General features: G+C 41.2%; 3 protein-coding genes and 2 long non-coding RNA genes across 7 annotated transcripts in view; 2 read left to right on the top strand and 3 right to left on the bottom strand.

The window, feature by feature from the left end:
- The window catches only part of SNX6 (sorting nexin 6), an 18,826-nt gene extending 4,465 nt beyond the window's left edge, over positions 1-14,361 (bottom strand). The window contains exons 1-8 of one of the 2 annotated variants that reach the window (XM_080395141.1): positions 14,255-14,361; positions 14,050-14,097; positions 8,580-8,684; positions 7,639-7,749; positions 5,970-6,091; positions 3,880-4,003; positions 2,489-2,584; positions 1,058-1,163 (exon numbers count right to left, since the gene is read on the bottom strand). In XM_080395141.1, the coding sequence (XP_080251267.1) occupies positions 1,058-1,163; positions 2,489-2,584; positions 3,880-4,003; positions 5,970-6,091; positions 7,639-7,749; positions 8,580-8,684; positions 14,050-14,097; positions 14,255-14,260 (718 nt within the window). In that variant the 5' untranslated portion in view covers positions 14,261-14,361. Of the gene's footprint in view, positions 1-1,057; positions 1,164-2,488; positions 2,585-3,879; positions 4,004-5,969; positions 6,092-7,638; positions 7,750-8,579; positions 8,685-14,049; positions 14,101-14,254 lie in introns of both variants that reach the window. The other variant, XM_080395140.1, reaches the window with a different exon arrangement.
- A 21,704-nt stretch (positions 14,362-36,065) lies between these two features.
- CFL2 (cofilin 2) lies at positions 36,066-41,835 on the bottom strand. The gene is made up of 4 exons (XM_080395144.1): positions 41,616-41,835; positions 39,918-40,225; positions 39,741-39,817; positions 36,066-39,649 (listed from the first exon to the last, which is right to left on the bottom strand). The coding sequence occupies exons 1-4, from the start codon at positions 41,616-41,618 to the stop codon at positions 39,537-39,539; spliced, it is 501 nt and encodes a 166-aa protein (XP_080251270.1). The 5' UTR covers positions 41,619-41,835; the 3' UTR covers positions 36,066-39,536.
- Positions 41,836-46,173: 4,338 nt separating this feature from the next.
- LOC308067031 lies at positions 46,174-54,314 on the top strand. Its single transcript, XR_013929415.1, has 2 exons — positions 46,174-46,376; positions 49,120-54,314. It is a non-coding gene; the product is annotated as an uncharacterized lncRNA (long non-coding RNA).
- A 1,085-nt stretch (positions 54,315-55,399) lies between these two features.
- Positions 55,400-120,645, bottom strand: BAZ1A (bromodomain adjacent to zinc finger domain 1A). 2 transcript variants are annotated; one of them, XM_080395124.1, is made up of 27 exons: positions 120,481-120,645; positions 119,638-119,787; positions 112,127-112,405; positions 100,211-100,354; positions 94,024-94,122; positions 92,736-92,823; positions 90,859-90,993; positions 90,086-90,188; positions 87,290-87,456; positions 86,397-86,492; positions 84,392-84,530; positions 83,806-83,952; positions 81,322-81,417; positions 80,968-81,192; positions 80,136-80,301; positions 79,751-79,864; positions 78,431-78,555; positions 76,244-76,852; positions 73,272-73,435; positions 72,932-73,086; positions 70,441-70,589; positions 62,398-62,645; positions 62,053-62,279; positions 60,429-60,901; positions 59,164-59,309; positions 56,941-57,028; positions 55,400-56,394 (listed from the first exon to the last, which is right to left on the bottom strand). In XM_080395124.1, exons 2-27 carry the CDS (start codon positions 119,748-119,750, stop codon positions 56,204-56,206), a joined length of 4,686 nt encoding a protein of 1,561 aa, XP_080251250.1. In that variant the 5' UTR covers positions 119,751-119,787; positions 120,481-120,645; the 3' UTR covers positions 55,400-56,203. The 2 variants fall into 2 exon arrangements, with proteins under 2 accessions (XP_080251250.1, XP_080251251.1); XM_080395125.1 differs by lacking the exon at positions 120,481-120,645 and having other exon boundaries at positions 119,638-120,135.
- A 7,218-nt stretch (positions 120,646-127,863) lies between these two features.
- Positions 127,864-144,179, top strand: part of LOC308067028 — a 26,134-nt gene continuing 9,818 nt past the window's right edge. The window contains exons 1-2 of the long non-coding RNA XR_013929412.1: positions 127,864-137,536; positions 138,233-144,179. The exon at positions 138,233-144,179 is cut by the window's right edge and continues 5,086 nt beyond it. This is a non-coding gene — a long non-coding RNA (uncharacterized lncRNA). The remainder of the gene's footprint in view (positions 137,537-138,232) is intronic.

Genomic DNA, 144,179 nt, shown 5'->3' with positions numbered 1-144,179 from the left:
TGGGTCAGCTGTCCTGGCTATATTTCTTCCCGATTTCTTCTCCCCCTCCAGCCTTCTCGCTGGCAGGGCCTTAACAACCAAAAAGTCCTTGACTTTTACTTAGCAACAACTGAAAACATCAGCGTGTTATCAACATTGTTCTCATACTAAATCCAAAACACTGCACTGCACCAGCTACTGAAAAGAAAATAACTCTATCCTAGCTAAAACCAGGACACTGTAGATAGCAAAGACAGACTCTGTGAATCAGACAGAAACTTCAAGAAAGTAGACAGAATCTATTAGTTCAATTTTGCCTTATCTGGGCACAAAAACCTAAAGTCATGGGCAATAAAGGTCAACTTTTTCCTGAGCTTCTCAAAACTCACTAATTCTAAACCAAAGATTTTCCATTTTCTCAAATAAATGCACTGCACATGAGAAAACTATCCAAAGCTTCCAGAAATCATGTTAGTTAGCACTCAGCTCAGGAGGAGAAATCAATGGCTAAATGGAAAATTTCACCTCAGTAAGAAAAGGGAACCCACAAATCAAGCAACATACACATTCCCAGTCTTCATTCTAAAAGGCTGCAAAATGTAAGCCTGGCTTCCTGGTCCAGAACTAATGGCCCAAATAGGAGTTTGCTGCTCAGCAAGGTAATGCAATGCCTACTGTGCCAAGAAATTGCACCCTGATGAATGCAAGCTCATCCAGTCAAGAGCAAGTTTGTTAGGAGTAGAATCACATATACTGTTATATTACCTATCTTTACACTTTAAAAACTAAGAATCGGACTTCAAAAAAAAATATTGCATGAAGCGTGTCCCTCTTCAAAGAGACAGCATGAAGAATCAAGATATCTTCAGTGTCACATTAGGCTTTCCTACTCCATCCAGTCTATTGCAGCAAAGGCTAAACTTCGAAAGCCAGATTAAACCTTAGACTATCCAAAGACTACACTTGGAGAAATTAATTCCCTTTTTGCATGCAAAAAGAAAACTAAAAATTACTGCTCCCCACAAACCACTTCTGTACACTTTAACTAGTATTATTTTCACCCTACAAAAAAACTCACTTTTATGTGATCTTGTCATTTTATCAGATTTGGCAGAGGCATCTTTGACTCTGTTGTGATATTCTACAAGGAATGTTCTTTCATGTTCAAAGAAGTCATCCACATCCTACAAAAAAAAAAAAAAAAAAAAAAGAACAATTTAAAACCCAGGATTTCACTCACTCTGTACAGAGCAACTGCAGAGTAAATTTGCCTATACTGCTGTAACATGAAATACAATCCATTTTTATTGTCTAAAATGCCATTTCTGTAAATTGATTACTTCACTTATTTTATCACAATCTGAAGTTTTATGAAGAATTTCGTAAGAATTAAGAACTCGTAACAAGCATCTTAAAGGTCTAGATAACTAAACCTGAAGTGAAGGAAATAATTTCACTACTAACTACCACTTCAGTGACAGAAAAATAGAATAAATAAAAAGACATCTACCTAGAAAAAGGGGAGGGGGGGGAAGACAGACACCCTGTGTCCACACAGATGCTGCAGACACAACAAAGACAATATGAACACCTAGCTCAGAAATGTTGATATTGATGACAGATTTCTTTCAAGTTGGTAAACATAGGTAAATTTTAATATTTTCTGCATTACAATGAGATATTTGGTTTGTATTTATTTAAAAACCCCTCTAAAATAGCACAGATGCTCAATACCACGGAATAGCCTACAACATGAGCTTTGAACAATGTGCTTAGGAAAACTGCTGGTTATGTTGAGTTTGTATTTTTCTCCAAGTCATAATTAATCCATGGTTATACCCACCTCCCAGCAGTTTCAAGACTCAAGATTTTACAACTAGAAACTTTAGCTCCTCTAATTTGCTTGCAATTGTAAAGTTACCACTAGAAAGAAAGGAGATCAAAATAATCTTCTGCAGATTTTATGCTTGTTATAAAAATAGTCTTTCGACTTCTGGAAAAGTCAAAATGAAATTGAATTTTCATTAATTTTTTTTTCTTGGTCTCAGTTACATTCTGGCACCTACTGGGAAAAACAGTATCACCACTACTGCTGCTCTTAGCTTTGAAACAGTAGAAGCATACTACAAGGCTGGCCAAAATTTACACTGTTCACAACTTCTGAGCTGCAGCAGTTGTCTTCCTAGAAGCTAGTGTACCTTCCCACTATATAAAATGACAGGCTAGAACAAAAAACAGATTATCGATTATGTATGGATTCAAAAATGCTTAACTTCATAAAAAAAGTACTGAAAGCCCTCCCTCACAGAAACAATCTGATACCTCTCAGTTATCTCGCATCCAGGGCCACAGGTCCCTTCCTATGCTCTGCCTCTAATTCTTAAGCTAGATACCAATACAAAAAAAAAAAATATCCCTTTTTTGTAGTTATGTAAAATTCTTTTTCACTAAAAAAAGGGGACAACAATGTTAATACATTTTAAATCTTGATATGTTAAGCAGTAATCACCTTTACTCCTGAAACAATGACACCATCTGCTGATTTAACCATATTTTTAAAGAAGTCTTCAAGTTTCTCTTTCTTATTTTTCCCACGAACACTCAACTGAAAAACAAATTCATTTATCAAGTTAGTTCATTTTCTGGAGGCAAGAAATGCTTTAAAAAAACCACCCAGAACTATATACCACAACTTGCTACTCCTAAACCAATTTTCCTGCTCTCTGCGTAGTCTTACACTCTGTATTAATGGGACAGGGCACCATGCACCCAGAATGACAGACTAACTCATTTACTGCACTGTTCTTTATCACCTAAAATACTATTCCAGTATATAAATATTTTTTTAAAAAAACCCACACCTTCTAGCACCTGCAGATAATACCAAATGTATAAGGCGTACATTTCAGTTATCAATAATACAGTACTTATCATACATGGTATAGCTGTTGAGCTAACCTAGTATAACCAGGCTTTGCTTTTTTAAGTGTAGAATAGCAGATCTCTGATTTTCAGACCACAGAAGCATTTACCCCTCACAGCACTGAGGATGATGTTGGCTTCAGCCTCGTCACTCCCTTCCTGTCCATCTAAATTTGTCCAGTTTAGGTAAACTGAGTTCCTGAACCAGTAACCATTCCTACATCGAGCAACAAGAGGATCCTCTGTTAACATACTTGGAAGTTAAGCATGTACTCAATTGAGCCAGTCTTTGCAATGACTTCCTCAACACTCAATGCTGATTTCTGCGATTTTAAAAAGCAACTAAAATGTGTTTGCACAATATTAGTAACCACTAACTGCAACACCAAAGAGCTGTTATAAATCCAGAGTCCTCTCCATTACCTCAAAATTAGATAGTAACTCAGTATGTAACATGTGGATAGCCAAATTAGTCCAATCAATATCTAGGAAAAAAAATTAACCAAATTTTCACCTACATTACTAACAATAAGGCTTTACTTATCAGAACATTTAATTAGAAATCATCTCCAGCTTTGTTAGCAACAGTATTTAAGCCATCGTTCCAAATCCTAAAAATTAGCATTCCATCTTTGTTGCATCATCCTTCCCCACCAAAAAAAAAGTCAGAGTGAACAAGTATAACATCACACAAAATCCCCACCAAAAGCTAACATTTGTAATCCAAAACACAGTGGATTCACATTAATATTTTTGATGCTGAGGCTACAGCACATAGTGCATTTGGTTCCCCAGGTGACAGGAAAATGAACACCTACAGACTAAATGAATTTCTAACTTTTACAATACAAGTATGTCTGGTATGAAGGAACTGATGCAATTTGCTCCAGGAGGTAAAGCCCTCTTAATCAATTTTCCATCCTACCATAAAAGTACATCTTGATTTTTCTTGCCAGCAACTCAGTTTTCAATACTCACATCCTGATTATATTCCAAGAATACATGGAAATTTAAATCTTTTCTCAAAATAGGATGTGCTGCCACGCGACACAAAAACACTTCATGCATTGCAACTGTCTTCTTGAATATTGCCAAATATTCACTGAAAATAAGAAACAAGATTTACGTAAGAATTTCACGTGAAGCAATTAAGTTTGATAAGCCTACTGAGCAGCTTTAAGAGACCCTCAGTAAGGATACAAAATTGTAAGTTGATATAGTAGAGGTTATCACTACAATATTTTACATATACATAAATAAATAGTACAATGTTAATACTAGGGGGAAATTTGAAGCCCGAACATATTACAGACTTTTAATGAAGACTCAACAAATACATTCTAATTTTTAAGGCTAGCTAACACAGACTGGTTTGCTCAAAGTGTAACCTCATTTAATTGTCCTTTCCCCACACCCCAAAAATCAAGAAATTAAGATACAGACTACAGTCACTAAACACTATGTAGCTGATGTGCAAATTCCTTCCTCCCCATCTCCATCCCCTTGCCTATTTGCACCCTCCTTCCTTATTTAAATGTTCACGTAGTTTTGTTAGCTGTTCAGATAGCTGTGTTTTATTCCATGTTAAAGCACCTAGCCTTTTTGGGCCGAAGCTTACGTGGATGACTTGCTTCATAGTGGTTCTAAAAGTGAAATTAAGTGCTGCATTTGGTAGGTACAACCAAAAAAAATAATCAAGTTTAACCATGACAATCGCATAGTTGCCCATTTCAGCCAAATCATTAAAGCAATTACTCATTTGTGATTTAATTAAGAGGAAGGCATACTTATCAATACAAGTTTACTAGAATTAATTTTGCTTTGCAAATTCATTAAGACGTAACTTGTCTAGAAATGAGGAAGGGGCTCTCTTCCCCATTCTGACATCAAATGGTGAAATGATAATCAACACTTTTGCTTCCACTATGTGCAAGGAGGGTAAGATTTACATACCAGCAAAACAGCAGGGCCAGTGTTGGGAGATGTTTGATCTCAGTGAGAGTAGTAGTCATTCAGTGAAGACAAAAAAGGAGGATGCAGAGGATGGAGGTGGCAGTAGAAGAAACCCAAAGTTTTCTGTGTTATCCAACCCCTAACCAGACCACAAGAGAATCATGATCAGGGCCGCTGGAAAACCACAGATTCTTTAAAATCTATAGTGTTTTGCTAATTTCCAGTTTTCTGCATATGAAGTGTATATCTACTCTGCCATAAATTATGTAGTACATAACACTAACACAGAGCTTTTTTAAGACATTTGCTCACAGCAGCTGGAGTTCGGAGAGAAAGCAGCAGTTCTAAGAGTTCTATGTACTTTTCTTGCCAATTCAGAGCTCTTGATAGACGCAGTCTAGAAGCAGCGTAAATATACACTTGAAAACTGAAACCAATGACAGGAAAAAGATCAAAGAAGTGAATGCATGATAAGGAAAGTGGATGAAGCAAGGAGAAACTTCACTGCGTAACTCAATATGGAACAAAAAGCCTTAGAGCAGATATTTCAATATACATTAAATTCACAATAAGGGAAAAATATTATTTTCAGGAAGTATATTCTCCTTGTGCAAAAAAAAAAAAAAGGGAGCATCAAAAGTATTTTCTAGTAACCTCTGTATTTCTTGAGGATTAGAAAGTTGGCATTTATGTTTACAGTACCAACCACATGCAGAAATCCCTAGTTCAATCACAGTATGTATAAACCTTAAAGTCTCATTATGCTTCTAAAATGTGGAACCAGAGCTAAAAAAGATAGAGGTTACCTCCTTCCTTTGCAGGTGTTCTGTGAAGAAAAGGATCTAACTAGTTTTTCCCTTATGAAAGGATTGCTCAAGAACAAGCTGATTTTTTTTCCTGTTTCAGAAGATCTTCCATGAAATTATTTCTACAATTTTCCTAATGGCTCTGATCATGATCACTAAGATAACCCTGGTTATGCAACAACTAGATTCTCAAGCCTGTCCCTCACAGAGAACCATTCCAGTGAAATCAGAAACATAGGACAGCAAACAGCACTAAATGTTGAGGGATATAAAAAATACAATTAAAAAGTAGTAATCAAGTCTACATACGCCTCCAGTTCTTGTTTCATCTTGGTGAATTCTTCTTTAGTCATTGATCCTTCCCCTTCTCCAAGTTTCTGCAACTTCTCCCTTGAGGCATCAAAGTCAGGCCTGGGTGGTGCTGGTGGAATCTGGAATTGAATCAAATTTTTTTTAATCGCTCATCTTCTCAGCCAAACAACATCCATTCAGTACAGGAACTGTAGATTGCCTGCAGCTTTTTAATATATAGCTCTCTCTTTCATCACGCATTACAGCACTTATGAATAAAGTCATGAGTCAGACATGCTGCATTACTATACCAATGTTGGCCAATTGTCTGTGAAGATTACTAAAGTATTAACTAGTGGCTTCAGTAGTTTAATTACCACCTAGCTTTCCCATTACAATGAATTAAAACTTGAAATCATTACTTTATAATTAGTTTTGTTTTAGCTTATTTGGTAAGGACTAGTTCAAAGAAAACAAATTAATTTCACAATTGTTTTCACAATTCATAACTCCCCAAAACTTAAAACCAAAAAACCATTCCATATTGTTTGCAGGCACTAGCTCTTTCTTGCAGCACCATTCACATTAAAGATATATCTGTGGAAATAACGAAGCACACAGTAAACAAGCCTCTAGGTTGATCTTGTAATACAGTACATTAGCATTGAAAGAGAAAACATTGCATTCAAGCTAATCCTGAATTGCTATCGGTAAAAGGGACACAGAACAAAGCTAAAATGTGCTTAAATTTTAGCTCACCGATGTTTGTCCATTACATTAATGAATTAAGAAAAGAAAAATCTAGCATCTACAGTTAACTGTCTGAAACTAGTTATTACACCCCTGAAGGTCTAGTCACTTAAAATAGCTTTTCTGACTAAAAAAAAAGACTAGCTCAAGAATGGTATGACACATCACAGATTACATTGATCATAATGTACCCACTAGTCAATGATAAATATGTGTTTACTTTCCAAGTCAGTAGACATCCCCCCAAACACAAAATGAATACTTGACTTTCACACCAGGATGACAAACATTCCTATTTGCAATTCAAGTATGAACAGCAGCACCCATTTTTAATAGGAAGTATCATAAGGAGACAATTTTGGGACCTCTGTTGCCCAGAGGCCTGAAATAAACTTCAAAACATAAGTTTTTGTGTATTAAGGTTCTCTGTAGTTCTAGATGGTATTTGTGTTGGTTTTTTTCCCCCTCCAACTAATTTATGGTAAAATGATTCTGATCTTGATAATGAAAACTGGAAAAGTCTAATTACTAGAGTTCAGTTACTGCACTCTGCTATTCCAGCTAAAACAAAGGCAACATGAAACTTAATTACAAGTTAAACATTAGCTTGCAAAAACAATATCACCAAGTTATACAGTTCACCTATCTCTCACACTTTTAACAGACTGGACTAAAAATACACTTGGATACAGAGTAAACTACTCACTCCTTGGGAGTGAAAGACAAGAAAGTATGACAACCTACAGGAACTTTCCTCCAAGCTTGCTTCAACCATTAATTTTGTGTAATTGCATAAAATGGAGTACTGGAGATCTGATCTTAGAAGGAATGAACATTTGCCATTTCTATTGCACGTAAAAGCACTCGTAAGTACTTTTGATACAGCCAGCCAACAGAAAACAGTGTACACAAACCAAAAGAGCTGCACGATACTTACGATATAGCCAGCATAGTCCTCGTTCTCAACAAAAGAATCATGAAGCCAAATGAACTCTTCATGTTGCCGGACAACAGAAAATTCATTTTGTTTGAAATTTGGTAAGGAACTCTAGAACGGGAAAAGGAGGAAGAATTACAAAAAAGAAAACCAATCACCACCAACACCCCAAAAAAAACCCCCCAACAAACCCAAACACCAAAACAGAAAAAAACCCACAATGTTTTTCAATACCATAAGAAAAACACCTTAAAGGAACAACAAAAATATCCCTGTAAAAATAAGCCAATCATCCAAGTAAGGATTTGACAAAAAAAAAGTTCATATAGCAGTAATTACCCATCTTGATTAGTGCAGCAATCAATTGGAATGGGCTGCCCAAAGAGGCTGTGGAGTCTCCAGCCTTGAAGATATTCAAAACCCAAATGCACAAGTCCTGAGCAACTGCTCTCGTTCCCCCTGATTTAATAGTGGGGACGGGACTAAATGATCTCCAGAAATTTTATTCAACCTTAACTATTCTGTGATTCTGCAATCAATAAACATTCAAATCAAAAAAAGAAGCAAAACCAAAATCCAGCAGTAGCTAGAAATGATTCTTCAATGTAATTCCATTATGAAATATATTTTTAGGATCTGAAACTATGGCTAATTAATAAAAAAATATACTGAAGAATACTGAGGTATATTAAAAATTCTACCTGCAAATACGCCTATTAATAAGCATGGGAACAGCATGACAACACATCAGTACAAAAAGCCGAACATCACCTTTTTCTAAATAGTTTTTTAACCTCAACTTTTTAGTGATCTTTTTCTTAAGCACTGCAGCTACACAGTCTCTTAAAACATGAGATAATGCTCCTTTAATTTCCTTTGGATTGTGTTACACTTTTTTCAATAAGCAGAAGAAAATGTTTAGCACAAACCCAGGCTTCTACCTTTGTATGGACGGTGAATTTCACTTTGTCCCTCTCACTGAGTGCATCTGAGATATCCACTTGCAGAGCAGCATCAGTCTGGAGATCTACATTTATTGCTCTAAGCTAAACAAAGAAAAATCTATTTAGCTTAGATTTTAAAAAACAAAAAGTTAATTATACTTCCCTTAACATCCCTCGAGAAGAATCCTGATCCTGTAATGCTGAACATCCTTAAAAGACAAGACAGATTATAAAAGCCCCCACATTAAAACATTATTTCCAGCAGAAAAAGAAATACCAGCAGTATTCCTTATGGCACACATGACCATACAAGTAATTTCCTTTACCATACTCCTTGTTAGCGCACTATTTTTGTTTCTGTGTATGGTCAAGACAAAGTACATGTATGGACAGCAGCAAATTCAGTAGGTTTTTCTCTGCGTTCCCACCACTCCCCTGAACTGACAACCTGCTTTAAGTAAACATTCTTGTAAAGGTACTAACAGTTGGAAAGGTACTTTTAAGGAGAAAAATGGTCCTGTATTTCAAAGAAGCAGGAGCTATTAAAGACCTGGTTTACTCACATTGTCTCACACTATTATTTTGTTTAAGATGTCCCATGATATACTGAAAAAGCTTAAACAAAATGATATCCTGAACTTCACAGAGCTATGTCTCTTATAATATTTTTCCACAAGACACGAAACCTGAACTCTCTCACAAAATAATTCCTAAGTTACACTGAAAAGAAAATGAGATAATGATCAAATGTAAAAAAATTGAAAGATTATCTCAGCACTGCAATGTTTGGCAGTAACTGGGCCAAAGGCTTCAACAGTGGTTGGTGAAACTAACTCATCCAAACCCCAAATTCAAATCCCTTCACCCTTGCAGCATTGTTGTGCTAGAGCAATTTGTCCCATGACAGTTTCATTATCAGGATCAATAGACATTTAGAATATGTTTACAAGTACTAAGGCTAACTGAAATCTTCTCCAACTGCATTGTCAAAAATTATTTCAATGTCATGCTCATGACTAGTGAGACACTGTTTTCTTTGATGTTGCATTTTTTTCTAGAAATATCACATTCTACAGTACAGAAATGCTCTTCCATACAAAGATACAGACTTTTTCCTGCAAATTTTTTCAGGACTGAATTTTGAAGTCCGTGCTCAAATATCAGCAACACAAAGTACAAAGGTTACACACGAGCAGACTTTGAAGGTAATGCTGCAAGGCACTGTAACAGCTCTAGGAGAGAAGCATCAACTGCCACATCTTGTTTTCCCAGGTTATCTTAATCCTGATCTTAAATCATAGTGGCCAGCTCCCACTCTAGTTTTCTTGTTAACCTCAATACATGGACAACTTTGCTGCTTACATAGCAGCAACCAGACTAATATATCTTAGAATTAGCATATTAAACCAAAATCATACAGTCTAGCATATTCTGCTAGGCTAGCAAAATGTAGCAGTTCAACAGCTACTACACAAACAGTAACAACCTTTTCCATACAGCAAAGCTGGAAATCATTAAAACCACCAGGGTAACATATTCACACGCATGGTTCAGGAATCCCTTTTTGTTTTGTCTTCCCAAGGTTTAGGGGGTCACTGCCTCACACAAAGGCATATTATCATGCAACAATCCACTGCAGATCACTTCTCAGAGGCAGAATCTCTTAGCTCCTACTGTGTTTCCAATGTGCTTAACGTCTAATTTAGGAAAGAAAAATATAATCTGACATACCGATGTCTGCCTTATGCCATGACACCACATTTTTCAGCTTGTAAAAAAATTTTTAGTGGTTACATTGTCGGGGGCACTGTTTGTTTTTCTCTGGTCCTCCAGAATACATTAATCTCAGCAAATAATCTGGATTATCTAAATGGTTATTTTGGAGTATTTCACAGGTCACAGAAACTACTAAAATGCTTTTTTCTTCCGTATTTTAAAAAGTAGTACAATCCAAAATTCTAACATTCAGTGTAAGAGCTGTCAAGTTTGTCACTGGTCTGTATGCAGTCTCTAGTGCAGCACACCCTGGCCATACACACTTCTCACAACTTTAGAAACAAAATGCTTATCTGTGCTGAGAAAATTAATAACTACCTAAACACGACTACTCCACTCATGATATACAACTGTAAAGGACTGTTTAATTTATACTGAGTTAAGTTTGTAACCGTTTTGAAGAGTCTAATCATATGTTAAATTATGCTGTGTAGCCTGACTGCCAACTGGGAACATTTTCATCTGCAATGGTAATGAAGCATTTATGAAAGGTGTCAAAGACAATCAGAAAGTTGAAGGACTTTAAATGTATTCATGTGACACAACGGTTCAAGTTGCATTACTGGGAATTAAATTCACAAACATCATCATCACACAACAAACTTAAGCAATCTCTTCATCACTACTTCCAAAAGAAAATCACCTCCAATGCATGGTTTTCTAGTCACGATAGGAAAATGAAAAAATAAAATGCTACAAAACCTGATCTGGATGAAAACTGAAAGTACCTTAAATTCTGGAAAAAATGGAGGTTGCATAGAGTCCCTTTGTATCTCCCTCCCTGCTCCTCCCCCCTCCCCAGGTCTAATACATTCAACACAGCACAGTAATTTTATGCTTAGATACATACTCTACACCCATGCTGAACTACTTGCAAAACAAAAGCCAATTTAGTTTAGCTGTTTTCCAGTTTCCTATGCTATACCAAGAAAGTATCTGTTTTATTCAAAGGGTCTAGAAAATACCAGAAGCCAAAACCAGAGCTAAGCAGTATCACAGTATTAAAAGAGAACACAACACAAGGAGAAGCTTTAGCACCTAAGCTCTTGCTCAAGGATCAATTATACTTCAGATGATACTGGAAGGAAGCTGGAAGAGACAAGAGGAACAACCAAACACTACGTTCCTCTGTAAAGTCATCTGCTAACAACAGTAACTTCTATATTCTAAGCTCTTTCAAAAGTGTTAGAGAAAAAAGACCCTTGCTTCAGTGGGGTCTTTATAGGCAGATAAATACACAGAGCAAAAGAAACAAATTATACTTCTACAAGATTACAAAGTATCTTCACAGCATGAAGTTTCTAGCAGACCTGTTGTAAAGGATAGCTCATTTCCTCTAAACGAGTAAAACAAGAGCATTAGCCAAGCCCTCTAAAGTTTATATAGATATAAAATACACAAGACAGTACTAGCAGAACAATACTATATCACCTTTCAAAGGATGTATTGTTTACATTAGAGACAGCACAAAAAAAGGCCTAACAGGAACAGAGTTACTCAAAGTGAACTCAATACTATGTTCCTAAGTGAGATTTAGAAAAGCAATTCCCTCAAGTTCATTTTAAGCCAACCATTTATAATAAGTTCCTTCTACAGACCACCCACTGCTGCTTCCTCAGAGATGATTCTCAGTGCTCTGTTTTACAATTCTTCAGAAAAGGCTCCATATGGTATAACACAATTGTTTGAGAATTACCGTTCTGTGTGGCATCAGCATAATTTCAAGCCCTCTTTTCATCTCATCATCCCTACATCAAACTTAACACAACTGTAGCTGACCAACATGATTCTGAAGAGTTAAAAATGCAGTTGTCATAGCAATACCTAAATTCTAGAGGGGAAAGAGTACCGATTTTCAAAACTAAAAGCTCAACTACTCTAACCAGAAGTTGCCATCCACACTTTCAAACAAAGGCTTGACCTGCTCATTTTTTAATCAGAGGAAGGCGACAAATCAGAACCAGGGAAACACTTTATGAAAAGCTGTTTATTTTTACTACTGCTACTAAGAAACAAAAATAGTTATTTTTTTTTAAAGCACAGCAAATCCATTCATGAACAGAATAACAGTATTGCTTTTGATGAGATTTTCTGTATCACAATCAAAATCATGCATATAAAAAGCTGGGTTTAACCCCAAGGATTTACAGCAGTGAAAAAATTAAAACCTCAGAGTGATTGAAAATAGGACCTAAAATAATTAGGGAAAGGCAAAGGGTGCTGTTGTCGTTTAATTCCTCAGTGCTGGATGAAGATGGAGGGGAATAAATAAATAAATAAATAAAGGCTGCACTTGGCCAACGGAGATGATGTAAGTTGTCCAACAGCACAAACAAGACTGCTAAGAGATTTCTTAAGGCTTTCAAATTACCCTGTGAACTCCGACTACCTGTAGGTTTAGAGGGAAAATTGATAACCAACCAATACAACAAGTTTCACATGAGATCAGATCTGCATTGCTATGTTCTACCTGCACCTTCAGACAAAGACAACTGCACTTCAATGCCTGTTCATAAATAGCAGGGACAACCTATGTAAAATACAACTCCATAGTTAACAAGTTCTTCAGTCCTTGTTCTGAACACACTCAAAGGACCACAATTTCCATATCTCTTTTTTAACCGGTGTTCTTACTAAAGTAGCTGTATAATTAAAGGCAAAAGCTCTACAGTGGCCAGCATTGGCCCAATACAATACTAGAATTCCTCTTTTTGATTTCCAGTCATAAACTGGAGCATAAAATGCACTGAATTTCTATCATGTGCATACAGTCAAAAAGTACTTAACATCATATTTGACACCTGAGTATGGCACCCATGACAAAGGGGTATACCAACAGAGTGGTTTTCAGATTTTGTATTTTTAGTAATATGCTGGATGTAGTCACTTTACTACCCAGCAACAGCCAAGGCAACCTAAGCCAACTCAGAAGTCGCTCTCCTACCTTGCCCAGAGCCAGTCTTTCTGAAGAAACTAACTGATGGGGGTAATTGGTCTGAGTAACTTATACAAGATTAGCTGATTTGTTGCTTAAGCGAGGCAGGCAAGTTAAAGATGGATGCAGCAGCCAGATGACAACTGAAGGCCACAAACAGCAGGGCAGAGAAAAAGGTTTTCTCAGCAAGAAACATAATTTGTGGCATCCTGTCCCAATAAGAGAACTTCTTTGCAATAAAGAGTTTATTATGCAGCGTGCGCCTGCCATGTAGACGTCCCATTGTTATCTATGGGAGAGCCTCCAGGCCCCAGGAGAGGAGGGAGGGCAGCAGTTCCACCTAGGCCCTGGCCCTCCATCAAAGATGGAACCCGGTGCTCCCCGCACGGCTGGCCGACCCGCCAGCCCCACAGCCCCGCCGGGGCGGGGGTCCCACCCGTGCGGGGAGGGGCACGGGGGCGCACACGCAGCCCCTCCGGAGCCCGAGGGAACTGCCCTTCCAAACTTGGGTGACAGAACAATGAAAGACCCAGGGCAGAGCCCCCTCAGGCCGGCAGGAGTTCCAGAGGCTGCGCTACTTCCACCTTAGCGGGCAAGGGGCCCGCAGCCCAAGTGCCCGCCGCCGCCCGGCATCCCGGCTCCCGCGGCGGGCTCGGGCCCGGCCGCGGCTGAGGGGCCCCCGCCGGAGGGGGCCAGCCCTGCCCTCCCCACCCAGCCCCGGCGCCGGGGTCCCCGACGCCTCCCCGCGGCACTCACCCCTCGGTCCTCCTCCGAGAGGAAATCTGGGCCGTCGTCCGAGCCTTCCTGCTGGGGGCGAAGGGGAGGAGGCGGAGCGGGCCGAGGGGCGCGGAGAGGCACGGCCGGCGGGCAGAGGGGGAGGGGGGGAGACAAAGCGCACAGGTTAGCGACCCGGCCGCACACGCCCGCCCCGCCCCGGCACCGCGGCCGCCCCGAGACCCACCATCATGGCTGCTCGCAGCGCTCTGCGCCCGCCGGCCCGCCCGGAGCCCAGCGCCGAGGCGGGGCTGCGGCGCGCGGGGGCGGGGTGGGGCGGGGCGCCCGGGCGCGCGGGGCGGTGGCGGCGGGGAGCTGCACCTCTCGCGAGGGAGCGGAGGGCGCGGGCCGCGCGCGCCTAACCCCCGCCCCGGCGGGGGCCGCTGAGGGAGCGCGCGGGCGGGGCAGCGGCGGGGAGGGGGCGGCCGCCGGCCCGGGGCTCGCGGCGGGCAGGGGGGAGCCGCCCGCCGGCGGGGAGGTGGCGGCCGCCTCGGTTTCCCCCGTTGCTGCCGGGGTGTGCGCTGGCCCGTGCTGCGGCGGCCGCGCTCCTGGGGCTTCGCTGCCGGGTCTGGCGAGCAGCGCGGCCCTGGCGGGCACAGCGCGGCCGCGCTTCGGCGGGGAGCGCTTCCCCCGCGCGCTGTGCACAAGCGAGAGCTTTGCACAAGCAGAGCTCGGGCGCCTGGCACGCCGAGAGCGAGCGTGCAAAACCTCCGAAAATGCGCGTAACGGGGACAGATGCTCTGCCGGCCCTGGGCCTTAATCACAACCGATGGCTTCCGTGCTGGCCTGCGCCTTGTCCCATCGTTCCTGTCAGAGACGCGCTTCGCAGCACCAGCCCTTCACCAAGCGTGTGTGAAAGACAGTAAGCAATCACACAGTGCTAGAAATTAAGTGGTTTCTAATGTGCCTTTGATTTATGGGCGGCTACCTGACTCAGATTGATGACTGCCTTTCACTCAGACCAAGAAATGGAGGCATTAGAGGCCCCTTTGTCTAATGACAGCAGAAAACACCAGCATCTACAAGCTAAACTGAACATACGCGTGGAGGGTGGGGAGTCCGTGCCTGGGACTGCGTTTTTCTTTGGATCAGAGCTAGAACAGCCAAGAAACAGCCTCAGGGTGGGGTTTCATGATCATTGTAAACTGATCTAAGTGTGTGCCATTGCCAAGAGATGGTGGCAGGTGTGGACATTAGCGCTCCCATGGGCATACAGTCAGACAGATGAGGATGTTGATCCAGCTGCAAATTAATCCTGTAACAAATGATTGGTTTCCATCAGAGTCCACTCCATAATCCAGCCAAGCCCATAGTTACACAACCGCTATTGGGACAGGACCACCGCTTGCCACAATAGCATTGTGGATTTAGACAGGACTCAGCCCATCAGGAAACTATACATTGAGAAACGGTACTCACGCAGCCTCAAGGTAAGTGAAGAGAAAGCTTTGTGGGCTCTGTACTGCTTCAGTGTGCTTTGCAATTTGGAAATGGAAATTGCCTCTTGGAAACTGCTCTTAGTACAGGTGCAGAGAGAAGCCTTTGAATATGCAAACTGTAAACAACTAAAAAACCTGTTCTCTAAACCGTTTTCACATACGCCGTCTGTTTCTGTCTTGATACAGACGCATGCAACATCATCCAAAGTACTGACCTACTACTCAGGTCAAGAGAAGTAAAAATATTTTAAAAGGTAATGAGAAAGTGTATGTGGCCTCTGTTTAAGCACTGATCTTGTCATGCTGAAGGGGTAAAGACAAAGTCGCACAGGGAACTGATTTCCTGGTGTTCACCTGCATGTGTTAGCATCCTGTTCTGTGCACAGTCTGGGCTCAGTACCATACTATCACTTCATCTGGCAAACATCTTTTTTTCTGGAAAAACTAAAATCAGTGACAGAACAAGCACGCTTTTTTAATGTTTATTGTTAGTACATTTTTGTAGGACCAAAGATCCCAAGTCAAAGAGTTGAGAAAAGGCTTCACAAGTAATAAAAAGATAATTAATTCCCTTTTCCAAGAGACAGCTAAGCAGTCCAGCTGACTGGCATGAATCTGTCAGGATGACTGTCTCAGGTGCATCTACAAAAAGTGAGGTTATATTGTTTTCCAGTGTGGCTCTGGGAGCAATTTGGTCATGTTTTAGTTGACATGGAGGCTGATGAGGGACATATCGCAACACAACAGCAGTACTGTGGCCGTAAAGGTGGTCTGTACCAAATGATACCAAATCATTAAAAACCAATACTATCCACAATACTCATCTTTTGTCCTGCCCTGATCAACTTATCCCAGCTCCACATCTTGCCCTACTTTCATCCCATGCCCCTCCCCACTGGCAGACCAAAGCTTGCTGTGCACTGTATCTGCCTCAGCGAGTGAGAGACGGATCATATATGCCATGGGGACATCCTAGCTAGTAGGTGGGACAAGAGCACTACCTCTTAGTGCTCTTCTGTCAAGACTCAGTTTAATAACCTGGCTGAGAGGCTGCAGGATCGCATTCAGCTTCCTTTGACAGCTGAGCTCACCCTACCTACGGGATTTTTTGCACAGTGTTTGCACACTGTCCTTTATGTCTGCATAACAATAATAAATGAGGTCAATGAACTAAATATAACCCAGCAAGAATGAAATTACACGTCATCACTGGGGCAATCTGAAGCCCTTTGGTACCATCACATTCCTCCCCTCCTTCTCCACACACCTGGCTGTCTACTTGACATCAGCTCGAGTAGACAAGACACTCTTGCTGTCAAGGGCGGTTCCAAAGAATGTTTATCAATATGGTGATAGGCACTTTATATATATATAAATATAAATATATTTTTATATATTTTGTATATGTATATATATTTAAAAAATCAGGTCTTTAGCAGACCTTGATCCCAGTCAACCTGCTTCACCAGCAGAAAAATTACGTGGGATAAAGAGAGGGAAAACTGCTGGGATGGGTGAGTTGCATTGTCTCCGATAAGCTGTAGCCCAGAGAAGGATGCAGGAGTCTGAAGCCAGAAGAAAGGAAAGTCTTGGGGCTCTGAAATGACATCTTGAGAAATTATTCCCTTTACCAATGACAGCTCATTTTTGCTTGAGGATATACTCCGAGTCACTGAGCTACTCATTTTTTCACTCATTTTTTTCCTCCCTATCATCTTTTCAGCTACCGTGCTTTATTCTATCTCATTCCTAGCTGCTAAACTCTTGAGGCAAGGGTCATCGTTATTCTGAGTTTACAGAGCCGTATGTATAAATTATGGGAAAACTGCTGCGCTATTGTCACCCACAGGTCTTCAGATTTTTTAACATTCCCCTGCAAAGACTCATAGTGGCAGTAGATGGTGCTGTATACGTATTTTTAGGAACGCGTTTCGGCTGAGGTTTACCCAACCAGTCACATTTTCTTTGTGTTTGGGTGTGATAGCCCTGGAAATGTAGAAGCCACACAGTTTAAGAAATATTTGTCTTTTATCAGGGAATCACTGCCGAGATCTAAAGACTTTCCACTCCAAGGCATCATGTCATATAGTACTACCTATACTGTGTGACTAATGGAATGATTCAATGAATGCAAGCACTTAATGTAGGCAAGTGCTGTAGTTCTGATATTTTGTTAGCTGATACGTATTTTTTAAAAGTGTGAAGAACTATTCTTCACCCACTTTTCATTTTTGAGAAGTCTCTCGACTTCCCTCTGTAAACCTAATTACTCTCAGTTTCCTTCAACCTCATATATTGTTCGTGTGGAGCTGAAATACAACATCTTGCAGACAAACTCTGGTCACGAGGACCAGCTTTCCCATATCAGTGCCAGACTGATTCCCTTTTGTTTCATCTTTGAGATGAAAATATTCTATATTCCTTTACATACTTCATTTAAATTTTCTGTACTGCTGCTAACTGAATCTGTATCAAGGAACAATATCATGAAAGCTATATTGCAAGGCTTTTTTTGCGGCAAAGCAGATAATTACATTTTTAAAAAATGAAATAATATTTACCTTTTATTTATGTGGAAAACTAGAGCTTTTAAGTGCAATGTTTTCAGATGATTAAGTCCGAAGGAGAAAAAGGCTTCAAAACCTTATTATAAAATCAGTCTGAAACCCTCAGCAATAGAGGCTTTTTACTTGTTATGGAGACAGATCACTTTACAGCAGAAAATACTATCAGGGTCATCATATTCCTTTAGGAACACAAAGAGGATGTGAGCTGTAGGATTAAAAGAACAAAGAGGGAAAAAAGGTATAATATTCTAGAAAAGAAAGTGAAATATAGCTCAGTACAGTATGTGCCTAGTAACTTTTAGCCACTCCAAACAGCAATAATTTCCATCAGAAAAAAAATTATCTGTTTCTCACTGTGGAGTAGACTTCTGTGAATTCCAAAGCATAATGGGGCCACATGCAAATAATAAGGATGTGTGGGTTTCTATTCAGACTGCAGGGACCCTGAAAAGCCTCACTCTGCAGTTTTAAAAATCCTGGCCTCCTTGTACCAGATGCTGACTATATGTATGCACATACATTGTAATGCAATTTAGCACACTTCTTCCCTAGGAAAGAACCAGATTTTTTTTTTTTTTTTGCCTTTTTAAAATTCATTTACGTGTCATTCTAGACACATTCTGTCCTTGCCTGCCATGAATGACTTAATGCCCATATACAGCTACACTGATGCAGAAAGTTGAACTATCCAAAGCCTCGTTTTTCACCAGTGCCATGAACTAATGCCAAGAAACTGTAAGGGAAAGAATATGTTATAAAGTAAATAGAGATAAAAATCACTTCTTCTGAGCTCTGAACCTTCTGAGGGTTTTTTTCTTCTTTGGATTGCATACTGTTGTTAACCTAATCATTATATTTCTATAACAGATTGTAGGCAATCATTATTCTACACAAATACTTCATTGCAAATGGGTGCACAAGGAGACTGCATCTCCCATAGCTCCTATAGGATCATCTAGGAAAGAATCTGTGAAGAAGCCCTCTCCTTCCCTGGCACATGGGGATGCATATAAATGTTTATAAATAAAATCACAGACAGATCAGCTTTTCAGCTGCCTACTCCAGATTTAAAGCCATTGAACTTATCTCTTTTCGTAAACTCCAGATCCTTCTCCTTTATAACCCAGCTGAAATATGTAGAACTTCAGAGAATATTCTGAGATAATCCTTTTTTATCACTCTTTCTCAATTCTTAATATGTCTTTCTGTAAGAGAAAGCCAGAATTTCTGGCCTGACCGTTGCTCCAGTCTAAGGGGTTTACTTACACCAAGTACTGGCACAAAATCCTTTAAGTTACTATAACAGAATTTATTATTATAGCAGCAACAGAAAAAACTTTTTGTTGACATCATAGCTGAAACAAGGGAGAATTCTTTTGCCACAATGCTTCTAAGGTTTTTAATTTTAGAGCTGCCTGGTTTAATACCTGGGTTGTGGAGGGCAGTAGGAATGCTTTGGTATATCAGCCTAACAGCAGAGTCTTAACTCTTACCAATCAGTAACTGCAATGGTAGGAGCATTATGGGAGACTTCTCCAAAGCAGTTTTATTACTCTTTTCACATCAGATCTTGACGAGTCTGAGGTAAAAATACCAGAAGTCCATTTACAGTAGTGTTTTCATCAAGGCTACCACTGATGATTCTTGTCAGGGCTAGGGAAGAGTAAAATACATTCAGGAAAAAAACTTAAGTATAAATAAGGCTTTGTTGATGAAAGTGTGAGCAAGAAGCATAAAAAGCAGATTTGGTAACACTGACCTCATACACATCATTCCTCAAAGGCCAACTCTGCTCCAGCAGGGCAGCACCAGGCAGGGCAGACAAAGCAGCTCTTGTCATGTCTTGTCACTGGTACAATAATGGGTATCAGGAAGGACTGCACAACGCTGCTTATTTTGCCAGAACAGACTGAATGACACTTTCTGCCTAATTCAGTAGATACCTATTGTTGGGGACTATTAGTCATTATTCTTTGTCTTTTGCTCCCTGTTACCTTATTTCTTTTTCTCCTAATACTTTTTTGTTTTCTTTTCAATTATTTTTCCTTCTTTTTTAATATTTAGTGTTTTTCCTTCCTCATTCCCCTTCCAACCTGTCTTTTCCATTCTCTTTGTTGACTACTCTGTTCCATGCCCCAATTTCCTTTGGTCTTGCCTGAGGGCAACTGTTTTCTCCAGCTAGTGGCAAAATGACACCTCTCCCCTCACTCCCAAGCCTTCAAATTCCTCTCTGTAATCACTCCCAGCTCCTTCCATTTTTGCCCCTTACACTCAGTCTTAAATTCAGTCTTCTGCTGTCCTAACATGTTCCTCACTGGCTTCTTGCTGACTTGAATTTCATTGTTGCCCTCCTTCATGTCTGGCAGGTAGCTACACTCTTCTAAGTTCTCCCCTGAAAAACCTGGATGTCTCCTGGCATATCCTGTGAACGCCAGTAGTACTGGAGCATCACTTGCAGCATGAGAGAATGTGACGACTGTTAACCTGGTCTGCCTAAGACTAACTTTCAAAGGGTTACCAAAAAAATAACTGGGTGTCCTTTGTTTTCCTACACTTACCAGGTGAGCAATACCTGACCAGCATCCTGAAGAATTTCTGACCAAACAGGTCCCATTCAAAATGATCAAATATAAGCAAGAAAAAATAAACAACCACAAAACACGCTCTTTCTGATAGGTTTACTAGAGAAAAAGCTGAGTTCAATAGGTTCCATCAATCAGCATTAAAACAACAATCAGCTGAGGCATTATTTAATGGCATGGGCAGCTCTGCAAACATGCTGATGACTGACTCAAAAACAAAGCTGCTTCCATCTCCTGGTGAAATACATTGTGATACTCACATTACAGCATAGCTGCATGGCAGCAGCCAGCCTAAGACACATCCTGTGTTTCATTCACCACTTCAAATACCTGTTTGCCCAGCGGTCCAGCCAAAAAGAATTCTATGCTGCATCCACATGTGTTGCTTTCCCTGTAGTATCTTCAGAGCCGAAGACCTTAGGATTGACTTGAGGGGCAGTCAGGAAAAAAAAAATAATAGGCCACATAGACACTGGCGGGCCAAGCATATCACCCTCTCCGTTCTCTTTTCCTGACTTAACTGCTATGGAGATGCAGATAAGAGCCATGGGTTAAGATGCAGCCACACAGAGCACTCACTGTTAGGCTTCACTGCAATTTTGCTTCCAGCTGTCTGCTTTTGAGTTAACATCTCCTGAGGCAGCTTAGTTTGACTGATGGTGCTCACTGCAAAACAGCCAGGATGTGCAGGGCAATTGTAATGGCTGCACTGAATAACTGATTCCCACAGTGTGATTGCAAGAGCTTGAGCTGCAGCCCATGCTTCCAGACAGGCTCGTTCTGTCTGGTTCATCGCACCATCTCTCTGGATCTGGAGATGCTTAACATGAAACAACTGTAGAGCACAGTTTGATTAAGCCCATCAAAGGCTGTGCTGCTGCTGGACGGGAAGTCACACCGTCCCTATGCCCCTAATCCCTCTGTGCCCCAGTGCTCCCTCAGTGCTACCCCAGGGGCCAGCAGTTGAGGGAGCTGACCCAATTTACCTGCTTTTCTTGCAGGATCAGTTTCCAGCCCCCTCACTTGAGCCAGCATGATAGGACCGTAGAGAGAGTATGAAGGGTAGCACTCAACTTTTCAGCAATGCTGCAGTTTTAAATTGGCTTAAACACATCAAGCAACCTCTTGTGGCATTACTAATGGATTATTTCAACCTGTGCTTCAGCAAAGATGATCCCACAGGTACATTATTATAAAGTACCCTGGTGTGAAAACCAAGTAAGTGCACCAGGAAAAATTCATGTGGCTCCTGCTTTGGTGTTTTAGAGTGGTGTGGTGGGTTTCACTGATGGACAGGACACGCCATCAGGCAAACACACTGAGGCTGTCTCAGCACAAATTCAGTTGCAATAGCTTGCATCACAACGGAGGTCTGCACAAAGCATGCATGGCTACAGATAATGGAAGCACTTGTCCATCAGCCTCTAGCCAGTACAACATTATGATGTTGACTGGCCAGGCTATAATCTGGAATGAAGGCTAATGGAATAGCATTTGGATCTCCATTAGCACCGTATTGAGTTGCAACAGTCCCACAGTCAAGGCCAAGGTAGTATGATACTATGAGAGGTTATATCCTTGTAGGCTGAAATTAGAACTGTAATTCTGTATTTGAGAGCAAACAAGCCTTGGGTTGCAACATAGGGAACTGAAGCATTTGGTATTTGAGACAGACCTGTACTGCATGTGGTCCAAAAGAGAGATACTTGTGATGTTCTTGAGCAGATCCAGGATCAGCTCTTCAGAGAAGACCTGAGCTCTGTTACAGGATCAGAAGAGTCAAGCTCTGTTACAGATGGTTTCGTCTCAGCTGGTCAAGTTATGGTGGAGAGAAGAAAGGAAACCACTGGTGCTTCGACTTTGTTTTTTCTTGTTCCACACTCATGCCTTTTGACTTAGGGATTTTTGCATCTGAGTGGATGGATCTGATGGTGAACAGGTAAACCACCCTCACAGAGAATTTTGAGTGTCCAAAGGGAATGCTGGGCCACATGGGTGGCTCTGTGAATGGGAACTGAGCAATGGAAGCCAGTCTAGGAAATGCTTCCAGTCCTCCCACTGGGAGTAGACTCTCTTCTTCGCAAGGTACAAAAATAAATCCAGAACATTAGTTTGGGTTTGGGAAGGTCAGCTGTATCAGTTGTGAAGATCATAACTTCTGTGTTCAGATCTGTCCACAGAAGGCAACTGTGACATGTAGGGCAAATCTTGCTGATACATGGAGTAACATGAGCACCAGAACTTCTTCTTCCAGGGCAGTGTTTGATTCCATGCAAAAGGCAGGAGGTTCAGTGTCCTGTCCGTTGCTGCTGAGTTCCCAGGCCTCCCTGTTAGCTCTATGCCCCTGTGGTAGACATTGTACAAGTTTACAAAGCAACACATTCCAGGAACGGAGCAGGGAGCTGTGCCTCAGGACTGGTAAGGCACCCTCATCCATGGCAGGACAAAAAAAAAAGGATAAATTCAAACCCTGCTCTGGAGTGGTTTCCTTGCACTTTGTGCAATAGGGCTCTTAAAGACAGCTTTGTGGCACTGAAAGGACCTGCAGAATGGAGCTACAAAAGAAACACAGACCCTTAATAATCTTTATTTTTGAGATTTTAGGGAGATTACCCACATGAGCAAGACAGTCAGGAATGCACCTCCTTCCACTCAGCTCTTCTGCTAGTGCAAATCAATGTTTTTCCATTAAAGTCAATGGAGCTTTGCTGATTACATGAAGTCAAGATCATTATGTACAATTTATTGGCTCCAGTCATTTGATCATACTCTACAATGAGAAATCTTTTACCTCTGCTGCTTTTATAAAACACAAAGGACTCATACAGTTTCTGATTATTGTATTTTGCTCTAGTCCCACCTTCTCAAAAAAATTCCTTTTGTTATTTCTCACTTGAGGGGGCAGCTATGACTAAGTGGCTGAACAAAACCTTCAGATTTACCAAAGCTGCAATGCATCTCATTTCCCACCATTTAAGGCAATGCTATTCTTGGAATTTGCACTTTGAAATCTCCCCACCCAGAGAATCAGTGCTGTAGGACAAAGGTAGGCACCAGTGTAAAGCCCAATTGCAAATGCACCAAATAAAAGGTTTAGGTAAAATTTTGCCTTTCACATCTCATAGAAAAATAGTTTCTTTGCTGTATTTCTGATTTTATATCTCCATATAATCACCCAACTGTAGCACTGAAAACTGAGGAGTTCCAGTAGTAAGTCCTAGCAATGCATTTCCCCTCCAGTCTGGGCTGACCCTTCTTAGCTCTGGACTTCCTGTAATCTTGTCTCCCAGTCATACAGTCACAAAATCAGCTCTGAGCCACTAAAAGCTAAGCCGTTTGCTTAATCATGACTACTTTATCTTAGAATATACATTAATTTCTGCCCCATAAAACTCCCCAGTGTGCTGTAATGGTATGATACTGTATCAAATCCTGTAAGCACAACAGAAGGGAGTTACACCAAGTTGGTACCTGTGGGACAAACTTACGGGAAAGGACAACAAAAAGTGTCATACTGGTGGTCATTCATTAGGTGACACTCTTCCCACTATGACAATTTTGAATCAATGCCCTAAGGTACATGGGGCTCTGACTTCCACATGATTCATAAAATATTTTGGCTGCTTGAGATGTGATTGCGTGTGACATGCGTAATCTTTGTGATGAGCTAAAGCAAGTAAGAGTAAGGTTCACTCAGGTTCAGTAAGGCTCACTCATCGTTACATCTACACACTTTCGGCTCAAGTCCCCTTGTAGCATTCCAGCAATTCTTCTAACCCCCTCCTCTTTGGGTCACTTGCAGTTCACATCTGGTTCTGGATCTAAAACACAGCAATGCTGAAATTTATTTCAAGGATGTGCAATGTCACAGCTTAGTCTGAAGTGCTGCCAGCTATTGATTCATGTCAGGCAGCAAGGCTATCGTGTAGGGCTCCAGAGTAAGATAACAGCATGCCCCATAGTTGAAAGTTGGCTAAATGATGCTTATAAAATTTGTAAATGCCACCCACAATAAAATTTATAGCTGTTTCATTGTTTTCATATTTCCCCTCTTTTGTACATTTCTGAGACGCTATTTTACAATTATTAATGGAATATTAGAAAATCACTTGATTTGTCCTAATTCTTGGCGGTTTTGTTTTTAATGAAGTACCAAATATTTGTAGCTGAATTTATTAAAATAGAAGTGAAATATCAATCTCTTAATATTGTTTTTTAGATATAGTCAAGAAAGAGAATAAGTGAACCAGGCAGCTGCCAAAGCATGCACAACTGAGCTGAATATGATTAGGATTTTATGACACACTTGGAAGGGAAATGTAATAAAAGATAAAGAGGGTTATGGAAGTGGGATAAAAATACCTACTTATCATTGCTAAATTATTCTAGACTCATTTGATATATTTATTTTATAAAATGATTGCCTGTTCTTTACAGAGGTAGACACTAGACCTGATCTTGCTGGACTCCTGAATGCATTTTGCATAACATTAATTAAGATGAAAATCAAGACTAACATATGAACTGTAAAGTATATAAGAAACTGACTGAAGAGGAGTCTTCTTTCAGAAGAAGAGGGAATTATTTCCCTCTCATAGTTCATAGAGCTTCATAGATTCACTCTGGGAACAATCTTAGTTAATCTTCTCATTAAAGAATAAAATATAGGATTTTTTAATAAAAAATAAAAAATAGGAAGGAAATGAGCTAATGAAATCTGATGACAAGACAAAACTGGAAGGTAATAGAGAAGAGGACTGGAGTATCATGCAGGAAGATCTTCATGACCTTGAAGACTGCAGTAACAGAAATAGGATGGAATTTTGTAATGAGTAATGCAAAATGATGATCTTAAGGGGCCAAAAGAACTTTCTGTAAGCATGAGGAAAGAGCAGAGGAGGAGAAAGAAGCAGATGTATCAGCCACGTGGTATATATCTGACTTAATGGAAGAAGGCATAGGATCCTGCAATGCAGAGACAGCAGTGCATTTATATCTTCATAAAACATAGTGATAAGGCCTGGTCAAACATGTTCAGGAAAGATAGATTCAAATGGAACCAGGTACCAAGAGGTGCTGCTGGGACAATTAAGGGGGTGAAGAAGATTTTCTTACTGGTAATATCTTGGTGTGAACAAATAAAAAAAGAGAATATATCAGGGGTTAAAGGAAGGGAAAGGGAAGGCTATTCAAAGTAAAGAACAACACAGATACAAAATAAAATGCCCAAGAATATATTTAGGCTGGAATTAAAATAAGGCTTCAGAACATCAAAGCAGGATTTTGGAACATCATCTCCATCATAGTAGTAGAAAGAAAAAAATATTTTTAAGGTGAACTTGCTAAATTAAAAAAAAAGGGGGGGGGCAATAACAAATGGTTGGAATTAAAGCCCCATTGGGTGGCATCAGGCTCTCCATTCCCTGTCAGCCAGATTTGCATAGAAAAATGACGTGCAAACTTTCACATGCACAGCATGGAGTCCTGACCTGTACCTCATATGCTTACTGCAGGTTTGGAGCTCTGCGATCAGACTCGCAGGCATTTTGGGTGCTGTGGAACATCATATAGCCAGGGTACGGGTAGGGAAAGTCTGTGTTCCCTTGGCTGCGGCAGCCCTATGCTTCAGCAATGCACAAGACCAAACAATTCCCACATGGGAAGAAGTGAACAAAATAGCTTTGTTCAGCAAGTTCAGCGAGTCCACTCTGCAAGCCCTGGCAACATGGGTAGTGCCATATTTGCAGCAGGAATTTATTTTTATAGAGGTAGCTTACAGGAACACCTCTCTCACTTCCCAGACTGTGAGTGTGTGCAAATATTTCTTGGCATCTTATAATTGGAGCTTAAGCTGAGAAAAACATGTTCACCTCTGATCAAAGACAGTAATGGAGAGATGATTTCTGGAGGAAGCAAATTAAACACACAGTGATGTTACGCCATAAAAATAAATAAAGAACTCTTCTGACAACTGAATCTCATCCTTCAAAAAAACCCCACCAGGCTTACTAAAGAGAAGTACTAAATAGACAAATAACATGGGTAAGGCAGATGTTAAACATGGAGACATTCATGCTACAATCTCTAAAAGCTCAATCTACGAAGTGCGAAGGGAGCTGGATGTGATGATACATCACCACGATGCTACAGACACTACCATGTCTGATTTCTAGATGCCGGCTCCCTAATCACTGACTAGTGACTTCTTCATACAAAACGTTTGTACTGTTCTGAGGGAAGAAACCAGGCAAATAAGACCCTAACCAGTAATCGGTGTCCTTCAAGATGTAAAGTTCTGCTGCATTCCATCTGAGGGTGACTGTGTTAAAGCACTTGAGAGGGTGACATTTGAACCTTGGCAGCATCAAAGGATGAGTCTTGGCCATTAGGCCAGGCTGACAGACAGGAACACCAGTGAAACCCCTAACCTGCAGTCCAGAGACTGGAGTCCACAGATCTGGTTAGGGCACTGACATGTGAATTAGAACCATAACTAGTCAAGACAGGTGAATTCAGGCTTCTTCCATAATCGGTGCATTTTCTAATGTTTTTTTCTTGTGGTTTTGTATAAAAAATGGAGGGGACTCACCCATTTTCTAAATAATATGACAGTAAGACTGGGCTGTGCAGTGTTTGTGTTGAATCCAGTGCTGTCAGAGTATGCTAGTCACATTTAGAGTACCCTTACTGCACTGGGCCGCCGGGGACACTGAGGCAGGAGAGCCCAGCTTTTGCCTTACAAATGAGCTTTGATGTCAATGGTGGATTCTGAACTTAAAGTCACAAAAATGAGCTGCGCTTCTGTGCACATACAGAACACAAGGAGACAGTACATGGTGCTGATCCAAAAAGGTCGTTGTAGGTAAAAATGGCCACATGATAAAACAACAGCATTTATGATTGCATTCTGTACATTTAAAAAGTGAGCACTACTAGGTTAAATTAGTAATGCATACTTAAAATAATCTTTTAAGAGGGTTATTTGTTAGATTATTAAAAGAATCATGGCTGAACTTCTTGTATTCAATATAATATATATTAGGACCCATCACATTTCAGTCTGGACTATATTACCTTTGTTGTCCAAAGCTGCAGATCTGTGACGCATGCTCTGAAATATGCGTATGCTGGTAAAGTATTTGTCTTCAGCTACTGTATACCCAGAGCACTCCCCTGCTGCTATTAACATCACTCCATACTGTTCTAATGATTCTAGACACTAATGAACTTGTAATAAGCATTCCTAACTTCCATTGATTTTAATGGAGCTACCTCTGATTATCCCTGGATTACAGCAGCCCTGACAAAAAAAAACCCAACTTCATATTAGAGCACTCGTGTACTGGTTGAATCCCAAATACACATCAGGTGAGCTATTTTGCCTAGTAGTCTTGTTTTCTAACTAGTATGTAGTAAACTCATCATCTACTTTTCCACTCAAAACACTACTAGATACAATTCACCTGGAATGCTAACAGAATTTGAGCAAACAAAGTTTGTCTCCCTAATTAAACGAACAAAGCAAACCCCAAACTTTCTAGAAGTGCTGGCGCTTGGATATTCAAAGCTCTGGGATGTGCTGTGGATGGATCATGCTTGCCTACACCCTTAGGAATACCATGGCATGGCAGGACTCCCAGTCTCTGAAAAGCTTGTAGTCAGGACTTCAGAATCTGAAGAATCCAGTTAATTCATATCGCGGATCTTCATGGGGGAAGGGTGGCCAGAACACTGTTAAAAGGACTGAATAGTGGAAGCAAGAGCTGGAGTCAGTCATGCATATGTCTGATGTAGTGTAACTCCAAGTTTCACCTTAGGTTAAACATTAAAATACCCTTACATGTCTTGTGTGGCATTATCAGCAGCTGAGATTTGATGGACTAAATTTCACCAGTGCTGTACAGGGGTCAGAGTACTGAAAAATAGGCAGCTTAATGTATGTACATGACAAGAAGCTTAGATTCAAGTGATCGTCAGGTTTTCCAGATTTTGGCCTGAGATTTGCCAACAGAGACACGTATGCCTATGTCAGAATCATTCACTACCTACCAGAGACCCAGCCAGCCAATGCTTTTGATCTATGTTAAATACATTGTGAGTGTACACATCTGCTGTGTAATACACAGAGAATGTCCAATTCTTCCTGGAAGAGCTGGACTTACTGTACAAGACGTATGTAATACAATAGCCCGGCATTGCCTGGAAATGCACAGAGCAACATGCAGGAGCATGGTGGGGGTCCTGAACACTGCCTTTAGCTCCTCCACAGACACCCTGCATACCATATACTGAACTACAAGACTGAGGCAATTCTCAGGAACATCTGAAACATTTCAGGCATTGAGCCTTCCTAAACAAGTGTCCTGGTTTCGGCTGGGACAGAGTTAATTTTCTTCCCAGTAGCTTCCCAGTGCCGTGTTTTGGATTTAGGATGAGAACAATGTTGATAACACACTGATGTTTCAGTTGGTGCTAAGTTGTGTTTATACTAAGTCAAGGACTTCTCAGCTTCTCTCACCACCCCACCAGTGAGTAGGCTGAAGGGCACAAGAAGTTAGGAGAGGACACAGCCAGGGCTGCTGACCCAAACTGGCCAAAGGGATATTCCATACCATATGCCATCATGCTCAGGATGTAAGCCAGGGGGAAAGCTGCTCGGGGACTGGCTGGGCATAGGTCACTGGGTGGTGAGCAACTGCATTGTGCATCACTTGTTTTGTATATTCTAATTGTATTATCATCATCGTCGTCATCGTTGTCATTATTGTTATTTTTCCTTCTGTTTCTGTCCTATGAAACAGTCTTATTCTCATCCCACGAATTTTACATTTTTTCCCCAGTTCTCTCCCCATCCCACTGAGGGAGTAAGCAAGTGGCTGTGTGGTGTTTAGCTACCTGCTGGGTTAAGCCATGACAACAAGCAAAAAACCCCAAACAAACAGCTTTCCAAAATATGTGAGAATTGTAGATCCCTGAATTCCCTCCCTGGTTAGGCAGGTATAAGCACAAGTACAAAAGAGAGGGAGCGTTCAGCCCAGCTTCTGCAGGAATCCCACTCTCATCCCGCACATCATTACATTGCCTTCACTGTGTTGTCGAACAGCACCCTCAGATGGCCCTACTTCATATATCTCTTCATCAGACTTCTCTTTTTAAGATCAGGAAAAGGAAATAAGTCCTCACTGCAATGCTGTCGGTTCCTAGTGTTTGTGACTGCAGAAGAAAGCCCAAGGAGATGAATAAGCATAATAAAGGTCTCAGAAAAGAAAGCAGATGAAAACTCTTAAAAGATACTGTATTAATATAACTTCTGATTATACAAAAGGCTACTTCATTATTTATTGAACCTTTTTTTTATTGTTTGAATGTGTAAGGTTGTATTAGAGCCTTTAATCGTTGTAGCTGTTTTCTATACATTTTATAGTTTTGAGATTTTCTTGACTATGAAGCAATGAGCCATGCAATTAACTTTCAGGTTTCTGTGCTGATACACAGGTTTTTTCACACTATTTCTATAGCTTCAATTTTTCAATATACCATAAATTCATGCATCCATAGCATCTCCCCACACTTTAAGTACTTAACACTTTTGTGGAAGTTTACAGCTGAAACCAGATACTTTAATGATTGCAGAAATGGACAATTCAGGCTTCTGGCACTGAGGAAAGCATAAAATAACCCAGTTCCTCATCTAAATGGTGGAGTCTGGATTTCAGAGTTAAAGCCCATGGACAGAATGGAACTGTTCAAGCATCTCAAGAGATTATTTTAAACTGTTTGCCACTTTGGTAAACTGTAACCAAGTTTACTCTTTCAACAATTTCTTCATAGGGTTACACATTTTTAACAAGAGAAACCGGTAAACAGATCAAAAGTGGGGTTTTTTTTTCCTTGTTTGCTTTATGTTTATGTTAAAGACTAAAGCACACTGCTAATATGAGGGAACAGGACCAGAGGAGAATTGGAGCTAGCAGAAAGTTCTCGTGGTGAGGAGAGGAGGTGAAACTGAGGTAACTGAGATAAATGGGAGGATTGGAGGGAGCAGGTGAGCGGTGTCTACATGTAGGTGAGGGCAGAGCGGGAGTGGGGAATACTTTGGAGGAGAAGGTACACAGAAAGCAACTCAAAGGGAGTGGAAAGGCTCAATTTTGTAATTTTCCTCTTTAAGGAAACAAAGACAGTGAGACACTTACACCTATTCAAAGGGTACTAAATGTTATTGTCTATGAAAATGACAAATTCTGATCTGAAAATATTTTTTTATTCCTTTTGCCTACAGCATGACTTGTAGCTTCACTACCATTAAATGCATTTAACATCAGTGATAACAGACACTATGTCACCACAACATTTCCTTGCACTCTTTCACACTGTGCCCAACAGATGGAAAAGCGAGCCTGAAAACATTATAGCAATTCCCCAAATTAGATTAAATGAGCTGGTTGCTTCTGTAACCTTCACTTTAATTTTCAGCCTTGTAAAAGACATTGAAGAACTACATTTCCACTAGTTATGAATCACCTTTTTAAAACAACATATGTGAAAACATTGAAACATTCATCACAGGTATAAAATTTCTATTCTATATTTATCTGAAGAGCTCCAGGTTTATAACAATAGAAAATTATCTCAGAACAATATCATAAAGTAAGTAGAATATTCATCTCTCTCAAATGCTGGTGCAAGGTTGATGAGATGGTCTACGATTATTTCAGGATTAAGCACTACAATAATAATCTCATTTCCACTGAGTGCTCTTAAATACTCTCAGCAAACCCATTTGTCTCTTTTCCTTAACTGTGATCCCATCCCTGTAGAAAGAAATAGCTCCATAAAACTGGGTCAAGCAGTTTACTCTTTCCTATAGTGACTGTATATTTTATATACCTATTACCTCCTTCCTTTGGTAACAGTTTAATCCAATCTGTATTAGACTGAAACACGATGCTGTGTAGTGAAAGTGAGAACACCAAACCCAAGTAACTAACAAAACAGAAAGAACAGATCTTCATGGGCAATTTACAGCATAAAAAACTTGTTAGCAGAGATAAATAAAAGCTTTAAAAAATTACTGATATTTTTGCCAAAAATATGCCCTGCAATAATGCGAAGTTTTTATCTCATAGCTCAAAAATATGTGCATGTTCATGTTAATACTGTAAAATGTGACTTACAAAAATCCTATGTTCTTGTCCGATAACCACTGAATGTGATCCAAACACTATTTTAAGAAGAAACTGGGAGGATCTGTATTTGCACACAACATAAGATGCTGCTGCAAAGAGAAATAACTCTTCTCATCTTCCCACAATTTGCTATTAAGCAGAAAGACTGGTTATTAACACCATTTCTAAAAAAATAAGAAGTAAAAGCAGGAAATTCCAGGTTCCTTAAATATCTAGACAAATAATATTTAAAGCACAAACACAAAAGTGTATTATTCCGTTTCCTGGATATTAGTTAGTAAACATCTGAAAAAATCTTATCCTCACTGTTTTCCAAAGAAAACAGCTGTTAATTAAAGTAAGAATCTGAATTACTATTGGTATTAAATATACTTTTGCGTGTCATTATTACTTTGTTCACAGGATAACTGCAGACAGACGGAGCCATGTGCTTCTTGAACCTGGTGTGCACAGAGCTGTTACTGGGAATACCTTGACTTTGTATTTCACTGTTAGAGCAACAGCAGTCCTAGTGTTCCTGGGGATGTCTTGAGCTTTCAATCACTGACTTCTGAGGTAGGGCAAAGCAGCAATGCATGATTCCTGAAAGACCAATTCTAGAGTAGGCATAGCCTCATGATGTTACAGAGACGTAGCAGGGACAGAGCCAGAGTGCCACATACTCAGGCTCTCACCACAGCTCTTTTCTGGAGTCTACAAAGGTACGAGCACAACTCAAGTTTGACAAGACCACGCTTTGTACGTGCTATGACAGGTAGCTGAAAACAATTATGATGCCCACTTATCATTCCAGTGTGGTATTTTGGCCTTATGCTCCACAGTGCTATGAGAAGCTTTCTTTTCTCCCTTCTGGTAATTAGGAAAAATTAAAATTCATACTTGAGATGGCCAACTGTATTACCATAAGAAAAACCTATAATCACAGTCTGTCCATTTTACTCACAATAAAAAAGGAGTTAAAATGCTTTAGACGCTGATATACCACAGTAACTGCAACATATCCCAGGATAGTAAATTTATCTAGCTATGTAAGAAAGCAAAGCAAGCTGCTCTGATGTGAATGCTCCAACACTTCTTCAACCCTATCACAAAAGTCTGTGGCAGGTGGTCAGTCAGGAGCTCACTGGAAGACCACTTTGAGTTGTCATCCTCCTGGCAAAACTGAGACCGGGCTATAGAAATAAAATTAATTTAAATTATTACTAGTTTTGACAGTGATGACTTCTAAATGTTGTTTATGCTGTGTTCTGAGCATTATATTGGCAATACTGAACTCCAGGCAGTTGAAATTGTAATGGAGCTGAAATGACTGAATTAAAATAATAATGAGACCAAAGCAACTACCAGAATTATCAAAAGGTTATATGTCTAAATACCGTTTGCCCTGAAGATACTTCCAACCATTGCACCTGTGAAAGTAGATCCATAAAACTGGCTAGAATCAAAGCCAGGTGTTTTTGTCAGAGCAGGTAAAAAAAAAATAAATTTAACAGTGGTTTATCACTGTGACCCTGAGAGCTGTTTCACTCAGCCTTACCAGTGAACAAGGCATTCAGCCAGCTTGTAAAGTCTTTATCTGAGAAAAATTATGATGTTATTTTCTGTTTCCACAAATTTTCTGGGTTGGGCTGCTGTGCACAAACCTGAACAGGCTGACATTCTCATCAGAATAACCAAACAGTCAGAGATGGCATGCAGGGCCAAACGTGTTCAGTGGCCATGTAGGCTAATGCCATGCATTTGTTTCCTATGGGTGTTCTGCAAGATGCCTTTCTACTTTAGTCACACAGAATAAATATTGTTTAGGAATTCGGGTTACTTGGAAGGAAAGTTCTGGGAACTGATTTTGAAGCGTGGATGCAGAGAAATAATGCAGCACTACAAAGGGAACTCACCAATGTAGAAGAATAAAAACCTTCAGGTGACAGATTCTGCATCAGTATAGTCAACAAAGAGCTAAAATTATGCTACTGCTTCTTAAAAGAATTTATGCAGGCAATGAATTCTGTGGACCAGGAAGTGTTTCATCTCCAAGTCATGCTTAAAACACAGGGCTAAGATTCTAAAATATGACCATAAATTATATTTGTCACTTGCAGTCATCTAACTAAGAACTACACCTGTTCATCCTTACTCCCAATGTAATGGCTTAATTATTGTATTTGGTGTCATCAGAAACTACACATTTTTAAAAGGTTGTTCAAATGCAGCTTAGGTGCATCACCTGTATGATACTGCTAACCAAGAGCCCCACTATAGCACAGCTTCATGTTTGTGGGAGTACAACAGATTTCACCAGTACAGAGCTGTACGTTCACATTTCATTGCTTAAAACCATTGAGACAGTTGAGGCTCTGGAATCGGTATGTCCAGGCAGAGCAAAAGATAACATGAGCTCAGTCTTTACAGCTGCAAGCTCATGCTGAAATTAAAAAGGAAACAAATCCTCTGCTGTAACCCCCTCCCCGCCTCCTCCTCGCCCGCCCAGATGTACAGGTCTCTGTGAAAAACTGCTTCTTCTAAACCTTCCTCTGCTTCTCTGCACCTTGTTTGCTACATGCACATTCAATTTTCTGGTGAAACAGCCAAAATGGAAGAAAAGCTTAGCTCTCACATTAGCCTTAATAGAAGGTCACAGATGAAAGCAGTGCTGCCACTAAAGGCAGCAGACACAGATAAGGCTCTCTAAACTGGTTCTCAAAATCACATCTCTTTTTTCAAGCCAATGTATACCCTGCAGCTGTGCTCAGCAGAGAGTAACTGATGCTTTTAACTTCCTGCATAATAGAAAAGCTTTTTGAAGAGCATAATATTACAGCGTTTAGTTTTTCTAAATCAAACCCCTACAATCACAAACAAGAGAAGGGGGAAAATAGATACTAAAAGGTACAAGTGGAGATTGTCCGTAAAGCTTTACAGAAGATGGCGGGCAGATGGTGGGGATTTGCAGTGACACAGCTGTTTTTAAAAATAAAGAGGTGGAAGAGGAGAGGCACGATTACAGCTACAGACACATTCCTAAGCCTGTTCACACAAGAACAAAAATTAAGCTAGCAGTGGGAAATTATTTTTTAAATAATCTGAGTTATTTAGAAACATTTTAGAATAATCAGTGACACCTTCAAGCTCCTTTTCCAATCATCAGTCTTCTATAACTACAAAGTAAAGGTGACTACAAAAGCACTAACCTACTATGAGATACTAAAAAGACAATGTCATAATTATTTCCAGTGCCTCTAAACAGCACACATTTTTGCTGTAAACCTTTCAATTATAAAAAGACAATTACATCAAATCATCGAATAAACAACAGAAATTGTTATTTGTTTGAATTTCCTATGAAGGGCATTGATTTTTCACATCAGTATTTTTTTTCAGACGTTACTAATAGATTGCATAGATAAAGCAATGCAAGGAATAGTAAGATGTATGGGGGCTATTACAGATTTAACAGTATGGGAGGCGAAACAGGAAAATGCCCGAATTCAACAGGGTATCAAGCACTGAATACAAATATAGTAAGAACAGAATATTTTTAAACTGAGTAGTAATTTATATAAAAATACTTCATTTCATAGAGACCTTTCACTCATTTTTAATGCATGTTCTCATATATGTCTCCTACAGCTACATAAAAGCTTGTCAGGCGAACACTAAAAAGGTTGTTATTCTAGTGTAAAAGCCTGTCTTCCCCAGAGAATCCAGTGAAGCTCTTTCTTGACAGGTTTGTTTATGAAATCAGCCGTCTTCCAGTTAAGCTATTCCTAGATCCAAGAAATTTTACGTTGAGAGATACCACCGATACCAAAAATACTACTTTTTTATCATTCTTCACGCTGTCACCTTTTTCACACTGCATTAGCTCGCTTTCTTCTGAATATTAAAAATGACTTGCCAGTGTAAACTACCTTTAAAAAAACCACAAACCAGCTAATTTTCTGAACGTACGAGCTAGGACCCAACACAACAAAAACGTTATCCAGCACCAAACCACTAAAAAATTCTTCATACCTACCTCCAGAGCCACTGGGGCTGGCTTTTGCTAGAGCTGGGTATAGAACTGAATGGGCTGTAGGTGAACCCCATCACAAAAAAGCACGTATTCCACGCATTTACTCCATGATCTCTCCCTCCACAGTATCTGGGCTGCTCCCAGTCCAAAGACAATAGCGAAGTGATTGGTGTAGGTGCTGCCCTAGCACACAAACTCACTCAACATCTGAAGACATTTAAATTAAGTTTATTTATACCAGGTTTTCAAAATCAAATATTTCAAAGAAACTCAATACTTATAGACAGGTGCTACATTGATGATCTTTGATCCACCGTTAAGTGCCGTGTTTTCATTCTACAATCATTAACTCGCCACCACAAACTAAGGGGAACTTACAGAACTTTATAAAATAGGCAGACATGGAAATTTGGTTTATACTGGAATTGGCATAAGAGAGTAAAGCTTATTATCAAATTGTGGCAATTACTGTATTCCATCACTCGTTCTGAGGGAATGGTACAGCAGCAGAAGACTCTTCCAATTAAAAGAAACACTTTGGGTTTTAACTGAACATACGCAAAATCCATTTGAAGAGCAGACTAGGAGGGATTCTTGAACTCCACTCCATATAAATTTAAACTTCGCATTTCTAAAATCGCCACAAGCACAAACCTCATCTGCTCACCCTGATCTTGGACCGATTTCCCTTTTTTGGAAAAATCAAACCCTCACGTCTATACCTCTTCCAGGATTTACCAAATCAAAACAACTGCTCATTTTGGAAGTATTTTTTTAGAAGAAAAATGCCATTTCTGCACAAGCTACTCCCATGAAAAATTTATTTGACATTTCTTTATCAATAAAATAACTGAAGCCAAGATACCCAAAAGTCATGTCTACACGGAGATACACAGAAGATACTCAACTTGAGAGGATTTTCCTCCACTCCTCGATCACAATGAGGCCCTCACCATTTTGCATAATGACAGAAAACAACAGCTGACAAACCATTTTGGAACAGATGCCAGCTGTCTCTCATTTGTTTTATAATTCAAACAGTAACAGTTCTGTAGCACTTTATTGTTTTGTTTTTTTTTAAAAAAGCAAGCCATCTAAATTGGATCTCGCATCAGTCAGTCATTTCAAGAACAAACTGAAGGCAAGCTGATCCTTTTGGATCCAAAACTTGTTTTGGTAGGAATCTTTACATAAATACAGTTTGTGCTTCGATTTTATATCTACTTGGACTGAGTGAATATACACCTAAGCTAGTTTAAAAAAAAAGAAGTAACCTTTAATATTCAACTTGGAAGCCACAGACATCTTTCCAGACTGTTTGCAGCAGAGACAAACGATAAATTTAAACACAGTACTGCTTTAAAAAGTATACTGTCTAAAATGAAATTAAATTGGTTTATTAAAATCTAACATTTTCAGTTTTGGCTTTTTCTAAAGAAACCATTTGTACCTTGTGAAAAATCAGTTAAAAGATCATTTCATTATACTGTACTGAACTCAAGTCAAACATAAAGCACAAAGTAGATCTTTACATTAAACTGGGCTTTGCACACAACGCAAATAATCAGAAATAGACTATTTTGAGGAATAAAATGTGGGGCTTTTTATCTAGACAACATGCATACCATCAGTTACGTCTCAACCTTAAAAGGTACCTGAAAGGAGAGTTTTGTAGAACAAAACCAAGACTCATTAATACACTTAGTTAAGTCAGTGGTCATCATGCCTTTTTAGTTAAAATTCTACTGAAGTTTAGTCTACATAGAACAGCTAACACAATGAGGTGTGCAAGTCATAGGGATAGCCAGAAGCCTGAAACAAAGTCTTAAAGTTCTACAGGACAAGAGAGCCTAAACACAGTACCACTAGGTCATTTAAACTATTTATAAAATAATTTAAAAAAAACCACCCAAACACAAAAAGAAGATTTTGCTTATTATCTGCTTCCTTGTTGAAAAAGGCTATGGACTGAACATAAAGGGCCCATATTTAAAAGCTCCACAGTTCTACTCTACCAACTTTTTAAAACAAGGTAATGATAAAGAGCATTCCTTCTAGCAGCGTGTACAGTTCAGCTGCCAGTGGCTGCCTAACAGCGCTCCTTTATGCATACCAGGAGAATCATGTCCAGTTTTGCCATTTGTGGATAACGATGACAAGATACAAAAGCATGTGTTTGCCATAAATAGCTCTGGCTAACGGAGGATTGCTCACACAGAGCAGATCAAATTCTCTATAAGGAGAGCATTATTTGGCTCCCTGCCAAAACATGTCCCCAGTGCAAGCCTCAGTAGTGGCAAACACTTTCCAGTTCTATTTACACAGAAGCTAACAAGGAGAACGGTTCATTTAGGCTATTTCTTGTACCAAGTCCATCTTAACTGCAATACTCAAGACACAACAATTATTTACTGGATTCAAATTCTGCATAGAATTGTCATTACACATTATCTTACCAAAAAAGATGGTGAGCTGTAAGATTTCGTGCAGGGTTTTACTCTGACGTGTAGAACTTTAAGAACCTTCAGGTATGAAACACACTGCGTGGTTAATTACTTCATATTTTTACGTTTCTGACACATTTCATGGAACTAATGGTCTCCGATAGTGGTATCTTCTTTAACGGTAAACTAGGAGCAGGTCCTTTATCGAATGATCAGAACAGAGCCACAAAGTATTGTAAAGCAGTGCCCAAATCACAGTTAGGAATGAAAAATTTGCAATATTTAAGATGCGATTAATGATTGTTTATCTTTACAATACTTTTCACAGAAGTTATTTGAAATATGCTTAAATTAAACATACTTAAAAACTATATTTTCCAATGAAAACAAGGCAACGTTCTGTAATAAGCCACAAGTTTTATTGCAACGTGGCCAGGTTTTGATCTCAAAAAAAACAATGTTCCATTTAAGGCTCTTTTTAATACAGAAATTGCCACCATGACTGATGTTGTACAAAACTTTAGTGTTTCAAGACTCACATGGTAAACAGATAACTTCTACTTCTGTTCAGTAGTGTACATTCAATGGAAAACAAAAGGCATCGTAACAGCTACTTCATTTATAAAGATATGCATGTAACAGGAATGAAACTGAGGTACTACAATAATTTGATGACACAGTTACAGCAACTTAATTGGCATTCCTTTGGGGCAGGGGCAGGGGCGGGTCAAACATATTACAAAAAAGTGCTTTAAATGCATAGTGTTGTGTGCTGCCATGTCACAAAAATAGGCTTGTCAAGGCAGGTGAGGTGTATGAATGCACAAGAGCCTCATGGAACTGCAATCAAGTGCAACTGTAAGTAATACTGTATAGAGTCTACCATCCGACCAGTGGACAATACTTTCAAGGCATTCAATTAGCTTACCCTTTGCTGTCTGCTAGACTATTCACATTAACTATCACATTCATTGTACATGTTGCAAGGAATGCCTGCAACGTCAGTTTTGGCTAAAAGTGTGACGTGAAAGCATTCCTTGGATCCTACATAAAACTACCAGGATTAAACAGTCTAATGGCAATCACTGGTAGACTGCTTAACAATGACATCTCCTTCAGGGGCATTACGGAAGGGCTTATTTTTGAGGAGGGAATGGGACAGGGAGACTAATACTATTCCAATTGAACGAGCTGCAGAAATGGAAGCTCCTTAGATCCAGATGGCACTTGTCTGTCTTTTTATAAGGGTTTTCCTTCAAGTGAAACTACCACGTTGCCTCCCAATTTCTCTCCAAGTGTTGAACGGTCCTTAATATCATCCAAACCATTTACTTGCCACTCATGTTTAATACCTGAAAGAGAAATGGACGACAATGTACTTGTGAGAACCTCAACATCTACAAGGCATTATAATTAACGAGCAAAACATTTTTAGGTCCGCACCTGTAAATTTCTTTTTAATGGCATCTTTAGAGCTTGCGTAGATCATCTTGCTTTTTAAAGGTGCACTTTCAGGAGCCCTTTAAAGGAAAGAAGAAAACCACAACAAAACAGTTATTCAGTCACCCAGTGTCAACTCCAGAATATTCAATTTTATCAGCAAGCTCTGCTTTTACACACCAGAATATAAATACCAGGTCTTCTTTCTTAGATTCCTTTGTCTCGTACGTGGCATCATACAAAGCGTATCGGCAATCGTTCAAAGGTAGCAACTTCACAAAAGCTGTATAGGGGTCCTCCACAGTATCTCCAATGTCACCAACCAATATCTGCTTTGACTCCTCTACTATTATTTGTTTTTTGTCATCACTTAAGCAGAAGAGAACGGCTTTCTTTCTTTTTTTAATCTCTTCTGGGGTTGAAGATTTCCTTACTTTCATATCATTAAAAACCTTTATGACTTCATCATTCACTGTTACTCCAGAAGCCTGTAAAACAAGATCAAAGGAATATTTTAAACAGCAAAAATTAACTCACTAGAAAAGATGGTAGCCCACAGTGCTAGATAAAGAAGTCTGCCTGCCCTGTAAGAACAAAAGTACTATACCCAACCTGAGCACACACTATGAATTTGGTGATCTTTGCAGGACTGGTGCAGAAGGCACGAAGGAGGCATAAATCCTGTACTGTCTTGCTGCAGATCTCAGCATCTTCAGCTGTGATTCTGGACAGTAGCTTTATACAACTAAGCGCACCACTGGACTAAAGCAGCTTCCCATTACCCTCTCATGCACTTGGCCCAAATGGGGGGAGGAGGAGGGGGTGGGGGAAGAGTGGGAATGGAAGAGAGGAGAAGAGTGTCCTTTTGGTTTAGGATGGGGTGGGGTGGGGGTGGGTTTTTTGTTATTTTTTTTTAGTGGAACAAATGCTACAGCAGCAGCTCACATCCAGCACTGTCATGACTCTCATTTTGTTGGGTGATGTAAGGCTCTACAAGCAGCAGAAATGTTTTCTGCATTGTGTCAGCTTCAACCCCGCGCTTCAAGAGCTCCCGGGTCTCCCTTCACGCTGCCGCACCAGTATTATCCGATCGCGCTTCCTTCACACAAAACCACAGCTACAACGCGCACAGCTCCCCGCAGGGCTCGCTACGCCGTTCAAACCCCGAGCCTAAAAGCAGCGAGAAAACCAAACACCGACAGGGCAAACGAGGCGCTCACGGCAACAGGAAAGCCGTTCCGCAAAGCCCACCGCAGGCGAGCGGAACCCGCCCGCAGCGCCCGCGCTCCGGGCCCGGCAACAACCCCCGCGGCGGCGGCGGCCCGGGGCGGGGCGGGCGGGCAGGTGCGCGGCTCGCCGGAGCCGGCGGCTTTGTCCCGGGGGAGCCCGCCTGCCCCCTTTCCCCGCTTTGTTCGAGGGGACGGCGCTCGCCTCCGGGCAGCCGGCGTCCCGCCGCCCCGCGTCCACCCCCGCTCCGGCCCCAGCGCTTCCAGCCGGCCGCCCCGGGACACCCCGCGGGCCCGGGCCCCGGGCGGGCCGCACCGGCGGCTCCCCCGGAGGGCGCCGGCAGCCCCTCTGCCCGCGCCCGCCCCTCTCTCGCACGGCCGGGCGATGCCGCAGGGAGCGCTGCGCCGCCCGCCCGAGCCCGCCCGCCGGCCCCCGGCCCCGCCGCGGCCCGCCCCGCCACCCGCTCTTGCCCCGCGGCCGCTCCCACCGCCCCTTCCCCCCGCACCCGGCTAAAATTAGACTAAAATGGCCGCCGGAGGCCGCGCCGCGCCGGGCCTGCTCGGCTCGGCTCGGCCCCGCCGGGCCCCGCCGCCGCCCCTGCGAGCCGCCCCCGCCGCCCTCCCCCGCTCGGCCGCGCCGCGCCGCCCTTACCATGGCGCCGGGTCCCGGGGCGGCGGCTGCCTGCGGTGCGGGGCTGCTGCGCGCAGGAGAACGCGGCGCTGCGCTGCGCTGCGCTGGGGGCGAGGCGGGCGGGGACTCGGCCCGGGCGGGGGATGAGCCGCGGCGGCCGGGGAGGGCCGGTCACATGGGCCGCGCCGCCACCACGTGCCGCCGGGCCGCGCCGCGCCGCGCCGGGCCGCCCCCCGCGGGGCAGGGCAGGGCCGGGCCGGGCCGGGCCTGGCCTGCGGGCACCGGCCGCCCTCCCACCGCCCGGGCCCGGGGCCCGGCCGCCCGCGCCGCGGGGAGGCGAGGCCAGGCGCCGGCGCGGCCCCGCGGGTGCGGCTGGCGGCGGCGGGGCGGGCGGCTCCTGCTGGCTCCCCGGGCAGCTCCCCCGGCCCGCCGCGGGCCTGCCCCGCCTGGCTGCCGAGGGGCCGGTGCGCCCCGGCGCGGTGCGTGGGCAGCCGGTAGCAGCCGCCTCAGGTCGGGCACGGTACGGCGGCGGGGGCCGGCCTCGCCTGCCCGGGGCGCGGCTGGGCCCGGCCGAGGCGCTCGCCGCCGCTCTGACGTCGCGATTTCGGCGTCGCTCCCCCGGATGCCCTCGGTGGCCGGGCGTCGCCCGAGCCGCCGGCCGAGGGGCGTTCTGTGGCGGCGGAGCCGTGCGGGGGAAGGGCCGGGCCGAGCGCAGGGTGCGGGGCAGCTGCCCGGGCCGTGGGGCCGGACACGGAAGGGGCAGCATCAGCGGGTGGGAAGGAGGATGGCTGGCCAGAAAACAGGCACGGGTAAGGGTAAGCCTGCGGAGCGTGTGCCGCCTGCCCCTGCCGAGCTGGACGGTGCGTGGGGCGCAGGACGGCAGACACGGAGCGATTTACCGTCTGTCCGGCCGAGTGGACCAGAGGGCTGGCAGCGCTGTGCACCTCCGGGGCTGAAAGCCCAGAGACCCGACACACGCTGGGCCTCGAGCAGCTGCACGTGTGAGCGCCCGGTGTGTGCATGGCCACGCAGCCGCCTCTCCCCAAAACACCCCAGTTGTTACCAGTACCTTGGTGGAAACCAGCAAACTAGTGTTTGTCAGCCTACAGCTATATACATAGATACATACGCACACGTTCACAATGCATTGTGTGAGGGATGTGGGATTTTTTCCCGTTTCTCCATTACTATACGCCGCCACGTTGGCCAGATGAGCAATGATGTTTGCCATCACCATGATGAGTTACATCTTGCCCTCTCCATATGCAGAAGTCCACACCAAATTGCATTCTCAATATCTAAAATTTGGCCTGTCAGCCCTGAAATCACTAACCTGCAGCTGTATTACCCCTCTGCTCCTTACAGGTACGCGTTTGGGACTCCCTACCACCTCCGAGCTGAAAACAGCATTAGACTCAACTATTTTCCAGCTGGTGGCCACTTGTTTACTCTTTCTGCCTGTTCTGTGCCAGCACTGTGGGACCCTGGAAGGGGTACCTTTATTGCGTATTTGCATTTGAAGAGTTACCCAATTCAGTTTTCAAATACAATATGTGCTGCTTTTTGATCAGACAAGTAACTAGTTAGGATAGGTGAAAATTGTTATGGGAATGAATAGCATAAATCCTAAACCGGCTGACCCTCAGGACACAGTTTTATGGTTGGCTTAAACCAACAGAAGTCCGTGGGAATGTCTTGACAGCCCCATTTCTGGGCATCTGCTGCTCTTTTACAACTTCATGGACTGGGGTAGACCTATGTGGTTTCAGATCCTCATTGTCAGGATGGTTTAATGCATCCCAAAACAGCCTCCATGACACTGCAGAATGTCACGGCACGCTGCCTGTGTGACACATGCCCTTCTCAGTGTCCCAAACGCAGGTCTGCATCTTTTCAGCCATATGCAATGTCAGGACACCACTGTGGCAAATGGTGGCACGAGGGTTCCTTCACCTTTGATAGCAGATGTAGCTGTGCACATGTGCGATACATCCTCTGGAGCCTGAGACCACAGTCACCACCATGGGCTCAGCAGGCTTCTTCTAATGCTTGTGCACTGCCATGAAACTGCTGTGTTTGAGTGCCCTGATCTTGTGCCCTTGCAGTGCTCCTCAGCCGCCCGTGCAGGGCCTCTGCACCGCACATCCCAAGCTTGTAAAAGGAAAGGTGGAGAAGGAGTTACCAGCTCCAGAGTTGCATGGGTAGATGCTCCAGGGATGACGACTCCAAAACTCTGCGTGACTCACCCACTGTCTTTACTTCCATGGAAACTGAATAATGAATCAGAAGTGTTTATTATTCTCTTCACCTTGCAAGTTGCGTACCTGAGGCACCCAGGCACACAGGGCTGCTGCTGCACATCACTGACGGGTACCTGGCAGTTGTCAGGGTACAGAAGAAGCAAGGGCTGAAGAAGGACTATTCTGTGACTTCATGGAAATCTCCAAGAAAGAAATGATTTATCCAGAATCTGAGAGCATTTCTCAGGGGTGAAAAAGAGGTCATAGGTAAACAGAAAGGGGCCCTCATTTTCAAGAAAATGAACGATGGACTCCTGGTGACTGCAGCAATCACAGAAGGAACTTGTGATAGAGCCCAGTGGTGACCTTAGAGGCCACAGAAATGGCCAGTATCCAGCCAGGAGCAATAATGACCAAGCAAATCTTACTGCTGGAGCACACTAAGACAAAGCTGGTTCCTCACCGTGGCATCTCGCTGAACTCCAGAAGCATTGAGTTTCACTACCCTTGTGCCACAAGACCTGCATCCCACCAGGCACCACTGAAATAGCCCTATGATTCAGAGGGCCCAGCAGCAGCAGCAGCAGCAGCAGCACTAAAAGCTTTGTGAATGATACCCTGTGTGGAGCACATGCCTCCGAGGAAGCCCTCCAAGCCTCCCCTCACCCTCCGGGGATGGAAGCAATGACTCACCGTGAAGCAGAAGGCACTGTTTGTTTGGATTCAACTCCTGGATGCTCATTAGTGTGAAGTGACTATAATGGACTAAGTTGCCTTATGCACTGAAGCTCTCTGAAATCATAGTCCTTTCCTTCTGTGTGCCGTGCATCCTCTTTGCTTCTCTGTCAACGTCACTAAACTCAGTGCTGCCATTTCAGCCACATTTCCCATGGAAGCAAGGCTACTGCTTGCCCTCCTCGGGCATCCCCTCTCTCACGTGGGCTATTCCTTGTCCCAGTGACTTTTTAACCTGTTAGCTTATTTGAGTTAAATCTGGCAGAAGGACAGAGGTCACAAAAGTAATTAAGATCCTTAATTAAGTAATTAAGTTTCATAAAATAATTCATTTGAGATAGAAGAAAGTGGGGCTGTATGCCTTACCAGTTCAACTCGGGAACTTGTTGGTTTTTGCTAGGAGACATCAGATCTCTTATGGTGTGGCCAGATTACCTTCAGGAAGAGGACTCCAAAGGGAAAGCAGAAGAACCTGCATGTAGGTGTATGCTGAAATAACAGAAAGTCTTAACGCCATTCAGTCAAAAAAATCAATCTGTTCGGAGAGGGAAATCCCTAGGAAACTGCATTCAATGAGATCTGTTGCTCAGGGCACTTCCCTTCCCCCTTTGCTCTCCTGTGTACCTCTGGAAAATGTCCAGTTTCCCTCCAGCAATTCTGTATTTTCAGTGGGATTGCAAAGAATGCTGGATAAAATCTAACCTCTTGTAGCGTAAGAGAGTATTAGAGAAAACCTCAGTGAAAGGCAAACACTGAGGTTTTATGCCTTTCCTTACATTGCGGGTACCTTTCTTTTAAAAAACCAGGTGGTCGATGTATTTGACTGTAGGCGGGGGAGCCTAGCAGGGTTTTGCTGCAAGCTGGTGAGACCTGCGTGGGCTCCCACGCGCTGCCCCTGGGAGCCTGCAGCGAGGGGCAGAGCGCGTGTGCTGGTGTGGAGCTCAGCTCCCCAGCGAGCCCCGCTGCCAGCCCAGGAGGTGCCTCGGCAGGGTCACTTCTGCCGGCTGAAGCGACTTCTTCCCCTTCGTCCCCCGGTGTGGTCCCGAAGGCCCTCTGCGGCTCCGAGCTACCAGCCAGCTTCCTCACGGCTCGGGCAGCGCTGAGGACCAGCGCGGTGCCCGAGGAGCCAGGCCGTGCCTGCTGGCCTCTGCCCACCGCGGGGACGGGTGAGCCGTGCCCGTTGCGTCACCCTCTCCCGGTGCCAGGACATTCCTCCGGCTGAGTCACGCTCCAGGCTCCCGCCACGCTCGGCAGCCCCAGCGCGGCCACGGGGTGCTGCCGGCCCGCCAGCCGCTGCCCCGGCGTGGGTACCCGGGCTGCCAGGCTGCCCGCCGCCCTGACAGCCCCCAGCCGGGCCCCGGGGTCCCCCCGCCGCCCCTCGTGCCGCGGGGGGACAGGGCTCCGGGAGCTGGGACACGATTCCCTCCAGCTGCGGTGCCGGCCCGGGAGCTGTGGTACTTGGCTTGGTTTAAGCAGCCCCTTCCTTCCCCTGCCAAGAAGAGCTGCTTTTCTGACTGTGCGGCCCAGCCGCTGATGAAAATCCACTTTTTTTTAATTATTATTTATTTATTTGTTTGTTTGTTTGTTTATTTATTTATTTATTTTTATCCCCTTGGAAAGCTCTTCAACCATCCGCGTTCCCTGGCTGCGTTCACCTTACGCCAGGAGAGCAGGCAAAGGGAGGCAGGAGGAAGCAGCGTGAGCCCAGCGCAGCCGGCAGGGATGCTCGAGGAGCAGCAGCCACACGCCGTTGGGGACAGGGTGGAATTCCCCCCTCTCCCCCCCCGTGACTCCCAGCGCCGTGCTGGTAAGTCACACGTGCCAGTGAATCATAGCGCTGTGCAGCCGTGGGCCTGCCATTGGTCAATGGGCAATAAACGAGGGATTTAATTAAAATGTTATGTCTTGTAATGACATCATTTTAGGGGTGGTATTCAAACATAGCAAAAAAGGAAATAAATATTCTTCCAGTGAGAGAAACATGAAAACTAATGGCAGAAAAATGGCTACACAGAACAAAAAATTCCCCTGAAGGCTAAAACAGGGAAACTTTGCTCAGCCTTATTCATAAAAACAGAAAATAGTAATTATTTTTAAGTAATTAGCACATATTTGACATTCACAAAGGTTTGCACATTTGTAGCACTAGAAAAACTAACTACTGTTTACCCTGCTAGCCTTTGTAGATTCCCGTTTGCCCTGCAAAATGCATTTTCCCCATGAGCAGTTTCTTCCCCGGTCTCTCTTTTTGCTGCTTCATGTTTACAGCTGAGATAAATTTACAGCATAACCTCAGGTGAGGAAAGATTTGTAAGATCAGCCACTGTCTATATTAATTACTCAATTTATTCACTTTTTTTTTTTCCAGACATCTTTCACTTCCATGGTAAAGACAGTATTTTTATTTCACTTCTACTTGTAGCATTTTTATTTCAAGGTCGCAAAGCTCTTGTTTAAAATTATTAATGAAGTTTCCCTCCTGATGAGTGTTATTTATCCCATTAATGGGTTGTCTGGGATCACCCAGGAAGGCTGTGGTGAGCCCCGGCACAGGGCAGGGAGGCTTGGGTCCCTGTCCCTGCTTTAAACCCCAGACTACCCCTCCTAAGGAAGGAAACGTAGGTCAGGCAGAACAATTATTTTCTTGGTACCTCTGTTTCAAGCAAACAGCAAAGTCAGGCCTTGCTTCTCAAAAAGCATCCTCTGACAACACTAGGTTCGAGGAGTCTGATGTTGGCTGTTACCCCCAAGTACCGATGTGCCAGAGGGATGCATATATCTATACATACAGTGAAGCAGAACCTCGGCTATATAGCAGACATGGATGCAATATGGTAAATCCCATCTAAAGAGAGGAAGTGTAAATAGCAGCATCGTTTTCTGGGAGCACGGTGCTTGCTGTGCATCACAGAATAGTGCTTATTGCAGTAAAATGGCAAGAAGGGAGCCAAAGTGACCTTTAGAAAACCAGGCATATATAGCCGACCTATACACTGGGTAAGTGGATTGGGGAAAGAGCTGCCAGAGTGCTTTGGAAGAATAGGCTGTAACACTAAACAAGATACAGATTTTATTATTTAATTATTCTAATAAAATTAAAGTGCAGAAATGTTCTTCAAGCAGCCAAAATGCAATGGTGTAATTTGCTAGATGTATCAGTCACCTGGAAAAACCTCTTCTGGATAATCCATTCCCTTTGTGTTCTTGTTCCGTGTATGCAATATTTTCATATAAAATGAGTTAATGGCAGAGTTCCCTAAAAGTGAAAATCTCTCACACTAAAAGCATGCCAGTTGTGAAACCAGCAGGAAGAAAAACCGAAATGTTTTCTGGTGCTGCCAGCCTGTTTCCAGCTGGAGCACACCGCTTTCTGTTGGAAATACATTATTCTCGCTGTCTGCGGCAGAGTTGCTGCTGCACAGAGGAGGGTGGCGCATGGGAAGTCACGCCTGGGAGCTCCTATTGAGGCGCTTTCCCGCAGCCCACGGCATCCACTCCCAGCTGCAGACGAATCCAACAGCGTCATGCTTCTTCCTGGCACTCTTCAAGGACACGCATACGAGTAACACAGAGGAGATGCTGTTCGCAGTTTTGCTGGTTTCTGTCAGGAATTTCTAGCAGAGCTGTACAACTGGGATGCCTAAGGTTAGCGGGGATGTCAATCAACGCGATGGTCCCAGGAGGTGCTTCTTCATTAGCGATTTCACCCCTTGCTATCCTCTTCAAGTTTATGGCAAAAATTCCCTGCCTTTGCCACCAGAAGAAGGTTGTCTGCTACTACAGCAGGTGTTCAGCGCTGCTGTATGCCTCGCTCGAGCCATGTGTCTCTTACTGCTGCAATGTCCCTTTGCTATGCACATGCCTCAGCAGCGTTCAGCAATTTTTGCTCTTTCCCCCATGTCTTACAAATTGAGTGATAGTCCTTATGCTGGCAGTCTTCAGGTTTTTCCCTCCAAGCTTAGGAAGTCAAATTCTGCTGCCTCCTACGCTAGGATTTCAATAGGCTTGCCACATCACAGAAGCAGGATTTTATTTCTTTTTAAAATCAGAATGGAGGTAAAAATACGGTCTGTTTTCTTACTCTGTGCTGTGGCTCAACAGTTGGTTCTTTGCTCACTCACAGTATGTAAAATTTAGTACATAAATATAACAAAACTTATGCAAAGAAGAAGTAAGGACAACGGTAGCGTCACCAAAATAAAGTCCACATCTATGACTTCCCTAACAGTGGTTTCATCTTGTTCAGGTTTCTGAAAACTTGTTCGGCCAGAGCAGTGACTCCTCTCGGCAGAGGAGCGGGACAGCTGGAAGGGGTAATTTCTTAAATGGCTTCAGCCTGGTTCACAGAAGGACGACTGCCAACAGTTAGGAAGCAGTCAGACATCTCAGCAGATGACACAGTTTAAACTGGTGCACCTCCAGGAGAAGGTGGCAGTGATTTTAGAAAGCTTTATCCCTTCTGGATAGATGCATGCAGTCCTTCAAGATGCCATGGCTGTCTGGCGTGTAAGGAATATAACGATTCAACTTTGTTATGCTCTTTTTTACAGAAAAGCCTCCCAAAAGTGGGCCCCCTGAGACAGCCAGAGTTCCTGGTGGGACAAGGAATCTGTGTTTTGCAGTGGCTGGACAAGTGCAGAGCAGCTCTGTACACAGATTTCACACAGATTTCGGGCTCTAATTCCAAGTCTTGCAGCTTTGGCCTGGTTCTGCTGCTAACTTCCATCACTCTGTGCTTCCCCTCCTGCTGGGGTTGTGTCATCACGTTGGAATAAGATCCTCGGGAAACAGGCTGTTTCTAATCATGATCAGCACTTCTATGACATTGTAGGTCTGCTTTAAGGAGACATCTTTGCAATACAAAAAATAATCCCCAGGAAAGGATCAAATCCTCTGCAGGAGATGGAGGAAGCCATCGCAAAAGTGCCAAGACAAGGGGAGATGAATTCCTGTGGCCTATTTAGATTGCAAGTTGCAAAGGCCAGACAAAACTCAGGACAGGAAATGTTGGTTCTAAAGTTTTAATACTATTAAAATTGCTCTGGACAGACCTAGGACGCAGGTAGCAGCATTGCATCTGAATGGAAGGAAATGCTGTCTGATGAAGGTTGAACCAAAGTACCGGTTCCAAGAAACCTTTTAGAAGCAGGATGGACAGCTATGGAAACCAGAGCAGCACAGACTAAACCTACCCAAGCACTGCAAAGCCACCGCACAAAGTATGTTGCTCAAAAAGTTGATCTTGCCTTTTAAAACCACCAAGTTTTTCTTTTTCAGATAGCAACCTAAAAATAAAACATTAGCTAAGCCTAACATGCTAAATACATGAGTTGAGATCACTTTCTGGTGATTGAGGATGGGCTTTAGGATGACTGGGGCACAGGAATATTTATAACCATTGCTGGATCGCGGGACCCGTCGGTCAGTGCGAAAGTGTCCTCTGGTGACAGCAGTGCTCTCGAGTGGTGCGAGCACTGCAGAGCCCAGCATGTGACCGATGGTGGGATCTGCACTGGAATGCTCGCGAAAGGCAGCTATGAAGCCCTGATCCCACAGGCAAATCCCCACGCTGCCCAGAATCAAACATCCCAGAACTGCCATCCCAAACCCGACTGTTCCAGCATCCTGGCTCACACTTTGCCATTTCCAACAGGTGATTCCCAGCAGCCAAGCCACAGCACAGCCCATCTTTTCAAGTCCTTCCCTCTCCACCAAACTAATTTCATCCGGGAGGCTCTCAGAGGAGAAAAATTGGAAAGCACATGGATTATTATGTCTGTTCTTATAGGACTGTTAATCTAAGAAATACCTATATAAAGCCTGAATAAATTGGTACGCTAAGAATAGCAAACGGACAAAACTCAAGCTGGATGGTGTGTTTTTCTAGCAGAGCAGGAACATCCTCTACGGGACAGCTTCGTGACAAGGGGGATCCCTCCCCATGGCACAGTTAAACCAGGTTTAAACTGTAGACGGTGCCAGAACAACTCCGTGCTGTGACACGATGCCAGCGCAGCACCACTCCGCTGCTTGAATAAAGCCCCTTTCTTTTGTGGTTCTTCGACACACACCGAGGAAAGGCAAGGCGAAGGACTGCCGAGAAGAATAAGTGAAAGCTGATCTCCTGTGGGCAGCGGCCAGCGCTCCGGAGAGCATGCTGGCGTGGAACATCCTTGTAGGAAACTTGGCCCTATCAAACATTTCTATCATCAAAAGCGAGTGACCTGAACAGCTGGATGTGCCGCATGCGGTGGGGAGCAGCGCGCAGATGGCGGCTGCCTTCTCCCGCTGCGGCCATGGGCGAAGGAGCTCAGCGGGGTCCAGCACCTCACACCCCGCAGCCCCTCGCGAAGCAACAGCTGATACACGCCTCTGTTTGGAGGCCCAGAAAACATCTTTTTTTTTCCCTTCTTTCGTACTTAAAAAATTACAATCATGGAGTTGCACCTAAAAAAATATATATTTAAAATTAACTTCAGCGATTTTCCAGAAAAGCAGCGCTACCAACCCAGGAAATGGATATATTATGGTAGAGAAACAAACCCAAAGTTGGCCTCAGTGCACTTTTTGGAAAACATACGCAGCTTGTGCCCCTCTGCCACTGAAGACATTTCAGGTGTAGTTCATATTGATGCTTAGCATTTAATGCACTCCAAATACTAAAAAGCATTGGTTTGGAAAAGTATCCGTCTGCCAGAGTGCAGCTGCGGGTGCGTGGCCAGGGGCGGAGTGCTTCTCAACAGCAGACCAGATTTGTCTGATTGCTTAGAAAATAAAACCAAGTTGAACGACAGACCCAGCTGCATGTTGTGAGTGAAGCTCAGGCTGGCGGGTGCGGGGGAGGCAGGAGGAGGCTGGGCTTCACTGCCAGCACCACTCCTGGTCTGAGTAAACGAGTCTTACCAGCACATTCCCAGGTACTGGAGATGAACCTTGTAAAGACACAGAAGTAAAAACATTCGTGAATGATAACCAGTATTTTAATAGTCAGTGGCTTACAGCAGGTGAAGATCCAAACCTTTGCGCAGGTACACACACATACGTACACAAACACAGGCACGTGTCAGGGGTGGTGCCACTTCAGCATCCTGATTTGGAAACAGATGGGGAGCAAGGTGATGGCTTTACTACCTGTCGTTTACCTTTTGCATTTGACTTAATCCCTGTTAATTAATGTTCAAACCTGAGCACCCCAAAATGGGAAACTTACTTATCAGTGGTAACTGGAGATTCTCCAGGAGGGGTCGTTATACAGGCGTGACACTGGACATACACACAATCAAGTGCTTAAAGGCAAAGTTTTAACAGAGAGCTGCTTAAGGAAGCACCGGATTAAGGTTGCTGATGAAGGGCGGGAGGCAGAAGGCATCACTCGGTCTGATGGCAGTAGGCTGAGAAATCTCAGCATTTCCCCTTAGAGCCGCCGGGTAGGGTACAGTGAGCACCTCTGCAGAACCAGCCCAGCAAGCCCCGCTGCGGGGGGCACGGCGCCAGTTCAGTGCGGGGGGGATCTCCCGCGGGACGGCAGGCGAGCCAAGCACCGTACAGAAAACGACCTGCGGTCAGCTGGGCACTGGCAATATTTTTGGAGTGAGAAGACTCGTAGGGTAGAAATAGCCCTTGGTAGCCTCAGGGAAGTGTTGCCTGGAATAGTTTTAATCAGTTATGAGAGCGATCAACACCAGACAACGTGACCAGCGTTTGGTGTTATTTATTTCGATACAAACAGATAAAACTTAGATGATCAAGGTCGTTGCAGGGTAAGGGTTAATTCAGTGGTTACATCACTGATTCAAAAACCATAAACCACACATGTAATCTCCTCAATCCTAAAGTACTAGATTACCAGTCCAGCAGCAACATGATGTTGGGCAGGACTCTGGTGTCCCCAGGGATCTGCTCCCTGCGCGTGCCCACAGCAGAACCCCCATTTTGGCCCACGATAGTTCAGGGGTGGCTGTTTGTGGGGCAGCTGGTGACTGCAGCAAGTTGGGCTACTCAGGGTCCACCAGTCTCTGCCTCCCTATAATTGTATGTGGACGTTCAAGCTGGTTTTCAGCTGCTTCTTGCTGGTTTCGAATGCCCATATTTGCTAAGATTATGCTAAGGTCATCTGCCTTTACTGTTAATACTAACATTTATGTGATTTCTCCTACAATACCTAAAACCTCACCCTCCGCAGAAGAGCCATCCAACACTGGTTGCAGGGTGGTGGCCCTGGCCCAAACCCTTCACAAAGAAGGGTGCTGGATCAACATGTCACATGCCAGCCCAAAGCAACTCGAGCTTTCCAGCATCATTCAAGGTTTCCAGAAGTTAAAACTCCCAGCAGGTGAGCCTGACACCAGGTATGGCAGTCAAGGTGGTCACCTGCCTCCTAACACAGCTGGAGGGACCCGGCACAACAGCTTTCCTACATTGGTGCCGCTAGCTGACACCCAAGCACGAGCCACCCGTACTGGCTCGACTGCAACCACCACACAAGGCTACACCCAGCATTTGAAGAGGCCTTCTCCTTCTGGCCTCGTCCTGCTCGGGCAGGGAGAGCAGCTTCCACTAACAGCAGCCACCACAGGGATTTCCATTCTGCACCTGTGGCAGCCTGCGGTGGCCAGGAGGTGAGCGAGTTGTCTTTGAGGAAACACCGAGATTTCCTGGAAGAGACTCTTTGAGGTGGAGCCAACGTCCTCCAAAGAAACCGGCCTCACGCTTACGAGAGCGTTACGTACAACAGGCATCAGTAGCAACTGCCGCGGGGGCTTCCTCAGTAATTCCCAGCCCTGGCATGAACAAAAGGGGCAGAACTGGCACAACAGGAGAAACAGCAGTCACAGGATACCTGCCAGGGCTAAGACATATTGGAGCTACCAAAACGGGAAGGACTTTGCTGCTTGGAGGACAGACGCCGGCCTCTGAGCTCGGGGAAGCCTACCGCCCGTTTGCCCGAAGCGGCTGGTACGGCCTGATTAGCCAGGGCTGCTGAATCCGAGAGGGAGCTGTTGCCCTTATCCACTTCTGCACCTTTGGGGAACTTTGGCTTGGAGCCCCCAGCAGATACTGCCCGTCCCTGCGTGGTAACAGCACGTGGGATGGCCGGTCACGGCAAGGCACGGCGTGGAAAGGCGGACAAGGAGTGTGAATGTAGCTCAGCCCCTAGGACGAGGAGGGAGGTATGAAGCGATTGCCCTTTTCCCAAAGGGATACGCGTAGGGGAAACGAACAGCCATGAAAAAACATCTTGACACGACTCTGAAAAAGCATAGCTGAAGTTTGGAAAAGCTGCAATGAAAGCATCGACTGGGGAGCCTGCCGCCAGGCTGGAGCCCCTGCTCCGTGCCCTCCGAGCGCCGCCGAGGCCGGCGCCGGTCAGACCTGCACCGCACAAGCAGCGTGTGTGGGTATTTTAAGCACAAACCTGCTCAAAGCAGTGGGCACTCTTCAGTATTTCACCTGCCACGTATTGAAGGCCGGCCTTAGGCTTGCAAACTTGGTGAAACCGATAACCTAGCTCACAGCACGAGCACACAAACAGCACCGTCACCAGCAGGGATTTGGGTTAAACCGTTCCCACCCGCTCTACCCACACTCCCAAGGCTGTGCTGCTGCGGGGAAGGTACTGAAGGAAATAACCTTGGAGAAAGAGCCACAGGAATGAGCAGCTGGCAGTAGGTTGGGGACAGTAGCAATGTAGATTGCATTGGCCACAGATGGACTTGTTCAGCTCACTGTACCCCCCGCCCCCCCCCCCCCCCCAAAAAAAAAAAAAAAGGAAGGAAATATTCACATTTAAGTCAATGGGGACTATTCGTGTGAATGAGAACTTGCACAACTGTTTGTGCAACCTGCTAGTCAGGATGTTCACATCCTCCTGGGACCAGACAGATGCAGGGATATCAAGCACAAACTTCACTCTGCAAGTAACTCTGCTGCTGCTCGCATTCCTTACGGAATTTAGCATTCATTGTGGTGGGAATAAGAAATGAGTCTGATCTAGGCAGGAGAGAGACATCAACTCTGAACAAGGAAAAACTCATAGGAACTCTGAAGTACTAAGACGTTTCTGAACAATTTCCACCACTGCTCTCACTCTCAGGCTGTTGCTGTTGTTTTTTTTTAAAGAAAAAAGCTCCAAATCCAACACTTCAAACGGATCAGCCCCCCATCTACCACCAGCCGTTCCCCAGGCTCAAGGGAATGCCCCTTCCTGCCACCTCTAAGGCAAGGTGAGCACCACAGCAGCAGAGAAACCCCACCACTACAGAGCAAGGAGTTGTTCACGTCTGCAGCACGCACAGGACTTTGTGCTACAAGATCAGCCAGCACAAACACCGGGAGAGGAGCTGCTGCAGCAGCAAGCCTCGTGTTTCAGTTTTTCCTACCCTCTTCACTCCCACCTCAACTTCTGCTCCATGCTGTTTCCTCAGAGTATGGCGTACCTCCAGGTGGGCACAACTGGTTTTAAAAGGGTTGTAAAGCTATTGACTCAAACCAAGTCAAGGGCTGTACCACCAGGAACAGTAAGTTCAGTAAGCTGAAAGAAGCTGCTGCTCAGCTGAACAGCTATGAGGTTTTACACTGTTAGAATAAAGATCCTAATTAGAGAACCATACAACTTATACACATACTACTGACGTTACTCCTTACACACCAGTAACATTTGCATCACCCAGAGACCAAGTATCACAGTGGCTGCCACTGCTGAAAACACTGGTTGGGGTACTCGCATCAAAACCCAGTTCTGCCGTGTTCTCTCCAGCAACATGTCCCAGTAAGTTACTGGGGATGACAGTGCGGCAGTATAACTCAAAAGGAAGTGTCAGAAGCTCAAAATACTTTGAAAAATGTGTCATTTTATTTGTACACTTCCAAAGTTGTAAGTAGAAACTTATAGTACAGTCCTGTAAATTTACTCATTGCTAGAAGAACTGCCAGGGACATGGGAAGGTATTTATTGATTGATCATCAAGTTAGAGGGGAATAAAAACCCGGAAAAAAATTAAAAAAGTTATGGGACTCTTTTTGTTTTTAATCCCCGAGTACAAATTTTATAAATACAAAACAAATTCACAAATTACTTTGAATGCTAAATAAATATCTACTTAATAAACTCAGACTGAATACCTCCAGCCAGCACTGGTACAGTACTTAAAGATATGCAGTTGTACTCATTCATGTGTAGTGTTGAGAAGATATGCTCAAACAAGTTTTAAACATACACACAGTTTCTCCAACTGTGCTACAGCAGAAGATTTTATCTGAGTTGATAAAGCCCTCAATACCACAGCTCCTACAAAATCTAGAGGATGAAACAAGGTCATTTTGTGCAGGAAAAAACAATGTACTTCTGGAAGATATTTGGACACATGAATGTATTAAAAATGTACAAAACCTCTGTAAACCAGTACTGTATCCAGTACATCTATCAAAATTATTAGACACTGAATAAAACTGTAGCAAAGGTAATCTTTCCTACGTTCTCCTGAGTGCTTAATATTACATTGAGAATATAGTGCAGGCCACACTTCAAGGTGGTTAAACAGTTGTTATTGCTTTATACAGGTATGACAACTGCGTGATTTAACATTTCATTTTAATGAACATAAATTCCCTCAAAAATCCTTTGGAAGGCAGAGGTTAGATTCGTGACTTCTTTGCCACGGGAGCGGCATGGTCCACATTACCAGATGTGATTGGAAGTCCAAGCTTTTGAGCCTGAATGTGGAAGAAAGCTTGAAGTCTAGTTCCAGCTTTTGCTTCGCTGGTGTTGCGAGGGTTGTATTCGAAGCAGTTCGAAAACATCAGCTCAACATCTTCAATGAATTCCGCTAGGAAATAAGAAGTAAATAAATTGGTTCAGCATGTCTCAAGGCAGAGAGCAGTATGCTAAACAGTATGACACCACTGAATGAGCACAGTGATCCTACACAGCGTTGCAACACAAAAGTGTCTTTACATATGTGTCAGGTTTCTATCATCATAGTAATGAAGTGCCATGTAAACATTCTTAAATTTCTGATTATTAATAAAGGAAATACAAATCAAGCAGTAACAACAGTGCTTTTCTAAATGTTTCACCGGTGTCACTCACTGACATCAAAGGCTTGAGAAATTACCAGCAGTTTCTCAGCTGCTTATGTCTTACCTATCTGTACAGGATGTATTTTGGTAATAGAAGAGCCACGTGCAACAAATCTTACTACAAAAATATCAGTAAATTCTCTTCAAAAACAAAACACAACAACCAACACCACAAAACCCAAACCAAACAATTTCAACTTTCTAATCTTCTGGCACAGCTCTATTTTAGGACAAGAATTTGTTTTAAAGAGAGAGAACAGAGTTCATTACCTCTTTCAATAAGTAATACTTACATGCTAACTTATATTCACATTTATTCACTTTTTCACGGATTATATTTAAGGCAATAGGTTTTTTGATGATATCATAGTAGTCTGGTACCTTTAAAAAAAAAAAAAAAAAAAAAAAAAGAGGATTCATAGACAAACAAATGGAAGCTTAAAATTCTACCTGTGTAAAAAAATTAAGCAAATCGTGTATTAGCAGAAAGCATTTTGGCTTTGTTTTAAAATAAACAGAGGAGTCTCATCTCAAGCAACCTTCTCCAGTTCCTGAACTGAGTATTAGTTTTCAGGTACTGCTTTTCCATTTTTTATATAATTAAAGCAGCAGACCACAACAAACATTAGTCAGCAACTCAATGAATAAATCTAATCCTAAATACCCTGTGAACAACTGTAAGAAAATTGCACGAGCGATTAGCATTACAGCGTTCCAGCTGTTCCCATCTGTCAAGCACAAAAATTATTTCCCAGATTGTAAAACCTTTCGTTTTCCTGCAACATATTACAATATTAAAAGCTTGTTAATCATGAGTAATCACTATTTTTATTTCACTACTATTCTCCATCTTGCAAGAGAAACGAAATCCTGAGGTTCCATTTAGTTGTGCTGAAGAGAAGGTAGCAAACCTTTCTGCAGCAAGCAGGACACAGTACGCAAGCAGCAGAGACGAACAGCCCCTCAAACCGGTGTTTATGTGATTCAGGCGAGGGGAGGAAAAGGACTGCCTAACCCTTAAAAGCGCTGATCATCTGAATCACACATTCTGAATTCCAGGTAAGGACCAACTCAGGGTGACTGTGTCATTCACAGAGCTGGGCAGGGAGGTGAAAGAAGATGATATCTGATCCAAATGTGACTACTATTTTTTTTTTTCTTTTAACACTAAAAGATACCCACATGCAACATTATTTATGTTTTAAAACCAAGTTCTTGGTTATGGCCTGTAACTTTACTGTATCAATTGCAACCTGCAAATAAACCCAGAGAAAGAATTAGTAGAGAAATAGAATTCGATTGACAAGTTTTTTCATTCCTTCCCATTTAGGAGTGCTGTTTATTGACGTACTAAAAAGGAAGGTAGTTTTCTCTTTCTGGCCTGCTAGGCACTGGTCATTCAGCGAATTCTTTACGTTGTCTTAAAGGCAGCAAAAAGTTTAAATCAAAATTTCTATCATGGTGAAGAAAATTTAGGTCATTCAGGTATGGATTTTTCTTTCCAAACTATAGAGACAATCCCTCAGTGATTGATTCAGACAAACTGGAATGCACTGAATTCTAGCAGGTTCTTTCCAGAATCAAAATTAAGTTGAATTCTCGATCCTTCCTTGCATTCACCAGATTCCTGCGCTTTCCAGTGTAAGTCCTCTACTCTAGTAGGCAGACACTAGTCTATTTTTCCATTTAAAATTCCTCTCTTCCTCTGTGCTTACATCTTTCGTTCACTTTTGTACATCATTCTTACTGTCCCAATACATTAATCCTTCCAGCTACCTTTGACTGGATTCACAGTTTCAAGTCTTCACTTAACAGCTATCACTGTTAATTTTAACAGAACATTTAAACACCGAGCTCTGGATCCTGCAAGAACGTCTGTGCAGGGTTGCTCCCGAGGGCTTGGAGAGGGCAGGCACCTTGTTAGAGCAGGACAGTTCCAACAGAGCCTTACAACTGACAAGCCAGTGCAGCCTGCAGAAAAGCAGGTGTGCTTTGGGAGCTTTTACTGTAATACAAACCTCTAAAGCAGCACGCACTTTGGGTATGTACTTTACCGTCAAGTACTTTAAAATCTAAACAAGAGCGAAAAAGCTAAGCTAAGAAACCATTTTTTTGCTGCATTATAATTAACAGAGGCAAGTTGTTCCTGCCTTGTTGTTTTATTGCAGGTCTGTTCTCAAAATACCTTTGCATAAATTGAAGATTAATTCAACAAATTAAGTAATAACCACAAGCTTACCTTTAGCAGTTGTGCTCTATTTGCATGTGTGTATGTGTGTCCCCAGATCAAAGCATTTCACATTTTTAAATGTCTGATGGGAAACATTTTTCCCAATAACACGTCAATTGTAAAAGTTATTTCTGGCACCAAATACTGAGCTGAAATGCAAGAGTTCTCCCAAATCCCACTGCTTGGCTGTATTGCCCTGTCTGGGCAAGGCTATAAAATCCCAATTTTTACTGGCAGCAAACAGGATTCTCAACAATTATCATTCCCTCTACAGTTCATCAGTTACCTGGATTTTGGAAACCAGTTTCATGAAAGGCCAGCTGTCATCATGTCGCACCAGTTCCACTACGAGTTGTTCGAAAGCTGAGAGTTCATGGACTCCCCCTTGACGTCCTGAACTTCTCCTGTTCAATGAGGTTTGAGGAGATGATTCTGGAAGAAAAAAACCAAAACCCAACACCCCACCAGATAAAAATAAAAACCTGACAAGTAAAATTAAAAAAAAATTAAAAAAACCAAAATACCATTATTCTTGTATACTAAAATTGCAGTTTCAGGGCACAACTCATGTACTTTGGCTTCGGGTATTGACTATTCTACAGCCTTGTTATTAACCACTAAATGTCTCTCTTGCCACACAAAATACTAAGTACCAGGACTTAGCTGAGTTCCTCCTCCATTCTCCTTCATTGCATTAATTTTGGAAAGGATTTTTTCACCGATTTCAATTTTTAAACGATTTGTTAAACACTTAAAAGAAAAGCTCTATTAGAGAAAAACAGAATAAGCTGCCTGCTCATAACTTTTACTTCCACAAAACCTCTATTCACAGTGGTTTTATCTGCTTTCAAGAGTAGTCAGCAGGGTGGTTAGAGGATAAGCCCAGAAACTCCCAACGGTGAAGGACAGAAATGGTGCAGAATGCAAGGCTGCCACGCTGGAGTGCGAGCTCTTTTACATTCTTCAGTCTCACACTGGGTCCTTTATGTTTTTCAAAGGTTATTGTAGCTTTCCAAGTATTTCCCTACCATCACATACTTGGTATTAACTTAACTGGCAAGGACACGGTTAGCCCTGTACCAGATAAATGACGTTTTTCTTCTGGTAGTAATTTCTTGTTGTACGTGTATATTCCGAATTTCACTACCTTGTCTACTTCTGTGTTCCTCACTGTTTAACTCTTCAGTAAAACAAACCCATAAAAGCTCTAAGTAAACATCTGCATTTGTATGGGTTAAGGCGTAATTATCACTTTCACATTCTCTATCCACTTACTAGCAGTTGCTCCATAATTTGTGTGAATATGAAACTTCGAATATGGATAGGCTAAACCTCCTCAGCAAATTCAGTATTTGTTCTTTAGATGACAATTTTTTTATTTTTCTATTTAAGGTTCACTTCTATCACCGCAAAAGAAGGGAACTGTCTTGCTGGAAGCGGTAAAAATGCCTTCAACCCTTCACTTCTAGTCTCCCTGCTCTACCACACAAATACTTTAGCAAGAAACAGAACACGGTTTTCATCCTGGACAAACACATGTATTTCTCTGACCTGTGGATTGTCGTTTCCTGCCTCTTCTCTTGGGCTCAGTAACAGGAAGAGCAAGCTTAGGGTACTTCCTAAGCCGTTCACCCGAGTCTGTGGTATCAACAATTCTAAATCCAAGCGAATTGGAAGGGCTGTTTTCCAGTGTGTTATCAACACTCTTTCTTCCTCTTCGTCGTCTTCGAGGACTGAGCAATTCCACAAATACATCTGCTTGTAATGAACTTTGGCTCTGACGAGTGGTCCGGCTGTTAAGTCTTAAAGAAGGCTTTGTCACTGATGGAGGGGCTGATTTTACCTTTCTTAAACCCCTTCTGGTAACTTTAGATGAAGATTCAGTTTGCTTAGACGCGTTTTGCTGACTCCGAGAAGTGTATCTTGCCTGACGCTGGCTGTTCTGGCTTGAGAATGGATTGTTGAGTTTGGCTGCTCTCATTTTTAATGGAAACTTGACCTGGGGTCTTCCTTGCTTTGATGGGCTATAAAAAGTGAACAATTATGTTTATTTATCCCAAAATTCCACTCCTATCTTTTCCCCTCAGTTTTCTAATTCAGCATTTAAAAACGCAACCGTTGGGTTGGGCTGGTAAGCAGCTGGCTTTCAAGCTGATGCAGCCATCCAATTACCGTTATCTTAAAGATTGCTCTGAAGTCTCTTAATCAAATATTATGTGGAGCAAATACGTTAAAAGAAATGCTCAGAATTCTGATTCCCCCTTGCAGCTTGTGCAATACAAATGCATTAACTGGATTTTTGAACAGTATTATAAGCTACATAAGTAAACTGCAGTTCTAAAACATTAATTATAAAAGTTATGCTCTAGTCGTTGTTTATAACTAATGCTCAAGACTGTCCTTCCATTATAGGAGAGCAGGAAGATCCCAGAGATAAATTTACTTCTCAAGGAGACGTGAGTTCTCTCTAACTACTGAGCCCCAATGGTCAGAGCTGCACATAATCTTGCTTCAGTCGATTCAAAAGACGGTACCAAAAAGAAGAAAAATACTCTGAGATTAGGAACGTTTCCTTCAACTTTTATGCTCCTGGCATGTGTATCAAATTCATCACTTTACTGAAATTATCACATTGGATTATTTAGTAGTTTGGGTTTGGGGTTTTTTTGTTTGGTCTTGGCAGGGGGTTTCTCGGCATGTCTGTTTTGTTTTGTTTTAAACAGTTACTGCAAAGTCCTCAAGCCCTCCCAAGCCACGTAGGCTCTAGGGAAGACAAGGTCATCCATCAATGTTCCGGTGTTTACTGTATGCAGCTAGTCCTCCAAAATCCAGAACTGGCCAAAACCAACTCCAGGTTTTCTCCAGAAAATTTTTAGTGTGGAGAGAGTTTTAAACAGTATATTTAAACACTAGCTGTACAGAACGGCAATTCTGATGGCCATCTCTCACCCATACATCCAAGGCTGGAATTTCCATCCTGAAAAGTGAGTCTCAGTTCCGTGGCCCTAACTTTTGTTAGTATTAAGCCCATTAGCAAGAGCCAAATTCATAACAAGCTGCCAATTTTTAAAACAAGCATCTTCAGACTGGATTTTCAAGATTATGCAAACGATGACTGTACCTAATATCAAGATGGTATTTCAGTAGGAAGCATCTTTAACAGATGCTTATTTACCTTATTTCTTCTTCCTCTTGAAATTCATCCTCGTCATCTTGCTCTTCTTCATAATGCTCTTCCTCACTTTGTCCCATTTCATCGTAGTTTGCCTCTCCTTCCCCCTCTCCCAGATGTTCAGCAGTGTCTTCATCACTTTCCACAGAAGGTCTCTGTCTGGAGGAGAGGCGTCTAGAGCGCTGTTTTGGTCGGCACTCTGGACAAAACCAGTCTCCCTCAGGAATGACCTAGGAACAGAAAAAAGAAAAAAAAAGCAACCACAAAGCAAGCATTAGCAATATGCAATTAAGTCAAAAGAAATACTCAAGTTTGGTGTGAAAAGGAAGCACTTTCTTCCTCAGGTACCTTCAGCTTGGGCCGGATACAGTAAGTATGATAGCCTCGATCGCAGCCATCACACAGCACCATGCTTTCTGCATCGCCTTTCTTTCGACAAACTTTACAGCGAGCATTGAGGATGGACTTTGACCAGATGACACTTCGATCCAACGTAGACAGATGAAGGAAGACTTGGGACAGGCTGGTAGAAGAAAGAAGTGACTCTCTCCAGCGATCCAAAACTGTTTTATAGGACCGTCCACCATCACTGGCATCTTCCATTAAAGAAGGGGATTAAAAAAAATAATAAAAAAAAAAATCAAGCTTCTTTTTCAAACATCCAGGTTATTCTAGAGTATGAGGTAAGGCTCTGACTTTCAAACAGATAGCAGTAATAAACTGAGATAATATTGTAACCTTTGTCTTATCTCTTCAACATTTGAGTATTTCCTCCTCAGTTTCCAAGCTGCTGAAGCTGTAGGATTTTACTCTTCAATAACAATTCAACTTAGAACTTGCACATACACAGGACACGAGTAAGACAAAAGTCTCACCGAGATATCAACCTGGAAACCTAACGATTTGATTCAATTTATAGGGTATAAATGGAGATTACTTAAGATAAAAAAATAGAAATATCACACTCCAGATTTACTTTCCCTTGTATGTACATTTTGAAATCTCAAACTATTTACATTTAAAGAAAGCACCTGGCATTAGGCAGAGACTTGCTGGCAAAACAACTTAAAAGGGCTCTTCTCACCTGCACTTGCCCCGGTGTAGCCTAGCAGACAATCTTTTGGCCCTCTTCCCACGCCTCAGTGCCTTTTTTTCCTGCCCTGCACTCTGCCTTCACAAGAACCTGCACGTCTGGGTGGTTAACCAGAGCAGATGACTGGTCTGGTTGAAATATAACTATTTTCTTGATATTTTATAAGCAACGTAGCATACCAAGTAAGACCTGAGATCCTAATTTAGTTAGAAATAAATGGCAGGGGCAGGGGTGAGAAATTATGTTGTATTTTCAAACATGTTTGGTTTGCAATCCAGGCCGCAGCCGCGCAAATATAGATGCAGAATAGCGAGGGGGGTGGTACCCAACGGGAATGAGCAGCTGGGAATTACAGAAGCAAACGGGCTGTTTGAGGAGCTAGAGAAACAAGGAGGTATAAATGATACCCTGCGCTGCTGCTGCTCAGCAGAAAGGGAATTCCTTTATGACTGTTGAAAGCTATTTCTTGCATTCTGAAACAAGGTTGGAAGAAGAGACATTATAGTAGTACTTTTGATTAAGGAAACGTCCACAGATTTCCCTTCTAAAAGTGACAGTCCAGTTATTACTGTGTAATGTCTAGCTGATTAATGATGCACTCCGGTATAAAATGCCACCTTGCCTGCTGCAGTAGTCACAGCGGGCACAGGAATGGCCTATGGTCCACCTGCCTGTCAAATCATTTTTCTTGAGCAATAGGAAGAGAAAATACCTAGTAACAAACAATATAAAAGGACAAAAATGAGACCAATTGCTCTCCTGGGCAAGGCCTTCGTGCCTTCTCATCAGCTGGCTGCCAGAATTTGCCTAATCTTGCATACATTTGCATTAGCAGCAAGCAGCATAAGAGAGGGGATGGGAGAAGGCAGAGGATAAACAGGCAACACAGCTTCATAAATAAAACACAGCCACTCCTGAACTGCAAATACAAATCTGAATTTCCTAAGATTTCCTTACTTTGTCCTTAGGTTTCCTGTCTCAAATTCAGTCTTACCAAGGGTGGCGAACAAGGGTCTTTTCACAGTACTGCAGTATATCTCTAAATGTATTTGTTAACATTCAGTAAGAAAAGTTAAAACCATTTGTCAGGACACTAACCTAACGTGAGACTCACTTCAGTTCTGCTGCAGATTTCTACTATAATTCTGGCAAAGATGCTTTATCTTAAGCATATATATAGTTTGGCAAGCATTTATTTTGCTCCCAGTGGCAGCTTGAGCATTATTGCTTTTTTTTGGTGGTTATTTTTAGCCTGGATTGGTTCACCAATATAGTTCATCACACAACACAACAAACATTTGCACTGCAGAACTGCAGTTGCAATATAGAGATAGAAATTACTGACCACGACCTGCTTCAGCACATCCTGCTGCTGAAAGAAACACGCTAAATGACACCTGCTGTTTCAGATCCCAATTTGTAAAGTAAGAACACTACTTTTTTCTTCCGTCATCTTTCTCATTTATATTGTTAACTTGGAAAGAGAAACGGCCTCTTCCTTTGTGTCTGAGCAGCTCTACATTGCGCAGTGGGATACCCCTCTGTCAGCTAAGCCCTCCAAGCCTTGCTACAATGCAAATGAAGTTGTTTGACAGATCTATGCACTCATCTATCAATAGCTAATTGAGTTCAGGGAAGGGTTTTCCATTTTAGTATTTCTAGAAAGGATATGCAGTTGCACAATGCTGCAAAGTCTCAAAAAAACCCAGGGGCATTAAAAAGAGGGAGGGAGGCCGGGAGGATTATGTGAACTTACAGATTTCTGTCCCAAAGTGATAAAAAGAAAATACAGTTCTATCTCTGGTTGCAGAAAGCTTACCAAACAAAAAAAATAATTTTTTGGTTACATCTTTGAGCTGTATTTGTTTTACTACCCATGTTTAAACCTTTAGCTTCAATATTGCAATTCTTTCAATGTAAGGAACTGGCTAGAAAATTATTAAAGCAGAAAAACCAAATCCAAACCAACCAACCAAAAAAAAACCCTTATGAAATATTCAATACTTCCTAATTCTTCGCAATATAAGTAACATTTAAAATTTACTACCTCTCTGTCTAGTCTTGCCTTCCACTCTTCCTCTTTTTATCCACCCAGTGGTTCCTTTTATTATTTTCTGCATTGCCTAACATTAAACTCAAAGTTATTTCAAATACCTTTTTGAAGCGTGGTGGATTATTTTTTAATTAATTTTTATAGTCCATACTTGTGTAGTCTAAAAATGTAACTAGAACAGCAGTTCCCCAACATGTGCATGTGGAAAATATAGGTAGGGAAGGGGAAGAAAATAGCACGCACGGAGGAATTGCACATTACAGGATTTGCTTTGACTCCCGCTGCAAACAGGTAGCTTAAACTGAAAGCTCTTAACCCTAACCCTCCCTTACCTTTCCACCCACCTCTGGTACAAATGGCTATAGGAGCAGCTTGCTGACCGCGGGTTTCTCTCTCAAACAACTTGTCTGGTCTATGCTACCGCAAACCTCCTCACATCTCAGAAATACAGCCAGTTTATGGGCACGGTTCTCAAGGACCAAGAGAACTAGCTCCTCTGTTGATGTGGAACTACATACTAAAGGTATTTTTGTGCAGGAGTGTTCTTGTGTATTAAAATGATGAAATTACTCTCCCAGGAAGCAAAAGCCATAGTAAACCTCATCTGCTCAAAATGCAGGGCAGCTTCTTTGACTGACTTCTCTGAAGAGTAAAAAATTCTTCCTCAAAAAAACCAGCCCACTTCCACCTTTCCTGCCTCTGCTCATGAAACTCCACAGGGAAGTTAACAAAAGCACAAGAACAAAGCATGCATATATACTAATGCTATCCCAGTCCACTGCTAGAAGATGTTCACTGCTATTATGAGGACAATTTTAAGCAGAGAAGGAAATAACTTTGGGAGCAAAAGAAACAAAAATAATAAAAATCTAGAAAGAAAGGAATAGAATAAAGACAAACAAAAAGCCGTGAAAAGGCTGGATTTTTTGCACAAGTTAAAAAGGAGGTAAATGGTTCCCTGTATTAGTCCCAAAGGTGCTCCCATGAATTAGAAGCTAACCTTTCGTATGGAAATCTGAAGGATACTTAAAAGTTCTGCACCAGTGCAGAAGGCAAGGGTTTTGTGGCTGCTTCACTGAACTCCAGGGCAACGAAATCACTTCATTTTATACCTCAGTTTTGACATCTACGAAATAGGAATGATGAGACCTACTTCTCGTTTGCAAAGCGTTTTGAAACTTAAGGAAAAGTAAATTATACCAAAAAGAAGAAAAATTAAAAAAAATTTAAAAATTGCTTGTATTTCTTTCCCCTCAAACATATTACTCATATTTGAGAAGCAGCACTTCAGAGTTTCCATCAAACAGCTATTTAAAAAACATGGGGGGTGTGTGTGAAGCTTTGACATCTTAACTCAGAATTTTTGCAGGAAAAACGTGTACTGCAAGCTGCACCCCTCTTTTTGTGATGCTCTCTAAATATTACCTTGGACTGGACTGTGGACTGAAACAAGAAAAAACAAATTTTCATAACTAGAGTATAATGGAAGGATTTCTAACAACAAATAGTAATTAAGAAGTGCATACAATTCAAGTCATGTTACATTTAATCACCAGACCACAGAAGATCAGCAACCATCTAGCAACTCTGCAAGGCAGAGGGTGCCGTTTCTGGGGTTTCTAGATCTTTTGCATTGCTATCTTCTGTGTCAGTCCTTTCTTGCTCTTCCACTTGAATATTTGGTATGCACCTCAACTCTAAACTTATCAGAATCACCAGCAAAGCTCTTGGCAGCCTGATAGAGCCCTGGAACAAAAACGGAGCAGAGGAGCAGCTGGTCTTTTTATTGCTGTGCTGGGTCCCCTTTGTCTGCTCTGCACCCTGGAGGCCACCGGGATAAACTTGCCAGTGACTACAGTGAATTTCACGGCGCTGTCTTTAGCACTAGAAGCTGTAAATAGAGCGAAAACTAAAAATTGTTAAGTATGGCTCCATTCCATAATAGGAATAGAGCACAGGGAGGGGGCAGAGGAGAGGGAAAAAATACCTCTCTCTAGTGGAGGCAACAACTGAAATAATGACAAAGCACGTTCAGTTTGGTTTAAAGCAGAAATGCAGGGGTACTCTTTTTTTACTGAAAGCGTTCCCCTGTACAGCTACCAAAACAGAATTCCAAGCACTTGCTCAACTTTCAGTGTTTTTACTTCAGTGGTAAATAAATCAGCCTAAAAAGTTGGGTTTTTCAGGTTTAACACTGGAAATAGATTGCAGGCATTTTGTCTAGGGAATGGTTCTATGAAAAAGTTGGAGCAGCTATTAAAAAAGCTCCTGCTAGAAAAAACCCAAGTGTACAGATACAATGATCTGTAAAAGAACAGGCAAACAAAAAACCCACAAACCAAAGCCCAGTAGTTACAACCCAAAAGCTAATTTCTATCATCAGAGTACTGTAGACCACTTCCTAGAGGGGTCAGTCCAAGAGGCCATCACAGTTCCGTATGCAAGGCAGTCTCCAAGAAAGAAGCAGTGTCCACTTCTTATTAAAAGGTTTATTAACACTACTAACACCTCCTTGTCAAGCTAAGGAAAGAACTTTGCCTGTTATATCTACGCAGGTTGCAAACTAAGAAACAGAACTTGCTGTGTGTGATAGCACGCAAAGGCATCCCCAAGTTTCCGACTGGGAGCTTATGCTGCATATAAGATTATGCAAACTTTACACTCTGTTTTCTTAAAACATTTCTGAAACACTGAAGAGTTATATGCAGAAAGGGCTGCGTCCAGAATTGCTGCTTGACCTCTCAACTGCTTGAGTTTGCCAGATGCCTCTCAAATACACAGGTTTCCTTGACACTTTGCAGTAGGAACTTCTGGACACGATCGGAAGGTGCAAAGTTGGAGCACCTTTCATATAATTAATTGCCTACTGGTCAGAAAATCATCAGTGAATAGGCATGTGTTTTAAGCTTTCTTTACTACGCAGCCACTCAAAGTCGTGGCTTCTCCAAGAGCTCTCTAGTGACAAAACTAAAACCTTGCCTTCATTCAGACTTGTCTCCTGCTAAAAGCAGCCCATTACGCAACTGAAAACACGAGACACTTGGCACCAAAGGTAAAGCAAGGAAGAGGGAACCTGACACTGTTGCTTAATGGTTAGGGCTCTAAGCCAGAGCGGAGACACCTGGGATCCTTCCTACTCCCTCAGCTATGTAGGTTATTCTGCACATTAATCTTACAGCAGTACCATTTTTCAGAGCAGAAGATACACACAGGCACAGCATGGTAAACAAACATAAGCAATTTAAGACATGCGAATCACTTTGCTTTCCCTATATGCTTAGGCTGTGTGACAAAAAGTATCTGAAGGAAAACAGGATTCCCAAGTTAAAAACAAACAAGAAACCCCACCATCATTCAAAAGATCAGTGAAAAACACGAACCATCCTTAGATTACGGCAAAGTTGGGACCACTGGAAAAAGACACAGGAGGATTGCTAAAAAACTTTCTTTCCAGTACTTCAGGGATACTTTTCTTCTTTTAGTCCTTTTCACTTAAGTCAGGGTACCCGATCTATGGCCATAACCTACTAATAGGCATGTTTTTACCCTTAGGGGCACATGGGCACACCATGGTAAACTCACAGCTGTCAGCAAGATGCTCTTGCCAAAATACTCTCAGAAAAAATTTGGAAACCGAGGCCTATACTGCACAACGTATTTACAACCTGCACATGCAGAGTAAATATGACAAACGCTAGTCCCATGCACATGTTGTAAATCTAGCCATATAGCAAGAAATAAGCCGTTACAAGCTTGGTGTGGAAAAGGCAGACATACTTTTGTTGATCAGACACTTAGCCGAGTAAAGCTTTTAAACAGCTGCAGTTTAAGCTACTCCTGTGTTCTCCCCTTTCATCTCAATCATTTGCTGCACTTCCCTCTTCCAGAGGTCATTGCACTGACAACGATTGCGGAAGGGAACCCGTGCTTGCGTGTCAGTCTGGCAAAAATCTAGTTCAAACTCATCTTCAGTGGCAACTGATATCCAGCCACCAGACTCCACGCAGGAGCAGCCAAAATGCAGAAACAGTTTTAGTCTGACTGTGCCATGGGGCACTAACATCTAGTGTTAATACACCAAACCCCGCACTTCCATATTAAACTACTGAGTAAAATCTGCCAGAGCCTAAGGATTTCGTATGCAGTCATTATCGGTGAAGCATATGGATTGAACGGGACGTATAGCATAGCAGTTCATGCTCTGGAGGACCCCAGCACGCGCTGCGCTGGTAAGCCATGCTGCACTCCTGCGGGTGAGAAGTAAAGCAGTCTGGCTGAGCATGGTTTGCCCTCAGTGCAGCACCCAGAAGGGAAGCTTGGCTGAGACAAGCTGCCGAGACAACTGCCTAGGGAAGGAGGAACCACCTTCACCCAGTTCTCCCAAGACAAAATGCCAGTTTTGAATTGCAAAAGGATCCTAAGGAATCCACATCTGAGGGAGCACTAGAAAACAAGGCGAGACTTAATGCACTCTGGATCCCCTCTCACCCTTGGAGCATGTCAGAGGAATTCAAGGAAGAAACATGTGATAAAGTCAAGCTATAACCGTGCTTTGGTATAGATTTTTCTTGTAACCTTTTGTTTCCAAGTTTTACAGCATAAGCGCAAAACCCGAGGATCTGAAAACTTCCAACGTAAATCTTTACTATACTTTACTGTAAATATTGTTATTTGCGAACAAGGTGATCCGCATGAATCAGGCCTATATTGCTTTCACAGGAACAGTATAAAAAAGAGCATACATTTTTACAACTTAAAAAACATGCAGAAAAAACTTATTGCATGATACCTTGGCCTCGACAGTAATGCTGAATTACAGAGTATTTCCCCAGAAAGCTCACTCATTTCTGCCTAAGAGTACAACCTGTCTCCCTGTGCTTAGTAGGGCCACATAAACAAGAGCACTGCAATGATCCAGGTTAAATAGGCATGTATTTAAGAGTTAAATATGCTGTTACCTAATTAACACATGCAATTGAGGGCATGCAGAATAAGAAAAATATTAGTATTTCCTCACGATCCATGGCCTTGTGAACTGACTATCTAATTTTTTTTAATTTTACAGTGGTACATAGCAAGAGGTTAGTTATTTGTCCTTTTCCTCAACACATCCCCCTAAAACCACCCAGCCTTACAAAAGAAGCAAGTGGGTTTGGGGTAAGGGTTTTCTGGGGTGTGTGTGTTTGGCTGTTACAAAATCTTACACAAAATTAAGAGACATACAGTTTCAATTCTGAAAGCTTACCAAGAGGTGCTTTGAGAAACCTGCGCTCAATTCCTTGCTCGATTTGAAGCAGTGCGGATGCCAAGTAGTGGACCACATTATTGACTGGCTGAGGAGTACTTGTACTCGTTGATGCAGCACTTGGAGCTTCAGTTTTTAACCCAACGAGTCTAGAATAGAAATGTATTAAATTATTTTTATTTTTTTAAAACATACTGAGAATTTAACACCATAGATATTTGTACAGGTCTGCATCCACAGTATCTTTTTATTTTCACTTTGTTTATATGCATGGACTATGGACATGAACAAATCACACAGGTGTGATTAGTTATCCCAGTTCTTCTTAATCTAGATAAATCATCTTTAGGTAACAGTTATCTAAACTTCAAGAAGTGTGGATGACAAATTTCAATGCAATTATTACGATTTCCAGAAGATTTGATGGAACACCTGTCAGCAAGTTTATGAAGAGATTTCTGTGAAAAGTATAGTCCCAATAACTCTTCAGTGAGAACACTTCCAGTGGTGGTGTAGCCTTTTAGGATACTTCCATCTGCAGAAGTTCAACTAGAACTATCTCCATATTTAATAAGATTTTTTTAGAAGAAAATAAATGAAATAAAACCAGAAAATAATTTTTTAATGTTAAATCAAGAATTGTTAACTTGTATGTTCTCATCCGTGAAGGGTTTTTCTAAAATACTAACTCTTCCTGTGAAAGGGGGGCAGGCAGAGAAGGGTAAGTTTCCAATAAAACAGCTGCCTTTGACCGAAGACTAAGTAATCATTTCAGTGCAGAGCATCTTCCTGAACCACATACATTAAGTATAGTGTAGGAAAGCAACTCACACTAATGAAAATAAAATTCAATTTCTACTTGGAGTATACATATATATATATGTATAAAAAAACTAATTAAGACTGTCTGGATTCTGCTTTATTCTGGTGAATGAGCAATGCTTTTGGTTGTCCCTGTTCTTTTTTTTCCACACTTAAAAGGTGTTCATTACATTTTGCAGTCACACACATTTTGAGAGCCTGAAAGCAAACAGAAAAAAGCTGCATAGTTATTTACATTTCACTAGTCAGACTCCAAGGTCTTAATGAGATGTCACTCGCTCTGAGGTGGATAAAAAGCCCAGCATCAAAAGCAATCTGTCACATGATTTCAGAATCCCATAGTCTGTTTTAATATGCAAGACTTTATTAGAGTAGACTTTATTCAGAAACTGTGATGGAGTCAGTATCAAATGGAAAAAAATAATAATGAAGCAACAAGCTTCTGCAGTTGAACTAAGAGCTGGCAACGGAGCAAGTGCCCAAGGTAACTGGAGACAGATAAATTTTAGCTTAATTAAAACAGCAGAATATTTCTATGTTGTGGTTTTCAGAGAGCAAATGTCTCTAAATTGTGTCATTAACATAAAGAAGGATGACCTTATCCATTTTGCACACAACTAAGTAACTCTGATCCAAAGAGCAGTCTTACATGACAATACTAATTCAGCAAACTAAGATAAGAAGGGAAAAAACCTTGAAGAACTTTGAATTCCTACATCTAACACAGCATTCAAGAGTCCAGCCTTTCATATAAGTCTTAATTGTACAAAACCTCACAGAATGCATAAGCAGTCTGACAGTACAATGGTCACTTCCAATGAAATTTTTTCCTGTGATATTTCAACATTCACATCCTATGAAGACATATAATTTTATATTTATTAAAGGTAAGTCTTTATATACACTGAAAAGAACGTAACTTCTGAGAATTACTTATTAGAAATCTTCAGTTTCTAGTCTGACTTAGAACAAACACTGATATCCTGCAGAATCCCACATCTGTGCAAACATTTGTTTTAAAAAAATCCAAAACCCTGCAACAGCATATGATTTGACATTTCCTCTGTTCTACGACATTGCAGCTTGCTTTACAGAAGGATTTCATAAAGTTACAAAATTATATCTGTGTTTTGCTGCAGTGCTAAAGGTTAATCCAGACCACAGCCTGTTGCACTGATGGTTCTTACTGTGACTCATTAAGAGGCACACTGGCCAGTTCAACCAGCAATTTGTTACTATTACCATTTTCCCTTTTAAGCACTCCTACTCTTTCCACAACATGTGTTTTGTGGGGTGTTTTGGTTTTGGATTTTTTTTTTTTGCCCTTCTGGAAAAAAAACCAGAAATTGCCAGATTAACTTTTCTCAGAGTTTAAAAAAAAAAAGATTTAAAAATGCATTCACATATTCCTTATTTGATAATTAACTACACTGCTCAAAGTGAATGTTATCTGAACAGTAGTAGTTGTAAAAATTGGTGTCTCAAGTCTTGTATGGTAATAGAATAGTTTAGAAAATATAAACCAATGCAAAAATCTCACTTTTTATAACTCAGATCTTAAATACTATTGCAAAGAATTTGACAGTAAAAAAAATTCTGAAGGTTAAAAAACCAGAGCACTGCTATAAAACTCACTGGAAAGAGCCATTATTTAAACCATAGTTCTTACCTGTCTTTCACAATAAACTTATCCTGATCATCTGTTTCCATTTCTTCAGATTCTTCATTCACAGTTTTGATTATACCATTTTCTTTGTTTTCATCATTCAGAAACTCATACCGCCCATGTTCTAAAGCTGCTCTCCAAGACTGTCTGTCTGTAACCTGAAGCAAACATAGAAATCTGAAGTTTCTGAAGAATCAAAGGCCACAAACTTTTAGTGCCCATTACTGTCTACACTCAATTTAATTATGCTTTCAGTAACACGCATAGCATGCAAGAGTTCTCATTTAAGTTACAGACTCGACGGCACCACCACGCTCTTAGGTATTCTACAATTCACAAATACCTTAATAGCCCCCAATGTTCCTTGGTAGATCCTGTCTTCAATGTCCAAAAGAAAGTCTCTAAGTCTCAGTTCAAGCTGCTTCTCTGCAGATACGTGAGATCCATCGTGGGCATTCTGCATCCTTCCCCGTCCTGAAGGAGGTCTGATGTCACTTTGAGGTTTGTCTGCAAGAACACCAAGTAACTTTGTGTTAGTGGACTTTGCTCCTTAAAGTAGCTGCCGGTGGAGGGAACAAAACTAGTACAGGGCATAACAAGCTAAACACACAGGGAGGTGCAAAACTCCCTGTAGTGACAGGTGCCAACACCAGCACCTCCACGCCAACTCAGGCATCTGATCCAACCAAGTGGAGCATACTTTTAAGGCAAGACCTATAGACTAGAATCCACTCATCCCAACGCACAGTATGAGAAATCCTTGCTAATTCAGAAATCATTATTTTGTCTTAAAATGCTTTCTAAAGTAGTAGATACTCAACAACTCTCTGCTACAAGTGCATGGAGAAAAAGAAGAGTCACATTTCTAGTATTTTTCATACTTAATATGTCCCTAACACTACAGAACTCCTCAGTTTTCTTTCCTGCATGGATCTTTATCATGGCAACACTGAAAACAAGCATGTGAAACTAACAATCACATAAACTAACATAACAATATATAATCCCTTTTAAAAATCTTACTTCAAAACAAAAAAAACCAGATGAAGATAAGATGACACAGGCACAAACTAGACGACTGTGTCCTCTAATTAAAGGCAGGGAAAAAAGGAACAAGACAGCAAGGTAATTTATGAAAAAGAAGGGAAGACCTGATGATGGGCTGTCAAGCAAAAACGTCTTCATAAGAGAACTCAAAAATCATACAAAAGCTCAAAAGCCACAGGAAAGAACTGAAAGTACGCCCAGATCCTAAATTACTGCTTGCAAATCTGCACAGGTGGTAAATGTTTCTGTTCCCAGGATTTAACTTAAATCCTATGAGTACAGTGACGAAAAGGTAGATGCAAGAGCTTAGAGATACTCAAAAAATACCATAAAGCTATTGTTAAGGAAGCACAGGATGAATTTCTAAGACACTCTCAATTGCAGGAACAACTCCCTCTAACTAAAAGTAACTATGCAAATATTCTCAAAACATATACTAGCATACTGTGATGTCTGGATGTGGGAAACACACTTTCCAACTTAAAAGAAGGAATGAGATTTTCTTCTTTCGCAGAACTGAAAGAGCAGCAACGGCCTTGCAAATAATTGATGAGGGAATGGATACTGGAATAAAATCAAGTAATAGCACATATGATTTTATTTCCACGCTCTTCTGAGTGGAATTGGAAAAAGGGAGAGGGGTGGTCTATAGTACAAGAGAATCACAGAGCACTTGTAGTACAAGTCGTATGAGTGAAGGCAGCAGGGCAGCCGCTGGAGTCCACAGCGGTACAGCTCCCTCCGAAGTACAGCTACACATGGCCACTTCGCACTGCGTGTCACACAGAGGTAGCAGCACTGGTATTGAACCACCGCATTTGAATTTTCTTGGTCTCTATTAAAGTAAAGTTCAAAGCTTTTTTTGTTAAAAAAAAATTAAATCGATGTTATTCTACAATTCTAAAAGAAAAAAGATCTCCGACTGTGGAAATCAAGTTGCTTCGGGACAGAAAGCAACACACAAAACACAGATAAAGGTGCAGCAACCAGGAAAATAAGGAACCATACACACTAACATATCAGGAAGTGGTATTTTCTCACCAAAAACCCATAAACATAGCCATAAGGCCTCCAAAAGAAGTAATTAGTATACAGAAATTGTGTCCTGTGGTAGTTTCCACCAAAAGAAATGATAGATCAGTTATGAATTTAGTAGTATCTGACGTGTTTGCTGCATGTTCTGGCCTACTCTCTCCAGTAAAACAGAACTCAGCTCTGCTGTGAATAATTCTCCCTTGTCCCACTACAGATAAGCTGAAATCCTCATGACAATTTGGCATAATTAAAAACAAAATGCAATTTCTTAAACATTACCCTAGGGAGTTTCATTCTGGTAACATCCTCTACCCACCAACGCATCACAAACAGCCGGATGCAAGCTTATGTAAGCAGAACATTATCAGTGATTTGAGCTAACACATTGCCAATAAATGGCAAAATATTTAGCTAGGAGAACAGGGGAAACCCCCTAAATCCTAGGTCTATGATGGTTTTAAGTACACTCCTACATTTTAAACCCATAAAAAAAATAATACTGCTCTGCAGGTGTCTCCTCCTCCTGTAACAAGCATCTGCCAAAAGAGGAAGAAAAAAAAAAAAAAAAGTGTGATATCACAGAATCCACTGCACTGATGTTAAGCCACATAACAACCAACACAGCTACACTATTTTCCTCCCAAAGGTTTTAGTGTGACCCTGCAATATGCCATCATTCCTTTGTTCACAATAGCCCAGTAAAGGCTTCTGAACAATTTCATGCATTATCACGTTATGAACAAATACATCCTACTCAGAAATCAAGGTATTAGCAATTGCCTCCCTTTGCAATGTTTCTGTCTCCAGTGTCATAATTTCTGTTTGCTTTTATCATACGGGAAATGAGGACATCAGATGATCAATACTATGATTTACCTTTAGCAGATACTAATCTTTATTCTCCAGTTAATCTTCTCCCAAAGCTCAAATTACTTCCTGAAGACGTTTGTTTAAAAGCCAATCCCTTTTTACTAAGCAGTGAGATAACAGAAAAATTACTGCTTTTTTTAGCATAAACCACAAGAAAATAGCAAAAAATCCATCAAGAAAAAACAAAGGTAAAAAAAAAGAAGAAAGGAAAAGACCAAACCTATTTTCCATAGAGTGAAACAATGCTTCAGAAAAATTCTTATTTCTTTGGAATTAGAATTAAATGAGAACTAGAGCTTTCTAGAATATTATATAGTGTTAACAGATGTGGAAGCAAATTAAGACCAGGAACCTTTCATTTACCTGGAATATGGAATTTTTCCACAGGAAAACTGCTTAGTTGTTCATATATTCTACTCTTCTCTTGTAAAAGAGTTTCTTTTAAGGCACTCTCCCTATGTCCTCGGGAATTGAGAGCCTCCAGAAGTTGGTCCAGTTGTTCCCGAGAATTGTAAAAGCACCAACGGTTTGGTTTATATACTGGCCTTGGCACCTCTACAACAACACTGGTATGTGAATCTTGGTCAATATTGGAGGTAGATTCAGAAGATTTCAAAGACTCTCCAGTTTTACTGAATACCTGAGGTTCATTTGTGCAAGACTGTACACTATTCTGAAAGGAAGAGGTTCGAGGCAACAACATGTCTTCTGTAAGACCAGAATAGTCCTCTTCTATAAACAATCCAGGAACAGAGGGGAAAATCCAGTAGCGTCGGTACAGACGGTCACGACCTAACGGGGTGATATTTGTGCAGGCTGTTGCATTCTGAATTTTTTCTAACAGTTCCTTCTCTTTCTTTTGTTGCTCCTGTTTTAAAGCTTCTTCGTCTTCAGCAGTAAGAGGTTCGCTCTTTTCACAAGTAGTTTCTTCTTGTCTTGTAAATTCTTTATATCCATTTTGCCCTCTCCTTCCTAAAAGTTAAAGGAAGAAGTATGACAGCAATATGTTTATAAATTCTTTCTTTAACCAAAAAACTCGGGTAAAGGGCAGGTTTTGGTTCTGTCCTTTTCCAATTATCTCGACTTACACTGTCAAAGACTATCAGCTCAGTCAAGAAACAATACTAGTTTTATTAAAGAAAAACTCAAGTGATTAACACCCTTCCCTCGATAAAGGGGTAGCCATCTTCAGTGTACCTTCACTTTGCAGAAACTAGAGCAAGTCTCATTTGCTGACACTGTCATTTTTAACACCACTAAAAACAAACCAAAATTTTACGAACTTAGAAGTATGTTACGGAAGTACCTTACCCTGCTAAAGTAAAAATCTAGCAAATTCATTATTGAATACAAACTATGTTTTCAGCTTAATTTATCATACTCAAAATGATCAACTTAAACCCCTCAAAGACCTCCAGCAAGACCAGAATCCCTATGTAAGAGCTTTAATTGCAAACTTAGTTACGTTATCAATTACTGTTTATTTTAAATTATATATAAACTACTTCTTTTCCCCCTCAACTTGTACCAACTGAAACTACTCCCGTTCACATCTTAGTTTACTAAAGAATCAGGTCCTGATAGTCATCTAGAAAAGTACATCCTGTTGTTGACACACGCAACAGTGCAAGATGCTGTCAGCACTCAATTTCTACTGATATCCAGCATGACCTTCAGTTTCTCCAGTTATAGGAATTGTGTGCCCTCCAGTTACCATGTCTGAAACATGGGCATTTGAGAAACTTGAAATTCCGTTTAAAATCTCATTGCTTTGCCATCACAGAGCTACAGTAAACAAGTTTACAAGTTTTGTACCCGTGTGCAACCTTAAGCCCACAAGGATCCAGGACTTCCATTGGCACGGATGCTAGCACAAAGCCTTCACGGGAGAAAGGCACAGATGAGCTAGCAGCCCAAAGCCATCAGCAATTCATCCTCCTGTGGTGGTATCTACGTTTAGTTACTAAGAGCAGGCTATGCCATTTATTGCACCACAGCTCCTACAAGCATATAGCTGAGGAAACTAACTCTGAGGCTGTCTGGTTGCATTCTTGTATAGAAGGCATGCTGCTGCTTTAACAAAGCCAAACTAAACCCAACCACTCAATGTAACGTTTTCTTTTAAAAAAACATGGTGTTTTTGCAGCTTCCTAATAAAAGGAAGCAAACCCACAATATACCCTTGTAGATGAGACTCCTACAACTCCACGAACACACTACTCGTAAATGCAATGGTTTGTCAGGCAACAACCTGGGTTTTTTTAGACAAAAAGAGGAATCTAAACAGCAAGCATGGAAGACAAGAAGAAACAGTGTGAAAGAATGTACAGCTGACCACTACAACTGCACCAGGCCAGCTCAATGTGCTGAGTAGCCCATTATGATCATGTTCGAGTGTGGAGTGTTTTTCTTCCCTTCTCCTTTAAGAAAACTACAGGAAAGATCGATACTTCACGAAAATTTACTGTAAACCCCAATAACTTCCTGGGTGCATGCAGGCTTGTGTGTGTGCACATATGTACACAAATGAACAAACAATTGCAGCATTACCTCTTCCTCGCCTTTTGTTTGGTCCCAGCTCTTCTTCATCCTCTGTCACTGTGTCCATGTCTTGCTCTTTACGTTCAATTTCTTTGCTCTCCGTACTTGTATCAAGGTCCTCCCGTTCCTCCTCCCTAACACAATAAAATAAACGAGAGGTGACTGACCAACCATGTATTAAGAGCTGAATGGAATGAAAAAAATACACATTGGAATATGGCATCTTCAACACAAACAGTATTTTCCTCTCAGGAGTACTTAAGCTAGTAAAAGACCTGTAAGGCTTTTTACAAATAAAAAAGGTAAGTTGCAGAATATATTAAAACCCAGAAGAAACTGTAAATGGGAAGTTCCATATTAAAGATTGAAACCTGGTCTTTGGAATTCACTCCTTCATTTGAGTAGCATTATTATCATCAGATCCTTTTTGGAGACATCTTAGGGTAGTTCTACTGACCTGTATTTTTTTTCATGACTAAAAAAATAAAAATGTTTCCTCATCATAATGTATGCCACTTTATAAAATGCTTATTACACGTTTTTTCCCTCACCTAGAAAATGTAAATTAAAAACCTACAGAACTACATGCAACCATTACAGTGTAACTTTTTTTTCCCCACAATTATAGTTTCAAAAACATAGCACAGATCTGTCTTTGGCTCATGCTCACCTTTTGCAAGCAGATTTGTTTAACTAACTCCCTTCCTCAAGCAGGTAAAGATATAGTGTTTGTATATACTCTTTGCCTTTTTTTTTTTTTCCTGGAATCACACAGAGCTACATGTGCATGAACCTTACCACCTACAACCATACAGTTTTATTAATAAAAAAAAAAACCCTTGATTTTATGGAAATCACCTGGGATAAAACAGAATTTTTTTAAAAATTGTTATTAAGTTTGATTCACGATCTGTTATATGAGGTCAGTATTATCTACCTCACATCAGGCTAATTCCTCAAATTAGAAAAACTGTAATGGTCTATTATGAAGACGTTCATAGATATGAAATCAATGCACGACAAAAAGTAAGGCAGAAAACCCCAAACTAGACTTTGCAAGTTTCTCTTGTCAGTAGGTAAAAATGTCAAGCTTTCAACAGAGTTCTGAATATAATAAAAATTGATTTCAAAAATAAAATCACTTTCATAAAGTAATTCTAGAACACTAGGAAGAAAAATAAAATCAACATTAAGGGCTATATACTTAAGATATACCTTCGTACATTATAGTCCAGTCAATGAAAAAAATACACAGATAAGGTCTGGCCACATAAATTAAAAGTATGCATCACAGTATCATATGTATCACAGTAATACCAGGTATCATACCCAACAGATACTTCTACAGCAGGATTTCTTTGCTCCTCTTCCTTCAGCTTTTCTTGTTTCTCTTTCATTTTTAACTCTTGTTCTTTTAACCTTTCTTCTTTTCTCTTACGTATCCTAATAGTGAGAGAGATACAGAAAACCAGTTGCAATTAGTCTAGTATCTGACCTAGACACATCTTTTCTCTTTTATACTATTGCATCATCTAAAATTAACAGTAATGTAGGAAAGCACAACGTTTAGCCCAATGAAATTCACTCCTGTCTAGGGTCTCAAGAAACCAGCATACAACACAAGCATCACTATTGTTTCTCTCATGCCTTTTGCAACTGAGGAATTAATCTAATTTGTAGCAACAAAATTTGGCCTTCCATATCCTAGTTTTACCTTGCCGCTGCCGCCTCTCGTTCTTTGCGATGCTGTTCTGCCTTTAATTCTCTGAACTCCTGTTTTGCCTGTCGTAACACATCAACGGAGTCCTCAATGAAGTCTCGAGTGGAGACGAGAGTAAGAAGTTTCCCACAGAGGGCATGAAGGATCTTCATCTTTTCTCCTAATAAAATTCAGACCAATATTTATATTTCATTATACAACTGATAAATAATCCTTACTCTTAAACGGTCCAGACTGAAGACTCACTCGAGAAAAAGTGAAAGTCAAAAATTTGTAGTGCACCAGCTGCACTCACAAAGAGGCATTTCCTGAAATTCCTGCTTTGCTCTGAGACGTGAACCTTTATTTTTAATTTATTAACATTTAGCACCACAGGAAGAACTGAAATGCAATATTATAGTCAAAAGAGAGATACAGGAACAGTAGATAGTAATTTAGTAATTTTTTTTCCTCCATTTCCAAATAACAACCAAAAGACCCAAACCACAACAACAATAAAATCAGGGGCCAAATCAAACACTCAGATGCTTCTCCGAGAGATCCCCTTTTGCAAGTAAAACTAGCATTTTTTAAAATGGAACGTATGGGGAAAAAGCTACTCAGAAGTAATGACAAGAGATTGCAGAGCTAGGCATTATCTGGTGGGACCTGCTTGTGGGGGCCTAAGCACAGGGGGTGGGCGTTGGTATAGCTGATCTCCAAAGGTCCTTTCCAACCTAAATTATTCTATGATACGGTGAATTTTGACCATAATTGATCTGAAGCGGTTACAAAACTGATCGCTTGAGCAATCTAATCATCCCATACATTTATTGTCTTTTATTACCTGGCAACAAATCATAGACTGAGGTACTTGAAAGTTTCTTCAAGAGACCAGGGTTACTTAATCTCAGCTCCATGCAAGCATCATCAGTAGCATCAAACCCTCCTCGTTTCTGGTAACGGTATTTTGCGTTTGCTGATGTTACATCAGCGCCTGACGCTAGAATGTGAAGTCTGAGAATCTCAGAAAGAGTGCAGCTATCAAGATCCAAGTTTTTCAGATTGCAGCCTACAGTTGAGAAGAATGAACAGTTATTTTATGTAGACATTTAAACATACATAAATATCAAAAATTTGCTTTAAAATACCAAGTAAAATAAGAACAGTAACAAAACAAAGAAGTGAAACCCACACATACCCTGATGTAACTGGGGCCATGCAGCTGCCAAAGTTGCAACTGCAGACAGTGCAGATTTTGTGGGGTCTGCATCTTCATCCAAAGCCTCTGTTAAATCTTTAAGGAAATAAACACTTTATTCTAGTGCAAATTAAAACTTGTACTGTGGAGGGGAGGAAAGCAAGCTATTTTTCAAAAGCTGCAGTCAAAGCAAAAAGAGGGCCGATAGTTACAAAAGCATCAATATACTCAAAACTCAATTCAACATCCAAATTAGAAGTTTACATAACTTTAAATGCAACTAAAAATCCAACTAAAAGCTAAGGACATGCACCACATGCTATACACTGTTCTCCCTATAAGCTGTTACAGCAACCACAATGCACAAAACATGCACAACGGCAACATGAGAGGCAGCAAAACCAAATCCATAAACACGCTTGAAAGCGAAAACAAGTAACAATGCAAGAACACTTGTATTTTGTTCCCTCAAATGAGCTGTTATTTCCTATCATAACTTTGCTTTTAGGAAAGACCATCTGAACCAATCACACATTTTGATACTGGTTATCACCATTCAGCATGTACTTTTGATCTGTAACTTGGATATAGCCTTACTGTTCTGCACAAATACAATTACTAAGGCATTACAGAGAAACCATATTTCACCAAAACAAGCATCTGCACTTAATAAGGAACATCACACATTAGCAAACTGACCAGGAAAGCAAGGCAGCGAGAGGCAGAAACAGCAAAATTCCTATTTCTTAGCCAAAAGTTTCCTTAGCACTTACAGGTATTTCTCCAGAGGGTTGGTCGAATTTTTTTCAGCGTTGTATGCTGTTTCAACAATTCCACTTTGTTCAAGTCCAAATCATTAAGCAGTTACAGAGTCACCAAGTCAATAAAGAGCCACAAATCCAAACTAAGACTACATAAAAAGCAAATCCACAACAGAGTCTTGCATGATAACTGACATTTAAAAACTGTCACCTGGACATTACAAAGTTCACCTCTGTACCTCCCCTCTTGCTGTAATCTGTATAACACTGTTTGAGAAAGAACTTGACACAGAAAAATCTCACACCCATGGTGTTTTCTGTTGCAGGAACACTGCCTGTACAGAATTCAAGTGAGCAAATGTGCTGACTACTACTAGTTTGGTTAGTCAGGATTACAAACCTGAGATCACATAATTATTTCATGGGAATGAAGATGTCTAAACAAGAGTGACAAGAAACTGAAGTCCCAAGGCAAGTAAAAGATAATAGATGAAGTGCCTTTCCCACAGCTCTGCTAAACCAGAAACGAAATGGCAGGGTTTTTTGCAGTTGGTGGCCCCACATCATCAAATTAAAATGTGAAAGTTTATTACCTTTTTTCTGACCAGTCCTATGAATAATAAAGAATCTAATCAACTCTTCTATGATTACCTGATAATGGAGTCCTTGCTCACATTGCCGAAGCAATGCTCTCAGTAGTTAAAAAGATACAGCTTAACTGCTAATTTCAACAGTAATTAAAATAGTCTAAATTTGTTAACACAGTATCAAATCTGTAACTTTATTCAGTTAACAAGAGCAGCCTCTATTGCTGAAGATAACACACATGTTTATATAAAAGACATTTTATAGATTGGACATTAACCTTAATCATAAGTATAGGCATCTCACACATGGTGGTCTTAAGGGGGCACCACAGGATTCACAGATTCATTTGACCTCAAACAGGGAGTGCTCTTAAGTTCCTATCTACCTCTAATGAAATAAAGACTAGCAGGAAGAGTCAAAGCTTCTCCTTTAACTAGTTAGCAAGTTTGGCAGTCTATAAACGCAGGACCATGTAAGTTTGGAACAAAGCCGGCACCTCCTTCTGATCAGTGGTTAGTGTGTACCAAATGCCTTTGAAAACATGGGCAACTTCAGCCTTAGAGTGAAGACCAAAAGCAGAGTGACTTTGAGATCCTTTACTGGAAAAAGAGACGTTGTAGTATCTAGGAGCTGTGGATGCATACTTCTAAGTCTTCAAGGACAATGAATACTGAATTCTCTGTTACAGCTATGCTGGGGAGTTTTAGTTTTTCATCTTGTTAGGTCCAGAATTCTTTTTTTACAGCTACAGTTAAAGACCTTTGAGAAGACTTAAGAAAATGCCTTTTCCTGACCCTCAGGAGAAACATCTAACCATGCTGAAGGAAGAGGAGGAAGGTGAAAACAAGTTCCCCTTGCCTCCAAAACACAAGCAGTGCTGTTAAAAGCTTATTATGCTTCGCTGGATACAATTGTAGTAAGAATGAGCTCGCTTTTTCTCCATTTCCCCCAGATCCCACCCTCTCTGCTCAGTTTAAAGCTTTAATTTCAGATAAAAGAGAAAAAGCAAGACCATTTACATACAATATCCACACATAATAAGACAAGGTTAAACAAAGGAATGCCATAAATCATGCAGTTTAAAGTTAATTCCAGTGGAATTTCAGTTTTTCAGCAGTAAAATTAAGGATCTGACCTTTGGTCTCAGCATCAGCTATTTGATCTTTGGCCACTTCCTCTTCCTCTTCGGCCATTGCCTGAAAGATGGCAGTCAGGAAGAAAAACAGCAATTCACACAGTGGGCCTTCAGTGTCATTTCCTACAAGAGCTTCCTCTAAAACTTCTGTGAATAAAGTTTAAGAAGCGTCACTTTTGCCGCAAAGCTGGAAAATGATTATGTACTGAAGAATGAAAACATTTTTTTTCCCGTCAGGTATTATAATCAAGTTACTTTTCCATAATTTACTGCAAATATTCCTAAGGTGATCATATCAGAGAGAGTGCTGACAAAACAACGTTATTTACTATATAACTGCAACAGTGAAGTACAAGTAGACATTTTAATAAACAGATTAACAGCTTCTACATTGAAATTAATTTTGATTTTATAAACACTGCAGGAGTTGACTAAGAAAACTGGATTTATATGCACTTGTAAGCACTGACATATTAAAGCTGCACAGAAAATTTTGTAGCACTGGTACTTGGGTGCACTTAAGATGTTTGGTAGGACAAGGGACATCACAAAATTGAGGCCCCTTGCCACATAAATGACAACTTGCCTAAAGTCACTCCTTCAGGAAATTCATCTTGAAGATCAAAAAGTTCTCCAAAAGCATATAAAAACTCCAAAACCATCAGAGCATCACCAAAGATCTCAGGAGGAAGTCTTGTCTTCACTGGCATTGGAACAGGAAGTTCCTGCAATACAAATGGGACAACTTAACACTGTATTTGGTCTCTACAGAGTACACAAGTGATTAAAACCAAACAGTCTGTGATTCTAAGGAGTACATCTATTTGGTTTCTTTACATTTTACTGAAAATAAATGTAAATGAAAATAAATGTAAATAAAATCGTGCAAGACACGATCAGTTCTCATGGTAGTAACTGCAGCAGTACTAACTTTAAAAATGGAAAAGCACGCAACTTGGACATGTCTTTTTAGACAAGAGTTTATTTATGTTCATGAAGTTGAATGATTTTGTATCTTTGTTCCACCAGTTGTCAGGATTTTTCCTTTAAACTTGTATTATTTCACAAGAGCTTTGAATTTAATTTTGCTGGAACTGTCCAGACAAGCAAAAACAAACATATTTTTTAAAAGTTACTCATTATTGCTTGCTAAGACAAGCAAACAAAACCCCAACACATTCACACACACCCATCTAATATTAGGATATGCAAGATCACGTCTAATGAGTGAGCGCTCAGGTATTTGGTTTTTTGCATTGGTAAGGCAGTTATGATAGCTGTAAGACATGTTACGGGGAGCTGATCTAACTATGTAACAAGACCACTTAACAGAGACACCACCTCCAAATCACAGATGACACTATCTAACACTGAGTTTGACTTTCAAATTAGTATCTTGATGTAACTCTTCAATATTTGCTTTCAGTTCACGTTTCATAGCGGAGTCAAACAATTTTGAGAAAGACGGCTCCTTACCGCAAAGGCAGTAGTTCAAACACATTAACAAGGATGCCAAATATTATGCTTTCAGAAGAAAAGAGTAAGTTATTTCATGCATTTCCTGAGAAGGGATCTTTTAAAAAGCAGTCCTCACCTAAACTCGTCTTTATTCATATTCTTGGTAATTTTCACTGTAGTGATGATACCACTTCCCCCTCCCCTTTTTCTTTTCCAGCTGAAACACAGCAGCACTGTTTTGCTTAGCTTCCTCTTGTTTTGACAATGCTCTTCCCTTTCTTGAGTTTCTTCCCTCTTTCTATACACAGCTAAGTTCTCACTCCTATCTTCAACGGCCTATACAGCTCTCCTTGCAAATACATTCAATTCTCATATTCCTCCCAACCGGTGCTATCACTTCAATTCATTTAACACTCTCCTCTATTCCCGCTTGTCCTCTTTGAGTCTGTCATGTTTCCGTGTACCTCAAATAAACCCACATCCTTGTGTTTCTGACAATTTTGCCTTCTTTCACTATCCCCTGCCAAAATCAATCATAATAAGGTGTACATAAGTGTATAACACTAGACAATCTTCCATTATGTACAGCCACACTATAGTGTTGTTCAGAACGTTTATGTTCTTTGGGAGGTAAACTCTAGTTAATTTCTATAGGTTTCCAGGATCATCCAGGAAGATAGATGCTCATTAAGCAAGGATACTGCTAGAGTTTAAATCAAAAGAATGCCACAGGGAGTAAGCAGCTAATGTCCGTTCTACCTTTTGCAGCCAAAAATCTGGTTTCCTCAGTACTCAGATCTTTTAAGTAACTCAGGTTTATTCTAGGTGAGCTCATCTTGCATATTTAACAGAAAATTCAGGCATACTCAATACCCTCTATTCAGTGAAGTCTGTGCTTTAAAAAGACATCTGTTCCACATTAAGACTGCGAACAGCCTGTGAAGTTTTTCTAGAGGGTGAAAAAACGCAGATGCAGATGTTCCTATTAGCATCACCACTGGGAAGTATTACATGACTGCAGGCGATCACAACCCCTAGCATTTAGATCAGATCTAGATCTGTCTCTGCGTTAGGGAACCTAGCTTGGCGACCCTGTAAACTAAGAGCATGAACTAGTCCAAATTCAACCATACCTTAAGGTCATCACATTCCATGTCTTCTCTAGGTTTACTCCATTGTTTAAGGTATTCCACATATTTTCTTTTTTCTTCACGCAGCTTCTCTCTTTCCTGAAAAAGGGTGTGACAATTGTATATAAGATATGGTCAGATCACCCTGTTCTATTTTCTAGAGCTGCACCACTTCCTATTTCAATCACACTGAAAAATAAAACATACTTATTAGAATGAAATAATCTAGTGATTTTTGTTTTGTACAAGATGATATTGGCAACGTTGTTTAGAAGTAAACTGTGGTGATACTTTGTTGGATTAGACACTTTTTTCTGTTTGTTTTGGGTTTTTTTTTTTAAATGGAAGTCGCTAAGGAAAAAAATATCTAAAAATAAGGGTATTTATGAAGGTAGCCACAAAAGATGATCATCAAAACAGATAGTGGATGTGGATGTGCTAAAATACACTGGAATAAAATCAAAGTGACAAAAAGTTATTTAGCAATTTCCATCCAAAGAGAAACCACCAGGAAACCCAGAACCATTTAACATGCTGTGAATCTGATGCAGTACACTGTCTTTAACACTTCAGTAGAAGACAACTATCGAATCAAATACTGTCATGCATTTTTGGGAAAAAGAAACAAACAAAAAACCCAAAAACCCCCAAACCCACCACATTACCTCAGAAGTAAGTTCAAAGTGAACTTTTTGTGAACTAAAATTATAATATAGAGAACGTTATCCAGAAATACAATTCCATAATCATACCTTGTAACTAACTACCTATTCTTTTAAAGTGCATTTCTATGAATGAAAACAGTTAATGGAAAATAACTTGAAGCAGACAGCAACTAAGAAACAAGTAAACTAGAAAGCCATTTATATGAAACACCTATACTGCAAATGCATTACTTTTTCCTTTTCTATCTTGAGTCTCTCTTTCTCTTCTTTCTTCTTCATTCTTTCTTCTTCCACAATCTTCTTTAATTCTTCTCTCTTTTTTTCCTTATCTTCTTTCTCCTTTTTCTTGGCTTCTATAGCATTTGCCTTCTCTCGTTTTAATTTAGCCTTTTCAAAAGCTACAAAGGAAAAAACAAAACTAAGTCATTTTAAATAAAATTAATTTTTTGTGAAAGAAAACTGTGCTAAATAGACTGATCTTTTTATAATTACCATATGAAAAAGATATTGTTATGAAGACTGAATTGCTTCTATGCCAACCAAAAATTCAATCACTTGAAAGTTCTTTAGAGTATCAAAATTTTAAGCCTAAGTATTATACATGTTTTATTAGGTTGTCATCACTGTAATAAAGTCAGATTTCTCTGTTTTTATGAGTATACAGATGTTTATTGGCTTCTATCAAGTGACATACAAAGATGAGAACTGCTTCCAACCACATATAATTACAGCAACAGATTTAATAATGACTGCTTAATAAAAGCATGTCACAACTAGGTGTGGCATATAATCATGAAATATTTGTAGAAGTAAAAGCCTTTAAATAAGTGATCTTTAAATATTTAATTATTACTGAATTACAGAAAAGTCAATACATTTGAAACCTACTTAGTATTTCAGTGGGGTTTGTGCAAGTTTTACTTCTGTTACACAGTTTAAGCTGTACTTTAATTGATAATAAATGTTATTGCCTGAGGAGTTCCAGATTTCTTTGTAGTTGTCTGCAGAAAAACAGCAGGATACAGAGTTCCAGTTTCTGTGGACAGACAATGTCTGCCAACCCACACACAGGCTAACAAATAGAAGGGGGTCGGGGGCTTACCATTTCAATTGAATAAACAAGAAAGCTAGAATCACAACTGCAGAAAATGAAAAAAAGATCCTTACTTTTATTACCAAGTGAATAGCACTCAAAGATTTTGATTACGTTTTCCTATAAAATTCAGAAAATGGGCTAGATTGCTTTTACAGATAGCTACTACACATACCAGCAATGCCTCTCACCCAGCAAACAAAAGCAGTGAAGCTGATCTCCAGTATTCTACATACTGAGAAAGTTGATTTTTCAAGGTACTTGGTATTTTGCTACCTTTTCACATCATTAGTAAAGTACTATTGCAGCTCTTCATAAGAGATTTTCCAAATGTCAGTAATTGACAATCTAAACAAACGTTACTTACAGGTAAAATTAATACTGGATTACATTAATTAGTATATTTGAGAGTATACTTTTAAGTGTCATATGGATGGGATCATACTTTTCAAACAACTAGTATAACATGTTGCTGGTATTAAAGAACTGCATCTTTAAAAAAGTTTATCATCATGGGCAAACACTGGGCCACAAACAAGCCCACAGAACAAGTGTGACATCACCGTATTTTTTTTATTGTTACTCTTACTTATTTGATGCATTCACCATGATTTTGTCCCCTCAACAGAAAGAACAGAAAGCATTTACAAACTCTGAATATCAACATGTTGTGACAGCTTTTTAATGAGGTGACAGAAAATATAAACACATTTGGATCTCCATGTCACACAGCTTATCTCAAGGCTGATTGTTCTTCCATTGTTTGTAACTGTATGTTTCAAGGGCATTGGGTTTTGGGGAGCAATAAGATAACACAAAGATAGAATTAAGCCATAATGTGTTTTAACTAGCCTTCTAAAGGCTGTAGTTAACACCACACAAGAAAGGAAGCTGATCAACATCAAAGCTTCTGTTGCCTTGCTCGGCGCCATAATTTCCAGCACATAAATAAATGCTAGTTGTGCAAAAAAGTGGACACAAAAGTTCAGTGGAGCCTGTTAAACTCCAGTGTCCCCATGTCCTAGGAGGAAAAGGTTCTTAGCAGCCTCAGACAACTTTGCAGTTATTTAAGCACATGTTGGACTAGGTAATTTCCAGATGTCCCTGCCATCCCCAAACATTCTACGATAATAGAAATGAGGTAGAAACCAAAAGTTCACTGAAATGTTCCCACAGATGAAAGCCTTTCCTTATCAGTGCTTACAACCCTTGTCTGAGCTTTGCCTCCTCAAAAGAAGCAACAGCATACCTAGTTAAACCCATACAAAAGGCATGTGGGTTGCCTTACTTCATTTGAAACCAAGTTTAAATAGATCAGAAACAGGTCAAAACTAAGCCAAAATAATTCAATCAATCCAAAATAAAGACCTCTTAAGTAATTTGTCGTCTTTTAGTTAGAAAAATTTGTTAAACATACTGTAAGTAATCTTGCAGAACATTTAGACGTACCCTAAATATCTACACACAGAGATCTTCAGAAAGACCCAAGATTTCCTTAGGGATTATTACCAGTTTAGAAAGCATTGCAGTTCTCTTAAGTTTTGAGGTAGTTTTTCCATTTACAGATTTCCATCATACAATAGATTGATTTGTGTTAAATGTTTGTTCTGATATACCTTCAGCTGGTAAAATTTAAATAGAACCCTACACTCCAAACTTCTGCAAAAATGTATTTTGCTTTTTATTTATCCAAGAGAAATCAACACAGCTGGACTGCAAGCTTCCTATATTTCCCCAGTTTAAAATAAGAAAAAATAAAGAGAAAACAACCATTCTAACCACTGAAAGGAGCACTTTGCAGTACAGCGGTGGCAGGGCACTCTTATTACATTTTCCCTTTGAAAGGTACAACGCCAAAAATACGCCAATTATGGCCTGCACTCAGACCTGCAAAAACTGGTTCTACTAGTCAACAGGACTAAACTTCAACTTACCCATAGCCTGCATATCTTCTTTTTGCTTCGGGAACCTTGTCTTTTCCTTTGCTACTTTACTTTTGCTTCCTTGGGTATTTTGTTTAGTAGTAACATCATCCTCCTGATAGCCAATTTGGAGAGGGAGGGGAAAAAAGAAAAGAAAAAAAAAAGAACATAATATCTACAATGAAATGACCAGCAATAGATAGTCCCAATTTTTCAACTGTTCCCTAAAACAATAATAAAAACAGGCTATAAGGGTTTCCCACAAACATAGTAATTACTCAGAGATCCTGCCTAATATTTTTGAGCAGTGGTGTGGTGTAGAAAAAACAAACCTTTTTCTTCCAGTTTTCTTTTTAAATGAATTAGTTTAGAGCACTAAGCTTTGCTGTGTTTAAACAGAGGCAAATGATATAACTGTATCTGAGGGCAAGTGACGTAATTATATCTAAGAGCACAGATCAAAAAGTTTTTCAGCAAGTTATTTATTAATCATTCCCAGAAGGGACACGCATGCCTTCACAACACAATAAAAAGCTAGTTTCTTGGTGGGATCACAGAAATAAGATAGATAAAAATAGGAAGATAACATATCAAGTATGGTCCCTTTTACCAGCTTAACTATAAAGCAATCTAACAGCAATTATGTAATATACCCCAATTCACCCTTAAGGAAAAAAAAAAAAAAAAGCACATCAACTACGTGTTCCAACTGTTCTGAAAGTTCAGTGAAAACAGAAGACTACACTGATGTGCCTTTATCTGAAATTAAAAATGTTATTACTTACAAGACTAGTAGATGCCCTCTTTGGAGGTCTCCCTCGCCGCCTGCTTGCAGGACTGAAGATAAACGTGGGTGGCTCATCAGGAAAGAAGTAGGAGAAATTTTGTTCTGCTAGATTATATTTTGCAATTGATGTTGCCTTAGTAAGAAAGATGAAAACAGATATTCATTGTGAAATTCTTATCTCTTCATAAATATAAGCTAATTAATCATTAATTCACACAAGACAATAAAAGTAAGTACATCCACAACTGGTTGGCTTAGGAGAACTCTGAAATACTCTAAGTCACACATCTGAAAATAGAATTTGGTCTCATTTGGCAAGATTTTATTTCTTTAGATGCCTTTTAGCAAACACAGCTGGACACAGTCTTCCTAGCAAGTTGGTGAAATGTGCTGAGAAGGACTTTTGGCAGAAAGTCAGTCAGAAAATTAATTTACTGAAGAATCATATAATTCTCTATCATATTTAAACGCTTTTGGAAGAGGAGAAAATTTGTGACTTTTCTCATTCTGAATTGTCAAAGTTTCTTTGCAAGTTGACTCTCTCAGTCTGGTGACTTAAGGAAGCCTGCCCTACCAGGTGATACAGGTGAGGATGCAAAGGAGACACCCCAAACAGGACATATTCACACAACCACTGAAATGCAGGCAATCAGCAAGGGAACAAGGAGACACTCCACAAAAAGTCCAAAGAGACAATGACAATGCACGCATATACAGACTGTAACAATCTTCCTGAGGTACCAGGACGCATTGCTAATAAATCACTAGACCCATGTGTCACCTATCACATCAAGGGTATGATTGCTAACAAGCCCAAGGAAGGAGGTGGTTTATCCCTTTCAGCTCTATTTTCTTCTATTTCTTTAAAAGAGACAAACTTGAAAGTTACGAACTTATTTAGATATTAGCTGTCTTTGTCATTTCCCGCAACTTCCAGAGACCAGACTGTCCTCTCTCAGAGCCTTTACACAGCTGTACCAGGATTCCCCTTACACACAAAATATAATAAACAAACACGCTACTTTCTGAAAACAAGATGAAGATAAGCAGGATTTCAGGGTCAAGACTGCAACAGGCAGTGGAAGAGTCAAGGATTTCCTGCAGCACAGCAAGGCAGGGGAAATTGCTGCCTACTTGGTCAGTGTGGGAAAAGCTGCTCAATTCCTTCAGCGCAAGAAAACAGAAATTCTCAGTTATCCTGCACAGATTAAGATGTGAACTTTAGTCTGAACTTGTACAAAGTATCACCATATCTTTCCACATAAGATGAAAAAAAAACCAAACCCAACATATTCAACATCTACGGCCTCATCAAAAGCCCATTCTAGCCACATGAACTCTTCAGTACCTCTGTTCCACTTAAAAACAGGAGACTGAATTCAATCTACAGTAAAATATTTTCCAGCTAAAAGCATTACAACTGAATAATATTAACTTACTGTACCAAAACAAAATAGTTTGTCTTTGAAATACCAGCTACACACCTTCAAGAATGAAAACAACTCGCATTAGACTAAGCAAAAATATACTGTGTTTTAATAATTAACATTTTTCTAGGTAAAAGCTCCCATTTTTATTTTGGGGACTTCTGTAAACTGGTAGCTAAAGGGAAATTCAGTGAATTTAATTCTGCTTCATGTACAGAAAAACTACCATTTTGTTTACAAATTAACAAAATCTTATTTTTACAGGAAAAAGTTGCAGTATTCATCATTTTGTTTTGGAAAAGTCGAATACTAACTCAATATACTATACTTACAAAAAGCTAATCTTCAAGTAGTTTAAAAGAAGCTCTGAGCAGCTAGTAAGGAGCAGCAAAAAAAAGACTGAGTAGGGTCAGTAATTCTATCCCACAAATTATTCCTTCTTATTTACCTTAGTTTTAATGACTCCATCATGTGGTTCACAGTGTTGTTTCAGAAAAAGTTTAAGTCTATCACGAGAAAAGAGATGTTTCCTCCGGCTGTATCAGGAAAGAAAGGTAGCAATTATTAAAAATGTTAGTTGATAATAAGTACAGCTGACAATATGTGCAAGAACACATGTAACAGATCATATGATGCGACCATTTTCTCAGTTGTAAGTTACACCCTTACTACTGTAATGAACAGCTGTTCTTTGCAATCTCAATTCAATTAAAAATTTCCTTATGAACAAGAAACCCCAACGGTTGTTTTATGCACCTGTATTTTTTGTGTTGAAGATCCTGGTATGCCCTCTTCTATACACACACAAACTCCACAACCTATTCATCCTCACTAAATCCTCCAAACGTTCCTTTCTATCACAGTAGCTTTTAAAATCCCCGAACAAAACCGAAGTCTGATTGTTTCAGAGAAGGGTAAAAACAAACAAGCAAACAAGGACAGCAGGAAAGCAGCATTCACGTCTCTAAATGGGGAGGTAAGGCACTGAACAAGCGAGAGGGGTGAATTCACACACTGCTTGGTCAGGCTGCAGCACTCCTCGCTGCAGGACAGTGTGGGCTCTAAATGCTTCCTGGCATCCCAGGGAACCTGCACCACTTCATGGGAAGAAGAAAACTACTACAAGTAGTTAATGAAAAATCTAATCTCCATTCATGCTGGAACTAAATGACTTGAAATCACTGAAGGGTTGTGTTTTTTTCCCCAAAGTATCCAGTTTAAGAAGTTTTGATGCAAAATCTACTCTAAAAAAAAAAGTTTTAGCTAAATTCAAGACAAAGTTACATTATTTAAGAAGCAAAAATTCTTTGCAGCTTTCCATTTTAAAGCAGTCAAGCAGTTTGACTGCCAATGTCTGCTCCAACTTTTCAAACCAGCAATGCTACCACACAGAGGGAGCACTCACAATGCCAATAGTTCATTAATATTATAGAATAGGGTTCCCAAACTTTTTTTCCACCTACTCCATCAGTCACAGCAGCAGGCACAGGTATCAGAAGCAACAGCAGGTCTCACCTGAATGCCAATGAAAGCAGAGACTTGTAAGGAGTTACCTGTGTTAACAGTAGTAAGGCTTGGAACCCTTGTTACAGAAAGCCTGCCGCATACAGCATTTTGTTCCAGTGCCTCTCATTAGTAGTTCTGCTATTTTAAAATGTCATTTTACATCAAAAACATCTTACAGTGACTCACACAGTTATTAAGTACAATTTTACCTTTCATATACACATTTTTACCTTAGTTGAGATGCTTTAACGATAACGGTCTCATACAGTTCTTTAACAGGTTGGACTTTGTATTTGAACAAAGAAGGATCAATCATGGCTTTCTTCTCCCTGAAAATTTTTTTTAAAATTTAAGAGTTAACTGCATTCACAAAACAGTCTTATACTGTACATGCTTAATGTATTTATAGGCATACACAATGGACCTCTTGAAAATATCCAGCCATACTTAATACAGGCTGTAACTTCCATTGGACCAAAGAGAACCCATTAACTTCTGCCAAATCTTCTGCCACTAGATTTAAATCTGCATCAAAGCTAATTCCAGGGGATCAAGGCTGTTGGTTTTATTAGCGGGGAGATGGGAGATGAGAAGGGAAGGAAGAACAAAGAGGGAGACAAGTATGATACATCTCTCTCCCTCAGAAAATCATCACCTTAGTACTAGTGATGGCAACAGGAAGGCAGGAAAAAAGGAGAAAATATGATGAGGATGGAGTAAAAAGTTAAATAGAATGAATAAAAATAGTAGCCACAGAGCTACAGATCACATCTCAAAATGAATAAAAGACAGGCAGAATATCTTTCAACTATCAGTTTAGAAAGAGCATCTTCACCAACAACATTCTTAAAATAACAGGAATCGTAAGGCAATGCACCTACACTTTAAAATAAATGCTTATCGAGTTACCTGGGTTCTTCCCTCCCAAAGTGTACTTTCCTTTTACAGCTATCAGCTACAGAGAACTAGATTTTTTTTTCCCCCCACAGCAAATATTTCTTCCATTTTAACATAGCAGTAACTGTTTTCTTACACCTTTTCCTAGGAGAACAACCACCCAGGTCTGGTGTGCTACCAAAACTCCTTTAAAAAACAAAAGAGAGGCTTTCTGCTACAGACAATATACTTTAAATAGTGTGGTGTATTTATGGACAGGGTTCATGAACAGAGTTAAACTACCGACACTTCCTTTAAATAATGTTGCATTTTGCTATTAAACAACAGAACTTCTCCTAGAGTGGTAATTTGTAATCAAAAGCTATATTGCTTTATCAGAAAAAAATTCAACCGTCGTCTTGTTTCATCAAGGGGAAGATGAAAAAGTTATGAGTGAACTAGGAGATTTAGAGCTATGCATTTCATCATCGTCAGTCGTTCTGGCATTTACACGATGCTTGAAGGTGGAGTCTGAGACAGAACAAAGTAAATCAATACACCACTTGTTATTCTTTGCTCCTATGAAAAACACACACAAGATGTAGTGACTGTACTTTGCAAGGTTGCTGACTGTGAAATTTGCTCCAGTTCTTATTTTTTCCTACTAACTCTGTGAAATAGAAGTCCATAAGAAATGCAACGTTCAGATGTCTGATAATACATACATTAACAAATACAAGTGAAGCGTAAAAGAAACAGTACTTATCCACAGTTAGTGTCATTTTAGATGAGAATAATTCCTGAAGAAAAATAGTTTACAATGATTAATAGTTTACAATTACCTACAACGTAGTTAAAGAAATGAAGGGACAGAAAAGAAGATTTAGACTTGGAAACAGCAACACAGCTACTGGACTTACAGATATGCACTATGATATATATATACTTTCTGCATTGTATGATGCTATCCAAGTTAAAGTATCAAGCTGAGTCACTCAGACTAATTAAAGAAATGTGACTAGCTGGGTGGGGTTCTTTTTATTACATTAGCAAAACAGAGAAACTTGATAAAGTAATTCATATACCCACTGGAAAGATTTCAACATCTCTGCCTACAATTTTAAGTTTGTTAAAAGAAGCTTTGTGTTTTGGTCATACCATGACTTGGTCTTCCATGTTCATCTTCAGTCTCGAGGTAGGAAAGCTAAAGTAATAAAGGTTGTCACTAGGAATTTCTGCACTGTATCAAATCAGACTTGTTCCCTCACCATACACCTCTGTGTTTCCAGCCCTTTAGTCTAACAAGCTGAAGAAGGTCACAGATAGCTTATTTATATGTTCTGAATAGATTCTAAGCTCCAATACTGTCCGTAATTAAAAGCAGGGCCCAAAGAATAATCAAATGATTCACTCCTCTGTCATTAACCTTTACTTTTCAGTTTGAGTAAACTTTTCTCTCACCTTCGCTGGAGCACATGTAATAGTCCCAACCTAATTTCCAAACATACTAAATTTCTTCTGTTTAAGATACTCACTGGAAACTCAGAAACCAAGTTAATATATAGGGGAAGTTTTCAGTAATAAATCCAAATTTAAATTAAAAATTTTGCTTAGTGCAGAAAAGGAAGAAAAAGGTCATTTGGTACACATAGAAGGCTTGAAAAATTATATCATTATCTAGTTGCTTTGGCATAAAAGTAGTAAATTTTTATGTTTCACTTTATAAAGCATTTTATAAAACACAGAAGAGTTAGCAAAGGTTAGACCCGTTGTGCAGCAGAGATCTCCTACAGCAAGCCTTCACAGGACAGCCCTAACGGAACCCCAGATCCAGAGGAAAGAATACAAAATACCTTGTAACAGATGAAAACTGGAACTGACTCACCCATATTGTACTGCTTGCTACTGCACTCAGGTAAACGTGCCTAGCACCTGACGGAGTCTTGCATTTTTTTGAACGACGTTATTCTGAACCATCAACAGACACTACTTCCATCAGCCCTTCAATTACTTCGAGATGGTGACCACATGACCTGGATATAAATTTCTGCTTACAGTCCTGCTGTGTTATATTCAGACAACAAGGTCTTCAGGTAGCTTTACCGAAAAACTTGTGAGATCGTGTCCTTTTGAGTTACCTTGTCCAGGATACAACTATCTAGTCTGAGTCTTGCTGGAACTACTTATATCTTGTGGGACTAACAGAACTAGAAAAATCTCACAAAAAATACCGAGGGTAAGAGGATCAGGAATGCACCTAAAATGAATGCTGTACCGCTTTTCAAGAAAAGAGACGGTGGCTTCTTCTTCTCTTTGACTAAGTTTGGCAATGAAAAAAGCTCCCTTGAAGAATACTAGCCAAGTAACACAATCACTTCTGGCCTCATGCTCCAGTGCAAGCCTTACTCAGAAGTCACCTGTCGGTATATTGACCCTGATAGAAAAGCTGGCCTCTTCACACCTTTGAAGGTGGCCACTGACAAGCTACTCTATACTAAACAATTAAAACTGCCCATTTGGAGCTGCAAATGTTTTCTGCAATCTAGAACTTCAACAGGGAAACACAGCAACCTCAAGACTGTTGACAGCATACTGGTTATACTGCTGTAGGGACAAGACAATGGCACTTTGCAACAAAATCCTGACTTTGAGCCTTTTGATGAAGATTTTAGGCTGCCTTTGATCCGGGACTTCGGTCTTTCCTTACAATACAAAGTAGACTAAGACCTACCATCATTGTTATTACCTTCAGGGGACGGAGGGATGAGAGGGGAAGAAAGAAGAGAACAAAAGAGAAGAATTAAAGATGAGGAAAGATTTGTTCTACTGAACATACAGTATAGCTTTAAGGACAAGCTACAACCACACTTTCTGACATATCCTGTTCATAATTTCTTCTCCAACTACAGGCAGAAAATTAGGTTGAAGATAGCAAAAAATATGGATGGTAAGGTATTACTGGCATTGTTTCCAAAAGCTTTATTAGCTCTGCTTGCATCCCAAAATTTGCAGAAACAATCAATCCTTCCCCAAAATAAAGATGATACTTCACACTGAATAAGCACCCAAATTTACTGCCACAAACCAGCTAACAAGCCAAAAAAAAATTTTCTAGCATTGATAGTTCACATTACACATAGCCCTGGCAGAAGGAATGCCATTAATTAAGTTGCAGCTAATATTGTATATATTTGGCAGTAGAAGCCCCTCAATCTTCAATCTGCTGCTGAGTGCTAGTGCAAATGCAAGAGTTCAACCTTATCCCTAAGTCTAGCACACTGCTGTTCTATGATGACCACTATCCTCCAGTACCAGAGGGTCCCAGGGCATAGCATCAACAATTTAAGATCTCAGAAGATTGCTACCTTTTGCGTTGTAACCCAGGCCTTATACAAGGCAGCCTGTTTTTCTGAGGGAGTGCAGGAGTAAGAGTGTGCTGGCCTCCTTCTCCCTGTACCACCTCAGCTTTTACTGCAGAATACAATAAAAAAGGTCAGCAGGAACACTTGTACAGAACGCGTGGCTATTTCTGCCTCACACAGACAGGAGTAGGGTCAGAGAAAGGTTGGGATCTCTAATGACATCTATTTTCAGTTAAGATTCTCCAGCCTTACAGATTCTTTAGGAAAAATATTTGCAGATGGCCCATCAATCTGTGCTGTGCTCCCCTCCCCCTCTCTCACAAGCACACTGAGCATCTGCTGTACCATTGTTTAACGGCACTACAGCTTTGCACAAAGGCTGGGTCTCAAAACCTGGAGATTTGTGTGCAGACGGAGGCAGAACTGCAGTTCTGTGCATATCAACTTGACATTGGTCCCAAGGTGAATAACATCCATACTCTCCACATTCAAGTTTCTCCATAAACAACAAAATATAGTCCCTGAAGGATTAGGGCTGCAAAACAATGTCATTCGGTTCAGTGGGATTTCTTATTGTTATGAGTAAGGCTATAAAGAATCTTAGATGCCAAAATACAAAAAAATGATAAAAATGCTCTACTTTCAGATAGGTTTTACAGGTACCGCAAGTAATACTTTCCAAGTTTGCATATACCCAGAATACATCCAGAAACTAACCAAAATGGTATTACACTCTTGCACTTTCTATAAAAAGACTGACTTGAAACTTTCAGTAAGCATTTTAAAGCTGTAAGAGGTTTGCAATTCAAGCATAAGTTTTAGTTAGGTATGCTCCAGAACAGTGCTTCAAAAATTTTTATATTCTCACAAGATCTCTCTAAGAGAAAGAAATTATTTTCCCTCCCTTCTCTGCATTGTCAAAATAAGTAATCAGCTGGGAAAAAACACAGACTGGGAGTGTAAGATTCAGTCTTACTACCAGCTCTGCATACATGGAAGTGACAGCAATATAAAAGGATCAATCCCACAGTCAAGCTTTGTGCATACTTGCATAATTCCAGGAATAACCTCCTTTCAAATGCCATATGCCTCATCGTACACAGAAAATGTGTTTGTTTTCTCAAAGATGTAGGAACTCTCCATGAAGAACTTGGACATTGCCTTCAAAAGACAGCAGAGAACTGTAGAAATTATTTAACCCCTGTTCTTTTCTTAGCCAAGTGAAGAGCTCCACCCTAGTTACTGAAGGCATGTCAGGACATGAGAGATCTCATGAAGCAGTCAATGAGAATAACTTCTGCATCCACGTGACATCTCCAACTCAGTAACAGTTCACATAAAGCCTGTATGTTGCTAGATACAAGATTCAGGCCATCTTCAAAACCTTTTCTTCCATCAGCATTGTGCTTGTGAAGCACAGAAATCTGTCTTCTTGTTATACTGCTAGGATAAGCTGCATATATAAGCTCAGTTACTGGTTGGTAAAGGGATATTCCAAATTAAATACCACAATTATAGCCACGAAGCTCTCTTATTCAACATTATTAAGCTACTCCAGCCTATAGACAGTTCCTTAAGACCAAAACACACACATTTCACCGCACCTAAAACCATAATCAAATCCATAAAATACAATGGTATGTATTTATATGGACACACGGCACAATGAGAAAGCTTTGTATATTTTTATATTTTGGACACAAACGCATTATGTCTCTCGAACGACTTTTCAGAGAGTTCCTGTAAGAGCTTGTCCTCTTATAAAACATTCTCAACTCAGAGTCCCATGATGGAAGTAATACATCATGCTAAGTAGTACCAGACTGTAGAAATGCAGAATATGACTGCCTTTTCCAAGCTATAGCAGCACAGGTTCTGCAGCAGAGAGAGGACTAATGATAGGCATACCTGCTCTTCCACCATCTCTCAACAGAAACACTGTCATTCCAAACAGATTAACAATGATTATTCTGTAGGTACTCCATTTCTCGTAACACACAGTTCTCTGGTGGTTTACACATAGCATAACTGGCACCTGTGAATATTCAGCTTGTCACCTTCAGCTGGCTGAACACTCACAATCCATACAAATCATTTGTTTCGGTCAGACCTTGCCATGTCTGCTTTAGTTTCATTTCCACTCAGCCCAAATGCTTTATACTGTAAAAGTATCATTTACCCATTTTGTGCAGAGCTATTGTGCGTTTCTGAGTCGTCACTGTCACTGATGACAATTGTGTCTCCGTCAGCACCGCTACCATGGCCGTTTGCCATTCCGTTGTGATGCGCTGGAGCTATGACTTCCAAAATCTTACATGGCAACCTGAAAAAAACACAGACATTTATTATGGTCGAAGTCTTTCACTAGCGCCTGGAGTCTAAAGTTGTAGCTGATGTTATTTTAAGAATACATCTATAACTGAACATTGTATTGCCTAATAAATAAGTAAATACCTAAGCACATTGCGCTGAAATAGAAGGTAAAATACTAATTTCATGAGTTCTATCTAATAAACGAACAAATTAATCTGCTTACGCAGCTACCGGCTTCACTACTAAGGACTCTATTCACTACATTCACTAAATGAACTCACTGGTAGAATTATTTGTGGTTGTCAATTTTTTTTCTCATTTCCCACTTAAGTAAACTAATAAGTTAAAGTAATATATTAAGTTAACTAGATACCAAACCCTTTACATTTGACAGCAGTCTAGGAAAAGCAAAAAAAAATTCAGATCCAAAAGTATTTTTACTTATAAGAGATCATCTTCTACTGCCGTCAATGACCTAAATAAACAAGGCTGAAATGATCATTATGCATCTAATCTTAATAATGGCCCATTTATCTGCTGACACGTATTAACGCTCCATCTGGCATGCACACAATTGACAAAACAAGTCTATCCCTGTGCCATCCTGAATGCTAGTTATAAAAGGCAGAATTAACTACATATTAAAAAGTATAATTAATCAACACTTCATGCTGGGTAACTGTATTGTAGCTGGTTCTTAACCACTTTCACCCCTTTCTGGAATTCCGTGGTTCATATTTTTTAGTTTCATCTCCTAAAGCCTTGTCTGCTTCATGAAAATTAACTATTGCAGCCAATGGATGCTGTCACATACTACCATTAAAAGCTCAAAGGGTCAGGGGAGAAAGAACACATAATAATTCTCTCCTCTGGACACCAAATGCTGTCACTTGAAAGGAATAAATTGGAGAATACATGAAGCACAGGACTTGTATTAGTGTGGCATCACACCTAAGAGAAAAACAAACAAACAATCCCCAACAAATCTATTCTGCCATGCAGTCAGCTCCGTATTATTTTGTATGAAGGGGAGGCTGTGATGTTCCAAATATTGGAAAACCAAGATACTGTAACGACAGCTTTTCTCTTAGGACAAATTCTAAGTGTTCTTCTATCTGAACTGAACATTGGCAAAAAAGAAACAATGTCAAAATATCTCTCACACACTGCTTTCTGCAAGCAGACAGTACTATCCAAAACTTGCACACACTGAGGAGGTGGGGGGGGGGAGTAAAAAACTAGGGCGCACAGGAAGAAAAGTTGAGAACAAAATATCCTAGGCCATATTCACTTGTGAATTTAGCTAGGACCAGTAACCCAGTTAGTGCCCATAGCTGTCCTCTGCAAGTCTCTCTCCAACAGGAACAGCGCTCTAGGATGCTCCAACAGGATATGTTATTTGAAAACAAAAAAAAAAAAGGAAAATAATAAAAAAAAGACCCAAAAACTTATTAACATCCTTATATATTCCTAAAGAAAACAATATGACTAATGCTTAATTGTCCACAGGGACACCAGCTGCCTGCATGCAGAGGCAGCCTGAGTCCGATGGACTCACTGACTGCAGGCAAGCTGCCACTCCAGTGCAGCCAGCCCTCGTTCCCAAAGCTGGCTGGTCTGGAGCAGGAAGACACATTTTCCTGGCCAGTGGAGCCCAAGCTAATTAACTGTGCAAACCTAAACAGACCCCATGTAAAGAACCAAGAGCACCCAAGTATGTAATGGCGACAGAGCCTAATGGCTGTTCACAAACTAAGTCCAAGACCAACAAGGCTTATTAAGGTCTGGCCCAGCACCAGACTCCAGCTGAGTCCTAAGATACTGTCATTACAGTATCTTCATTTTCCAGTATTCGGAACATCACAGCCTCCCCTTCATACTAAATAATACGGAGCTGACTGCATGGCAAAACGTGTGTGATTAGGCTGTTTAAATCCAACAAAGATCACCTGCTAAGCCAGGCTTCTTAGTATACCAATTCTTGTTTCAGATTATGAAATATATTTCCTAGCAAGTTCAAATCAATTTAAAAAAACACTTTTAAATTAATTTCTAACGGAAAATAATCAAAAGCACCAATGATTAGGGCTACTGACACTTGTTTACCGAGGATTTATCTGCTATTTGCAGACCACTAGAGGGAGCACATACACACTGTATTTGTAATCGCAGGGAGACGGCCACACAACGCCTACAGCGCAACCTACAGCACCCAACGCCCTGGAAAAACAGACCAACACACACACACGAGTCAATCTGCCTGGACAAAAAGATTCGGATATTTAGTTACCGAGTATTTTTCCAACATTTAATTTACCTGTTTATCCATCAGACAGCCCTGTAATTAACAGGGTATCGCATCTGCTGTAAGAACAGGCATTATATATTCTACACACTCAATTCAGTAAGTAGTAAAATCCCCAATACAGCTGCCTGGGGTTTGTTTTCCCTTTTTAGAATAACTAACGGAATAAGCTATCACAGAAAGCAAGTGATTCTCCATCCTCCATTTCTTCATTCAAATCATTACCAGAAATCTTTGGGGAAGTAATCAAGTGAAACACGCACTACCTGGCTCAATAAAAGCATAATCCAATGAAATGCAATGATTACTGACTGACAGGAGATTAAAAGCAACGCAACCATTCCTTCTGGCATTAAAAAAAACCAATAATCTACGAATGAAGACCTTTTTTAGCCCCGCTACAGTCAAGTCATGGCTAGTCGCAGCCAATTCCCTGGGCTAAGAGAGGCAAAGACTCTGCTTCTAGCATGAATGAAGATCTGCTCTTCTCAGTAACCTCATCATTCCCCGAGTTTCACTTATTACAACTCTTATTTTGTATCATAAGGCAGATATCATAACAGCAGAGGTGAAAGCTTAAGCAAGATACCCAAATGAAGCATACTACTTGAAATACTTTCTAAAAAGGATACCTTGTGCACTCACCATTTCCCGTGAAGGAAGAACTGGGGGCACCTCAGTCTAAAAAGACAGCACCAAGGAAGTAAACAAATGTGTATCCTAATATCCCTGTCAGTCAGGAAACACTTTCTTCAAATAACAACAAACATTACGGAAAAGCTTACAGCCACACAAAGTGAATCCCAAAAGTATTCAGAAAAGGATCAGACATCGAGAACAGAGACATCATGAACTTTTACAGAATCGTCCCAGCAACTCTAGCTCTGACACAGACAGCCAAAAGCTAGAACAGTAAACCTGCAAGGGGATTACCCTATAACTAACAGTTTTGCGAAACTCTTTCTGCACAACAGGCTGCTACCAACAACAGGGTACAGGTCCTCTGACCTGTCTCAAGGATGGCCTTTATGCTTAGACCTTTGTTTTCTGCTATGCTCAGAAACCAAGCTCTCTGAGGTCTCACATGTTATGTGAAACATTCCAAGAAGTGGTGCATGGCCTGTATGATTAAATAGGGGATGGTTTGAAGAAAGAGAACTACAACACAAGACCCAAAAGTTCTAAACAAAGCTATAGGAGATATTACCAATGTAATTTTTTTTTAAATACCAGTGCATATTATCAAATATTTCAAATGAAAAAACCCAACCACTTGAGATCTCCCACTAATTTCCATGAATTTTGAGTAGGGCCTATCAATTGCACTGGTGAAAAAACATAACTGATTCCAGCAATCTAAGGGCAAGAGACACTGACTGGAGACTGTGGCACAGGACATAGTTTCTCCAGAAACCCAATTCCGTCAGTCTCTCTCTCTAGAAGAATCATTCTAGACTGTGCTTTCAAAAGCAGCTTAACACACCTATCAGAAAACTTTTAAAGGTCAGCCTGAACCTTGCCACTTCCAGAAGAACAGTAAGGAAGCAGGAGGCTGAAGGTATACAAAAGCAAACTGCACCTGCAGCCTCAGGCTGCTGTTCCATGAGATGCAGAGATGTCTTAACAGTTCAACACCACCAAAGGGGGAAATCTTCCCTCGCCATTCCTCCTTCCAGCCACATACTTGGTGCAGCGCTTGCCTTTTGTAGATCTGGCACTCAGTACTTTTTATATTGATTGCCGTTAAATTGAATTCAACTACCTGACACACACACACAAAAAAAAAAGAAAGAAAAAAACCCCAGACAAATTAACACAGCAAAAGCTGGGTAAGTTCGTGTCACACCAGCTACTTCAGACAGCGCACTGAAGGATCTGGTGACAACTAAAGCATGTGCAAGAGGCAAATACTGGCCACAGACTAAAGCAGAGAAGGAAGGAGAAGTACTAAGACCTCCCTCATTTAGAGTCCCTGAGACACTACAATTTCTTGAGTAGCCCAGTGATTTCAGCAGTTTACCCTTCCTAACTGAAAAGTGACATCTAGGCAAGTGAACACTGGGATACTAGGAAAGTCTGTTACAGGGAAATCACACAACTAACAAGGAAGTTGGGCAAGACTTGGTACATGCTTCAAACTCGCCAGTACTCCAAGACCAGCATGATTCAGGAAAACCCAGAACAAAGGCTAGTACAACTTACTTGCCAAATTTCTCCTTCATTCAGCTCAGCAACTCAAAGGCATGCACACAAACTATTACGAGTTGCATGACAAGCGGGTTATCTCCACCTACCTCTGCTGAAGCAGAACACGATTTGAGGAAGAGAAAGAGAAGCTGCACTCCACTACATGATGGACCAAAACCAGCCATCACAGGATGCCAAGCAGAAACCTCGACCCTGCAATTATTGGCACCTACACTTACATGGAGAAGTTCTTCCCAAACGCTGAGTAGGCCTTTACATCCAACCAAGGCTGGAGTTACAAGCTGTGAGAGGAGAGACCGCTTCTATGCTGCCCTTAGATTGAACATTCTGCACAACAGCTTTTGATCTGGCTGGTGCTAACTACTGTGATAGAAATAATAGTCTGGCACTCTGCTATGTCCTCATTTCAAGTTAAAAAAAAATATCCCTTGAAGGCCCAGATGAGTTATAAATGTGCCTCTGTATGCTTTATAATAAACAAGCAAAAAAACATCCCTTGGACACAGAAGGCTGTTTCAAATGGGGCAGTGGAGGACTATTGCAATACTTTGAGGCCAACCTTTAACATAAAGAAAACAATGATCAATAAGTCAGAAGCAAAAGGAAATTTACTTTTTAAAAGACGTGCAAATCAAAGTTTTTCAAATGCCAAAATTAAAAAAGCACATCTTTTCTAACAGTATGTAAAGTTAGTTGAATACAGAAAACCCCAAAAAGAGTAATACAAGAGGCTATAGTAGCATGTACCAAGTACCACCAAAATGCTACAGCCTCATTCTGTTTTGTCAGCTTTTACGAAGTTGTTAAGAAGTAAATGTCAGGTAGAGTGCAGCAACTCATATCCCTGCCCTAACAGTTCTCATATACCTTGCTAATTACTTTCAAGTGTAAGCAAGACAAGATCTGAAGGAATAAATGACATCTTTTACTAAGCTAACTAGTACAATTTAATGTATACACAAAACAAAAGCACACGACAAGGAGACAAATTTCACGTAAGTAATGGCTTCCTAACTACAGCAAGAGCTGCTGGTTTTGAGTTTTAACATCTTCATTTGTCTGTCAAGTTATAGTCCTTTGCTAAGGACAAGAGAACCCTACATATACAGTAGCTGCATCAGCTGTCTCCTGTGGAATTAAGGACAGCACTAACAGTAACAGCAATATAAGCATAATTTTGATTGCCCAGCCTTCGGTTCATAGTATTTTACTGATTTTTAAAGAAATATATAATTATAAAACAAACCAACTAAAACCTGTACCTTTAAATTTGTGGTTATAAAAGAAGAAAGTTCACACAGAAATGAGAGCTAACAGAGATTGGCAGCATCCAAAAATAGTTGTAACAGCTGTTCAACAATCTATAAGAAAGGAGTTGGAGGTTCTCTCCCAGATTATCATCATCTCATATCATTCCATTAAACAAATACAAATATATTTATTAGTCAACAAATACAAATATATCCCAAAGGACTTCAGGGCAGTGGAAAGTGAATTCCTTAAACGTGATTCTTCCAGTCCAGGAGCAGACTGATCCTTAAACAGCAATGCTGGGAGAATGCAAACTGTACTTGCTCTATGAATAGGTAAACTCTCCAGTACTGTCAGCTATGCTATTTCATATGCACCACACTAACTTCGCTACTGGAATTCAAATACACTTTGTGAAATAAAATAGGAAACTTTCTTTGTATGCAGGAACTTATGCTTAAGCCTTACCACTACAAAAAAAACCCCAAAAACAGAACACCACATAACGAAAAAACAACAAAACAAAAAAAACCCCACTACACTATAACTTTCTGATTATATAGACATTGGCTCCAGTGCCTCTGCATCCATTCAGCTTTGAAGCCTATATATCAAAGGGGAAAATTGGTGGACTAGAAAATAATTTAAACTCACTGTAACTCGTTAGAATCTAAACATGGAAGACACTTCACCTTTTACCACCTAGTGGTCTTACATTAACTTATCCTAGCGCTCAGAAGACAACTATATAAATAAGCAAGTAACACCCTGTTGTCAGTTTGAATGAAAATGTTGGAAAACTAGCTATAACCTTATCTCTTACAAGGATTATCTTCTGCCATCCTAACTCCATACAGCTATACGTAGTCATGACCAGCAACACACCTCCTGTGCCCCAGTTAAGACTTACAGAGATGAAAACAGTATACAAATCTTTTAATTGGCCTAATGCAGTCGTTAATCCACTACAAACAATCCTAAAGCACTGGGACACCAGCCAAACAATTGGTGAGTTAAAAAAAGATGTTTCACTTACAGACAAAGTTGTTTTGTGATTATTTATGTTTCCTACAGCCTGGCAATGGTCAACATCAATATTCAGAGTGGAGAATGGATGTTAACCTATACCTAATGTATGACCAGATGCAGCAATCTTCCTAACAGAGAATTTCATCTACTACTTCTGCAAGTAGGTTCATTTTAGAAACACTATGTTCTCTTAAAGCATTCTGGCATTGCTTGCTCACAGACATTAGGGAAGTATTCTTTTGCAGTGGTGTCATCTAGTGGTCAAATCAAATGAAAAAAGATAATCATTGTTTATATCTGCCATATTCTGTATGATTTCTTCCTTATAAGAAGGTTGCCTTTAAGCAACCTATTTTATTCTGCAGGTTGTTGACTTTTTAATTAGGTTTTGTACCAACTGATTGACAACTGGTTGCCCTCCATCCTCCATGGGGAAGGGGATGCATCATCACACAAGCTATTTTTAAGGGCAGAGGAGGAAGAGCTGAAGAGCTAGTAGAGCTGTCCAACCTAAAATCTCAGATCTCTTCCCTCCTCAAGTCATACTGCAAGCTTACAAATTAACTAATTATCAGATTGCTCCCTTGTATACCCCAATAAAGACAGTCATTATTACTTGTGATAGCACCCAGACTCAGAACACTGATGATAAACCACAATTGGTTGTTTACATGTGCTTTAATTTAATTTGTTGGAAGAAAAAACTAGATTTTTTGTTAAAAAAAAGCACACTGCTGACCTCAAGCAGAAAAGCACAAGTCCAACAGCTGAACAAGTTAGGCTGATGATAGTTTTATTTGGTGCGTCTGAGGCATTCACTGAGGTTATTTCAGGTAAGCTTTCACACCACACAGTTTTATTTTTCAGGTAACTGACTTCAGATTCCAAGATCATAGAATTGTTTAGGTTGGAAAAGACCTTTAAGATCATCAAGTCCAACCATTTCACAAGTTTTAAATACCAATAATACAACACAGTACTAAACCAGCAACAAATGGACAGGCTACTGCAAAAGATGCCATTCCTTGCAGAAAAACAAAAGGCCAAGCAGTACATTACAGTTCTTAAATGCAAATATAGGAAGTAATTCCAGTGATGTGGCCAACATTTTTTCCTCTGCTTCCATAAAGTGTGAGCTAAAACATTAGCTGCTTATTTTACATCTTAACTGACCATGGTTAACGTGAAATATTGCGCTGATTTTTTCCCCCAACAAAATCTCAAAACATTTCCATGCTTTTTTCAATAAATTACTTTCCATAAATAGCAATGTGACATTCTAAACAACAGTACTTATAGCATCGGCTGTTTTCAATTCCTTGGCAATTCAAACTTAAACTTAATTTGAGATTAGGTTTGCTGTCTATATTATGTTTTTGACCAGTGTTTCAATTAACATTGTCTTCTATGAAGGCAGTACTAGGAAAATGTTTTTACACAAGTAAATTTAACTGTTCTTTAACTGGGAATTCAAGCACCTCATGTTTCAAAGCTACCACTTCGGAGAAAAGTCAGCCCCAGTTTGGCCAGAAAAGCTGGACACATACAAACCAAAAAAAGCTGACTATTTTTAATCAATACATCATCTGAAATGAATTAAAGAGCAAGTAGAATTATCTCCTTGTTGCTTCTACTAGATTACCAAACTGCACACATCATTTTCAGAGTGTGCCTGAAAAAGCCACTTCATGGCACTGGGGGGATTTCTCTGCAATTTCTTTCTGGTTGATAAGGGCTGTTAAGACAACAGACATACCAAAACAACAGAAAGACGAGAGTATCTCCCAAACTCTTGGAGTTCCTCCTACCAGACCTCAGCAACAAGGTGGAAGCAGCCAAATTCAAAACTGAGCAGCACAACAAAAGACTAGCAATCAGAAAAGCCTGATGGGGACGTAAGACCAGAAAAAGCAACGGGGCATCAGATTCTGCAACAATCAGAACAGACTGGTTGGGATACATGAACCACCCATCTCAAAAAAATCACCTTCTGCCTAGCCTCTGCACAAATCACTTGCCCTCTTACTCTTTCTAGATCATCTTCCCATTGCTTACAGTACTATAGACTACTTCACGTGCTCAAGATAAAAAACATTTACATGTTTACATGCTAATCTTTCTAGTGTTTGGCTTCCCTTCCATTTACTTTGTGCAAAATCTAGAAAGCTGCATCAAAGCAATCTATCCTACAAGAATATTACATGTGCAAGGTTAGGTGTTACAAAATATCAATACTTAAATTGCTTGAGCAACCCTCAGTTACACATGCATTAAGTTGTAGGCTTCCCATTAAATGATGCATGGAGCTCAGATAACAAATGATCCTGCTGACATAGCACGTACAAAAACTTCATACATAAATGCAGTGGAAGAGTTTACACTTCACACCACCACAACACAACTGGGTTATCATGCTCTGCCAAATTCTGTTGGTCTCATTGAATGCTATTACACTATAGGTGGACTGTAATCATTTTTGCTAGAAAAGATCACAAAAACGTAGCTGCACGTGACAAACGTGCAAATCGCTCTGTTGAACAGCTGTGTTATTTACAAGTAACATGAGCGGGTATACTTAATCCCCAATAGAGTACTTCAAAATACAGGTCAAAGTCAGCTGTAAATTGGGCAGAAGAGTAACTATGCTTCACCTCCTTCCACTTTGTATGCTTTAATTATGTATCTCTAAGTATAAAAATCCCCCTGCATTACCATGTTATTTGCACTGTTTTAGTATTAGAAGTCTGAGCTATCCCTCTGCTATAAATTTGTCTAGAATATCAATAGCATACAAACAGCTAAAGCAAAATTTTCATGCTTCATTTTACCAGACAAGGTTATACTTACGTAGTTGCAAACATACTATCTCTAGCAGGTTATTTTTTTATGGAAATAGATTTTATCTGAACCTTTTGAATGGTATCTAGCCTGCCCCAAATGCTTAAGAAGTTTAGCTTATATCCTATTAATATACTGATCTGTGAAAGTCAAACGAACAAAATTGTTAGATATGTATCTCAACACAACTCTGAATAACCAAGAAGACTGAATTAAATGCTGGTAAAAAAATGATAGTGCTATCTTCATGAGGTAGAATCATATCACAACTTTATCTGAACAGAATTTAGCTTACATGGTAAGTAGAAATAATTGTTAGGGCAAACTTAAAACAGATTTATGACCGTCTAAAAAGAAGAGTGAAAAGGATTCTGAATTTCGAAAGAAAAAGAAACAAGACAGACTTGCATTTATCACATATATAAGCCTACATTTCATTTAAGCTTTGACAATGTAGCATGCATAAATATTTTAGCAAAGGTTTTAGAAAAGTAACAAAGGCAGGAAAGTTGTTTTGGGGGGGGAAACATTCTTCTAAAGTATTCTTTTTGCTGTTAGTTTGGAAACTGACAGTATCTTCAAAGGCAGAAAACAAAGGTATTTCATCGAGTAAATGAAAACCAACACCTGAACTGCACTGACAATTCATAATATTAAGGTTTCTAGTCAAAGCGGAGGAAGAAAACCCCACATCTTATTCTTTAAGCAAAGTGACCATAATACTAATTGCAACCTGAGTCTAGTCATTAGACAAGTATAAAAATGAGAAACATGGAAAACAAACTTTGGATATAGGTTTTCTGTAGAGAAAGCAGCAACTCTACTGAAGTTGTTCTTGTCCTGGCTTTGTGACTGGGACTTTGCTGGTTGAAAGGAACAGAGTAGGGAGGAGATGGAAAGCTTTTTTATTAAGCACTGACCCATACATACCCATACAGATTTCCTTACAACTTATCTCCTGCAGCACGTAAACAGATATTTCTTCCTGGTGTAGTACAAAGTTTGCCTTAAATAAGGTCTGGATCAGCCACTAAAGAAACACCTCACACAAAGTAACTATGCTCTCCAATGACAGTTTTGAACCAGCCCACTCCCATCATGCAACATACACCAGATTACACACAGACACCTCAGGCTACCCACAGAAGCCCTGTCTACTCTGCAGTGTAAGCTGGCACCTTCCTTCTGAATAAACAAAATAAAGCAAACCCACAAACTAACAACAAAAAACCCAACAGGTGACCGACCCCACAAGAGCTGTAGCGCACATTCTGCACACGTTCCCATTTTAAACCTCAGCTAGGTGAAATGGCAAACTTACTTAGACAAAACACAGACCTTTCCCAGTTCTCTCCCACAAGCTGCTTTAAAGACAGACTCAAGCTAGCTATGTGTTGTAAACCAGCTTATTTATACTACAGAGCATATGTACCAATAATATGAGAAAGAAAGCATCTGAAGCTCAAAACTCTTCCAAGTTTTTAATCAGTCTAAGATAACAGTAAAAACACTTGCAACATGCATACATCAGTATGAATAAGCATGACACTAACTCAGTGGGGAAAAAAACCCATCACACTAAACCCCAGATAATTAACTATTGCAAACATTTTACAATTCCCAATTTCTCCAAGAATGAAGTCACAATTTTCCCAACTACCTAAAAAGCAAAAATCCAACTTACATTGATTCTTTAAGCTTTCAACACTTCACCCATTCTAAGTACACAAAACACCATGTGATGAATTACATTCTACGTGATTCCTCAAAACTTTCATATGATTTTTAAGTCACAGCTTCCCCTAGTTTCTCATTAAATTGCATTCTACAAACCACCAGCCTTTCTCACACCAGGGGGCTGACATGCCTTTGCAAATCCACAAAAAAACCTGTAGTGTCAAGACTCAAGAGAGCTGTCCTGCCTCCACAGCCGCTTCTAAACTAAGGAAAGAGATACCAAGCCCAGCAATACAATCCCTCTCTTAACTAAAGTAGGAAGGAGCAGTAACAGTATCACTAGCTTAAGCATCACACCTCACTTCAGTTGTGTTTGATGGAGTTTATTTTCCCGATTTTTAGTTTAAAAAAGCAGACACAAAAACCATTCACAGCAAACAAACAAATACATAATTTGTTTTTAAATATACTTACCTTGCACCATTACTTCTAACTACTTCCACTGTTTCACCAACAAAATACCGATCCTTGACATAAGCAAAGATTTCATCACAGATTTCATGAAGTCGGGAGCGATGGGTAAGGGTGGCCAAGTAGAGAACTGGAATGATAAGTGCCTCTGGAAAACTTTGAAGATTATGTCTGGCTTTCTTCTCTGATTCCAGTGCTTCCTGATATGTCAGTCCTGGTTTCCCTGTGACAGCACAGCTCCACACAAGGCTGTTGCACAGAATGGTGCGTTCAAAAAAATCACTGAAAAGGAAGGCGGGAGGGGGGGTGAGAGAAAGAAAATGGTTGAGTTCTGACTAACTTTTTCAGTTTGCTCACAATTAGTACAGCAGCGAATTCCTTTTACAAGCCTGAAATGCAGAAGCAGCTCTACTCCCATACAGGCTATAGATAATCAAGGGTTATTTAAAACTTTTAGCAATTTACCATGCCATAGCTATTGTAAAACCAAAGTTTCCTCTCACTACAGACTACAGTAACAGCATCAAGACCTAAAAGTCCTGCAAACAAATATTCACATATAAGAAGCCTTATGCATAAGAACAATCACACTGAGTTTAATAGGTGTCATATCCTCCTCACATCCCCGTTTCCACAAATATTTGCCAAGAGGAGGGTGTAAAAACTGTACAAACATAAAATAACCCTAAGATCACAGAAACATGTTGCAACTTGAGTAAGTTTCAGCATTTGAGTGCCCTAGCTCACAAATGAAAAGATGGGAGAGGTAAAGAATTAATGTCAAGTACGTCTCTAAATAGTTTTTATTCCTTCACTGTTTGCATTGCTCTCAGTAAAAGCATTAAACTATTTTTTCCTACAGATTCTTCTCCTCCCTTGATCCACTAGTAAATACTGATTCTCCTCCTTCCCTGTATTTCCTATTAATGATAAAATCACATTGTTATTGCTTGCTTACTAGTTATTACATTGGAATCAAGAAAGAAGCACTTTCTTTCTTGTGTCAATTTTTGACAGGTATCAGAAAACCAGTGGTTTGTTAAAACACTTTCTAGATGAGGTAGATTATGTAGCTACTCACAAAACCATGTTAAAACATATCATATACTATGGGCAGTGATTGGACAGCAGAGCAATCTCTCAATATGCCCCACTTCAGATAAGGATTTTTATTTTCTTTCCTTTAAAAATCTTAACAGAGTAGTATTGATGAGTACGGAACACACAACACAACAACTTGAGTTTTATTTTGCCTTGTATCAGTTCAACATAGCTATTTCAAAGCAGACAGTACTTTCTGAACACTGCATGCTACACCAGAAACCTGAAGTTTCAGCCTTTAAAAAAAAAAAAACACCTTACACTGCACAGTGTTCCCATTTTCAAAAGGATACAACTATTCAAATAATTTCTAGTAATGGTGTTAGAGAATTGGACAGTTCACACTTCTCTGAGCGTTTTTTTTTTGCAGGCTCCCTGGAAACTCAGGTTGGTAAATGTGCATCAGAGACTGATCCAGGTGACAATGTTCACTGCAGATGGACAGATGAACCACAATATTTTGTAAATGAAAATTCCAAACTGAGGACAATGGAGAGTCCTGGCTCATATAATTCTTTCTGTATGACCACAAGATTCCTCCGAGTGTGAGAGAGATGCTCTAGGAAGAACATCAGTTGTAAGAGGGGAAAAGGACAGAAGAGGAAGAAACGTATTATCTGAATAATATTTAATGGCTACAAAAATTCAGATTTTTAAGTTACCTGCATCTACTTAAAATATTTGATAGTACATGGGTCTAACACTCATAAGTAATAAGCAATAATGTGGGTTTGCTTACTCTAAACAAGAAAAGGAGAAGAACAAAAGAGAGAATGACAGAAATTAATTCAATATATGAAGAACGGATGGCTGTCAGTCATTCTTTGTGCATAGGACAATATTTTTTTTTTTTGCTGTCAACCATGGTGAAACACTATCTTTAAGGTGTAAAATAGTTACTTAAGCATTTTAAAGAATAGATTAGACAAATCTGTGGGGTTTTTTGTTTTGTTTTTTTTAAGGTGATGGAATACATAAAACATTATCTCTTCAGGTCTCTTCCTGCCCTACATTTCAATACTTCTGTATTAGATTCACAAGAATTTTTAGCAGTCTTACTGACTTCAATGGATAAAGAAATGTTTACTCAAATCTTCATGCAGCTGTGTCTCTACATGTATTTTTGCGTCTCACTTACCAAAGAGGTTCTCGATAATCATCTTTAGCTAGGAAAGAGAAAACCACCCTAAGAGTTATTGTAAAATGTACCAGAACATAATTTTCAAAAATTATGAAAGTAAAAAGGAAAAAAATGGGGGGCAGGGGGAGCAGACAGGGAGGAAAAGGCTGAGGTTGATGCTGACAGTGTCCCTTTAAGAGCTGCTGTTATTCTTTGTGAGGGGACACCAGGCAGTCATACTATTTAAAGCAACAGCATTGAACTTACAGGAACAAAACAAAAAAAAACAAAAACAACCCACCAAACACAAAACCCTCTCTAAAATTTTTTAATCCATGATTATTACAAATGCAAATTTCTAAGATTACTTGAACTGAAACATGTTTGAGGAAAACATGTTTCAATTTACATACAAAAGTAGTTTGTGTATCTAGTTTCATTCTCCCTCATTTCCTCTTTTGTGTGGATTTTTCCCCCATGAACTTAAGAGGGAAGAAAAAAATTTACGTGGCGTTTGAAAGCATTATTTGTCTTTAGCTAGCCATTACCTATAGCACATCAAAACCATCTGTGGCTTAGTCTGTTAACACAGTTTTATTGCAATGTTTTAACGATCTCACTTTAACTTGGTTTAGAGGGATGAGAAAACAAAATCCCAACAGTATAGCAATACATGTTATTTGTAGGACTCTCCATCCCTATATCTCTCTGGTACACATCAGTTATCACAAAAAAGTTTACAAAGAGCAGACACAACAGCTACCAAACCTAGAGAATGGCAGCAGCAGCGACACCCCTTCTCTTTAAGTAATGCACTTGATCATATTATACATTCAACTTAAATTCACAACAGTAAGTGTATCTGCTGCTAAGTTACATATGAAATCTTATCCACATCTTTATCTAGGCTAGGGTATGACAGTCTCTGGGGTTTCCTCGCTGGTTCAAGATCTCTGTAACTCTTGACAACATTGAGAAGGAAGTTCATACAAAACACATCCACAAAGCTCACTCGCATGGTCCCAATCTGCCTGCGAGAAGTCAAACAGGACTGCAGCACTCTGGTGAAGATGTCCACATCAGCTCAGCTACTTGAGCAGCAGGGACTAAAAAAAGGAGCTCGTTAATGATGACTTCTCAGCTGGATGTCTTTCTTCATTTACATCATATAGTTAGTTTTCCATGCAAGGTAAGGTAAACAGCTAAATAAATTATCAGCAAATCATTGATTGGTAGTTTAATATGGCTACTTGGTAGTTATATGATCAGAGGCAGTTCATTAACAGAAGCTAGAAATAAATTACTTGCAATCTCTGCGCTGACTGCACTTGTAATGGATATAAAAATCCAGACTAGAAGTGACAGATGCCTTTTTTTGAACTAACCGAGTATTCCCATTGAGTCCAAGAGCTACTGTATTTTTATTGTGTTCCAGGAACATGCTTATTTCACACTATTTACTTTCATTCATCTTCTTAGCATATATTAAAAACAGGTTGGGTGTGTGTGGTTTTTTTAACTAGAAGAATTCTATATTGGAGAATGACATGAATTTCTCATATTTTACAAGTGAGTAAAATTTAAGAGAGGAAAAATGAAAAAATAAATCTATGGAATGGCTAATTTTTAATAACTCATTTTTAATCCTGAAGCCGTTATGAGCCTCTAATACATAATCTATTTAGTCTATGGTAGTAGGGTAATCACAGAAGACCAACTCTGCCATTCTGGATCACAAAAGTGTTTTTATACTCTACCTCATCTCCAGAAGAGGTCAAGAATACATATTAAAAAATAATGCACAAAAGAAAACTGAGACATTTATTCCTTAATATTTACAGGCTAATTACGCATTAAGCAATGTATTTCAAGTAATGAGTTTCTCTTCAACAAAACATATTTAACTAAGGACACTTTAAAAAGCCTTTTGAACAGACCTCTTTTTGACTGAAAACAAGACAGGCCAATCTATAAAGAAGTTTCAGTAAGTTTTGAAGATGCAAAACTGACTCTTCCCCCACTGCGTCTTAGAAAGAGGAACATTCCTACCACTGTATCTATACTACTCATCATTTTCTTTTTCAAGCTGTCTCCACAAGCAAGACTTCCCATACTTTAATAGCAGCTTTCACTGCACATCTATATCAGCTATTAACTTTCACAGACAAGGCGTCAAAAACTGGTGGTAACATCCCACCGGTTTAATGTGTTTCTCATGCATCCCATGCATCTTGTGCACCCTCGCACTTGCTCTTCCTGCTCCTACTATGTCTCCAGAGACTCTTACTGTTGGTCTGTCCCTCTAACTAGAAGTACAGCCAAGCATGAAGAACATCAGTTCCCCCAGTCCCTGTTACTCCTGATAAATACAATCAAACACTGCCACCTCACTGCACTCCTTCTTAAAGGGTTACAAAATTGTGTGATGGTATTTCAGATTAAAGAGGAAATACGTCCTTAACGGGAAAGTCACTTTACAAAATACTAGTCTTGCCAAATTCTCCTTGTGTTAGCGTAATGACTTCTTATATAGAGAAGAATACTACTAATGTACTGTTTGTATTAATCTCTGCTAAAGCTGCCATAGGCATGAAAGAAACTTTTCAACATGAAGTTTGTGCTCTGTAAAAAAACCAACAAAACAACAAAGAAACCTACAAAAAAAACCCCCAAAAAACCCAAACAACTTAAGTCTCAACCCTTTGTAGTTGTTCATATAGTTGAGGAAGGGGGTGAATTCAGGTTACCATATCTATACAACCCACTTTATCTACTCAGACTCTAATTTTCAAATTCTCCCCTCAAAAAATTTAAGTTGCTATTGCAAAAGCAGATTCAGAGAAGTCTGATTTAGACAATGGTTTTCTTTCATGAAACAGCTAATACAGTTGTTTTTTTAAAAAAGCGGGCCCTCCCTATCCCTACTAATCTAACTGTCCTTGCTTAGGCAAAGAAATGAGAAATGATGTTTTCAGAATACATTAGCCATTTGAAGAATCACTTTGCCACCAGGAGAGACAAGAATGAGCACCTTTAAAACTTGCTTAAAGACAACCCTATGTTCTCTATTAGATTACGCCACAAACAACTAACATTAATCTAAACTTACTCATCTGTGCCAGAACACCTTGCTAAGTACAAAAATACTGAACTTTTCAATCCAAAGCATCAATTTTACCCAACCTAACAAAAAAGAGACTTCTGGTTTTGAATTAAAATTAACAAATTTGAGAATAATTTTGAGAATTAGAAAACAAAGAGGAAAAAAAACAAACCCCCAAAAAAGCCCACCCAACATACACAAGAAACAAGCACAGAAGAGTTTTCTGCAGTCTTCCCAAATACCACATTCTAAGCCCTGACCTCTGAGGTAACCACCCACTGACATTTCTAGGGATCGCCTGTGTGAATGCAAGTCTAAATTTATCCCTTAATTTGTTACCTTTGGTTAAATACAGAATTTGGTCTTTCATACTTTTACTTACTGTCAACATCTTTGCAGTGTAAATAAGCCTGTCAGAGTACTCAAAATATTCACCTTTGAGAGCAAAAGATGTTTTAAAAGGATGCTTTTCATGCCGAAATTCTAGCAAGAGTACACGTACCCGAAATGTATTTCAGTGCAGTGTCAACAAATACATGAGAGTCATCTAATTACGTGATAATAATAATTGTAACCAGAAAAGCAGCTTTTAAAATACTGGAAGCTGGGGGAGGGTGACTTAATTCCTATAGAAACAGAAGGCTGTCAGCTCTTGCTTGTTAGGTTCTTATACACCCTATAATGAAAACACTCCTTACAAAACTTCCAACAACATATTCAACACCCCCCCCTTCTCCCCCAGAACCGATCGTCCAGGAAACGCAAAGCATTACCCTTCAAAGTTACCTAATCCAGCTTCTCTACAATTTTATTAGGTGAAGTGCATTTGAGTAAGAAAAACAAGTCTAAACACGAAAAAGATTAAGGTGTGCTCTAATTTCATATGCTGCAAACGAAAACTATTTCAGATTTAATCTCACCAGTCTGCACGTCTTTAAAAAAAAAGAACACAAAAAAAACCCCAAACCAAAAAGACCACTTGGCTGTGGGGCCATCCTGCAGGCGGGGGGGGTGATGGATGGGACCGGGGGTGCAAGCACGGACGGTTACCGGCTTTTGGAAAACGGCACCGTCGGTCCATTGTTCTTACCGGTGATAAAGTACGCGGCAGCAAGTTCGGACCTACCCGTGCAATACGTTATCAACCGTTAACGGCAATTTCATAATTTCCACTGGTCTTTTTACACACGGAGAAGGAAAAAAAATATAGAAAAAAGGAAGGGACGGCAAGAGAGAGAAAAAACCTCACTGGAGAGGGAGACCCTGCGGACACAGCTGTGCCCCTCGGGTGTACCGGCCGGTGGTGCCGCCCGGCGGGGAGGGGAGGGGATGACCGGGCGGCGGGACCCCGCCGGACAGGTGCAGCGACCCCCGCGCCGGGGCCGCGCTTCCCCCCGCCGCAGGCCGAGCTACCGGGCGGCAGGGCTCGCCGGCCATTTCCAACCGGGTCAGCCGGCGGCTCCCCGCGGAGGCGGGGCGAGCGCGGCCCTGGGCGGCGCGGCGGCTCGGCCCGGCAACAAGGGGTTAACGGCGGCGGGAGCCGGCCGGGGAGCCGGAGCCGGGCCAAGCCCGGCGGGCTGCGCCGGCGGCGCCCCCTGCCTGGCCGGTACCACAACAAAAGGGCGGCCGGCACATGCCGAGCCGGGCGGCCCCGCTGCCCCGCGGCGCCGGCTCAACCAGGGCCCGGCGCGGCCCCTTCCGCGGGGCGGCCTAGTGCCGTCCGCCGCCGACACGCGGCTGCCGACGGGGGCGGGGGGAGGGGGGAGAGCCGGGCCCCGGCAGCCGCTCGCTACCGCCCGCCGCCTCCCACACGGGCAACTTTCACTTCCCCGACGGGGGCGACACAGCGGAGGGAGCGGGGGGGGTATATGTGAGGAAGGAGCCGGCCCCCGCTCCCACCGCGAAGCGAAGGGGCCGCGGGATACCCCGGCCGAGGAGGGGCAGGGATTCCCCCTGCCCCGGGCGAGAGATCCGCCCTCTCCCCCCACCCCCTCGGGAGGGCACGGGCTCGGCGCCAGCGCCACCCCCCCCCCCCCGGCCGGGCTCCCCGCGGTGCTGCCGGGGAATCCCCTCCCCTGCCGCCCGCCCAGGTGTCAGCCGTTCGGGGGTTAAACCGCTGCTGCCCGCTGCCGGAAGGCGAGGGGGGGTCAGGGCGGACAGAGGGACGCGGACACGGGGGTTGTCTCTTACTCGTAGTCCCTGAAGATCTCGTTAGTGACCCTGCAGTAGAAAACGCGCTCGTCCGGCCGAAGGTCGGCGGGGGGCTTCTCCCTCACGAAGGGCTTTCGGTGCAGCAGCGGCATCGCCCCGCTCCGCGCTCTCTTCCTGCCCCAGGACCAGCTTCGAGGGGGAGGGAAAAAAATTTAAAAAAAATAAATACGGAGGGAGGGAGTAAGCGAGTGCGGGCAGCGCCCCCCCTCCCCGGGCCGGGGAGGAGGGAGCGGGCCCGGCGTGTCCCTCCTCCCGGGGAGCCGGAGAAGGAGCGGGAGAAAGCGGCGGCGGCCTTTTGTGTGGCTGACGCGCCGCTGCCTGCCTGGAACTGCGCGCGGAGCGAGCGGCGGATCCTTCCTCCCGCCTCCGCCTCCCTCTGCCTCACAATGGGGCCATGACGCCGAGCGCCGGGCGGGGGCGGCGCCCCCCGCCCCAGCCGCGCAACGTGCTCCGCGCGGGGATACCCCGGCCGCCGCCGCGCTTTGTCTGCTCAGGCTCCCCTGCCCCCGGGTCACCCCCTTCCCCCGCCTCTGACCCACACACGCCGGGCCGGACACCAACTTCCACTCCCCCGCCTCCTTCTCCTCCTCCTCCTCCCCGCAAAGCAAACACCCAGGAGGGGCAGCGCCGACCACTTCCCTCCCCGCTTCCCTTCCTGCCGGGACGCTGCCTAATGGGGGTCCTCGCCCTGCCCTTCCCGCCCCGCGCCGCCCCCCGGCCCGGCCCGGCCCGGCCCGGCTGCCGCGGGACAGCGCGGCCGCGGCGCGGGGGCTGCCGGCCCTCCGGCCTGCCGCTGCGGGGGCTCCCTCCCCTCCTGCCCACCTGGTGCGGCCGCAGGCTGCCCTCGCCGCTGGGCCGGTGCGCAGCGCGGTCCCCCTCGCCGCGTTTATTCCCTTTCCTCTGCCCCCCCCCGGCTCCTGGGAAGTTTTTGATCTACTTCTTCAAGCCCTCAATCAGGAAGAGCTGCGGGGAGGAGCCTTCCCCCGCTCTCCCCTACATCTTTATTGGCCGCTCGGTGCCTTCCAGCGTGTGTCACACAGGAAGACAGCGAGCTACATTATTAATTAATGGCTGAGAGGGCGCATCCTCCATTTTTGAATTATCAGCAGGAGATCTCCGGTGCGGGGGGTGGGCCCAGGCCGGCTGGCCGCGGCCGGGAAGGCGGCTCTTTCCGCTCGGCACTGCCGGCCGGGCCGGGGTGCGGGCGGCACGGCGGGGCAGGGCAGGGCACGGCACGGCAGAGCACGGCACGGCACGGCGGCCGAGCCTGCAGCGTGCGGCGCTGCCCGCCCGCGCCTCCTGCCAGCGGCATTACCGGCGCTTCCGAAACCGGCGCCGAGCAGCCGTCGAGCCAGCTGGGAGACCCCCCCGCCCCAGCCCCTGGGAGAGCCGCAGCCCCATCCCGGAGCGGTCGCTGCCCTCGGTACCTGACCTGCGGTGCGGCCGGCGCGGCTCCTGCGGGGCGCTTCCCCCCGGCCGCTCCGTTTGACAGTGTGGTGCCGGGGACGCTTCCCTCTCAGTTACAGCCCCAAAGCCGAGGAGCTACCAGAACAACAGGGGCACACGGATCTATTTTGCTGAAAGTGCGATTAGACACACAATTAAGATGAGCGTAAGAGTTGTACCTGGGCCCCTTAACACCGCCTCATTTTTTCCCAGTTCACCGAAAATGTCACTATGCAGTTTTGCTACTATATTAATTTTTCACCACTTTTTTTTTTTTTTTTACACTAATGCCTTTAGAGCGCCATTGGTAATTAAAACTGGGGTGTTAATTTAATTGTGTTCTTGAGAGTGCTAGCCAGCTTGAAGACATAAAACCACAGAAAGCCTACATCCATTAGAGTTCATCACCACGAGGTCCAGCACTTAGTTGAAAAATCCACAGAATAATTGTAGAAACTCCACACAACTACTGAGGTGAAAAATATCTGAAGGCTGATACCTAAACAGTTTAAGTTTACAATGTAAAATGCTGCTCCTGCAAATGAAGGTCCCGGGCTGTTTCCTGCACCTGTGCATTAGGTTGTTTTCTTTACCTCTGCAAGTAAAGGCAACGGCCGGTGCTGCTGTAGCCTGTGTGACTGAAACCTAAAAGAATGTTTACATCCAGTCCACGAATTACTTTGTGTAAAAAGTGATCAGGTTTTAATCAAAAGCACTGAGAAACGTTAATGCTCACTTACTCCATTAGTTAAATTTACAAAATATGAAGCTTGAGATACAAAAAAGGTTAACCCCCGAGTCCTACCAGTTTATTTTCATTTGTCAGCTGGCTTCACTTTCAGTTTTTAATTACTTTCTAGCAAAGGGCACAAATGCAGCTTGAGTTAATGCACTTGTATCTAACATCTGGTAATTTTTAGTTCGTTTTGCATCAAAACTGTACAGTATGCCATGGTTATGACATTTAGTGTTGCCAGCTCTTATGATTACAGTGAGATTTTGCAACACTTAGCTTTGTTTTAAGCTCCAGCTCTTCAGCAGATGTGATTAAATTGGAACCTCAGGTCTCCTTAAAAATAATTGCATTTCTAAATCTCAAGTTTGAGATAAAAGCTTGAATATGCAAACTCAAAAGGCTTACAAATTAGAAGGGAAAGAAAAGCTTTAAGTTTCAAATTTTTGTAAATCTCGTTATTTTTAAGATGTTTGGGAACTTGGCTGATTTTTTTTCATGCTTGGATTGTCAGCACAGCATTATTTTAGCACTAGTTGGTACACATGAAAAATGCATGAGTTGATAGAACTGTGACATCAAAAGCAAATTCCCTTTTCCTTTTTGCTCTCTCTTGCCCTCGTTCTCTTTTCTTCTCACCTTTTCCTCCTCCTCTTGTTCTTCCCCCCTCATTATTCCCTCCGTGATTTTCCAGTGAACAGGTCCTGACTGAGTAATAGGGTTGCACTGTGTTTTCATGTTCTTAGGATACAGAGGAGCAGTTCATTTAGTTTTCACCTCTGGATTCAACTCTGTTCTTTAAAGTCCATGAATCCAGGGTCTGATTCTGCTCCCAATAAGGTTAGCAGGAACCAGAACATTTTTTTATGACACCAGCTTATGTCTACTAAATGTTGAGAATTCAATGGAAATTAATTCTGAGAAATCAGAAGAGGGTTACTTTCCTTCCATGGAAATATTTATCATATTTTTACACTGTGTTTAGTTTTTGCAAAAATCTGGTTTTTTTAACACATGACTGAAAGTATAGTTTTGATTCAAGATACAGGAATGGGTTTATTGATGACATTCAGTGGGGTTTTTGGTGTGGATTTTGCCACAAAGCAGCAAAAAAAGAAGCTGCTTTCTTTTTAAAAGATTACTTAAACCCTAACAGTCATACTAAACAGAGTTCTGTAGCCAGGGAGGTTGAAGTTCCCATTCATTGAACTTCAGGAATAGTTGTAATGGGAGCATAAAATCTTATAAAACACTTGGTCTCTATGATTTACAAGGGTAGAACAATTTCCTAGGGACAGTGTCAGCCCAGGCTCGGGGCAGTCCCACAGCTGCCTCCTCAAAGCTCCCCACAATCTGCAGATTTTTTATTCCTTTTCACTTGCTCCCTGCTTTATCACAGTTTTCTTTCCTTGTCCTATCCTCTTTCTTGCTGTCCTTAAACCACCAAGAACAGTTATATGTAAAGATACTCCAAAATATCTATTCAGATATTCCAAAATATCTATTCAGCTATAGCCGTTACCAAATAATTCCGCACGTGACTATTGTTGTTCTGGAACAAGCCGAGCACATGGAATTATTTTACCAGAGCACTGCCACTTTAAATTCACACCTAACTTTATACTGGAATAACTAATGTTTAGCCAAATCATATACTTGGAGCCATGCAAAAGAAAAAAAAAATTATTCTGTTTTACCTGTGTTATCATGCAATTGGGAGAGTTTTTTTTTTTTTGTTTAGCCACTTGCTGACTTGCTTTTTTGTTCCTTTTATTTTTCCCCAAAAGTTGCTGCTTTGTTCTCTCAAGGTTTGGCTGCAGTCAGAGAAAAAATTCATTTGATTTCTTCTTAAAGAACTTCCTTGGACTTTCAACAGCATGCTAGGTTCTCAACTCCAATTTTTTTAAAAAACACAGAGCTGAGAAGATAAATGAAAAAAAAATGTACTTATTTCTGTAAATTTATAGATTGCTAGTGAGTTGTTCAGTCAAATGACATATTATCAGTAATCTCTACCTTTTTCTCAGTTGACTGGAACATATAAAAAGGAGAAGTATAACATATATGTGAGCATTGACTCATTTTAACGCACTGGGTAGATTTTGAGGCGATAGTATCATCCCTCTTCTTTCCATACACTGTTTTGAAAATCCTTCACTTCCATAATGCAAACAAACCATAGATGACTTTTCTAAAGCTTATGGCACCCAGCAAAAACACCTTATTTATCTGATTAGGCATTTTATAACATACTGATACAGCTTTTTTTTCACCTTTTGCCCTTTCTCTGCTACCTTGCTAAGCCAATTTACTCTTTTGATCATATATCTTTATTTAGACTTTAAACTATGTGAGCAAAACCAGTGTGCTAGTTTTATCAATCCACTCCAGCTGTGGGTAACAGTAACATTTGGTCTATTGTCTTTTACTGGCTGTAAAGAGCTATGCTCGGTTTTTAATAACATACTCATAAATAACATATTTCCGTAAAAAAAAAAAAAAAAGAAAAGGAAGAGATACACAGATGATTTTTCACAATACACTTTATCTGTCTTTCATTCTAGCTCAGTTATGTTTCAACATGCTTTTAAAGCAGTTCTGTGATCTCAAGGATAGGAGGTTCCTTATTCTGCAGCTGCAGGACACATTCAACACTTGTTGTTTTCCCATGAGTCAAGTCACAAATAAAGGTAAAGAATCAATCCCTGCCATCAGTGAATTTCTGTTACAGTCACATTTTTTGCTCGTTTCCTAATACTCTTAACCCAGGCATTCCACAGTTGCAAATGCAGGCATAATCTTTGGGTCTGTTGCTATCATAGAAGGCAGTAAGTCATGGCCAGAGTTTGCTTCGCCTATTGCTAAGGTTAAATAACACTCAACACTGCAGGGCCCATCCCTCAGGAAAGTCCTTGGGGAGCACTGAGATGTTCTTTTATCATCAAGAGTTATTCTACAGAAAGGCATACCATCTTCTTCATTTTTTTTCACAGTTTAATAGGCTTTAGACATACAGTCCTCACTGCTTTTAACAGATATTGCATGCTTAATAGCCGTGCAACTCCAGAAATGAAGAGATATGTGCCTTCAAAGTTTACTTTAATCATATCCTATATTTTTCCCTCTCAGAAAAGACTATTAAAAGTATTTAAGATGATGACCTTATACTACTGAGGAGGAACTCCGACCTCATCTACTTTGCAGCGATGACCATGTATGATTGGCTTCTAACCTGATTACAAAATGATAAAATGATGTTGTGAAACCACTGTTAATTTCCTAATAGTGTCTCTGAAACCAGCTTAAATTCGGAGAGGATTGGTACTGCATTTTCTTTCTTATGGTTGTAGTGCACAGGATACAGAGTATTGACAGTACTGTAATTTTCTGACACTAAAATATGCTGAATTTCTCATTGCTAACCAATATTTAGAATGAATGATGACTGATGAATGATTTTAAAGGAATGATGGGTGAATTTGCTATGTTTTGCTACATATGCACATTATCACTGCTGGAGTGATGTATGATATTTTACAATAGATTTAAATATCCTCCATCAGCCTGCTTGAAACCTGGACCTGAATCCATAAAGTATTATTTATGCAGTCAAGTTTAAGACTGAGAACTCTCAAACGGCGTAATACTAACCTACCATTTACTAAGTTTGCATTCATCTTATTTGAATTACTTATATTGAACACCCCTCTGTCCAGCTGATGAGTAGAACCAATAATTTCCAGGATGTTACTTTATGATTTTGTTATGACTATACAGTCCCAACTTTTTTTTTTTCCCAGTAACACTGAGATTAGATAAACTCGCTTGCGTATTGAAAGAGATCCCATGCAGCGCAGTTTCTGTTGAGGAGTGTATGAAGACAAGTTGGCCCAGTAGCTGATCTGGGTTATTTAGCCAAAGATTACAATGACGAGCCAATCTGAAACATGTATTTCTGCTCAAATACAGACCACATTGGATTTTCATAGTCATTCATTCAACAAACGTGATGACTCATGACTGTGTCTAGTATTCTGACTTACCCATTTAATATGAGACTCCTTTGGCCCCCACCTTGTTTTCTTCTGTCCTGCTACTCATCTCTCATAGAGGGCTGTAGGAAGGATGAGGCAAAGAGATTAACCATCTAGGCACTATTCTGATGGTAGATGCCCAATAAGAGCAGAATTGAAGAAGCCGGTAGCTGGCTTGACAGGAACTCTGGATGCCTCCCCACTTGACAACACATGGGTGAGTTGTGGTGGATGCAGGTGGAACAGCCCCACCACAGTGCTCCTGCATGTGCTTAGATGTTGACCACCACTTCAGCCCAGGCAGATGAAGGCTGGAGTCAAGCAGTAGCTTGCCCTGCACACAAATCAAGCTGCAGTTTTGATTTCATGTTTTTGCAGGACACTGCTTTTCCATAACTTCTTGCATTAACAGGGTACTGGCAGAGTGATCCAAGGCTGGTGTGCTGAGTCCTAAAGCTGGAGGGGAGCCCACCATGCTACATCATGACCACGGAACATATTCTTTAGGGGAACGCTATACTCAAGGGAGATCCTCCAAAAGGAGAGCTCCTGAGGCACAGCCAACTTGATCATTCTCCCTCCTCTCACAGATTCAGGGACAGGCATGTATTAGGTGAGTTGGACACTGCTGTCCCACTTTGAGGCCTCGCACCCCAAAGAAAGTGAGATACTGATGGATTTTCTACATTTCTTAAAAGTCAGGCACTCATGAATGCGTTTGGTTTACCTAAAGCATGCATGTAGAGCAGAACTAAAGGGAAACCAACTTAAAAGGTGGTAAATCCAGTGTGTGCTTTGGTCTTGCTGGCTTTGGAAGACTTAGAGGACAGCTAGAAAGTTAGTAGGATTGTTGCCATACAGTTGCTATGCATTCATAGCAAGGAAGAAAATGTAAACCTTTTTGTTAGCCCTTTTCTATCAACAATTGATAGAAATAAATTGTTAAAGATTCAGCAACTCGTAAAATAAGAACTGAATATTTTTTTTGTTGTACTTTCCAGTCATCCAAGAAGTTCATAAACAAAAATCAAAGGGAAGACTTCACACTCCTAAGACCACCTTCACACCTGGAAGTTATAGTACGTGAGACCTTATTCAGCATGACCCCACAGCGTGGACATGATACAATGTTGTAGAAGTGCTCATATCCACATAGTTTATTTTTCTGTAGGAACACTTTCTAGCGATGCAAGTTATCGTTATGCATCTCTAAATGTACTCGTGTTTAAGGTTTAATTGGTATAAGTATCTCAGGCTAAAACTCTTTTTAAAAGTTTGCACCCTAGTTATCATAATTACAGAATGTCATGTCATGAGAAATGTAAATCCAGGTTTACAGAGACAGTCACACTTAAAACAACATACTAACCGTCCCATTGCCCCCCAGAAATCAGAAAGCTATTTGTAACTGCAAGCTTCCTTTAGGGCAAAACAAAATGTCACCTACAGCTCTGCCTAGTCCCTAATGGATGCAGCAGGTTAGACCCTTCCTTTAAAAAAAAGCTTTCAGTTACACTCAGTACCACTGACTCATCTGAGGTCCAGTGACAGAAATGCAGCTAATAATGAGAAAAAGGAGAAAGTGTGCAAGGTGGTTCATTTATACTTTACCTCAGTAAGTACCCCCACTAAAGTCAGTACCAAGAAGAAAGATTTACAAGGCCAGATCAGGTTTAAAAATGCCCATGCCTTCCCATCACTGTCCTGAACTACCTTGATTTTTGTTTTCTTATGTCTGTGAGTGGGTGTTTGTGCCTCTGACAAAACTGAAGTTCAGTGAGAGAATTTCCTGCTTCATAGATAGGTTTTTAACCATGCAAGGCTTACGCATGACCTCAATTCTCCATTTCTTGCCTGTTGTGCAAGACAGTTTAGCAGCAAAAGGAGTCACAGCCTCAGCATTATCTAATACTTGTGCATAATGCATGCACACATGCTTGGATAAAAATGTTTAACAGCTGACAAAAGTTGAAAGAAAACACTTCTCCCCCCCCCAAATAATACTTCGTTCACACAGTCTGAAGGAATCTCCTGGCAGGAGGACAATTTGTCATAAAAATCAGGAGGAGGAAAGGGAAAGGTATGCCAGGAAACACAGCTCAGGTCTGCACCAGTGGCTGGGTTCTCGATGAGTTCCACAGCGGCCTGTGACTGCAGGCCACCCCGAGGCCGGCGCACAGGAGTTCTCCTTAAGCTTCACATCAAACCCGGTTACAAAAAAGTTGTGACTTTCCACACGACTTTGCAGAAGCAAAGAGAGGCAGCACTCTTCCAACTGACAAGAGTTCAGTCCCACTGTGTGAACAAGTGAACGCCACCAGGGAGGTTTTATTTGCCGCCATCCTTAGCGCTAGGCCGCTGCGGCCGCCCTGCCGGGCACCAGCCCCACAGGCTGGCCTGTCTGTGGGGGCTGGGCAGAGTTTGGCGCTAGTTGTGGGATCTGGAGGGAAAAAAACACTTTAAGGAACTACATATTTTGTGATGAGTGTGGGGGAGGCCGGGGCCGCTCCTAGGCCAGCCGGTTTTTAAGAAGCAGGGCAGTGCCTGCGCCATGGTGGGGCCCCGTGCCAGCTCACGGGTTCCCCGAGGAAGGGCCAGCGCCTGGCTGTGTCTGTGCCCTCCTCCCCGCTTCACTGCAGCACGGGAAGTTCCGTCTGAGTATGAGGAAGAACTTGAAGGTGACCGAGCCCTGGCACAGGCTGCCCAGAGAGGCTGTGGGGTCTCCTTCTCTGGGGACATTCAAAACCTGCTGGGATGTGATTCCGTGCAGCCCGCTCTGGGTGCACCTGCTTTAGCAGGGGCTGGGCTAGATGATCACCAGAGGTGCCTTCCCACCCTGACCATGCTGTGATTCTGTGATTCGTGTCTGCCTAAACCGCGACCGGTTTGGTTTTTGCGCAGGGTGGGGACATTCATCCACCCAAGAGACCTGGAGCCCCTCAGGCTGCCAGCGCGCTGCGCGGCAGAGGGCAGGGAGGGCACACCGGGCCGGCGCGCCCCCTGGCGGCGGCGGGTGACGACGGGGTCCCGCGCCTCCGCCCGGCCGCGGGGTCTCCCCGTGGGCAATGGCACAGGCGGGCGAGGCCGCTCGCAGGCCGCTGGCTGGGGCCGGCCCCGTGGCGGGCGGCCTGTCCCTGCGCTCGGCTGCAGATAAGGCGGCTGGTTAAAGCTTAACCCGGGCAGGCTGAGGAGCCGAGCGGTGGCGGGAGGGAGGCATTGTGGCGAAAGCCCGTGCGGTTTGTCCGACCTGTGCGGGAGGCTGAAAGTCGCCGCTGCCTGGGCGGGCTGCCTGAGGAGGAAGGCTCATGGCGGGAAGGCTGTGCAGTCCCGTCGCCTCCACCTCCTCCGCGCCTCTGGCCTGTGTCTCCAAATGGCAACACATTGGGAGCCAGGGCCACCGATGGGCCAGCCTCAGCGCCCCAGCCGCGCACTGGCGGCCCACCACGAAGGGTCGCCCCCTGCCCGAGGGATGCCCACGGCCCTTTCTGCCTTTCAGGCCTTTCCCAAAATTGGGTAGGAAGCGCCTTTTGGCCCCAAACCACATGAGAACTTGAAGCACATAGGTTATGGGTGCTGGGTTTGGCTGTCCCTTCCATTGGCAGTGAGGAGGCGGCACTCGGTTCGGCGCCGTGAGCCGAACGCCAGCCGGATCACGTCCAGCACTCCACATCGGCGTGTGGTGTGCGTGAAACCTCTCAGAAAGCAAGAGGTCCTTCTGCTGAGGTCGTAGAGTGTCGTCAGTTCCAGTGGGCGTCGAACAACAAAATGCCACTGGGAATAATTCAAACTTTTTCTTCAGTTAAACCAGAATTAATCTATAAAACTAGTCTTTCGTATTTCCATGGTCTGTAGACCTTGTGCATGTGACCATCCTTTACTGCAGAATTAAGTCTGTCCCTTCTGTACCTTTATTTTGTAAACTACCAATTCATAAGGATTTAGGGAAGGATAAAATCTCCTGTAAATTGTTATGGTTTCACAGTGTTAGGGAATGAAGGAGGGAACTTACCTGACTCCTCTTTTTTTTTAACACAGCCTACTCCTAAATCCAACTCTTAGATGTATCGTGAGCTTTGCATGCAGACCAGACCGTGAACTAGTTTAACTAGAGTTACTTTGGCATCAGTTTAGCTGCTGTGCTGTGAACTGTCAGGTGGACACAGTGAGAAACAAGGCGTAAACCTTATATTAGCACATTAACACAGGGTTTTAAAGGTATTTAGTTAAGCAGGCGTAAAAAGTGATCTAGATGAGCCAACACAAGCTTTGTGCATAGACTAGGTTTTTAGCATTATTTGAAATTAAGCTCCTTTTGTCTGGAGTTTGCCTGTGTAGGAACTCTGCTTAATTCTGTATCAGATGACTCGTGTAAGTGTATGCTTGTCCCACCAAAGGGAGATTTGCCTTGAAGTATCTGAAATATGTGACATAGTATGCTTTCCTCTTATAGTAGTAGTAAAGCTAAAAATCCAGCTCGATCAGCTGACTTACACGCTTTTTTCTTTACACTAAAATGTAAATTATTAATTCCTTTGGTAGTCAATACCCATGTATTTCAAGACATAAGTATTTTCCCCTCTACGAGTATGTTTCAAAGCCTTTGCAGAAGGTCTGTGAGAGGAAAAGCTCGTTAGTGTGCTTGAACTTCTAAAGAAATTAGAGGGAGCAGTAAGATGAAAAAAGTATCCAGGAGGAGAGAATGTTACCCCCATAAGTTCAATCATACTAAAATTACTCTTCGGTTCATTATGAAACCTGATTATTTTTGCCTAATGAAAATAATATGGATGAATATGATCTGCAGTTTTTCTGAAGGAGTAAGTGACTACACACACATATGCAAAACCCTTATGGGCAGGATCTTGAAAGATTCAGTGCTGTTCAGTATGTCAAAACACTTGAGCAGCTGTAAGATCAGAACCCAAAGGACTATAAGCAAGGATGCAGCACCTGGGAGGGTGATTAAGGTAAAGTGAAAAATGCTTATATGGGTCCTATTGTAGCTGCTATTTAAATAATCTTATCTGAACTTAACCATTGTACTAGAAAAAAATAATCAAGACTTGCAAGTTACTTGTGCTTATGCAACTTGAAAACAAAATCTATCAGTTGAGCCATGTCCTTGGCTCTACTCCAATAGTTCAAAACAGGTCTAGAGCCAGCTTAACTGCCCCAGCCATAACTATTTTCATTTCTCCAGGAACGGCTCTGCAGGGCACAGACCCAGTGAGAACGCCTACGCTTCCCTACTTCTGAACTCTGACTCCCAAAACACAGGCAAACCCAGAAATGGCATGGGCAGCATGTACGAGCTCTGCAGTGCCTCTCTGCCTTGGGCACGCTCCTCCTGGGCTAGCAGCAGCTGATTAATTCTTTAAACAAAAACTTTAAACAAAAACAAAAACAAATTCTTTAAACAACCCCCAAGATAGTTAAACAAAATGTTTGCTGTAGCTTTCCTTTTTTTCCCCTTCCTTTTTTAAATTTTTTTTTAAAAATTCTTCATCTTTGGAGATAGGAAAGAATCAGCATTGAGAAACTATTCTTTTTTTATGTCAATGAGTAGGGTTTGGGCATGTTTGCTTTTCCTTGGTCTCTAGTGAATTATCCAAGGTATCATTTTAGAGTTCCTGTTGCTTGTTTTATACAAACACGCTCTCAAGCTTCTGTCTGGTGAGGAAGTGATGAGAATTTGTGGAGTAATAAAGAAGAGTTTACAATGTTGAAAACTGTTAATAATCAACATCAAAAGTCTTTAATCTGTTGACAGTCGTATACTTGACAGCTGGCTGCCCTACTGGCTCTTCTTTCATGCTAAGCGGAGGGTGCTCCAGGATATGTGTCTTTGTACAGTGATAGCTCTGGAAACACCGAGGTAGCAGCTATCTAAAGCAATGGGTTGAATCTGAAGGCCTGAGCAAGAAGTAGTCCAGGCAGTATGTGTAATTTTCCCAGGTTGATGTGAATGAATTAAGAGCAAAGGCACGAGAAAAAAAACCCAAACAAACAAATATAAAAACCAAAAACAACCCCAAACCAAAACAGAACAAAACCCCAACTCTCTGACTAGCAGCTGCCTAGAGCAAGGGGACGGAAATTTTGGTTTTGTGTTCCTGTTGCCTAGAGTCATGTAAGACCTTTGCCCTTTTATAACTAGCTATGAATCCTGGGGCTGGCTGGGTATCACACTGTGTGAGAAGGAAGAAAAGAGAGAGAAAGAGCCCTTTGGGGCATTGAGTGGGCCTGAGGGCCAAACACAGGGTTTGGGAACAAGAAATTGCTTACTCTGTTTATTTACAAAGACTTTAGAGGAAGGACTGGAGCTGGTACTACCCCTTTGTCCTCTCAATGGATGCACTAATTCAAAGATTCCAATAGTAACTTCTAAAGCCAGGAAGAAAATGTTATTTTCCACTTCTATGACAATCAGATGTTTACTGGGAGGAACACTCAATGTGCACCTAAGAGATAGGTGATGCCAGTTATGAGGAAGAAAGGACTTCACACCCTCAAACTAAACTAGTTTGGTTGCCAGTACAGTAAGGAGCCTAAACACTGCAGAAATAGGTTCATAGTCATTTGAAGTGTAGTAGGTAACAAAAAGCCTTACCTAGAGATACCATAAACTTGCAGGGCTTAGCAAAATGAAATGATGGCTAAGGTTCTCCAAACATGGGCTAGCCTTTTTCCAGGTTTGACTGAGAAGGGATCAGAAACAGGACACCTGAGAAAGGTGCTGATTTCAGCCCATGTAAAGCTGCTTCACTGGCATAAGTGAGTATCATATCCTGTCCTCTGTTTCTGCAGGTGCATGAAACCCTGTTTCAAAGGATTTTCATCAGTACCATATTTTGGAAGGTCAGGCAGCAACAGCAATGAACACATGACAGCTGAAAGATTAAAAGGCAACACAGGTATCTGTTTGAAAGTACTCTTTTCATTATTTCAACACTCACTTTCTCCTAATTTGCTCCATTTCCTTATCGCTTCACGTGAACTTTGTCTCATGAGAAGATAAGACAAAGATTATGCACCAAATGATTCGGCTTACTCCCTATTCCGACACTCTGCAAGGAAAGTGGTATATAAATGTTATCTGTACAAGGTGAATTTCACTTTGCTTTTCACCACCCAATTTTAAAAATATTAGATTTGTAACATTTCTGTTAGTGTTGCCCTTTTCAGCTTGTTGGGGTTTTTTCTATCTTTGAACATGTTACAGTTTTCTAGAATTTCTAGTTCCAGAATTATTTAGATTATTAGGAAAAATAAATTGCTAGTGTTACTTTAAGTGCATCCTTATCAATCAGAAACACAGCTCAGCGTTGGGCTGTCATATCCAGTTTTACAGCAGTGGTATACATCAAAAGTTAGCTTGCTCTGATGTTACAAAAAATTTTTGGGGGAGAAAGAAGTCACAGTTCCTTGGGATATTTATGGTATTTAAGAATGCTTTTAAGTAACTTGTAATGGCAGATGCCATTGGGTACTCTGTCATAAGTGGTTTTCTTATTCATAACAAGTAATGCATATTATGGTACCTTTCAAGCTAGACCCACATTAAATTTTGTAGAGAAAATAAAGACCGTGTCTGTATTAATCTATGAATTCCATTTGGATTTTGTTAATGCCATGTTGTGTTTTGATTTTTGTTTTGAATACAGCTCTTAAGTGGGATTTTTAGCCATCAGTTTGGTAGTATACACATGACATACTTCAATGGATTATGTTTAAAACTCTACCACAGGTACTGACAGCACACACAAAATGGTGTTACCATGGGGTAGAAAATGGACTTATTACAACAGGACTAACCTTTGAATGGCTTGGGCAAGAGGCCAGCAAGTGCCTTCCAGCTGCTCTTCCAGGTGCTGGCCCCTTTTTCCCTTTCACAGGAGTCTACCTCCTCGCACCTCTACTGGGCAGCCTCTCCCCAGAAATACATTCTCTTCCCTAAGGGTACGTGGTTGCGGACTGCTGGCCCAGCAAACAGGGAGATGGCTACAGCTCATCCTGCCTTGGGTTAAAGGACCAAGAAGGGCTTGGAAGACTGCTGGGAACTCAGAAAGGCTGGGACACCAGCTCTGGGATCTAAACAGCTTCCAACACTCCAGGAGGTTCCCAGATGTGTAGCTAACAGTTGGCAATGCACTGGAAAGTCAGAGTTAGAAATTATTGACCTGTAAGTGACAGGATCAATTCATAGCACCTCAAGTCTTCCTGGAACAGGACCAGGCCACATTCTAACAAAAATTGCCAAATTTAGCCAGATTTAATGTTTCATTCAGGCTTCTCCAGGCTAGAAAGCCCCACTCTCTTGGAAATGACAGTGGCTTCTCATACTACATGTGCGAGGCTCCTAGCACTACTACATGAGTTTTTACCTTCTTTCAAACAACATGTTTCTGTCCTGTACAACCCAGTCCCACTTACTGTCTCTGGCCTTACCTTTGCTTCCAGCTCTGATCCCTTCCATCTGCTGCTCTTAATCATCCAGTCATAAACATCCCTTTTAACATCCATGCTCAGCCGCTAGCTTGCTTTTCTTCTAGAATGGCTGTTAGTTATTGATTGTTCAAAGTTATACTGTAATTAGCAAGTAACAAGTGATTTCATAGCTGTTTAAAAACGTCCAAGAAAAAGTTGGAACTTCAGGGGTGTGTAAATAAAAATATTAATTTTTATTAATAGGTTAATAATTATTAAATAGGTTAAAAAGTAGGTCATTCTTGTTTTATTTCTTCTCTTTCCTCTGCCATTTAGCTTTCATGTGTGAGGATTTTCCTTTTGTAAATTACATAGCTGCCTTAACCAGCACTTCTACCCTGTCTTGTAAAACCCAAAGAAACTGGACTGGGAACTTCTGGCATGTTCTCCTTTGAGGCCTGTACTCCAAACTCCATCTTAAACACTGTTAGTATGAGAAGATGCAGTTCTGCTGATTTCTGAGTGGTTTTTTTCCTCGTTTATTTCCTTGGGTTTTTTTGTTTTAATACTTTTATGTAGAACTAAGCAGAGGAGTTTCTGCGTGGTGTGCCTTGACATGCTACTTGAGTCACTCTGGCTTTGTTGAAGGACTGAATTGACACCCGTCTTGGTTTACAGCTCTATTCGTAGCTGCCGAGTCCTGCCTACCACAATCATTCCACAGCCTCATAACTCAACAACCTGTCCCTTTTCATGTCAACACAGCATTTCTCTAAAGAATGCTGTTGACCAAACAAATACCTGCAGAGAGGATGAGACTGCTATTGCATGTGTAGCTTTTTTAAAAAGTCAGTCAGCTGCTGAGGTGATGAGAATTCAGGGAATTCTGTGCTATAAATGCACAGATGTTTGTGGTACATATATGGCTTGCTTGCAGACAAAGCCAACACTTAGGAAACTTCAGCATATCGAGAGAAATCTAAACAGGAGATGTTAGTTCTGTCCTAGTGAATTATGTACCAGCCACAGAGACTGCAGATTCTGAGGATTATTTTTGAAAAGTCAAGTGGTTTGAGTCCTACACCATTCCTAAATGCCCTGAGTGAAGCGGGGGCTGAAATAAGAGAAGTCAGATTCTGGTGGCAAAGGAAATCTTTATATTGCTGCTAGCCTACAGTTTTCAGTTATTGCCTTTAATTATTCTCAAATTGTATCATATTAGGCATGGCTTATTCAGGTGTTTCTCAGGGACAACGAGTGTTTTGTTTCAGCAAAGCATAAGGGTTACCAAAAGAATGACTCCCAGCAAGTAATAACTCAGTACAGAAATGTAGATTTGATTCAGAGGAAACTATTTCTAAGATGTGTCATCACTGACAGAACAGACTTTGGTTGGTATAAGCTAGTTATTAATGGCTTTCTGATGTTAGGCATGGTATAGGCCTGAATGTGATTAAGTTAGTAGGAATTCTACCACCCTTCAGTGACAATGACGTTTAGTCCTGAACTGAAAAATAGAAACTTCTTAGCAAGAGAGTAGCTATTCTGAATAATTCAATTAAAATATTAGAAAATTTCAGGGTAAATGGAAAGAGCAGACCTCAGCATGAGTGATTAAAAAGAACTACAGTTGTTAAGTTCTAATTATTATGCGAAGGCTGAGAAGCTTAAAAAATCCCTAATGTTGCAGTTTACCATTACCAGCCTTTTGAGTACCTTATTTCTAGGTGATGGCACGATCAACATCTAACTATGAAGGCAGCTCAAATTCCTTACAATACCGCTTTAGCTGCTACTAATACTATCAGTCCCAGCAGTATCCTTAAACCTAGTTTTCAACATATTAGTACACAAATAATTTGTTTCTCAACTGTTACTTTGAAACATATTGATTTTTCAGCCTACACATGTTTTTACTTGTTTGTGATCTTATCTTATTCAAATTTCAAAACCACACAATTCACTGCTAAGATAAAGAATGCAAAATTATCCACCCAGTTTGGCTTCAGACAAACAAATGCAACTCAAGACAAACAAAGGGAGTTGTATTCAAGTGTTATTTGGCTGTGTTCTTAATATTTCAGTACTTTGTGGAAGGAAGCAAGTTGGGTAACAAGCTGTTTTGACTTCATATCCAGTACACTTTCAGGTTTCTCTAGTCTCCAAAGCCAAGAATCCAGTCTAAAGATGCCATAAAGCTTCAGCATGCTTAAGGCAAGGCAGTGCCGTGCTTTTTTTCAATCTTTGTTGCCATACTTTGGAATACAATAAAAGTTTTGCTGTAGATAAAAAGAAAAGCACGTCTGAGACGTTACCTAAATCTTCTACGCCTATTCCATATATGATTTATGCTCAGAGGAAGGAACCTTGGGCTGAAGCTGGTTAGATCTGCTTTTTTTGCTGAAACAAGCTCTGAGCTTGAAGTGTTGCATTAGAAGCACTCTGCTTTGACAGACTTTCAGCAGTCAGAGCTGAAGCCGCTCTCCAAAATGGGGCACTACACTGGCCGGGTCTCCGGTCTCTGACCTGCTGGCAAATGGTCTGTGGATACAGCATCCAAATCATCCATCTTGATACCAGCTGACACGAATTCCTCAAAGAGCAATTTGTGACTTTTCCAGGAAAAGCTCAAGCCTCACAAGTGTGGACATTGGCATGTGACTGTTGCTCTTGTTATCATGTAGGAAGCAGGGTCAGCTTTGTAGAGAGCAGCCTCTTGATTGCTCTGGGTTATTAAACTGGCAGCTTGAAAGCCGGCCTCCTGCAGCCCCAGAAACATCCTCGCGAGACAGAGCAAGCCTGAACTGCAGCCCTGTGAAGACTGTGCTTTCTAGCTAGTTAAAACTGATCCCTTGTCTTCTAGTGCAGTTTCATTTTGGAGCGACTTGTTTGCCCCCATCAGTACCAGGGAGAACAAGACCTGACTTTTTGAATAACTTTTGTTTGTCCCCAGCAGGACTTGACACTTCTTGCCCATGTTATGCAAGGCTGTCCTACCCTACGTGTGACAGAACTGCTGGCAAGATCTACCACCACCTTTCTTTACAGACAGGGCCGCTCTTTCAGTCCTGACTGAATGGAAAGTGTTCACCAACTTGTGTTTTATTTTCATTTCCCCTGCACAGATCTGGAAAGTGCCTGCCTATAAATACTTGCTTAGAGGGTGCTTGGGGAACCACTGTTTTCTCCAGGGATTAGATCGTGTTTTCAAGTCATATCTTGCCATGGAAACAGACAGGTAATGAAGGATCTGAACTGAATTTCTCTGCATCAACATCTCAGTCATTTATTCAACCAGGTGGCAAACCTTCATTACAAAATAAAGGCTGCAGTCCAAAATTATGGTTCCAGTAAAAGCAGGATCCCAAAACCAAAGGGTTCACAGTTTAATAGAGATGAGCAATCTTTTCCAAACAAAATAAGTAGTGCAGTGTTACCTACCAAATATGATAAGGAAATTTTCAAGTCTTACCTTAGAAAGTTTTCCAGTCAATTCTGAATGCGTTTCAGACTGGACTGTGGATTAAAAAGCATATATTAAAAGAGAGACCAGAATGTGTGACTGAATTCTGATTCAGTCTTTGCAACCGAATTCCAGACAACATAGAATGATTTTCAAGATGTTCTTCAAAGCAATGGAGTATGTATTTTAAAGTGAGCTTAATCTTGCCCAGATTTTGCACAATATCATTTGGAAATGAGTGCTATTGCAATTTTTTGTTACGCTTTAATCTGTTGCAGTATTCAAAAAAGCTATGGGAAATTAAAGGCTATGATCCTGAAAATATCACCATTAACTTTAATAAAACGACCAGCATGCTATTAGGGGCTGCTAAATACCAAGAATTAATAAATAAATGTTTTCTTCAAGGTCTTTTCTGAACCAGTACAAAACTATGTGAGCATTAACAACAAAATTGTTCACGTTTTTCAGGATGTGATTGAAATCATCATGAATTTCTGAATATACAAATCAGTCAAAACAGCCGGTCAAAAAAATGAGGGTTGGGGAAAGACGAGACCGTTATTTGTCAGTACACCACACTGAAATGCCTAGAACTCCTGCAATGGATGTAAAAGGTTTGCTGTGGAACATCCCTCTGTGCTCTTGATCAGAACAAGAGACAAAGAGTATTCCCAAAAAATTCACCATGTGTTTGACAGCCCTTAGCGAAGACTGAAGAAAGATTTCTGAAATCTGGGTTTGTCCAGCAGAGCACGTAGTTTCTATCAACTTTAGCAAACCTTGTAATAAGTCTCATTGTATTGTTTTAAAGATTACCTAAGAAACAATTTATAACAGTAGTTTACAGTAGTGTCATTCCTAGGTAGGAAATACCAATTGCTTGGTGCTGGAAATATATGTTAGCTAACTGGAAAGTGTTGTGGAGATCAGAGAGAATGTCAGTAGAGAAATAATTTTCTTATCTTTGGCTTTGCTCAGCCCTTTTTCCTCTTTTGTGTGAACAAGTAGCAGTATCACTTTGTTCCTTATCCTCATTAATCCATGGAATTATTATTTTGTGTCTGATCATCATTCAGCCTGGTTTGTAACTCGCTCATGACGCTGGCCCAGTAAAAAGGGTGGTAGGAGCATTCTGTCAGAAGGTGAGGGAAAAAGCTATAGAAGGACTATCTAAGTGAAAATGTTTGGAAGTCAAAGGGAGGGCACATGTTTGACTTCACAAAAGAAAATACTGGTTTCTGTTGCAACGTTGGTTACACAATCACATAAGGTTTTATTTTTTAAAAGCAAGTAAAAAAATTATAGTGCATCAGCTCCTCAACTGGTGTAAATCAACATGGTTTTATTGACTTTGATGGAGCTATGTCAATTTATACCAGATGAGGATTTGGCCCACTGTATGGAGATATTTTTATTCCTCTTCTCACTCTATCAGTTAAGGAAAGGGTAATAATCAGCAAGCTGGAAGCAATTATGTGTGTGTGAGGAAGGGGTAGTTTCATAATAGCTAACTTGATATTATTTCCTGTAAAATGCATCAGGAGAATAGAGCTTGGAGCCTGCTGACCAGTTTGTTTTGTAAAGAAATATTTGTTCAAATCTGTTTATAATAATTTGTCAAACGATGAGCAGACTCGGCTCAAGCACTTGCCTTCCACTGACACCAGAGGCGGCAGTTCTGGTGCTGACCAGGACGCCAAGTGGCAGCCGACGAGGAAAGACCCAGGCAAAATTTGGCTTTCACTTGCATCTGCGTAAATCTGGAGTAATTCTACCAAAATCAGCAGAAATATTCTCTATTTACAGCAGTGTGCCTAAAAGCAAAATTTGGCAGAGTTTTCAACTGAGCATTTATAAGCTGTTTCTGGCAGCAAATAAGAATGGGGGAGGGGAAGATTATTCATTGCAGATGCTTTGTGAGATTAACAGAGGCTTTCTGGTGACAATAAAGTCTACTAACATAGTCACTTTTGGAAAATGCTTTTAAAAATATGATTTGAGGGATTTTTCTGTCATCCTTTAATTCTTAGAGCATTTCGTGGTGGTAAAAAGTGCTAACTGAGACCTCAAGTGAAATGATCGGAATTGTTCTCTTTACCCTAGCGAGGCAGATGACTCCCAACCTGCAACACCAAGTGAGCTAAGGCAATTGATGGGAAACCAGGATTCTAAGAAACCATTTTGGATAAATGTATTTCATAAGGTTCAGCTTTAATATTGTTAAAGCCACATACAGAAATACAGAAAATATAGAAAGCTACACATTGACAAGGGATCTGAAGACAAACTAGTCACAAATAAGACTGAAAATTGACAGATTTTTCAAATCAGTTTTTTAAGTTATAATGCAGATTATTCTAAAGTATCGACACTAGCACTGTTAACACTAAAGTATCCCAACCAGCTTTTGCAATACAACTCACTCATCTGTTGTCTTTGCTTTCAGGGATGTTTTAAACATATTTTTGTTTTTCACTTACAAAAGTAATTAAAATTACTTCATGCTCTATTAGAGTGGATGCAGTTATTCTAGGCTAACAATGCCTCTATCACTGTAGCTTGTACCCATATGGCTACCTCTTTCTGAACAGATCTACAGTTAAATTAATCCCAAAACCAGGATGGAGGTGAACCCTTAAGCATTAGCAGACAACTCATAAAAGACTGAAAGATACGCGGTTCAGAAATTGTTCTGGAAAGATGTATAAATGCAGTTCTTGCCCCGACTACAGAGAGCCCCATGGCACTGTGCAGCCCCTCTTCCCCATGCCAGCCCTCTCCAGCCATCCCTGCCATCTTTCCCTGGGAAAGGTCAAGTAGGCTATTAATCACGCTCTTGTCTTTGATTTGCAGTATATATATGTCCACCATTTCCTGGATCCTTTTGAAGCAAGGAACAATAAGAAACTTTTCAAGGAAAGAGTGGTTGTCTTATTTTGGGATTCTTTTTTCAATAGCTCAAATATAACCTCCTTAAAACCAACATAAGCTAAAGGCACTATTTCAGCAAGTGCAGGTGACAGTGTTCTGACATTGAATTTAAATCCACTTTAGGTATAAGCTGCTAGGTTCTTTTTTTTTATTCTGCATGTTGTTAAAATGCATCTTTCACTGGTTTTGTTACACAGCTTTTTAGCTACTCATGGAAATTCATGGGGTGCTTTTCCCCAGTAAAGTTTCAAATGTATATGCTGTTGTGGCCTGGAAAAGACAACTGCAGGGTCATTATCATGTTTCTAGTGAGAACACAGAATTGAAAAACAAGTGCAGTATTGTAACCAGAACCACCTCTTGACTGATTGAATTTCTATGCTTATGTGTATATATATATGTGTTATATATATAACATAATTATTGGAGGTTTTTTATAAATGCATGCACCCAGATCCCTTTTACTATTTAATATATTGCACAAAACGTAACTGCTTACAGACAGCCTTCCAGAATCAATGCCGCAAAATCAATTCACACTAAGAATAATTTTAAAAGGATGAGAAAACTTTAAGCATGACACATCAGTGAAATGAAGGTAGGCTCTTTTCATTATTTTTCTGCTTATGTTCTAGATCTTTACAGAAAAAAAATGATGAAAAGATAATCTTTAAATCTGGTGTTTGCTGGGAAGATGACATCCCAGCTAATTTTGATGTGGACAGAGGTTATAACTGAAGTCAGGAATACACAGAAGATTAAATCCTAAACCGTAAACCTGTTTTTACAGAAACATACTAAGGAAACAAAATAGAATTACATACCTAAATCAAAGCATTTCTAAGTAAGGCATTTGTCAGATTTTTCCATGAGGTGTAGGCAGTTTAAGATGTGCTGTGACAGTATTTGAGAGTGTTGCATTTTAGTATTGCTCAGCTTTCAAGGTAAGGGTGGTTCAAAGCCTGAGGATGAATTTCAGGAACAAGCTGAGCAGCATCCAGGAAAAAGGTTAATATTATAGTAACTACCAGTCCATACATGTCAGCTAATCTTTAACTTGAGAAAACACTGGACAAGATCATCATTAAACCAAGTAAAGCTTGAATGCATGAATGAATTTGACTCTAGTGTCAAACTACATAAAGGATCAGGTATTACACCAATATCTGATCCTATATATATGACTGGAGTTAGTGCTTAGCACAACAGAATTTCAGGCTGTAAGCACAAGTTCTCTTAGGCAAGATCTGTGGGATGCGGTGCATCCCTGTTTGGTCTTGATCAGGGACCAAGATAATCTTGTCACCAGACAGAACTGAAGTCTGCTCAGAGATCTCCAAAAGCCACCTCTTGGGGTCCTGCAGGAATTGACACTAATCACTTGATGCTTTATTCACTTACTGTGACTGAGGCACAGGAGGGAAGGGACCCAAGTACTGTCTGAAACCCCTGGCCAGGCCGAAATGGGGTAAAAACTGACAGACTACCACAAATTCCCTTCCAAGTGCTCTATCCCAGTCTGAGAAGAAATATTAATCACGTCTCTACTGTCTAAAATAGAGCTCAGCCACTCTGAGGTACATATCTAAGGTTCTCGAAGCCTCCTAAGTTTTTTTGTGAGTTGTTTTGGGTTTTTGTGGATATATTTTAATTTCTTTTTTTACTACACATGTAGTTAATTTGTTACCAGTTGGAAAAAAAGCTTTGGAAGCAAGAGGCACCCACCTCCTTTTCATCATCGTGTTGCCACAGGTATTATGAAGACTGGAAAAAATAGGGCTGGAAGAGATCTTTGAAGGTCATCTAATTCATCCTCCATTCTAAGGCAGGTTGAAACAGCAAAGATCAAATTGCTGGAATATCTTCACTCATATTATCTGTTTCTAGTGTGCAGCCTGTGTCTGATTCCATGACAAGTTTTACAAAAAGAATCAGTGTGGGATTTAAAGCTCCCCAGGGAAGAAATGAAAACAGGAGTGGAAGTAACAGAATGACTTCTAAAATGCTGTCACTCAGCTTGGCCTCTGATCAAGTATCAGTTTAGTAGAACTGTTAATTAAAAAAACTTAATGTGATTACTCTTGTTAGTCCTGAAATTTAAGAAGCTAGTGTCAAGGCCCACAGAGCCTGAGACCAGGTACAGTCTAATTACTAGAATGGAATTTTTTAATTACTACAGATAAGAGTATTGGGGGAAAACTGTCATGATTCAGAATTCAGAAACCACATCCTCCTGGTTTTCTAGACATCCCACTCAGCCTGTGAGAGGGAGTGTTGAGAGTGTAGTAAGTGGAGGCAGATAACCACATCCCCAATCTGCTGTCATCCTCAGACAGCAGAATTTCCGATGTGCCTTCTGCTTAACAAAGAGAAGTGATGAAAACAAAGAGGATGTAAGTAACCTCACTCGTTAACAGGTGCCTTCACAATAATTACTCATAGTTGGCCTTTTGCCTACAGGCAAAATTTCCATTGGCTTTTTAGCAAATTTATGCCATGTCTCCTGTAGAAAACTGAAGACGAATCAGCTAAAGGCATGAAGACAATGTGGACAATCTAAGACATCTTAAACCCTACAGAGATCCTCTCATTCAGGAGCAAAGAGTCTGCAGAGCTCTGATGGATCCCCTTCTGAATGTCATCTTTGTCAACAAAGGTTTAAGATGCCATAGTCACGAAAAGTTGGCCTCTTTTGCCAGGTAGCTGAGCAGGATTCAGGCATTTGTGAGGGACACCCTCATTTAGAGCTTGGTGTCTTAGCACAAGCCCACCTTCATTATTGGCTTTAGCTGAAACACCAGGCTGTGGACGGGAAGGGGCAAGGTGTGGTACCCACCCTGTCCTGCTCTGGGGGGGGGGAAGGGTTGCAGGTTGGTTGTGTTAATGCATTAGATGCCTAGCTAGATTTGACAGAGGGTGCCTGTCCAAGTTTTCAGTTCATTTTAAGCACACCCTACTAAATAGCATCAAACTAAAGCTGCCTGATGTGTAATGGAAACATCCCATCTTGGGACTGAATGCATGTTAAATGCTCTGACAGATGGGCTCTGTTGGATGGAACAGCAGCAATCTTTAACGCTTTACCTCCCCCATGTCTGCTCTAATGATCTTCAAGTACTGCACCACAGCCGAGGCCTTTCCATCGCTCTGTCCCAGCAGTAGGGGAAAGCGAGAGCAGATGCTGACAATGGCAGTTTGGCCACACTCTGGCCTGGGGACCGTGCCGGCTGAGGCAGCAAGCCCCTGCCCTGGTCACCGCTGGTGCAGAGGCAATGGGCCCTGGCAGTGAGGTGGAGGAGATGGGAGGTAGGCAACGTGTAGCTGTCACTGCTAAACCTGACAGAGTCCAACCACGACGTCTCACACTCAGCAGATTTGCCAAAACCTTCTGTAAGCGGCCTCATGCTGGCAGCTTCTTCACACGCATAATAATTTGACCACAGTGAAAGTTTTTGCTTAAAGCAAAGCATAAGAGAGTGCAGAG

This window comes from Falco punctatus, assembly GCF_963210335.1.
Source record: "Falco punctatus genome assembly, chromosome: 7".
Taxonomy (NCBI): Eukaryota; Metazoa; Chordata; class Aves; order Falconiformes; family Falconidae; genus Falco; species Falco punctatus.
Note: the sequence above shows the minus strand (reverse complement) of the source record. Positions and strands in the feature narration are given on the sequence as shown.

Excerpts from the sequence above, each read along its gene's own strand:
- CFL2 (XM_080395144.1), bottom strand. Across the intron at positions 39,818-39,917 it reads GACCTGGTATTTATATTCTG|GGCTCCTGAAAGTGCACCTT; the intron begins GTGTGTAAAAGC and ends TTTCCTTTAAAG. Across the intron at positions 39,650-39,740 it reads CATTAAAAAGAAATTTACAG|GTATTAAACATGAGTGGCAA; the intron begins GTGCGGACCTAA and ends TTTCTCTTTCAG.
- BAZ1A (XM_080395124.1), bottom strand. The coding sequence starts at position 119,750 with ATGCCGCTGCTGCACCGAAAGCCCTTCGTGAGGGAGAAGCCCCCCGCC. Across the intron at positions 90,189-90,858 it reads AGAGGGCATCTACTAGTCTT|GAGGATGATGTTACTACTAA; the intron begins GTAAGTAATAAC and ends ATTGGCTATCAG. Across the intron at positions 56,395-56,940 it reads ATGTGAATATAAGTTAGCAT|CGGAATTCATTGAAGATGTT; the intron begins GTAAGTATTACT and ends CTTATTTCCTAG.